The 130,630-nt window shown below is 20.3% G+C and overlaps 22 protein-coding genes across 22 annotated transcripts; 6 read left to right on the top strand and 16 right to left on the bottom strand.

Annotated features, from left to right (window-relative positions):
• Positions 1-2,329: 2,329 nt before the first annotated feature.
• On the top strand, positions 2,330-11,764 carry PADL01_0400100 (erythrocyte membrane protein 1, PfEMP1, putative; the record flags this gene model as incomplete). Its single annotated transcript, XM_028685113.1, has 2 exons — positions 2,330-6,112; positions 10,700-11,764. The coding sequence occupies 2 exons, from the start codon at positions 2,330-2,332 to the stop codon at positions 11,762-11,764; spliced, it is 4,848 nt and encodes a 1,615-aa protein (XP_028536644.1).
• Positions 11,765-14,708: 2,944 nt separating this feature from the next.
• Positions 14,709-16,022, bottom strand: PADL01_0400300 (glycophorin binding protein, putative; the record flags this gene model as incomplete). The annotated part of the gene is made up of 2 exons (XM_028685115.1): positions 14,709-15,683; positions 15,834-16,022. The coding sequence occupies 2 exons, from the start codon at positions 16,020-16,022 to the stop codon at positions 14,709-14,711; spliced, it is 1,164 nt and encodes a 387-aa protein (XP_028536645.1).
• Positions 16,023-19,075: 3,053 nt separating this feature from the next.
• Positions 19,076-23,962, bottom strand: PADL01_0400400 (cytoadherence linked asexual protein 3.1, putative; the record flags this gene model as incomplete). The annotated part of the gene is made up of 9 exons (XM_028685116.1): positions 19,076-20,551; positions 20,650-21,416; positions 21,491-21,649; positions 21,733-21,918; positions 21,990-22,100; positions 22,171-22,233; positions 22,308-22,361; positions 22,452-23,027; positions 23,122-23,962. The coding sequence occupies 9 exons, from the start codon at positions 23,960-23,962 to the stop codon at positions 19,076-19,078; spliced, it is 4,233 nt and encodes a 1,410-aa protein (XP_028536646.1).
• Positions 23,963-26,268: 2,306 nt separating this feature from the next.
• PADL01_0400500 (Plasmodium exported protein (PHISTa), unknown function) lies at positions 26,269-27,149 on the bottom strand (the record flags this gene model as incomplete). Its single annotated transcript, XM_028685117.1, has 2 exons — positions 26,269-26,934; positions 27,015-27,149. The coding sequence occupies 2 exons, from the start codon at positions 27,147-27,149 to the stop codon at positions 26,269-26,271; spliced, it is 801 nt and encodes a 266-aa protein (XP_028536647.1).
• A 1,479-nt stretch (positions 27,150-28,628) lies between these two features.
• PADL01_0400600 (stevor PIR protein, putative) lies at positions 28,629-29,832 on the top strand (the record flags this gene model as incomplete). Its single annotated transcript, XM_028685118.1, has 2 exons — positions 28,629-28,715; positions 28,876-29,832. The coding sequence occupies 2 exons, from the start codon at positions 28,629-28,631 to the stop codon at positions 29,830-29,832; spliced, it is 1,044 nt and encodes a 347-aa protein (XP_028536648.1).
• A 1,633-nt stretch (positions 29,833-31,465) lies between these two features.
• Positions 31,466-32,454, bottom strand: PADL01_0400700 (Plasmodium exported protein (PHIST), unknown function; the record flags this gene model as incomplete). Its single annotated transcript, XM_028685119.1, has 2 exons — positions 31,466-32,197; positions 32,320-32,454. The coding sequence occupies 2 exons, from the start codon at positions 32,452-32,454 to the stop codon at positions 31,466-31,468; spliced, it is 867 nt and encodes a 288-aa protein (XP_028536649.1).
• A 4,587-nt stretch (positions 32,455-37,041) lies between these two features.
• On the bottom strand, positions 37,042-37,946 carry PADL01_0400800 (Plasmodium exported protein (PHISTa), unknown function; the record flags this gene model as incomplete). The annotated part of the gene is made up of 2 exons (XM_028685120.1): positions 37,042-37,713; positions 37,812-37,946. The coding sequence occupies 2 exons, from the start codon at positions 37,944-37,946 to the stop codon at positions 37,042-37,044; spliced, it is 807 nt and encodes a 268-aa protein (XP_028536650.1).
• A 1,627-nt stretch (positions 37,947-39,573) lies between these two features.
• Positions 39,574-40,356, top strand: PADL01_0400900 (stevor PIR protein, putative; the record flags this gene model as incomplete). The annotated part of the gene is made up of 2 exons (XM_028685121.1): positions 39,574-39,657; positions 39,820-40,356. The coding sequence occupies 2 exons, from the start codon at positions 39,574-39,576 to the stop codon at positions 40,354-40,356; spliced, it is 621 nt and encodes a 206-aa protein (XP_028536651.1).
• Positions 40,357-41,552: 1,196 nt separating this feature from the next.
• PADL01_0401000 (PIR protein) lies at positions 41,553-42,952 on the bottom strand (the record flags this gene model as incomplete). Its single annotated transcript, XM_028685122.1, has 2 exons — positions 41,553-42,707; positions 42,872-42,952. The coding sequence occupies 2 exons, from the start codon at positions 42,950-42,952 to the stop codon at positions 41,553-41,555; spliced, it is 1,236 nt and encodes a 411-aa protein (XP_028536652.1).
• Positions 42,953-49,127: 6,175 nt separating this feature from the next.
• Positions 49,128-50,529, top strand: PADL01_0401100 (Plasmodium exported protein, unknown function; the record flags this gene model as incomplete). Its single annotated transcript, XM_028685123.1, has 2 exons — positions 49,128-49,196; positions 49,282-50,529. 2 exons carry the CDS (start codon positions 49,128-49,130, stop codon positions 50,527-50,529), a joined length of 1,317 nt encoding a protein of 438 aa, XP_028536653.1.
• Positions 50,530-51,498: 969 nt separating this feature from the next.
• PADL01_0401200 (Plasmodium exported protein (PHISTb), unknown function) lies at positions 51,499-52,749 on the bottom strand (the record flags this gene model as incomplete). The annotated part of the gene is made up of 2 exons (XM_028685124.1): positions 51,499-52,536; positions 52,651-52,749. 2 exons carry the CDS (start codon positions 52,747-52,749, stop codon positions 51,499-51,501), a joined length of 1,137 nt encoding a protein of 378 aa, XP_028536654.1.
• Positions 52,750-55,192: 2,443 nt separating this feature from the next.
• On the bottom strand, positions 55,193-57,865 carry PADL01_0401300 (acyl-CoA synthetase; the record flags this gene model as incomplete). The annotated part of the gene is made up of 1 exon (XM_028685126.1): positions 55,193-57,865. One exon carries the CDS (start codon positions 57,863-57,865, stop codon positions 55,193-55,195), a length of 2,673 nt encoding a protein of 890 aa, XP_028536655.1.
• Positions 57,866-60,759: 2,894 nt separating this feature from the next.
• Positions 60,760-61,779, bottom strand: PADL01_0401400 (Plasmodium exported protein (PHISTa), unknown function; the record flags this gene model as incomplete). The annotated part of the gene is made up of 2 exons (XM_028685127.1): positions 60,760-61,554; positions 61,642-61,779. 2 exons carry the CDS (start codon positions 61,777-61,779, stop codon positions 60,760-60,762), a joined length of 933 nt encoding a protein of 310 aa, XP_028536656.1.
• Positions 61,780-65,510: 3,731 nt separating this feature from the next.
• On the bottom strand, positions 65,511-66,324 carry PADL01_0401500 (Plasmodium exported protein (PHISTa), unknown function; the record flags this gene model as incomplete). Its single annotated transcript, XM_028685128.1, has 2 exons — positions 65,511-66,104; positions 66,223-66,324. The coding sequence occupies 2 exons, from the start codon at positions 66,322-66,324 to the stop codon at positions 65,511-65,513; spliced, it is 696 nt and encodes a 231-aa protein (XP_028536657.1).
• A 2,650-nt stretch (positions 66,325-68,974) lies between these two features.
• PADL01_0401600 (Plasmodium exported protein (PHISTb), unknown function) lies at positions 68,975-70,820 on the bottom strand (the record flags this gene model as incomplete). The annotated part of the gene is made up of 2 exons (XM_028685129.1): positions 68,975-70,618; positions 70,737-70,820. The coding sequence occupies 2 exons, from the start codon at positions 70,818-70,820 to the stop codon at positions 68,975-68,977; spliced, it is 1,728 nt and encodes a 575-aa protein (XP_028536658.1).
• A 1,768-nt stretch (positions 70,821-72,588) lies between these two features.
• PADL01_0401700 (surface-associated interspersed protein 4.1 (SURFIN 4.1)) lies at positions 72,589-79,358 on the bottom strand (the record flags this gene model as incomplete). The annotated part of the gene is made up of 2 exons (XM_028685130.1): positions 72,589-76,920; positions 77,019-79,358. 2 exons carry the CDS (start codon positions 79,356-79,358, stop codon positions 72,589-72,591), a joined length of 6,672 nt encoding a protein of 2,223 aa, XP_028536659.1.
• A 3,197-nt stretch (positions 79,359-82,555) lies between these two features.
• On the top strand, positions 82,556-91,336 carry PADL01_0401800 (normocyte binding protein 1; the record flags this gene model as incomplete). The annotated part of the gene is made up of 2 exons (XM_028685131.1): positions 82,556-82,610; positions 82,713-91,336. The coding sequence occupies 2 exons, from the start codon at positions 82,556-82,558 to the stop codon at positions 91,334-91,336; spliced, it is 8,679 nt and encodes a 2,892-aa protein (XP_028536660.1).
• A 509-nt stretch (positions 91,337-91,845) lies between these two features.
• Positions 91,846-92,683, bottom strand: PADL01_0401900 (Plasmodium exported protein, unknown function; the record flags this gene model as incomplete). The annotated part of the gene is made up of 2 exons (XM_028685132.1): positions 91,846-92,493; positions 92,582-92,683. 2 exons carry the CDS (start codon positions 92,681-92,683, stop codon positions 91,846-91,848), a joined length of 750 nt encoding a protein of 249 aa, XP_028536661.1.
• A 5,500-nt stretch (positions 92,684-98,183) lies between these two features.
• PADL01_0402000 (erythrocyte membrane protein 1 (PfEMP1), truncated, putative) lies at positions 98,184-109,882 on the top strand (the record flags this gene model as incomplete). The annotated part of the gene is made up of 2 exons (XM_028685133.1): positions 98,184-108,230; positions 108,662-109,882. 2 exons carry the CDS (start codon positions 98,184-98,186, stop codon positions 109,880-109,882), a joined length of 11,268 nt encoding a protein of 3,755 aa, XP_028536662.1.
• A 2,586-nt stretch (positions 109,883-112,468) lies between these two features.
• On the bottom strand, positions 112,469-121,332 carry PADL01_0402100 (erythrocyte membrane protein 1, PfEMP1, putative; the record flags this gene model as incomplete). The annotated part of the gene is made up of 3 exons (XM_028685134.1): positions 112,469-112,918; positions 112,999-113,655; positions 114,226-121,332. 3 exons carry the CDS (start codon positions 121,330-121,332, stop codon positions 112,469-112,471), a joined length of 8,214 nt encoding a protein of 2,737 aa, XP_028536663.1.
• Positions 121,333-123,688: 2,356 nt separating this feature from the next.
• On the bottom strand, positions 123,689-124,812 carry PADL01_0402200 (rifin PIR protein, putative; the record flags this gene model as incomplete). The annotated part of the gene is made up of 2 exons (XM_028685135.1): positions 123,689-124,636; positions 124,759-124,812. The coding sequence occupies 2 exons, from the start codon at positions 124,810-124,812 to the stop codon at positions 123,689-123,691; spliced, it is 1,002 nt and encodes a 333-aa protein (XP_028536664.1).
• A 1,702-nt stretch (positions 124,813-126,514) lies between these two features.
• PADL01_0402300 (rifin PIR protein, putative) lies at positions 126,515-127,875 on the bottom strand (the record flags this gene model as incomplete). The annotated part of the gene is made up of 2 exons (XM_028685137.1): positions 126,515-127,582; positions 127,804-127,875. 2 exons carry the CDS (start codon positions 127,873-127,875, stop codon positions 126,515-126,517), a joined length of 1,140 nt encoding a protein of 379 aa, XP_028536665.1.
• Between the last annotated feature and the right edge of the window lie 2,755 nt (positions 127,876-130,630).

Below are 130,630 nucleotides of genomic sequence, written 5' to 3' on the forward strand. Positions count from 1 at the left end.
AAATATAAAATAGAGAGAGATGGTCTCACTGAATATTAGTAAAAAAAAAAAGGGGAAAAATAGGCCACAATTTTAAAAAAAAAAAAAAAGCGAAGAATCAAGTTACACAATATATAAAAAAAATTCACACAATACAAAATTTAAGTTCAAAAAAAAAAAAATAAAATAAAATAAAATAAAATATGAGAATCAAAATATGAGAATCAAAATATGAGAATCAAAATATGAAAAATCAAAAGCTAAAAGTTAAAACTTAAAAGTACAAAAGCATAAAAATGAAAACCTAAATATCAAAATCAAAACATAAAAATCTCAAACCTAAAAATCAAAAACATGAAAATTCAAAACCTAAAAAATCAAAATATCAAAAATCAAAATATGAGAATCAAAATATCAAAAATCAAAAACCTAAAAATCAAAAACCTAAAAATTGAAATATCAAAATGAAAACCTAAAAATCAAAACCTAAAAAAATCAAATCCTAATAATCAAAAGTATAAAAATCCAAACACACAAAAATCAAAACCTAAATATCAAAAGCATAAAAATGAAAACACAAAAATCAAAAATATCAAAAGCGTAAAAATGAAAACATGAAAATCAAAATATCAAAAACAAAAACATAAAAATGATAACCAAAATCCTAAAAATCAAAATCTAAAAATCAAAACATCCTAATCAAAAGTATAAAAATCAAAAGCTAAAAATCAAAAGCTAAAAATCAAAATATCAAAATAGGAGAATCAAAATATCAAAATCAAAATATCAAAAGCATAAAAATCAAAATATGAGAATCAAAATATCAAAATCAAAGGCATAAAAATCAAAATATCAAAATCCAAACACACAAAATCCAAACACACAAAAATCAAAATATCAAAATGAAAACCTAAAAATCAAAATGTCAAAATCACAACATAAGAAATTAAAATCAGAAAATAAAAATATGAGAATCAAAATATCAAAATCTAAACACACAAAAACCAAAAGCATAAAAAACAAAACCTAAAAATCTCAAACCTAAAAATTAAAAACATCCAAATCAAAATATGAAAATAAAAATATGAGAATCAAAATATCAAAATCTAAACACACAAAAATCAAAACCTAAATATCAAAACCTAAAAATTAAAAATTAAAAGTACAAAAGCATAAAAATGAAAACATGAAAATCAAAATATGAAAATCCAAAACTTACAAAAATCAAAACCTAAATATCAAAATATCAAAAGCTAAAAATCAGAACACCAAAAAACTAAAAAATGCAAACGCACAAAAATCAGAACACAAAAAATCAAAATATCAAAATATGAGTATCAAAATATCAAAAACAAAAACATAAAAATGAAAACATGAAAATCAATATATGTAAATCAAAATATTAAAACCAAAAACCTAAAAAATGAAAAGCATAAAAATTAAAATATGAGAATCAAAATTTTAAAAATTAAAAACCTAAAAATCAAAATATGAGAATCAAAATATCAAAATCAAAAGCATAAAAATTAAAATATGAGAATCAAAATTTGAAAATTCAAAACCTAAAAATCAAAATATCAAAATCAAATCTCAAAAAATCAAATCCTAAGAATCAAAAGCATAAAAATCCAAACACACAAAAATCAAAACTTAAATATCAAAATGAAAACATAAAAATCCAAATACACAAAAATCAAAACCTAAATATCAAAATGAAAACATCCAAATCTCAAACCTACAAAAATCAAATACATCCAAAATAAAAACCCCGAATCACCCAAAAATCAAAATATCATTATTATATGTTGAAAATCATGAAATCAAATACATAAATACGTATACACAAATACGTATCATTTTACTAAGTTCCTCTTCGTTCATACAAATTGAATTATTTGAAATTTCATATATATATATATACCCACAAATATATATCTATATACCCACAAAATATATATATATATATATATACCCACATAAATATATATAAATATATATATCTATTTATATACATATATCTAGAATATAGAAACACACAAACATACATATACACTATATATATACATATAAGCGTATATGTATGTGTTTATATTTCTATATTCTAGATATATCCAACATAGATATATATATTTACATATATTTATGTGTATATATATATATATATACATATTTTGTGGATATATATATATATTTTGTGTGGATATATATATATTTGTATAAACATAGTGGGTATAAAAAAAGTGGCCACATATATATTGTGGTAACACATATATATAGTGGCACGAACCTCCAGTTTTTGAGATGGTTTATCGAATGGGGCGAAAACTTTTGTGAGGAGAAGAAAAAATATATGGAAACACTAGATAAGATATGTATGCAACCAACGTGTAATACTGCGTGTGGAGGTACAACGTGCCCTCAATGCCAAAAGCAATGTGCAAAATATCATAATTGGTTAATGACAAAAAAAAATGAATGGAATGGCCAGAAAGATAAATATAAAGACGAATACAAGAAACCCGGTTCAAAAAATCATACCAAATATGCAACCAAACAAAGTCCTTACGAATATTTACAAAAAAATGTAAAAGAATGTAATCAGGAAGAATTTAAAAATGTTTTTAAGAGAAAAGATAACCAATATAAACCATACAGAGTAAAATGTAAGAAATGTATAGAGAAATTAACGAAAGAAATTTTAGACAAAATTAAAAATGGAGGTAGTAGTAGTTCAACAACAGACAATATCGATTTGTTATGTAAAGGAGAATGTGAAAATGCAGGTAAAAAAGTGTACGACGAACACGTTAAAGGGGACAAAAACTATACTAAAATTAAGGATGGAAATAACTGTAAAGGATTAAAAAAAGCAGCAGAAGAGACTTCAAAGACAAGTTCAGGAAATGGGATTAAATGGAAAAATAGAGATGATGGTTTTACGTCTTTGAACGAATTGGCTGAAGAAGTACATTTTTCTTCTCGTAGACTAAATATATGTTTTCAAGGACTTGATGGCTCTATTAATGATGTTAAAGATCAAGATAAATTGTTGGAACATTTGATAAAACTTGCTGCAATTGAAGGATTTAATTTAGGAGAATACTATAAAGAAAAAAAACAAAAACCACATGAAGATAAATATAAATATGATGTTAGTGAATGTAGTGCTTTAAAATATAGTTTTCTTGATTTAAGAGATATAATTATAGGATATGATAATTTAGAACCAACAGATAAAGATACAGAAAAACATTTGAAAAAAATATTTGGAGATGATGATGAAGAAGATGGAAAACCCGGCAGTGATTACCGCAAAAAATGGTGGACACAAAACCAACAATGTGTATGGAACGCAATGAAATGTGGGTACAAAAAAGGACGTGGCACAGATATACCGACGTGTGATATACCTAGTGAGACCGAATATCCCGTGGGTACCGATCGCCCTAGTGGTACTGCACACCAATTTTTGAGATGGTTTGCCGAATGGGGCGAAGACTACTGTGGTCACTACACGAGGGAATATAAGAAATTACAGGAGGGGTGTAAACAGTGTGATATCAGTAGTGGAAAATGTGATAAAAGCAGTCAAGAATGCCAAGAATGTGAAACTGCGTGTAATAATTATAAAGATTTTATTGGAAGATGGAGTCCTCAATATAAAAAACAAAAGGATAAATATGATACACTTAAAACTAATGATACATATAAAAAAGATGAGGATGTGAAAAACTCACAAGAAGCTTATCAATATTTAAGCAAAAAAATAAAAAAAATATGTAACGGTGGTACAAACAGTGGTATTGACTGTAAGTGTATGCAAGATAAATCGTCACAAACGTCGTCGTCTGCCACTAGTGATACCCCCAAATCTTTGGAGGAAATACCTAGTGGGTATGACCAAAAGTGTAATTGTTCGAATAGTGGTAGTAGTGCTAAACCAGTGGTACCGGCGACATCACAAGATGTATGTGAAACAGTGAAACAATGTATTGATGCTAATGAAACAAAAAAAAAACAAGACGCGAATGGGAAAGGATTTTGCAATCCAAAACAAGGACCATTTGATTGGAAATGTGATGCAAGTGAGTTTAAACCTGGTCATACTGGAGCATGTATTCCACCTAGAAGAAAAAAACTATGCATAGCATATTTGAAAGATTTGACTACTGGTGGTAAAACCGAATTGAAAGAAGCTTTTATCAAATGTGTTGCACTGGAAACTAAGTATTTATGGGAACAATATATAAAAGATAACAAACAAAATGGAGATGTAGAGAAAAAATTAAAAACAGATGGAATAATTCCTGAAGGATTTAAACGTCAAATGTTTTATACTGTTGGAGATTTTAAAGATTTTTGTTTAGGAACAGACATAGGTAAAATAACATCAGGTACTGACGTAGAGAAAGCAAGAAATAATATAGATAGAATTCTGAAAAATGGACAACCTGGTACCCAATCACCTCAAGATTGGTGGAAAAAAATAGAAGAAGATATATGGAAAGGAATGTTATGTGCTTTAAAACATGCAAGTGGTAATACAAATGACACTATTACAAAGAAAAGTGAGTACCAATATGATAGTGTCACATTTGGTGATAGTAAAACCACAAGTGGTGCCACCAAACTCTCCGAGTTTGCTGGCCGGCCGCAATTTTTGCGGTGGATGACCGAATGGGGGGAACAGTTCTGTCGTGAGTACACGAAGGAATTTAAGATATTACAGGATAAGTGTAGCAGTTGTGAGGTGACTAATGGTACTTCTGGAGCAAAAGCAACATGTAAAGATGAGACCAAATGTAAAGATTGTAAAACACAATGTGGAAAATATAAAGATTTTATTACACAATGGACAAAGCATTATGAAAGCCAAAATAGGAAATTTAAGGCAGAAAAAAGTACTCCTCAATATGAAAAAGCTGATACCGAAGTAAAAGGTAAAAATAATGCTAGAGAATATTTAAAGGAAAAATTAAAAGATATGAAATGTACAAAGAGTGGCAAAACTGAAAATTGTGAATATACCTGTATGAATGAAGAGTCAGCACAACAAACGTCTAAAAGTGGTAATGAAAAAATGCCCAAATCGTTAGATCAAATACCTGAGGGATATGAAACTAAGTGTGATTGTCCTGCTAAGCCGGCGGCAACAAAACCAGATACATCGACACAAGGGCAAGGGCCTGGACCTGGGCAACAACCCAATCCTCCTCCTCCTGCACGACCGGATTCTCAAGATGGGGGTACTCAACGCGATCACAAACCTATAAATACAAAAGGAGGACAAGCATCAATTACAATTAATACTCAACAGACAACTGACCCTGATACCGCCTCGCCTGCAGGTGGCTCGGCGGGTCCTGGCCCCCCTGGCTCGCCAACCACTGGTGGTAGTGGTAATGTTGACCCACAGGCTAATGGTCCTGGTGGTTCCACTAATTCCACTGTCTCGCCTGATGGCTCACCAGGGAGTGGTGGCTCGCCAGGGACGGGTAATGATTGGTGGCAGACAATAGCGGGAGGTGCTTTGTTTTCTTCGCTTGTTGCTGGAAATTTAGGAATTGCTGCGACATCAACAGCTGTTAATGCTGTTAAAGATATAATTCCTAAGATATCTGATTATGTAGTTCCAGTTGCACAATCTGGAATGGAAATTGCAAAAAAAGCAGCTAGTGGTGTTGTTGAAAATATTGGAAAACCAATTGCAGAAAATGTTGCACCAATTTTGGAAGAAAAAATAAAGGAAACCATTAGTACATTAAAGGATGTCATAAGTCCCCCCAATAATGCCACAAATGGTTCAAATAGTGTTAATGGTGGGCAACAACCCCCTGGACCTCAATCTCCACCTGCTGGTAACCAAATTAATTCCAGTAGTTCTTCTTCTTCCAGTTCTTCTTCTTCATCAAGTAGTAGTAGTAGTTCGTCATCACTAACCCCATCAACACATGGACAAGGACCTAGTGGAAAAACAGGTGGAAAGGGAAAAGGACATACACCCCCATCACAACCTAGTGTTATACCCACCCCAACAACGTGGCCAGACCCCACAACAACCGTGTCCTTATCTGCCATACCTTGGGCTATAGGTATTGGTTTTGTTGGGATAGTTTATTTAATGTTTTTGAAGGTAAGAGAAAGAGATATGTATGTGTGTTTGTATGTGTGTGTGTGTATGTGTGGGTTTTTTTTTGTATGTGGATATATATGTGTTTAATATTTATATATTGAGATATAGTAAGAAAAAAAAAATTAAATATATATATATATATATAAGGTATATATTGGAATATATTTGTTGAAATAATAAATATATGAGAATAAATTTGTTGAAAAGAAAAAAGAAATATATATAGATGAAAAAAAAAATTTCAGAAAAATTTAAAAAATATAAATAAAGAAATGAGAAATTTTTTTTTAAATAAAAAAGAGAGAAAATAATTTCAGAAAAATTTAAAAATATAAATAAAAAAATGAGAAATTTTTTTTTAAATAGGAAAAAAAAAATAAAAAAGAGATAAAATTATTTCAGAAATTTCAAAATATAAATAAAAAAATGAGAAATTTTTTTTAAATAAAAAAGAAATAAAATAAATTCAATTAAAATAAAATTAAAAAATGAGAAATGTTATGAAAAAAAAAAAATACACAAAAAAAAATTCAGTTAAAATAAAATATAAAATGAGAAATGTTATGAAAAAAAAGAATATAAAAAAAAATTCAATTAAAATAAAATATAAAATGAGAAATGTTATGAAAAAAAAGAATATAAAAAAAAATTCAGTTAAAAAAAAATTAAAAAGTGAGAAATGTTATGAAAAAAAGAATATAAAAAGAAATTCAATTAAATAAAGTAAAAAATGAGAAATGTTATGAAAAAAAAAATATAAAAAAAAATTCAGTTAAAATAAAAAAAATGAGAACAAATTTTGTATCAGAAAATAATTAAAAATAAAAAAGGAATATATAGTTAAAAAAATTTAGTGAAATAATAAGTATATATGGAAACAATTTAATTGAAAGAAATAAAAAAAAAGAGAGTGAGGGAGAAAAAAAAAACATTTTACACATTTCAAAATTAAAATGACAAATTTTATTAAAAAAAGTTCATTAAGAAAAAAAAAAAATGAGAAAAAATTTTGTATAAGAAATAAATTAAAAAAAAAAATGGAATATATTGATATATTTTTGATGAAATAAAAAAGAATATATATGGGAACAATTTAGTTGAAATAAGAAAAAAACAAAAAGAGAGAGGAAAAAAAAAATATTTTAACACATTTCAAAACAAAAATTAAATTGATTATTTTTTTTAAATAAAAAAAAATACACAAACAATTCATTAAGAAAAAAAAACAGAAATTTTATCAGAAATAAATTAAAAAAGAAAGGAATATACAGATAAAAAAATTAGTTCAAAGAGAAAAAAGGAATATATAGAAAAAAAAATTAGTTAAAAAATGGAATATATAGATAAAAAACTTTGTTAAAATAAAAAAAAGAAATATATAAGAACAGATTTATTGAGATAAAAAGAATATATAGTTAAAACAATTGTGTTAAAATTATAGGAATATATAGGAATACATTTGTTAAAATTAAAGGAATATATAGATAAAAAAATTGTGTTAAAATAAAAAATAATATATGGAAACACATTTGTTAATTTAAAAAAAAAAAGGAATATATAGTTAAAAAAAATTGTGTTAAAATTATAGGAATATATAGTTACACATTTGTTAATATTAAAAAAAAAGGAATATATAGGAATAAAATTTGTTAAAAAATAGAATATATAGGAATAGAATTTGTTGAAAAGAAATTATATAGATAAAAAAATTATGTTGAAATAAAAAGGAATATATAGGATGAAAAGTGTTAAAATGAAAAGTATATTGAAATAATTTTGTTGAAATATTAAGTATATATACAAATAAATATGTTGGAATAAAAAAGAATATATAGGAACACATTTATTGAAATAGAAAAGAATATATGGAAAAATAACTTGTTGAAATATAAAGTATTATATGGGAACAACTTTGATAAAAAATGGAATATATAGAAATAATTGTGCCTAAATATAAAGTATATATAGATAAACAAATTTGTTGAAATTAAAAAAAATATATGGAAACAATTTTGTTAAAATATAAAGTATATAGATATATATATTTGTTGAAATAAAAAAGAAATATATTGATAAAAAAATTTATTGAAATAAAAATAATATATGGGAATAAATTTGTTGAAATAAAAAAAAGAAATATATAGTTAAAAAATTTTGTTAAAAAATGGAATATATAGATAAATAAATTTGGTGAAATAATAAGTAAATATAGTAACACATTTGTTAGAAATAGAAAAAAAGAAATAAATAGAAATAAATGTAGCGAAATGATAAGTATATATAGTTACACATTTGTTGAAATTAAATAAATATATGGGAACAATTTTGTTGAAATAGAAAAAAAGAAATATATGGAAACAATTTAGTTGAAATAAAAGGAATATATAGATAAAAAAATTATGTTAAAATAGAAAAAAAGAACACAAAAAAAATTTACTTAAGAAAAAAAAGAAATATATAGATAAAAAAAAATTGCTGAAATAAAAAAGAATATATTGGAACAAAATTGTTAAAAAACAAAAAAGAAATATATAGATAAAAAAATATGTTAAAATAAAAAATAATATATGGGAACAATTTAGTTGAAATAAAAAAAAAAGGAATATATAGATAAAACAAATGTGTTAAAAAAATTAATATATATATGGAAACAATTTTGTTAAAAAAACAATATATGGAAATAAATTGTGTTGGAATAAAAAAAAAGGAATATATAGTAAAAAAAATTTTGTTAAATAGAAAAAACAAATATATAGGAACAAATTGTGTTAAAAAGAAATTATATAGAAATAAATTTGTTAAAAAATACAATATATAGGAACAACTTTGTTAAAAAATAAAATATATAGAAATAATTTTGTTGAAATATAAAGTATATATAGATAAACAAATTTGTTGAAAGGAAAAAAGAAATATATTGATAAAAAAATTGGTTAAATAAAAAAGAATATATAGGAACAAATTGTGTTAAAAAAAATTAAGAAAAAAAAAAAGAAACAGAGAGAAAAAAAAAATATTTCGCAGATTTCAATATAAATGTGAAATTGAAAATTATTTTAAATAAAAAAAATACACAAAAATTAAGTTCAAATAGAAAAACAGAAATTTTATAAAAAAAAATATACAAAAAAAAATTGAGTTAAAAAAAAACATGAGAAATTGTATCAAAAAAAAAAATATATATAAAAAAAAATTGTTAAAATTTAAAAAAAGAAACAACATTGAAATAAAAATCCAATTAAAATACAAAATGAGAAAAACTTTTATCAAAAAAAAAAAAAAATACAAAAACACTTCATTTAAATAAAAATGATAAAAAGAAAAACCAAGTTAAAATAAAAATATATATATATATATATAATTAAGTTAAAATAAAAAATGATAAAAAAAAAATATATCTATATATATAAATAAATATACCAATACATACATAATTATACCAAAACCTATATATATTTATATATAAAACCCAACACATATATAAACCCCAACACATATATATATAAACCCCAACACATATATATATAACCCCCAACACATATACATATCCCCCACACATATATATATATCCCCCACATATACATACCCCACGAAGATATATATCCAGACACACAAATATCTCTAAATATATATATGTTGGAAATATATATATGTATACATATATACATGATATAGAAATATAAACGCATATATATACACATTATATATACATATAAGCGTATATATATGCATATATGTTCCTATATTGTGCATATATGTATATGTATATATATTTTTTCAACATATATATATTTATAAATATTTGTGCGCGGGTCGCCCCTCCCACGGGGGATATACATCTTCGTGGGGTTCATATGTGGTGGTTATATATATACGTGTGTGGTATATATATATGTGGTGGTATATATATGTGTGGTATATGTGTATATGTATATGTATATGTGGGGGTGTTATATATATGTAAAGAGAAATAATTTATATATATATAAAATAAAGTTAAAATATTCAAAAAAAAAAATTGAGAGAAAGAAAAAAAAATCTCACATATTTTAAAATAAAAATGAAATTTAAAAATTATTTTAAATAGAAAAAAAAAAAAAAATTGAAAATAAAATTGACTTAAAATAAAAAATGAGAAATTCAGTTAGAAAAAAAACAATTGAAAAAATAATTTAATAAAAATACAAAAAAATAAAATATATAAAAAAAAATTTAGTTAAAATAAAAAATGTGAAATTTTATCAGAAAAAAATTGAAAATAAAATTGAGTTAAAAAAAAATATAAAAAAGAATTTAGTTAAAAAATGAGAAATTTTATCAGAAAAAATAAAAGTAAAAATCATTAAAATAAAAATGATGAAATGAAAAATGCAGTTAAAATAAAAAATGAGAAATTTTATCAGAAAAAGATACAAAAAAAATTCAGTTAAAATAAAAATATGAGAAATTTTATGAAAGAAAAATGAAGTTAAAATAAAAAATGATAAAAAAAAAAAACAATTACCTATATTTATTTACATACATACATACCCACACATATACATATATATATATATTCACATACATATATGTGTTTGTTTTTCTTAGAAAAAAACCCCGACTCGACCTGCAGATATTTTTAGCATCCTTGAGATACCCCAAAATGATGAGGCAATGCCCACACACACTTCCACCAATAGATATATACCTTATAGGAGTCAATATAAAGGCAAAACATACATATATGTTGAAGGAGACGAACCAGATGATTATCTTCGTGATATATCTTCCTCTGACGTGACTTCGTCAGAAAGCGAATATGAAGAGATAGATTTATATGTGCCACGTAGTCCTAAATATAAAACTTTGATCGAAGTAGTACTAAAACCAACTAAAAGTGGTGACATACCAAGTGGTACTCTACCTAGTGATATACCATTTAGTGGTGACATACCAAGTCATATACCCATAGAGGATGAATGGAATGAATTAAAACATGATTTTATTTTGAACATGTTACAAAATGATATACCTGGAAACACTACAGATACTAATATTTCATATAGTGGTATGCCTCTAGAACAACCTTTTATTACACAAATCCAAGATCGAAAATTATATAGTGATGAAAACGAAATTATATATAATATTAATTGGAATGTTCCGGAAAATATCACAACAAATACTGCGACATATAATAGTTTATATAGTGGTATAGATCTAATTAATGATTCGTTAAATAGTGGTAATGATATTGATATTTATGATGAGTTGTTAAAACGAAAAGAAAATGAATTGTTTGGAACAAAATATACGAAAAATACAACAACAAATAAAGTTGCAAAACCAATAAGTGGTGATCCGATACTCAATCAAATAGATCTATATCATAAATGGTTAGAGAGAAATAAAGATATGTTCAACCAATGGAATAATAAAGAGGAAATGTTAAGTAAATTGAATGAAAAATGGAATATGCAACATGATAATATATCCATTGATGAAGTCAACCCTTTTAATAATACACATAAAATGTTAAATACTAACCTTTCTATAGAAGTTAGTAGTGATATGACCCATGATACATCTAATATGGATATGAGTGGTACTAATAGATATACTTATTTGGATGATATGGATTCGTTCGAAAATAGTAGTGATGAAAATTTATGAGGATGATGAAAATTGGATATATTTCTTGGATATATATGTGACCGAATATATATAAATCCTAATTTTAATAAATTAATTAATCCGTATAATATATATATATATATATTAATTTGTTTCCGTGTTTTAAACAAAAAAATTATTAAATTTCATTTTAAAAAAAAAAAAAAAAATATAATGGTTTTTAAGTTAATTAAATAAATTGATTTGAACATTATTTTTTTTTTATTTATGTATAATAACATATAATAATTTACAAATATTATATATATATATATATTTATTTATTATTTTGTTTTGTGCCTATTTATTCACTATTTATAGTGCTCGTTATTTATTATTTTATTTCATTTTTATTTTATAAAATTATTTTTTCCCTAATAGATAAAACAATTTATAATTTGTATCGTATACTTCAATTATATATATATATAAATTATTTTTTCATCCAAATAGTTAATAATGTTTTCTTTATTTCATATATTTCTAAATAATATTAATGACAAATATTATTACATAAAAATTGTACATTATTCTAATGATTAATTATGCGATAAATTTCATTTGTATTTATTTTAAAATATAATCATTCTTTATAATTTTATTTTTTCAATACATTTCTATAAATTATATAGCATTTTTTGATATTATTAAATGTTAAAATGACAATTATAACGAAAAAAATATATCCATAATTCTTTCTTTTGTTTATAGAATAAAATATTTACAAAAACATAAAATTTATGTATGACATGAAACAAATACAATAATAATTGTATTGGAAATTTTTATATAAATCTGGCCACATAAAATTATATATATATATAATTATTAGTTTATTACATTTATGGATTTTTATTTCAATTTATTAACAGATTTACAAGAAAATATTATGAATATAATAATTAAAAAATATATATATATATAATATAATAAATAAATAAAATAAATAAAAACAAAGGAAAATAGAAAATAAAATGATGAATATTTTTTTTATTCCCTTTGTAATTATCATTTTTTTTTTTTTCTTTTTTTTTTTCTATAATATTTATAATATTCTTTTTCATAAATATGGTATATATTACCTAATTATTTTTATCCTTATTTCCTTATATGTACATTATATTATATACAAAATCATATATTTAAGATAATTTTTACATAATTCATTTATTTAACATCCAACTATATAACATTTTCATATAATAAATGTTTTATTTATTTTGTTACCTATTATTATAGAAAACATTTATTTTAATAATTTTCACATTAATAATTATGTATAATATTCTTCATTTTGTATGACATTCATAATATTGAATAATATATAATAAAAAAAAAAAAATACAAATATGTTTTTACGTTTCCGTATAATAATCCTAATAACCAACGAATTATTCAAAAACAATTCCTAGAGTAAGTAAATAATATAAAATTAATTATATTTATTTCTATTTTTTCTTTAAAAAAAAAAAGTTTAAAATGTTATATGCATTTAAAAGTATATATACAAGGTATACAGAACTTTATAGAATCCATATTAACAATATGAAAAACATAAAATGCAAAAATATACCATAAACATTTATTACACAACATTTATATCTCTTATGTAAAAAAATGTAATATATTAATTTGTCTATATATATATTTTTTTTTTATATGTTATAAATCTTTAGTTCATTTTACTCATATTATTATTTTTTTTTTTATTCGTCATGTAAAATGTCGTGTAAAAGCTTTAATGTCTTGTTAAAATTTTTATTATGATTCTTTTAATTCTTTTTTTCACAAAATAGGTTAAACCATAATAATAATAATAATAATAATAATAATAATCTTGTTAATCATAATATTTCTGCATTTTAATATCTGCCCATTTTGTAGTCATTTGTTCAAATGATTTTATATCTTATACTATTCTTACTTTGCTTTCTATATGTATATCTTTTATCTCCTAATGTATTTTCAGATATTTCTCTAACGGTATTTCTAACTTCAGGTAACAATATTTTGAGTAAACATATTAACATATCTCCTAAAATTTTAATTTTTCTCCTTTTCTTGTTTAAAATCTTTCCACATTAGTTATTTCTAAATCCTTATTATAATCTGCTACAACATTTACAATTCATTACCCATATAATCTAATTTTTTCATAAGCGCCAAATTGTGTGTTCTCATTGTAGCATATATTTCTTCATAATATGTAACATATTTAATATCTATCACGTGTTTTGTCATTTTTAATATTATTATAAAGAACTTATACATTATTCTTTTATCTTCAGATATGTTTCATCTATTTCTTCTTCTTTTAAACAACAGTTACCTTCACTTTCATATGTTCATTCAACTAATGATTTTATGTCTTCTTTCATTTTTTGTTCCTATTCTAAATAATTATCTATATATGCTTCTAATCTATCTTTTAGAATAATTTTCAATTCACTTTCTTTTACATCTTATGAATTTTCCATATTAGTTCAACATGTCATCTAATTTTTAAATCACCTTTTTTTTATTTTTAAGTTTTATTCAAAGAATACGTTTAAAATGTATACCATTTGTAAGGTTCCAGCTTATTTATTTAGCATTTGAGCACATAAAAAAATAATAGAAAGAAAAACAAGGATTCTATTAATAGCATTTCTCCTACTACATCCAAACAGATTTAATTGTACGTTGTTCTAAACATAACTTTTGATAATCTACATTAATAAAGTTAAAATTCATTTTTTCTTCATCATCTAAATAATATCAAATACTATATATATATAGTATTATATACTTCATTTTTGATAATTAATTATTACAACATTCTATGTTATTATAAATAATTAAATTTATACATACAAAATTCCTACATTTTTTAATTATCATAATGGTACTTTATAATTCATTTGTATATTTTGTTTACCCTTGTTTTTCCAAAAAAGATACGTTCTTAAGAACTTTCATCATTTGGGTCAGTGTTACTTAATACTTGATGAAGCCAATTTAAGTGTTTACGATATTCTGGATCAGCAGCATAAGCTTTCAATACTTGACCTTCTGGATCGTAGCTACCTTCAACGTCATCATTTGGATCGGTGTTACTTAATACTTGATGAAGCCAACTTAAGTGTTTACGATATACTGGATCAGCAGCATAAGCTTTCAATAATTGTGCTTCTGGATCAGCGTTACCGTCTGCATTATTTTCAGGGTTGTGAGTTAATACATTATAAAAGAATCTTAAGTTCTTACGATATTGTGGATCAGCAGCATAAGCTTTCAATACTTGACCTTCGGGATCGTAGCTACCTTCTACTTCATCATTTGGGTCAGTGTTACTTAATACTTGATGAAGCCAAATTAAGTGTTTACGATATACTGGATCAGCAGCATAAGCTTTCAATAATTGTGCTTCTGGATCAGCGTTACCGTCTGCATTATTTTCAGGGTTGTGAGTTAACACATTATAAAAGAATCTTAAGTTCTTACGATATTGTGGATCAGCAGCATAAGCTTTTAATATTTGTCCTTCGGGATCGTAGCTACCTTCTACTTCATCATTTGGATCGGTGTTACTTAATACTTGATGAAGCCAATTTAAGTGTTTACGATATTCTGGATCTGCAGCATAGGCTTTAAGTACTTGACCTTCTGGATCGTAGCTACCTTCTACTTCATCATTTGGGTCAGTGTTACTTAATAATTGAGCATAGAATTGTAAGTTTTTAACATATTCTGGATCAGCAGCATAAGCTTTTAATACTTGTCCTTCTGGATCGGCGCTAGTTAAAGTTGTCTGCTTAGTATTTCTTAATGTTGTCTTTGCTTTTTTTGTACTAGCTTTTTTGCTTTCAGCTAAAACTCTGCTTTCTCTAAAATTAAAATCAGCAGCCTTTTGGTATTGGTCTCCGCATATGTTAACATTCTAAAAATAAAAAATACAAAATAAAATTATATATATATATATGTATGGATGTATATGTATATGTATCTATGTATTCCTGATAAAGATACTTATATTCTATAATAAAAAAAAATTAATACTAAATAACATATTTTATTTATATCGGCATACCCATAAGGATACATATATTATTCCACAAACTAATATAATTTTTTTGGTATGGAATGAAAATAAGGAACTTTTCTTTTCATTTTTTTTTTCGACTTCCATTAAAGAACAACTAGAGCAATTTTTCGAATTGGCATTTTTACAATTCGAACATCCTGGGGATTTAAGATTAGTCCTATTAGAAAGGCACATTTTTGCTTAAGAAAAATAATTATATATATATTATTTCTAAGATGGGTGTTTCTAAAAATAATTATAAATACAAATATTATGTATATTTATATATATTTTATTTTTTTTTAGAAATATATATTTAAAAATAAAAAAAAATAATAAAATAAAATAAAATAAATATTTGTATTTTTTTTTTTTATTTTATTTGTATTTTTATTTTTTTGTTAGTTTATTTTTATTTTTTATTTTTACATAAAGTGCATATCAATGTTTTTATAAAAGATAGATTCTATATATGTATTTTTTCAATGATTTATATTATCACGATTTCAAAAGAATATATGTTATAAAGACATAATTATTTAAGTTAGAAGAAGTTAAAAATAATACATGTATTATATATACGACTATAAATTATAAAATAATTAATTATTTCATTGAAATATTAATTCTCTTGTATCTTAAAATTAATAAATGCATTTAAAATATAACTTATAAATGTATTTTTTTATTTTGATCTTTTGTATCTCTCCTTTTTTATCATAAAATATTAAAAAATATGAAATAAAGAATATTTTCATGTTAAATATTCAATGTTAAAAAACTATGAAATATAAAAAAAATATATTATATATATATATATATATATATATATATATATATATGTATAATATTTATATAATGTTTAAATATAAATCAAACCTACATAATCTATTTATTATTTAAAAATATTATGTATTTATTTAAATGTATTTTTTTTTAACATTTTTTTTTTTTCTTTTTGTATTCTTTTTAATATCAATCAATTAATATATATTTTTTTTTAAACATATATATTATAAGTTTTGTATTTCAAAAAAAAAAAAAAAAAAAAAATTATTAAAAATAATAAACATATTAAGAATTTACCTTTTATAATTTGTTTAATAAAATATAATGAAAATTTTTGCTTACATCACATTTTATAAGTAATAAAAATATATATTATATATATTTTATGGTATTTTATAAAAATATATTAAAATATTTGAAATACAGTTATAATTATAATATAACTTAAATACCATATATATTTAAAAAAAACATATATTGATATATAATATATTATTCTTTATTATTATATAATAAAAAAATAGTTATTATTTTATAATTTATTATTATGTTTACAAATATAATTATATATAAATGCAATCATATAAAATTATATTTTCCCTATATTTATTTCAAATGAAAACATTTAAGATACCATTCCTTTTTTTTGTTATATTTTAGTATATAATATAATATTTCATATATTTTACATTTGTATCAAATTTTTCTTTTTTTTTCATTGAAATAATTTCATATATTATATATTTTAATTAAACCTTATTAGTTTTTTATTTATTATATGTATCCTAAATTAATATGTAAACAAAATATAAATCAAAATATGAAATATGTAACCAGATAATCAAAACAAAATAAACAAATAAACAAATAAGAAATGCTAAGGGGTTATATTACCATGTATAATAAATATATATTATATGATATTATAATATAATATTTTTATATAAATGTTTATTGTTAAAAGATAATAGGGGGGGAAAAATTATACATATATATTAAATCAAAAATATTTATTAGTACACTTCATTGTATATTTTTTTTTGAATATCCTATTTTCTTCAAACGTTTTATAAATAAATTTTAATCCTAATGTTTAATTCCCTATTTTTTTATAATTATCTTAATATAATATTTTCTTTCCATTCTATAACATTTTCAATAAAAAAAAATAATAAATAATATATTGATACTGGTTCCTATGTTTTCAACCATTGTCTAAAAGATTTATGAATATGTTGATTTCCTTCAATATAAATATATTTTATAGTTTTGCGATATTCTATGAAAATATAATTTTACAGATCTTTATATCTTACATTAATCTAATTATTTTAAATAATTCTATATATTATTCATATATGTATATATAAATATATGTATATTTTTATTTTAACAAATTTTTCATATATTCTAAAATATAATACAAAACACATACTATATGTATATTAATATAATCTATCATTTTAAAATAGAGTAATGGAATATATTTATTAAAAATATTTAAAATAGGAAATAATTTAATGTATTTTTTTTAAGTATAATAAAATATAATATTATATTGCTAAAAATATGTCCTTATATTTTTTTTCAATTTTAACCATATATTTTATATAATAATATAACCAAAAATAAAATAAAAAATCAAATATATAGAATATAATTGTAATAGGGGAAATTGTGTTAAATTAAATATTTGACTTACTTCATGTATATTCGTTATGTAAACATATAGTAAATAAATAAACAATCAGTACATTTTATAAACTAATAACTTTGTAGATACTATTAAATTTATATTTGTTCATTATATATATGGGTGTTATATTTAACAATAATTTTGTATTATATATAATAAAAAAAAATATGTTTTTGTATTTAATTATATAATACAAATATTTATATATATATATATATATATATATATATATAAACAAAAATAAATTTAACTAAAAGAACCATAAGAGTAATTTAATTTTTCATTGAATATCACACAGTTTATTTGTTCATTTTAATGTTACAACAACATAAATATATATATTAATGAAAATATAAAAGTAAATATAATTTATGCATAATTAAAATAAAAAGCATATAAACAAAAAAAATATATATATATAAAAATATATTAAGGCAAATATATAAAGAGAAATATTTTTATTAACAAATAATTTTACGAAAGAAATTATATGTAATTTCCTAAAAACAAAAAAACAAATATTAAAACAAATCAATCAAACGAAAAATAAAAGCAAAAAATTAAAACAAATAAACCAAATCAAATAAAACCAAAGAAACAAAAAAAAAAAATAAAATAATAATAAAAAACAATCAAAACAAATAATCGAAACAAATAAAAAAAAAAAAAAAAAACCATATATATATTTTAATCAAATACAAATTCTAAATTATATTATAAAATCCTAACATTATTATATATACAAATCACATATGTATGTACATTAGTGAAATCTCGCAACCATTAATTCATCATCGGGATCATCAATCTCATTTTCATCATCGTCATTATCTGCCGAACCTGTTTCTTCTATTTTTTCAACATCAATATATGTACTAGTGGGTGACTTTGTTACTTTCGTTGTTTCATCAGCAGAAGTAAATAATTGTGTTTCTTCCACCTCTTCAACCACAGGACAATAATCACATCTGTCGTTCAAAAATTGTTCGTTTTTTCCACAATCGTCAAAAAAAGCAAAATCATCCACATAAGTAGCCATTTTGTTCTTGAAAGCATTTTCCATATCGTATCGTCTTAAATTATTCATGGTTTCCTCGTTGGTTTCGTGCAAATAGTTCATGATTTTATTTTTAGGCGACAATCTTGAAGCAATAACTTCACCTAGATACCCATATTTTTTCATGTTTAAGTATGCTTCACGTTCATATTTTATTAGAATATCACTTGTATATTCTTTAATTTTGGTTCTGACAAAATTTATTAAATATTTATTGAATACAGTATAATATCGATCCAAGAAACGGAAATTGCTCGTGATATAAAAATGAATATTTTCATAATATGCATATAATGCAAAAACTCCGAAAAAACAAAATGCGTACATGAACCCATTCGTCAATTCCATGAAAAAATTTCTATTAAAACTATGAACGGAAGGTTTACGTTCGTACGTGTGTTCTGTAACATGTTTTGTTTGTTCTTTTATGGCAGGACCAAACCCTCCAGGAAACGATTTGCCCGCATCCAGGTATAAATTGGAAAAAAAATAGAAAAACAAGTATATGGAGGAATCACGTGCAAGAAAGCTACTAAAGAAGAAATTTTGTGGTGTAGGACTTGATCGACTACAACTACTACTATCACTTGCACAGACGTGTGTTGGAGATGTACTCTGTGTTGTACATTTACCATGGACCCATTCATATGATCCGCAAATTCTGAGATATAGAAAATAGGTTGTGATAGGTAAAAATTTTCTTCCAATAAATTGACCCACTTTTTTAGCCGAATAGAAATTGGCGCTTGCCACAGCCTGGTATTCACATAAAAGACTTAAATTTTTATAATTTAACATCTCGTACATTTTGGATGCAAGCATGAAATAGTTGGAGAAAACGAACGTTTTCCCATATTTTAATTGTGTTATAGGTTTTTTCGCATATGGTGGCAACAAACTGTTCGTCATACTATCCATAATACTTCCGTTATATACATATGCAAATGTAAGAAAAGCGGACGTACTTGTTGCTACCTGGATATTTTCACTTAATCCGTATGCTTTGTCCAGATGATCTGCATTATTACTTAACATTGTGGAAAACAACATTTGAAATGCTGCAAACATGGTTTTTGCATAATATCGTGATGCCATAGAATTATGTATTTCCAGTTCACGTTCTTCTTTGTTTAATTTCGAATAATTGTTTGCCACATTCATGAAAAAAACATTATTCACACTCTACAAAAGAAATATATATGTAGGTGGGTGGATATATATATATATATATATATATATATATATATATATATATGTATATATATATATATGTATTATACCATTTTGTCATCTCTTCTTTGTGTCCTGTACGTTTCTTCTATTCTTCTAAATAATAAATAAACTGTTTGTAAGAAAGATGTATCGGAAAATATATCTGTGTTAAAATTATATATTGAATATAATTCATCAACAACTTCTTTCAATATTTCTTTATTTATTTTAAATCCATAAATAATACCGTATTTATAAAAATTGACAGAATTTCCCATAATACTATGTAATGTGTGATACACTCGATCTTTTACTTTTTTATATGTTGGGGTAGCAGTCATATATTTTCTCATATTGAAAATATCTGCAAAAAATAACACGTCGTCAAAATGGGTTTTGTACAAATCCATGGAGTCTCGCATTAACATTAATTTGTTATTTATATTATAAATATTATGATATTTATATAAATTTTTCACATGTCTCTGTTCAAAATACATATCGTATGCACACTCAATTAACGATTTCAAAACTTTGTTCCACTGATTCATTTTTGGTGGTTCAAATTTTTGTGATAAAACTTTATCATGTAAATCTTTTCTTATATATGGATTGTGATAATTGGAAAAATAAAACCCTGCGGGCGAACTGATCATCCAATCTTTAAATTTATGTTCAAGTATTAACGATAAAGGATAGGATCTTGGTAATCCTAGAGGTGGTTCATTCAATTGATGGAAAAAATCTAGTTGGAGAAACGAGTTGACATGGACCAAAAATGTGAGAGCTTTTTTCATTTTTTCTAACGTTCCAACTTTCATTAATTTCTCCAATTCTGCAAAAATGTATATATATATTGATGTATATGTGTACACATAGTGATAGCAATTATATTTATTTTTTTTTTACCATCTACTAAATTGTTTGGAATACGTTTCCTAACATATAAAGTATAATATTTTTTTATAGGAGAAGGGAACCAGTAGTTCGTCACGACCGTTCTGTTAAATGAATCCTCATGTTTTATATTTAAATACATTGCTTCAGCCACATTTTTGTACGCAATATCTATAAATTAATATATATATATATATGTACATATATGTATATATATGTGTAAATATATATTTATATGTGTATATTATTATTACCTTTGAAACTGGTGAGTCGAAATAAAAATAGAAAAGTGTACCAATTAATATCATGAGATAGGAAATTACTGTACTCTTGATATATATCTAACGTTCTGATTAGTGATGACACTTTTTGTATTTTGAGCCCTTTAGTTAAATATACGTAAAATTTCTGTACCATCGAAGGAACGTCCTCAAATTTCACTAAAAAAATATATATATAAATATGTATGTATTTATGTATATATATCCACTTGTTTATTTTTTTTTATTACTGTTAGAATATAAGAAAGCTCCTTTACATACATCGCATTTGGATACATCGTTAAGGAAATTACTATCTTTTGATAATGTGTTTGGTTGATGTAAATGACATTTCTCAATACCTATCAAAATATATGTATATATATGTATATATGTATATGTATATATATATATATATATATTTTTATTTACATTTTAATAAGTTTTCAAAAAGGGTAGAAAACTCCTTCTCTTCAGTAAATGACATTTCGACAGCTAAAAAAAAAATAATATAATATATGATGATATTTATATTATATACACTTATACACATATATATATATACTTACTGTTGTAATATCCTGGTAAATAAAGTGATGTAACGTAGGCTCTCGTATCATAATCTAAAAAAAAAAAAAAATATATATATACATATAAATATATACACACATATATATACATATACATGTATATATATATTTATTTTTTATTACTTAAAAGTCCAGTTAAATTTAATAAATGGACATATAACGTTTTTTTTGTTCCATAGGAACTGTAACGTTTCATAAAATAATAATAATTCAAATATATATTATATGCACTTATTTCACGATTAGGTTCTTCTTGTTCAGGAAAAGTATTTTCTTCGTTTGCTTCTTTTTTAAATTGGTTCGTATGATAAATAATACATTCTTTAGGATCATTACACATAAATGAAAAGAAATAATCTTTTATATATTTATGTTCCATCATCCCATGTAAATCAAAATCAGTATCTTGAGTAGTTTTAATTATTTCTAACTGATATTTATTAAAATAATGTATTAGATATTCCAAAATATTACATTCCATAGATGTGTGTGATCGATCAACTTTCAAGTATGTTTTTCTACGTTTTTTTTCGGAATAGTAAACGGATTCATGGTCACACATCATGTCAAGAACTTTAAATCGATCAGACATGGAGAACTCTAATATTTTTTGCCAACTAAAGAATTTTATACTTTTTGCTTGGAAATAACTATTATAATTTTTAAGTGCTAATTTTAATACAATAAAATGTCCCAGGGCTGTAGAAAAAAAAATATACATATATGTGGATTCATGTATATATATGTGGATATATATATATTTATTTATTTATATTTATGTATACATATATACCTATTAGATGAGGACCCAGATGATTAACCAAACCTAATCCATATTGATTTGTTATATCATCTAAAGCTTCCATAAAATTTATATTGGAATTGGTCGTAAAAAAAAAATCGTTCGTGTCCATTACATCTACTTTATTGTCCTCTAGTAGAAGTGTTTCACCTTTATTTTCTATATCTTCATTTTCTTTCATTTCTCTTACATGTGTTAACAAATTAGTAAAAAATTTCTCCTGGTCCCCTACTGGACTAGTTTTTCTCTGTGGATCTCCATTGACTGTAAATACATTATTTAATTCTTCGAGCGCAGCTTTTAAATCGTTCTGTTGTTTGTACGAATTTAATGGTATAAGCATTAATTTTATTGTTTTTAATGTTCGTACAATAAATACTTTTTTTTTAATTATATCTGAAATATCAGAATTGTAAATTTCTATTAATTGTTTTTTCATAAGATGTTCGTATTTGACCATATCGTCAAACGACGATTGTATCGTAGGTACGATGTACGTTTCCTCATTAGTATATGTAATATTTTTTTTTTTAAATTTCGATATATCTAACAATTTTTCAGTTTCTTGTTTAAGGAGAGGATATTTTAATTTATCCTTTTCTAACGATTCTAAAATTAATTTTTCTAATATTGTTAAATTCTTATGTAGTTCATCATTTCCAATCATGGATTTTAATTGATCGATATTATCATTATATTGTACATTGTGACTACTAGTTACAGTTTCATTGTCATTTTCGTTTTCGTTATCATTTATGGAACATATTACCTTTTCATTTAAATATAAAATGAATATTAGGAAAAAAATATATATTTTATAAAATGAAACCATTTTTTACAATTAATTTTTACATGTATATAATTTTTAGTACAAATTACATATTAATGCGTACTCAAATATCTGTGAATTTATGTTTAAAAAAAAAAGTACAGGAATATATAACCCAGAATACAAATAAAAAAAAATTAAAACCGTATTCAAAAAGGAGTACACAAAAATATTATATATATGTCTGTATATGAATTATTATACATATATATAATGGAATAATATTTTTTTACTGCCAAACAAATTTTTTAATTTTCACATCTTTAAACAAAACCAATTATGACCATTTTTATAATTTCACATATTTTGAAAGAAACGAATTCTAAATATAAGGACGGAAATATATAATAAATATGAAATATAAATCAATTTTCCCATATTTATTTTCTTTTACGTTTATTATAATGCATAATTTTGCATATTTCCTAATTTTTTAATTAATTCAAATAAATAAATAATTTCATTAATACGAATAATATAAATAAATTATTTAATTAAAACAAATAAAATAAATAATTTGATTAATACAAAAAAAATAAATAATTCAATTAATATAAATGAATACGTAATGTATTAAAAAAAATATATGTTATAAAATAACATGAAATATATATTCTAAAATAAATATAATAAAATAAAATATAACAGAAACGTAGTCGAGAATATTCAAATATAAAAAAAATTATATAACTTCTCGTTCCTTTTTGATATCGGTGCAACGACAAATAAACAAACAAACCAAATAAAAAAAATTAGAAATTTAAATTATATTGTATATAATAAGACGATACCTTTTAGAAAAATCATTTTTATTAATTTAAAAAACGATTAAAAATAATAAATAAAAATAAATACCAATAATTAAAATATGGATTTTTATTTTTTTTTATTATATTAAATATATTTTTTGAAACGTTTTTCTTCTCTTTTTTTTATTTTTTTTCTTTTTTATAATTTCCAAAATATGTATATGTATAAATTGTATATTTTAAAATAAAAATAATAATAATTAATTGAAAAAAAAAATATATTTTACCTATTTTATAATATATATTAACCGTGATAAAAACGATAATCGTATTATATTAAAGAAAAACTCATATTTTACAACTTAAAAATATATTTTTTATTTTCATTAAATACCTAATAATAATTGCACCTATTTATATATAATAGAATAAATATATATTATTTATACATTTTGTATATGTTTTAAAATATATTATATAAAACGTAATATAATATTCCTACATATATTATTATTATACATGTTTGTTTATAATACATTTTTTATATATTTTTTATTTTTTTAGTAAAATATATAAGGTATATCATAATAATTCGAAGTAATATGATAATACTTTTGTTTCGATATATGACATATTTTTTCGTACATTATTATTAAATGAATTTATATAAATACAAACATTATATATATAAATATATATTTTTTGTCATTTTATATTTTATATCATTTAAATTATTGTTTCATAATTATATATAAATATAATATAATTATTAGATTATTTTAGATTTTAAACATTTTTTGTTTTTTATTTTCTTATTTTTCATATATATTTTCAATAATATTTCTTTAGCACATTTAATTTAAATATGGATAATTTTTTTTTTTAATGTTAATTTTTTGTTAAAAAAAGAATCACATATATATATTCAAAAATCGATTAGACAATGTTTGTTATGTAATTTATAATAAATGTTTTAACATTATATAATTTTATATAAACGATCAATTATTATATTTATATATAATGATTTGTAAAGACGTCATCTAATTTTTATTATGTCGTGTCACTATATATGAAATTTTATTTATTTAATAAAATATATACATTTTATATAAATATCATACTATACTAAAATGAAATATATATATGTTTGTGTATATGTACAAGGTTCCAGAATTTATTAGACGAGATTTATGTCATATATATCCAAAAAGTGAAATATGGTTTGTTCTTTTTTATTTCCATAAAGAATATTATAATATTTTTTTTTTATGAAACACGTTTTATTATAAATTGATATAATTGGTTTTTTTTTTATAGATGTCTATATATTTTAAAAAATATGAATAAAAAAAAAAAAATTATGTTTCAACCTACATAAAGGTTCAAAATATATAATGATAAAATTTTGTACAAGAATGTTTATGTACATATTTACATATATATTATACAATATTAAATATTAGTATAATTATGTATTAGAAGGATAAGGTATATTTTTATAACAATTATAAATATATATGTTATTATATATATATGTGATATTCATATAAATTTTAGTTATATATCTAATCTTTGTGGATTCATCATCCTTTCTGTAAATATTTTCTTATGTTCATTATATAAATCAATTTTTAATGTCTCATAATACTTTAAAAATAAATAAATAAAATTTATCATTTCATCAAGTGATGCTCCATCTTTAATTAAACTAAAAAACTTAAGTGTATTTTCAACATCTGTAGATGATAGTGCAACTGCAATATCATGCATTGATTTATACCATGTACGATATTCAGTATTTACAGATACGACTCTATCACTCATATGGTGATAAGTTTGATATTCATATGTAAGTAAATACTCTTCTATATAATATGATAAATCTTTTAACATATCATCAAATCCATATTTAGCTACACCCAAAACTTGGTTCCATATGTTATGCAGATCTTCATTAGATGGACGTTCTTTTAAATTATCTAATACATTATGTAAATCTTCCAGTGTTAATTGTTTTGATAAATCATTATAATTTATATTATTATATTGTGAACTAAGAGGAATATTATTATTTTTTTCATCTAACGTACTTCTTAATTTATTCTTATGACTGCTACTTCTTAATCTTTTATTATTTACACTTTCTAACTCAGATAAATTTCTTCTATATATATCATAGATTCCTGCATTTTTTGTTTCACTCTTCTCACATATTACTATACTCTGAAGAAAAAATGATAAATATATATATATATATATATATATATATTGATATTATAAAAGATTCACATTTATTAACTTACGTTTAGTACTACTACTAATAATAATATTCCAGTAATTGATAGCAATTTTAAAATTTTTCGCTTAGACGAACAAGCGTTCATTGTATTTTTCATGTGGTTTTCTTCAGAATAATATTGTACACAATTACACTTCATTTTAATAGTATTATTACTATAATTATTTTATATTTTTTATTTTTAAAATAATATATTTAAAATATTTAAAATGTATTAAAATTGTATGAAAAAAAATTAATATGTATACTTCTTATAGCTTTCTTTTAATGTAATTTGTGTTGTTTACAAAAACATGTATATATGTATATATATATATATATATATATATAATAAATTATTTTATAGTTTAATTTGTAATATATATTTATTAATTTTATATTTTATTTGATTATAAATATAATTATAAATTTTGTTGACGTTAAAAATATAATGATACGTATTTTTGTTTTATAAATTCTATAACATTCTTAACAATATTAACTTAAAAAATAACAATTATTTTAAAAACCATAAAATTATTATACAATATTTTAATTATATTAAAAAAAATTAATTCTAAATATTATTTAATATTAATATAAAAAAAATAATTATAATAAAAAATATTTAAAAAATTATTAATAAGAATAATCTCAATTTCAATATATATATACATATTTATTATCTAATTTTACAAAATTATGGATAATAATGTAAATTAAAATAAATTAGCACACAATTTTAATATTGTTATTATGGATACATACATCATTTCAATCCACTTCTATAAAATACATAACGTACATAATTATAATTAAATGTATTAAGAATAGATCAAGTTCTAAATATCTATTAGATATTATATATAAATGTATATTATAAAAATTATTTGATTATATAAAAAATATATAATATAATTGAATAATAACTCAAGGACTACATTTTATCAATTTTATTTTTATTATATTCTCTTTTAATTTCAATTTGGTTTAATTTTTCTAAAGTCAGTTGTATAGTAGATATTCAATTAAGTATTAAAATCAATAATTCACATATAATTATAAAATGTCAAATAATTATATAAAGAAAATATAATTTTTTTTTAAATAAAATAATATAAAAGTAATAATCAATTATATTTATTTTTGGCTCTAATTATAATGTATTAAGGTTTTAATTAATTTTTATATTGTATGTATTATATTTATAAAAATAATATCACAATTAGGTAATATAAAAAACTATATATATTTATATAAAGATTACTCATATTCTATATTAAAATACCACCGATGTTTATACAATTTTATAAAAATATTTAAAAAATCATTTTACAATCATATATAATTCACAAAAATTTTATAAAATAATATTTTTATTTCATATATCTCAAATAAAAAAAAAAAAAAATTAAGAAAAAAATATATTTATATTAGTTCTTAGAGCATATGAATATTTTTTTAAACAATTTTTATATATATATAAAATTATTTGTTAATAAACTGAACGTTATTTATAATAAATATATAAATTTTTAAAATATCTTTTTCCTTTATAGGATATATATATATATATATATATATATATATATATATATATATTATTACATCACTAAATATAATAGCACATATATTAGAAATGATATCTTATAAATTTAAATTAATTATATTTTCAATAATATTAGGAGCATTATCCTTAATTTACAATGTAAGAAATACGCTAGAGGTAAGTTATATATGTGTCTAAAATGTAAAAGTACCTTTTCTTATAATACATTTTTATATTTTTATTCATCGTTTCCATATTTATTTATAATATAAAATGTTTAGTTAATACAATTTGATTTCTGTTTTTTTTTATTATTAATTCTTTTCTACATTCTTAGAATCACTGCGATGGATTATATAAAAATATAAACTATAAAAACACCCTATTAGTGCCAACAAAGTTTAGATCATTAGGAGAATTGTTATATGAACCTAAAACAAATCATAAGCATGAAAATAATAAATTAAGAGAATACAGAAATACCAATGAAACTAATTACATGAAAAAAAAATATCCAAAGAATCACACAAAAACAAAACAAAATATACCAGAGGTAACACAAAAGGAAAACACCTTAGCAACAAATTTAAAGAAATATAGAAAAGAAATATATGGTAAAGAAAACGAAACACAAACAAATAGATCTTCTCGTTCCCTTAAATATTTAGAAATGCAAAGAAAACTTTATAATAATTTTTATGTAAAACCAGAAACGGATTTTGTACATATATCAGATAAATCAAATGCTAAAAATGATAAATTTTGTGAATGTCCAAATAAGATGAAATCATTCAAAAAATCATCTTCATCAAATAAAATCAATGATAAATATTTATATAAATTAAAAACAGGTTGTGTTGGAGGTGTAGGTGTATGTGCACTTTCCTCTACAGCTATAGGAAATTCTGGTATAGCAGCTGGTGTTACTGCTGGTATTGCTCCTGGTACAGCTGCTGCTAAATCATTTCTCACAGGTATATATAGTGCATCCATCGTTCCTAAATTGACAGAAGCCCTTTCTGGTGTGAGCTTATTTTCTGAACCTGCCATAGAAAGTGCTCTTTCTTCTATATCTACCATTAGCTCTGCACATATTTCATGTGCTGCAACTAAAGCGGCAACTGCTGCTAGTGGAGCTGCTTGGGGAACTTTTTCCGCTTATGGTATAGCAGCTTTGGTCGTAATTCTAATAGCTGTGGTACTTATAATATTATATATATGGTTTTATAGAAGAAGAAAAAATTCATTGAAATGTGAAGGAAAGAAACGTTTATGTACTAAATTTGCTTTTTAGAATATAAAAAAGTTTACTTGTCAATTGAATATAAATTATATATTATAATAATATTTTTTTACATGCTTTATATTATAATTTGAATAAATGTTTCATGAAAAAAGTCTATTATATACATTATATACTTTCTAAAATAAAATTGAACTAGATAATTCTTTTACATAATATATATTTATTACTTATTTAATTTAAACAAATACATAATTCTTACGTCAAAATTTTGTGTAATATAATTTATAATTCCTTTGATTCTATGAAACTTTACATTCTAATAATTATTTTAAAAAACTTTATTCAATTGTTATATTACATAAATGTTATGCAATTAAATTATAAAGCAATTTTACCTACAAATCATATTACTATTAATTACCACTTATTTATATCACATGAAAATGTTTAAAAATATATTGTATCTAACGCAAATAACATGTTCTCGTTTTTTAAAGAACAATATTATTTTTTTTTAGTTTGTTTTTTTTTAAATGCTATATCTTATAAAATTTGCGTTTTATTTTATATTATTTCTATTTTACCTTAAACAAGAATATAGAGTATAATTTCATAATGAAAAAAAATGGTAAATATCAATATTTTATATAAAAATATTTTTTTCTACCAAAATATATTGAAATATATTTTCATATTCGAATGATAAAATAAATTACAACCCATTTTGATTTCACGAATAAATGGGTGTTAATATATTAATTTAATATTTATCATATATGTAATAATTAAAAAAGATATAATATATTTTATTTTTAATTATCATGTACTTTTTATATAAAATATATAATTAGAACAAATGAATATATCCTTCAAACATGATTCGTTATAAGATAAAAGTATCAAAATTACCCCAACCATACGCAACTCATATAATATATATAATGATATTCTATTTATATAAAAAGTTCAAATATGTCAATAGAATTTAAAAAAGAAAATTAAACACAATTTTTAAAAAATTTACAGTATTAATATTTTGCATAGAATTATATAATCTAAAAAAAATAAACCATATTACATTCCTTATTTTAAAAAAAATAAATAAATTATAAATTAATATAATATATATAATTATTATTATTATTTGTAATATTAAGACATTATATTCCAATATTTCTTTAATATTTATTTCATAATAAAATGTTAATTATTTATTTTATATATGTTAATACGTTTGTTCATTACACAGAATATTATATATACTATATCATTCAAAAAAATATATAATAATAAAAATACTGTAATTATATTAATTTCGATATAAACCTATATAAATATTCATGTGTATATATATAAGGTCACATACACTCTAATCTTAGCATATTTAAGAAAAAAATATATATGTACATTTATATAATTAGTATAATAATTCTGATACATCCAAAATATATATATTTTATAAATTTTATTGGATCATACACATGAAGAATGAAATAACATATGTCAATATATTCTGTTTGTTCATGTAAAAAAAAACATAATTCTACAAATATATATATATATATATATATATATATAATTATTTTATACAATTCAATAACTTTTAAAAACATTTCCTATTAGTATATTATATATAATATAATTAACAAAATATATGTATTTCTTTTAATTTTTATAAAAATCATTTTTTCTTATTCAAGGTTTTTGCAATACTTTCTAAGAGTTCCTTTTGATGTTTTTCATGTAATTCATTTTTTATTGTATGAAAATATTCTAAGAACGAATAAATAAATTTTAAAATATCATCAAGCGTATGTTTGTCATTAATTAAACTAAAAAACTTGTTAGTGTATTCTCCCTGTTCATTTCCTACTGATTGACAAAATCTAGAAATTTGTTCATTCCACATATCTTTATATACAAAAATTTTATCACTAAATTCATCAGTACCAAGACAAACTTCATTATCTAAATATTTTTGTATTGATGCCTTTAACTGTTGATATATATCATCCAAACCTTCTTTTGCAACTCCAAGTGTGTGAGTCCATATATTTCTAAGATCTTCTTTTGAAGGACATTCTTTTAATGAATTTAATACATTATATAATTCCTTTTCTGTTAAATTTTTTGATAAATCATTATAATTTATATTATTCACAGAACTATTACTTTTATTTTGAACATTATTATTCTTCATATCATTGTTATTACAATTTTTATTTTCCTCTACACTTTGTTCATTACTTTTAATATTATTTGTATTGTATTTTGTTTTGCTTACATCTTCATTTTTAAGTTTTAAATTTCTTTTCCTTTGTGAACCGTTTCTATTTTTTTGTGCCTCACCTAAATTTCGTTCATACATATTGCTAATATTAACAATATGTAAGCCCTTGTTTTCTAAGGATGTCTAGATTAAAAAAAAAATTATAAAACTTATATATATATCACATATGTTTTATAGTAAATTAATTTATATATAAAAAAAATAAATAATTATAATAATAAATAAAATTTGTATAATGAACTTACATTTAGAAAAACATAGTAAAACCCAATTATATATAAACTTAAACAAAGAAATTTAAAAGAGATATAACGTAATATTCCTTTTTCGTTCTTATCAAGAACATACAATCCAGAAAGGCTACCACTTTTTTTATTCATAATATTAATAACTTAATTATTTTTTTGATTAATATATAAAAGATTCAAATATTTTAAACAATAATATTTATATATATAAAATAAAAAAAAAAAAAATAAAAAAATAGGATTCATAAAGTATCTATGATATAATACAATATGACCACATAAATAGGTATATGTTCCTTATTTTATTGTGAATAATTATTAATATTATATAGTATGAATTTATCAAAATATATATTTCATATTACACTACTTTAATTTAATGTAATAAATATATTTTGTCAAAATGCTAATAGTATATTAAAATATAGAAAATATAAAAACAAATATCTTTATATATGTGTATATATAATAGGTTTAATAAATATTAAATATTTTTGTACATCTATTAATAAAATAAATTAAATTAAAATAATATAAAATTAATTCATTTTTATTATATATTAACTGTTGTTTAATTTTATTTAATTATTGTATTTTTCGTTAATATAAAAGTATATTTTGTATACAACTTATATTAGAAGTAAATATTATGGATAATAATTATCTATCTATTGTAAATTTTCCTCTTTTACTATTATAAATATTACTTTGATTTTATATTTATATATATTATACATTCTTATATATTTAAATCGATCAATTCAACTCAACAATATATATAAGTGATAACAAATTAAAATTTACCAAAAATGTAAAACTATTTAATTTCTATTTCCGAATTTTTTTCTCCTTTTTTTTTTTTTTTTTTTTTTTTCATTACATTTTAAGTTATTAATATTTAGAGGATATTTTGAGTGTTTTATAATGATTATAAAATTGATACGATTAGGCACAAAAAGAATATAATACAAATATTTCTATGATAATAAAAATTAGAATTATCATTTTATATATATATTTCCCATTTTTCAACAATAACTGACCAAAAATATTATGATCACACGTTTTTCACATCATAAATATGTCGATATATAAACATTTCTGTTAACGATATTTTTATGATTATTCTATAATAATAATAAATTATATAAATTATATAAATTATATTTTCGTTAATATATGTCATCTAACATTTTTATATATTTTTTTATTTTTTAATTAAAGTGAAAAAAAAAAAAAAAATTAAAAGGGTTAATATAATATCATATATTATTTAAGATATTACAAAATAAAATAAACATAATTGTTTATTAAATATATTATAAAAATAAAAATATAACAATGAATATTATTAAATAAATTTATATTTTTTTTTGTGTTCATTCATAATATGTGAATATTATTATGATTTTAATAACGTATTAATAGAATATAAATAATAATATGATATATTTCTCTTTTTATATATTATTTTATATGACGCATTTAATAAATATATAATACATTGTGTTATTAAATAATATATTAACAATATATTTTTATATATAAGTTCCTTATTTAAAAAAAAATATAAATTACACTTTTTTCATTTAAAAAATAAAATAAAATAATTTAAATTAAATAATTAAATAACCACTCTAGGATAACCAATATAACATTATAAGATAAAACAATATAATTTTATAAAAACAATGATTGCCATAATATCGTTGTATTTCTAACTAGAATATTTACATAACATTCAATTGTATTTAATATCATGACTCCTTATAAAAATTGATTTAATAACTTTGTATAATTTAATTTTTTCATCAATTTATTTTTTTCCTTACTACAATAACGTAATAATAAAAACTTAATTACGATAACCAAAACTATAAACAATATGTAATCGAGAGAATAAATAATAGCAGTATTGTAACTAGTATACGTAGCATCTATTACATCTGTTTTTTATTCTATATGTAATATATTAGTTACATTAGTAACGTGTGTAGAATGTGCGTCAATAACTGTTTTTAACATCCCTCACAGTATTTTGTATGCTTATTTCTATATGGCTATTGACAGTGCAAATATTCTTCTTTTACAACAAGAAAGAGAACTTCTTTTTCATTATAATTAGATATATTGAATTACATATTATATTGAATATTCACTTATTCAATAAATACATTTGCATTATTAAGCTTTTCTACATTCTCACAATTTTACAATTTAGATAAACCTATAATACATATATGTAGATTATTTTTTACTTAACCAATGATATATTTAATATCATAATAAATTTCTTATTTCGTAGGTAAAGCAATAATTGTTTTCTTAATAACTTTTACAAAAGAAAAAAGTACTTTTCCATTTATTTATGAGACCTTTACCAAAAAAACACAACTTGTTGCCACACATCATGAAATAGAATCAAAATTGAGATCACATTTTTAGACCTTATATTCTAAAGTCATTTTATATTGACATGCACCTAAATCGTCTCTCTTTATGCCAGTTTGCAATGACGAAAATAGTTCTGTTAATATTTTCTCTGTTTTATTTTTTAATATAATTTTTTTTTTTACATTCTTAACAAATTGTACTTTACATTGTTTTCGTTTTTTTTTTTTTTTTTTTACATACGTTGTTCTAATCTCCAAATAATTTGAACGGTTTTTCATCGAAACTCTCGATTACTGCTTCCATTTTTGGGTTGTTATCATAGATAGATGATTTGTACAATTTATATATTCATAATAAACAATTGATTGGAATTTTGTTTTGTTTTGGTTTGATATATGTAAAATATACACTCTATAGTAGTTCGATCTTTTATTTACTTTGAAAAAATATAACATTTGTATATATATTATAGTTAGCTATATTTTTAGATATTATATATTTTTGTTATAATTATATATAATATGTGTTTATATAAATGTTATTTTTATATATAAGGTATATGGATATACAAGTATAATTATATATGTAGGATATGCTACTATATATATATTATAATTATAATTTTTTGATGCATTTTTTGTTAGCACCTTAATGATTTATTTAAAGGAAGACCAAACAATAATAAGATATTTGTGTAATGATTTTTCATTTGTATTGTGTTGCTTATATTATAATATGATAAAAATTATAACTAAATAATTAATATAGTATAATACATTTAATTTTATTAAAGGAATTGCATATGTTGAAACTTAATTATTGTTATAATTTTTAAAGTATGATGTAAATTATTTTTTCATCATGCAAATGCACTTTTTTACTCGAACAATATTTCCTCATTTATTTATAACAAAAAATAAAATAAATAAATTAATTAAATATAAAAAACACGTATTATTATAAAACATTTCCACATTTTATATAATTTTTGTTTTTGTTTTTTTTTTCATTTTCTAATAAAATATTACTTTATGACACACAATATATTACATTAAATTCTTTTTTTATGTTCATATATAACATGTAAAACTGTAATTACAAATAACATTTTTTTTTTTTTTTTTTGGTAAATAACATGAAAATGTGTACAGAATTGTTGTTAAAGATGTGCAACTTATATATACCACATCCTATTAGAATATACATATAAAATAGATATTCCAATATATAATTTTCTATCTTTACAAACATATAAATCAATTAACAAGAAGAATTATTTATCATAGTATATGATATGAATAAAACCTGGAAATAATAGTGTATATATATATATTTTAATAATTTAATTTTAGTTTTTTAATTATTATGCTTTGTTACTTTCTGATATATTTTTTTTTTCTAAATTTTATGGTATTCTTACATTTCTCTTTAATTAATATATGTGGTTACAAATATTAACATTATTATTCTTATATTATTCAAAAATATTTCAAAGCATATAAAACGTTTATATATTTATTATTTATGTACTAAATAATATAACTGAGACAAACATATGTATATATATATATTACAATTTATCATAGAATAATTATATTATTTCATGTTATGGAACTATAATTGTTATATTTATATTTTTTAATAATTATATTAAAAAATATAGGTTATTATAATAAATTATATTATTATATATTAAACAGATAATTTGAAATTATATATATGCTGAACAAGGATTAATATATTTTTTTTTTATATGTATTTAATAATTATTTAAAAATCAAAAAAAAAAAAAATAATAATATATCTAAATATGAAGTTATTCCTATAATGATAAGGATAATAATTAGGAGTACAAAACGAGAACCAAAAAACAAAAACGAAAACACAACATAACACAACACAACACAAAAAACAGAAAACAAAAAGATAAACGAAAACACAAACTTTAAAATACTATTATAATAACATGAGTATTGTGATAGGAATATATATATATATTTTTTTTATTATAGAAAAAAAACATTTTTTAACAATATGTGCAATAAATATCGGATCCATCCATTTTATAACGTAATATATCTAATGGATACAAATAAATCTTAAGTTGTAAATTTCTAAAACGCTTTTGGATAATTATAAATATTATTATATATTATAATATATTTTACATTTCAGCTATTATATATATATTCCATAATATAATAACTGATATAAGTAATGTAATAAATATATCTTACATTACTTTTTTTTTTTTAATATAGTAAAATTATATTATATATGTATTTTCCCATAAAAGAACATAATTGATATTCGTATAAATTAAATTTAAAAATTTAATCTTACGGGATTATTCATCCTTTCTGTAAATATGTTCATATGCTTTTTAAATAAATCATTTTTTAATGTATCATAATACTTTATAAATAAATAAATAAAGTTTCTCATTTCATCAATTGATGCTCCATCTTTAATTAAACTAAAAAACTTCAGTGTATGTTCCCTATCTGCAGATGCTAGTGCAACTCCAATTTCATACATTGATTTATACCATGTACGGTATTTAGTTCTATTAGTTATAATAAGATCCCTACCTGGAAAATGATGATAACGTTGATATTCATATGTAAGTAAATAATCTTCGATATAAAGAGCTAATTGTCTTATCATATCATGAAATCCTTCTTTAGATATACCCAAAACATGAGTCCATATGTTATGAAGATCTTCATCAGATGGACGTTCTTTTAAATTATCTAATACATTATGTAAATCCTCCAGTGTTAATTGTTTTGATATATCATTATAATTTATATTATTGCATTGTGAAATAAGAGGAATATTATTATTTTTTTCATCTTTGTTATTTTTTAACATATTCTTTTCACTGCTACTTCTTAATCCTTTATTCTTTACACTTTCTAATTCAGATAAATTTCTTCTATATATATGATAAACAACTCCATCTATTGTTTCACCTTTCTCACATATTATTATATTCTGAAGAAACAAATATAAATAATTTATATAAAAATGTCTATCAATGTAACACATAAAAAATATATATATATATAATAAATTCACATTTATTAACTTACGTTTAGTACTACTACTAATAATAAAATTCCAGTAAATGATAACAAATTTAAAATTTTTTGTCTAATGGAACAAGCATTCCTTGTATTTTTAATATTTGTTTCTTCAGAATAATATTCTACACAATGATATTTCATCTTAATCCTATTATTCTTATTTTATATTTTAACAAATAATATTATGTATTTTAAAAATAAATATAATTGTATTATAACAGTAAAGTATTATATATAAATGCTACTTACACTATAATACTTTATAATATATTATGTGTACTTCACAATAATATATATATATATATATATATATAATAAATTATTATATAGTTTAATATATTATATATATTTATTATTTCTATATCTCACGTTAATCAAAAGATATTATTATAAACATATACTTATATATTTAAAAAAGTTAAAAACATAATGATAAATATTTTTCCTTTGTAAATTATTCTATAACACTCTTAATAATATTAATATAAACAATAAATATTATTTTAAACTTCATAGAACGTCTATATAATATATTAATTAAATCATGCAAATTATTTTCTTATATATTATTTAAAAAATGAAAAAATAATAATAATAATAATATAATAAAAAAAAATTAAATAATAATATAAAAAAATAAAATAAAATAAAATAAAAAATATAAATAAATAATAAAAAAAAAAATTCATTAATATAAAATAAAATAATAATGATAAATATAACATCAATTCTATTATATATATGTATTATATCTATTACAATAAAAATGAAAAAAAGAACTAATTATATTTATATATTTATTATCTAATTTTACAAAATTATGGATAATTGTTTAAATGAAAATAAATTAACACACAATTTTAATATTGCTGTAATAGATATATTGATCATTATGTTCTAACTCCATAAAATACATAACGTACATAATAATGATTAAAATTATTAAAAATAGAATAATTTCTAAATATATATTAGATAATATATACAAATATATATTATAAACATTATTTGAATATATAATGTAATTAAAAAATAACTCAAGAACTTTATTTTTGCAATTATAACTGTATTGTGTTCTCTTTTTATTTCAAAGTTTTTTAAATTTCTAATACTTCATTGTATAGTAGATATATAATTAAATAATAAAATATATAACTCACATATATATATGTAAAATGTGAAATAATTATATAAAGTAAACATAATTATTTTTTTCTTTTATTTTATAAAAAATAAAAAAATATATTAATTATTCATTTCTATTTCTATTTTTAATTATAATTTATTAAAATTTTAAAATAACTTTTTTTTTTTATTAAATGTATTTTACTTATAAATATAAACATTACCATTCAGTAATATAAAGAACTATATACATTTATGTAAATATTACACATATTCTATAGGTTACAACAGGAGTAACACTAAAAGAATATTAATAATATTTTTTAAAAAATTATTTTATATTCATATAAAATTCACACAAAATTTATAAAATAATATAATTCTTTGGTACATTTGATAAAAAGATAAAAATAAAAAATTAAGAAAAAAATATATGTATATTAAACGTATCTGAATATAAATTTTCTTTTTTTTTTAAAACATTTTTCATATAGAGAAAAAATTATTTGTTAATAAACCTAACGCTATTAATAATATATATATAAAATTTTAAAATATATTTTTCATTATAGGATACACATATATATATATATATATATATATATATATTACATCTCTAAATACAATAGCATATATATTTAAAATGATATCTTATAATTTTAAATTATTCATATTTTCAATCGTATTAGGAGCATTAACATTATTTTATAATGTGAAAAATAAAAAAGTAACAAATTATATATATATATATATATATATATATATATATATATACAATTCAAAACTACCTTTGGTTATTATACATTTTAATATTTTTATTTATCATTTCCATATTTATTTTTTTTGTCATGTTATTTTATTGGATTTTTTTCTTTTTATACCTTCTTAGAATGACTGTCATGGATTATATACAAATATAAAATATAAAAATATAGTGTTAGAGCAAACAAATCCTAGGTCCTTAGCAGAATCTTCACATGAACTTACAGCAAATGATAAGCATGAAAATAATAAATTAAGAGAATATAGAAATACGAAAGAAACAAAATACAAGAAAAACAAATATCCAGAAGATGTCACAAAAACAAAGCAAAAAATACCACAAATAACAAACAAGAAATTTCCTGGAACACCAAATTTAAATAAATATAGAAAAAAAACATACGCTAAAGACAAAGAAGCTAATTCAAACATATCTCCTCGTTCTCTCAAAAATTTAGAAATGCAAAGAAAGCTTTATAATGATTTTGATGGAAAACAAGAACTATATTTTCGAAATATTTCAGATCAACCCAAAGATGCACATGAATCTAGGACAAAAAAATGTCTTTTTTGTATTTTTGCAGGAATAACATATCTACTCTTTTGCACTATTGGTATTTATAAATTATGCCAAATACATAAAAATAATGCACGAAAAAAATAATATTTTTATATATACATAAAATTATATTATGTTATATTTTTATATATATTATAAACTATTATATATAATATTACAAAGGAGAAAAATAAACTTATATGTTTATTATATAATACTTATATACAATTTATTTTAATACAATTTATCTTTTCTTTTACAAAAAATACTAAAATTAATATATTAATAAACAAACAAAAAAAACAAAAATAAAAATTATATAACTAAATAAAATTCATGATTTAATATTATAAAGGTAGCAAAAAAATATATTTGGAAACGAAAAATATATTTTAAATGTATATAAAAATTTTTCATTTATATAAGATCTTCATATATGTTATAATATAATATTTGTACATATAGAGTTTTTCAACAATGTGTATAAAGAATTTTAAAATGAAAAGTTCAATTTTAGTATTATTTTTGTATCTATTAATTTAAAGAATACATCCATAGGTTATTTAATGGTGCATATAATTAAAAAAATGTTTTTGTACTAAAATAAAAACCTTAAAAGGTGTTAGTAACATTATAATATTATAATGATGTTTTTATTTTTATGTTTTATATTTTCCTTATTCTTTTTTTGTTCCCTTTTTTTTATTTTTCTCTAATTATTTTATTTTTTTTTTTTCTCATAATAATTAATTTTATATTTTTTTCTTATTATATACAATTTGGACATAGAATAATTTCAATAACATATAGAGTTCTACAAGAACTATAGATACCAAGAAAAGATGAACATATAAAAAAAAAATCTATATGCAATGTCGTTTAACAATAACTAAAAAATTATATACATATATATATATATATATATATATATATATATAAGATATATATGTGTTAAATATGTCAAATATAATATTAATTTAGAATTTATTTATAATACAAAGTTAAAGATAATTATAAAAAAACAAATTATTATAAAACAAAATAAATAATAAAATAATATATACATATATATATGTAATATGTTAGAATTCTATCTTTGTAATAAACATAAAATAAAATATAAAAAACAAATGAAAAAGAAAAAAAACATTTAAGAAAATAATAATACAACAAAAAAATAATAAAAAAAATTTTATATTATTATATACAGGTATATAAATGTAATATGTTAATATATCCTCTTTGTAATAAATATATATAATATACAATACACTAAAAATTATTACGACATTACTACATATTTAATCGTGTAATATTTTAAAATATTTATGTTTTTTCTCCATTTTTATTTCTCTATAATATTTTAAAATATTATAAAGTATTACTAATATGGAAGCTATAATGTATAATGCAAAAATAGCATCACAAAAAACCTCCCAACTGTGCAGAAATTCGTGAAAATTATGGAGAAAACCTTTTTCAATTGTACACTTACATACACCTGCACATACACCAGCACTTCCACCTTCACATACACATTTACCTGTACATACACCAGCACCTCCACCATTACATACACACTTAACTCCATTTGTACATGTACCTGCACAACAACATGTTTTTTCCCCCGTACATACGCATTTACATGTTTTTGCACTCTCACCTTGGCTTCCGTGTCCATGGTCACCTGTTCCAAACAAAAAAGGAGCAACAGTTGGGGCTACGATATGCTCAAAAAATTCCCATAAAGCGTAAAGAAAAATTGATGAAACAGTACTATTTTTAAAACTACTACCATTAGATGTAATATCATCCCCCATATATCTTTGAATGAACGCATTAGAAGAACTCATAATAGAACTAAATACTGGGGCAAGTGCAGTAGTATCATTTCCATTCTTATTACCAAGAGAATCATATTTATTACGACCTATATAACCAACTTTAGTAAGAGCATGTTTCATATTTTTTATATTACAATCAATTTTTGCTTCCTTAGATGAAAAAGGTATCCATTCATACATATCAATATTAGGTAAAATGTTCCATTCGGATAAGGTATGACCTAATGTTTTTTTGTATTTTTTACCTTTTTTCGCTTTAGTTGCTACCCTTTTTTCGTATATATCTTTAGCTAAATCGTCTATATCAGTAAATTTGTCTAATGCTGATAATTGTTTTGTTAGTTGTTTTTCTATTTTGCCTTTTAAAATAATTTCTTTTATATCTTTATCGTATTGTTCTTTATATTTTCTTTCTTTTTCTTTCTTTAATTCATCATATTCTTTCCATCGTATTGCTAATCGTTCATTATATTTTTCTATTACTTCTTTCATCTCAGGATCATTATCATAATTAGCTTTATATTTGTCATATTCACATAATTTTCTCGATGTTCTTATTTTTTTGATGTTTCTTAAATGAGTTGACATGTAACCATTGCTATGAAATTGTCTCTAAAAAAAAAAAATAATAAAAAATAATAATAATAAATATAATAAATATAATATTATATATATAATATGCTCATATATATGGTTATGCTTATATTATTATGTTTCCTATATATATATATATATATGTAAGTATGTTATTATATTAATATATATATATTTCATACGCATGATAACAATAATGGTGACAATAATAATAATAACAATAATAACAATATTTTATTCAATAAAAATAAACATAATAACATTTTAAAGTTCTGAGCTTCATTTTCATTTATATGTAATGCTTCATCATTCAAATTATTGTAAGAAAAAAAAATTTTAATATTACATTTTATCTTATATTATTTTTATGTACCAAAAAAAAAAAAAAAAAAAAAAAAAAAAAATAGAAAATAATAAAATATAACATAATATAATATAATAACAATAATCCTAAATTTTATTATTGTTATAATATATAAAACAATTATCTTTCCATAATACAAATATATTTTTTTATTTTTTTTTTATTGAAATGGTTATAAAACCATTATCTTACAACTGAATGAAAACAAATGAAAAAAATGCAAAAAAAAAAAAAAAAAAAAAAAAAAAGGAAAAAAAAAAAAAATATAATAAATAAAATAAATAAAAAGTCTCATAATCAAATATAATACATTTTTTTAATTTATATTTTTCATAAAATTGTAATATAATACAATCTATATTTTTTTTTTTTTTTTTTACATAACATATAAATATATATATAATATAAATATATATTAATATTTTATAAATATATATTAATATTATATAAATATATATAAAAATATTATATTATATATTATATATATATAAATATTATATTATATATATATATTTATATATTACATATATACATATATGTATACATATAGCATTATAATATATTAAAAACTAACTATTTTTTTTTATTTTATCCAACAAAAAGGTGTGAATTAAAATAGTTTCCAAGGATTCCTAGCAATAAAAATTATAAAATCTTCCTACATTTTTATAAAATATATATTATAACATCATATTATCAAAGCAACTTGAAACAATAAAATAAATAAAAAAACTGAATCCTATACATAGTAAGATATAATATTTAAAACAACATACCAATATAGTATATACTTTATAATAACTATAAATTAATAAAAGCAATATTTCATATTAATTCCCATATTTATATAAATTTAAATTTTTATATTTTATGTATGAATATCAATTTTTATTTGATATATGTTTATTTTTATGGAATATTTTTTTTTTTTTTTTTTTTTTTTTTTTTTCGTAGCTCTGCTTTGTTTTCCTAATAATAATTCTCTTTATAAAATTCCTCTCTAATATATCTATGATTTTCTTAATATGCATTAAATTTTTAATATATAAATTTTAAAACATGTTGTAAAAATTATTATTTATTATATTTATATAATATAATTACAACAGCAACGACAACAAAAAAAAAAAAAAAATTAGCATCTATAACTAGAATATAATATTATATATAATAATTTTAATGTATGATAAATAATATTGTATATTATAAATATTAGAATTATGTAAGTAATTAAATATGTACTAATATATTATTATAAATATTATTAATAGCTTTTTTTTATCATTATTTTTATATAATATATAAAATATAAAATATATTAATTGTAAATTTATATATTATATAATATTTAAATGAAATTATCTTTTTTAAATAATTATATTATAAATATATTTAATATTATATAAATTTTTAAAATAAATATAATATTAGTATATATATATATATATATTGTTGTATATATTTTTAAATTTTTATATTTCCAATAAATGTTAATAAATAATATATGTATTGTATCTATTTGTTCATATAATTTGTAATTATAAAACACCATAAAATTATGTCATAAAAAAAATATTTGTTGCTACTTTATTTATTAATGTTCTATTTTTGTAGCATTGTATAAAATAAAAAAATAACCGATCGATCGATTTTATAAATCAATAATTATATATTATAGACACATCCAAATTTTAATTTCGAATTTTTTTTATCGATACTTTTTTATATCCACTAATTATATATATTACATATTTATATATATATATATATATATATATATATGTCCTAGTATTTTTTTTATTTTATATAAAATTAGAAAAAAAATATATTCTTATATTTATATTATACAAAAAAAAATATAAATACATACCTATAAATATACGAACCACATATAGTTATTATTTTCAATATTTGAATCACTTATATATAATAATTAAAACAAATATAAATATATATGTATGTATATATATATATATATATATATATTTGTTAACATAAAAACCACTTAATAAGTACATATCATTTTTATATATTAAGAAAAATAAAAATAAAAAAAAAATTAAAATAATATAATATTTTATATTTATACATTATATTAAAATACAATATGATTTATTTATATATATATCAAAATAATTTAATAAGAATACAAAAAATATTTCAAATTAAAATTATATATTTTTTTTTTTTGCAAAAATTTTTATATTATGTAAATATAATTATCTTATAAAATTTTTTGAATAATATAATTACAATTTAATGTAACATATTTTTTCTCCTATATAATTTATTTTACAACATTTAATAACAAAATTAATATATATATATATATATTTATTTATTTAACATATTATATAATTTCTTATATCAATATTAAGAAAAAGAAAAAAAAAAATTTTCTTATTTATATATTTCAAAATATTAAAAAAAATAATGCAGTATCATTACATGATAAATATGTAAGAGAAAAAAAATTTACAAATGTGTAGTCCATGATTGTACCCCTAAAATAGTTCAAATATATATATATATATATATATATATATTTTATTTTTTGTGATTACATTTAATATTCTTTTTTATCATATTATGTATATGCAATATATTATAGATGTGTTATATTAAAATAGTTATAGTATATACTGTGAAATATTTATATATAACCATTTTGTATATGTTCATTTTTTTTTTTTTTTTTATATAATAATATTTAAATTTACTACTAAACGTTTATATTATCAAATTATATTTCTATGAAATAATATATATGTTATCTTAATATTACATAATCTTTTTCATAAAAATATTGTCTAAAGAAATATTTTTTTTTTAAATATTAAAATTAATTAAACTATATTATATTTTATACATTAGTTTTATAATAATAAGGGTATATATTTTTATAAGCATTTATTTTGTATTTTTTTATTCTACTATAATAATGTTTGATATGTAATAAGAAAAAAAACATATATATATATATATATATATATATATATATGAAATCATGTATAATTTTTAAAAATTTTAAATATTAAGTTAAATATTTTACGTGCTACTTTCAGTTGTAATCAAAAAAATATATATTATGAAAACATTCAAATATAATAATAATACATTACATTATATTATGTTAAAATGTGTAATGAACTCAGAAAATATCATAACATTATAATAAGAATGACTGTCAAATATATAACCATACAACAATTATCATAACAAATATAAAATGTCAATAATTCAGAATCATATATTATCTCACATTTTGTAATTTTAGAAGATTCCTTCTAAAAAGGAATGTTAATAACACTTAAAATATTAGATCTACATATTTTTTGTAGGAAACTACTATAAAGCTGCAGTGAATTATGTTCTATGTTTTATTAAAAAGACAATTATTATAGACAATCCTATATTATCTTCACATATAGTAATATCTTTTATTTATTTTATCCTTTTTGTTTATTTATTTAATTGTTCCTTATAGTAACAAAAAGGAAAATATATATAAAAAAAAAAAAAAAAAAAAAAAAAAAAAAAAAAAAACACATTTAAACTATTACATTTTTATTAAATGTGTTGGTCTATTCATATATATATTTATTACATAGTATGCATATTTATATATTATAAAAATGGGTGTCTTATAATATATATATATATATATATATATATATATATATATATGGCTATTATAATATTATGTTATTTGTTATATAAGTTATATTAATAAAATTTTTATTCAAATTTTATCAATCTTATTTTATTTTTTTTACTTTCCATATGATGTTTTTGAAGCATATAAAGTAAAACAATTATAAAAAAAAATAAAAATAAATTTTTTTAATTTTTCTTTCCATAATATTTATATACTTTATAAATTCATAATACCTTGGCTCATGAAATATTGTTATAACAAACACTTATATTAAATAATAATTTTTTTAAAGATACACATAATATACAATTATAAATATTACTATATTGTTTTAATATATATATATAATAACTTTATTAATTGACCATATAATAATGATATATACATATCAATATTAAGGACAGGAACAAAAAAATAAATAAATAAATAAAAATAAATATATGAATAAATGCTAATAATATTATGGACACTTATACCATTTTATTAGACTACTACAATTATATAAGAATATAATTTTATACACCTCAACACATATATATATATATATATATATATATATATATATATATATATTCTTATAATATAAAAAATACAGATGGTTTTATAATTATCTACTATTATTATAATAAAATGTGTTTCATAGATATAATCGAAAAATAAATCTTTTTTTTTAAACGTTCGATATTTTTATTTTTATTTATTTTAGATTATTATTATTTTCTGGTTTGTATTAATATAAAATGTTTTATTATCACAAGGTTTTATATAAACAGGATATGATATATATACTTGTGCATGAATTAATAGTTTAATTATTATATATACTTTTTATTAAACCCCCAAAAAAGGAATATATAATATGTTAATAAGAAATAAATTATTATCGATAACTATTAATATATAAAATATATATATACCTAAAATTTTTTATAATATTATCTATAATGTGTATAATGTTAACAGATTAATTACTTTTTTATACACAAAAGATAATATATATATTTAATAATCTATTTTTATTATTATAAATAATAAAACATTACACATATTTTCTTACCTTAAAATTATATTTATAATTATTTATATATTATCTACCTACCTAATCCTTATATAATTAATATATATATTCAATGATGTATGTGTGCCCATATAATATAATGAATTTTTTTTTTTTTTTTTTTTATTCAAATTATTATTTCTTTCTTGTTTTACTAGTAAGAATAAGTACTATATTATAATATATATTGAATATTTATATATATTCAAAATATTTTATATAAATATGTATATATAGTACATACATTTTGTGCTTGTATTAATACTGATTTATATATATCATAATAGTAATATTAGAAAAGTGTAAATAAAGTATTTTATATTATTTTATTTTATTTTTTTTTTTTTGTTAATTATTTTATCTTTATATTAGTATTTATAATAACAAAATAACTTATAATTCCTTTAGAGTGTATAATCAAAAATATACACTTCTAATAACACATTATATTATATATTCATGAAAAATGAAATAATATAGTAAAATGAGTAATTAAATATTTTTCATTGTATAATATTTTTCTTTTTTTTCTTGTTTTATAATAAAGAAATATATACAAAATATATATATATTAAATATATATATTGTCAATAATAATTATGTTTCTAGTTCAATATATATATAAATATGATCTATTATTTAAATATTTCTTTTTATTATATCCTATAACTTTTTTTAATAAACAAAATAGCATTCTTTGTAATTATATATTATTTATAAAGTGCTATATTTTATAAATATAAATATATATATATATATATATTCAAATATTTTTTATTTTTATAGCATATACCTAAAAAAATTTTTGTTCATAAAAATATATTATATATATATATATATATATATATACAAATAATATATCTACATATTATGAATACAATTTATTTGTTTTACTTCATATATTATTTTATTACAAGTGTTAAAATGGAGGTATTTATTTAAATATATACATAATAAAAATAATACTAAATATTTGTATTAAAAGAATATATACATGAAAAAATATATATATATGTATATACATTTATTTTTATTATTATTAAATTTAAAAAAAAAAAGAAATAATAATTATTACTTATTTGCAACAAAATATATTATTAATAATTTAATATTTTTTTTTATATATTTTATTTCCTATAAATTGAATACATATTTCTCAATTCTAATTTTGTGTGTAAATAAATCTTAGGTTAAAGAATCATATAATAGGCATAATATTATTTTTACACCTTTTAAAATTTAAAATATTTATGAATCCATAATTTTTTAAAATAAAATTACAATGAACATATTTATAATAATATCTTTATTCTAATTAAGAGATAAATAAAATAACAACAATCTGACAAATAAATTATCATGATCTTTATTTATTTTAAAATATTATTTTTCTCACTCTTATTAGATACATTCATATCATCACATACGGTAAAATGAAAATAATATATATATATATATAAACATATAATTCATAATATATATATATATATATATAATTTTATTATTTTTTTAGAATATTCCTAGAACTAACCATAATAATTCGAAAAATGAAGCAGTTAATAAAACACCCGTAAATACAATTCCAGATGTTATTACATTAGATTATATAAGAGAACAATTGAAACAAATTCAACTAATAAAAGATGAAGTAATCAAAGATAAATTAAAAAAAATTAAATTCCTAAAAAAGAAATATAAAAATGAAAATAAAAATAAAAATAAAAATAAAAAAGATCATAATGATATTAAAGAAGAAATCGAAAAATTAGAAAAAGAAATATTGGATACTAAAATATTATGCGAAGATTATATAAAAAATGAATTAAAAGAAATCTCATTATTAAAAGATGAAATTGTGAAGGATAAAATAGAAAGCTACCACTGGAAGAGAGATAAATTAATAGATTATGAATTAAACAAACTTTTCTTAGAAGAAAAAAGAAAACAAATATTAGAATCATATGAACAACATGTAAAAGAAGAATTAGAAAAGAAAAAAATGAAAGAGAAAATATTAAAAGAAAAAAAAATTAAGAAAAAACAAAAAATTGAAAAATTAAAAAATGAAAGTATTATTTATAATATATATTTGAATATAAAATATTACTTAATTGAATTTAGAAATGATGATATAGATATAGAATTAGCATTCCCAAAATATTTTCAAGATTTATTTAAAAAGAAAAAAGGTAAAAGAAAAACATTTTTTGAACTTTGGAGTTCATTTTATGAAATAATGGAAGAAAAAGTTCATAAATATCAAATAGGAGGATATACAATGGGAATAGGAATAATTGCAGGAATAGCAAAATCTATACATGCTATGGTAGCAACTCCTATGGCCTGTATCAAGTTTAAGGCTCTTTGTGCACAATTTATTGCAGGAACAATTAAATGTTGTAAAGACGCTTGTGCTGCAGCATGTACCTCCTGTAGCACTATGGTTTCTCAAGTATGTGCTAACACTTTGAGTGCTGAAGCCGCATTTAAAACTCTTTGTTGTACTACTGCAGCAGCAAATTGTTGTAAAGTTGCAAATGCTGTTTGCAACTGTTGCAGACTTAAGACACTTCAAGCTGCTTGCGCTACTGCTACTGCCTCCCCTGATCCTGCAACTAAAGTCGTAGCAATAATAATAATTGTTATTCTTGTTATAATACTTATAGTATATTTATATTTCTTAATTAAAAAATCTGGAATATTAGAAAACGAAAAAGTTCAAAAAGTACTATCAAAACTAAAAAGTTATTATAAATCATAAGAAGTTCTATATATTACTTCAAAAATATAAATATATATTTATATATATGTTCCATATAATACAATTTAATGTATAATAAAATGAATTATTATTTTTTATTTGTTATATTTTCCATATATATAATAATATTTTGCAATATTTTAATTTTATATTATTATTTTATTTTTTTTTTGGTGTTATAAATATTTTTTTCCCCATGTGTATAAATAAATATGTATACACATTTATATTTATTATTTTAAAAAAATATATATATATAAATTAATTTATTTACATAATTATTTGTGTCTATATTTTTAAAATAAAAATTAAGAAATTATACAAAGATAAATTAAATTTATATATATATATTTTTAAATAATCATATGAAGTTGAAAATATTTTTTCATTTCATAATAATAAATAAATAAATAACCAATTGAATAAATGTCTTCATTTATATTTAGGGCACATTTTTATAATTCTCTTTTTAATTCTTATTACATTTATAATTTCAATTTTATTAAAATTATATATTTTTTTAAGATATTATTTTATTATAATAAAAAAATATATACATATAAAATAGAAATTTTCACAGAAAAATATTTTTTTTTAAATAACATAATAATATGTCCTAATATTATAGAATAATTTTTTTTTTATTTTCATTTCCAAAAAAAAAAAAAAAAAAAATTGATAAGATGAATTAATTATATATAGATAATATTAATTATTCTTATAGTTATAACAAAAAATTAGTTAATTTAAAATGTGCCTTAAATTACATATAAAATTGGATATATATATATATATATATATAATATTTATGATTTTAAAAAAAAAGAATATATATATGATAATAAAATATTATAATTAATATAAATATAAACGGAAATATATTTTATATATGTAATATATAAACAAACATTTAAAATTATATATATGTATATATATATATATTTATTTATTTATTTATGTGATAACCTTTCAATCTTGAATCATGACTTTACATTCGTCTTGAATTTTATCTGATAATTTTCTCCACAATAATCTATTAGCTGTAATAAGCATTTTATATTCGAATACATTAAATCCTTCACTTAATGCTAACCATATTAGAAATACTTTTTCAAAATGTTTATCAAAATTATTATAATATAATTTTATTAATTTTTCACAATATTTCCATGCTTGATCTGATTCTTTACGTGTACGATGAAGTGATTTATTTTCTTTTCCACAATAATAAAATATTTTTTTTTTTACATCTTCAAATTTATCTTTTTCATTTTCATTAATTAAAGAATATAATTTACGTATATATTGAGTATCTGTAAATCCATCTTCTAAATCCATTAATTTATGATTTAATTCAACATCTCTTTCATTACTATATTTTCCATGTGCTAAACCAGGTAGATGTAATTCATATTTATCCCATATACGTTTTTTTGATAAATCATTAAAAACGATCTTATTCTTATTAAACATATTAGGATCTTTAGATTTTAGTTTTCTAAATAATGTTGACAATTCTTTAGAAAACTTTTCTGATCTATCTTGTGCATGCTTTTTAGCTTCCTGTTCATCATACATATCCATATTATTCAATATATAATTAGCAACATCCTTAAGTTCACAACCATACCCCCCAAGATTACTATAACAAAGCATATTATATATATTATCACTTGCGTTTCCTTTTTTATTATTATCATGATCAATTGAATCTATTTCTTTTTTTTCCTCAGTACTATCCACATTACTACCTTCATCAGAATCTTCCAACAATGATGAGGAATTAGATGAGGAAGTAGATGAAGAAGTAGATGAGGAAGCAGATGAGGAAGTAGATGAGGAAGTAGATGGAGAAGATGATGATGTGGATGTTGATCGTAATGATCTTGATCTTGATCGTGATGATATGTAGGATGAAGAGCCAGAAGATTTTTTATAATCTTCTACTTTTCCCTCTGACAAATTTCTATTAAACAAAATATCTCCTCCCTTATAAAAATTGGAATTCTACAAAAAAAAAAAAAAAAAAAAAAAATATATATATATTATATATATTATATATATTATATATATATTTAATTCACATTATAGTAATTTATAAAAAATTTAAGAACAACTTACATCTATAGTAAAATTTAAAATTACAAAAAGAAATCCAAAGAAACATAAGTGAAAGAGAGTAATCATGTTGATACTTCCTAGCTTGTTTATTATCTTCATTTTTTCGTTTTCTCTTTTTTAATAAAAAAAAAAAAAAAAAAAATGAATATAATTTATTAATTAGCACACCAACAAATACAAATATATTATTATATATATTAAAAAAAAAAAAAACCTATATAATTTTTGAATTATATAATTATTCTATATATACTTATTTAATTATAACATATAATACCATACACGTGTAAAATTTACAGATTTATATTTATATATAAAATATTATTATTCCATATTAAATAATTATAATTAATAAACATATTTGTATGCATCATACATATTTTGTCAGAACCAAAAATATTTTAAAACTGTATAAAAATAAAATTTATTAAAAAAAAAAAATTATTTTTTTTGGTTTCTTTGGTATAATAAAATAAAACTAATTAAAAAATAAAAAATAATATAAAAATAAAAAAAAATAAAAATAAAAAAAAAAATAAAATAAAAAATAATAAAAAAAAAAATAAATCAAAAATAAAATCAAATAAAATCATATCAAATAAAATAAAATCAAATAATATCAAATCAAATATTATCAAATCAAAAAATATTTATCTTGTAAAAAATTAAAATCCTATTCAAAAAAAAAAAAAAAAAAAAATAAATTTTCTAGTAAAATAAAATTTTATGTTGTAAAAATATAGAAAATATCAATTGGTTATATTTATGTATATATTTATTTATTTTAATAATATAATAAAAAATATATATATATATATAACCACAAGTATATAACAAAATATAACAACTTATATTTACAACATAATTATTTATTATATAATAATTAATAATTCAATTTTTTTTTAAATGTTACATAATAATAATCTAGGAAATATATTATTTTATTATTTAATCTAATATATATATATATATATATATAAAAGAATAGAATAAAATAAAAAATACAAAACCTAAAACAAATTAACAAAATATAATATATAATTACTATAATGTAAATATCAACATGTATACATTTATAATGTTGTTACTATATTTTATACAACAGAACACAAGAAAAAAAAAAAAAAAAAAATACAAGATCCAAATTATTCTTTTTAAAAAATAAATAATATATATTATTTAATAGTATATATTACAAATTAATTCATAACTACATATATGTATATACATATATATGTTATAATTTTATATATCTACATAAATATATGAATACAAATAAATATATTTATATATATAGCTTTTTTTTGTTTCATGTTGGAGAATAAGAAGTATACCAAATTATTATGAAAAATATATATTATAGAAAATCATATAAATATAAAAATTAAAACAAATAAATAAAACTATATTTGTTTATATATTTACAAGAACTAAATATATATTTCCTTAATTATTCATATATATTATATATATATATAACTTATACAAAATTATATAAAGCAAATATATTCAAAGCTATATTTTCAATTAACAATTAAATTGACAACAACAAGAAAACAAAGAAAAAACAAAATTGGGTATATATTATTCCCTTTTCTTTTTTCCTTTTTATTTTAAATAACATTATAACATAATTTTTTTTTATTTTATATTTTGTTTTAAATGTGGTAATAATATAACATTCAAAAATATAATATATGTTTACAAATTTTTAACACATAAAATATATATATATAAAAATTAAATAATAATTTCCTTATATTAATTTATACATAAATATATATATTTTTTCATATTATACTCTTAATAATATTTTCCAAATTATTCATTCTAATGCTAAATATTATTGAAAATTAAACAAGATAAAATTATATATATATATATATATATATATATATATTATTAATAAGTTAATTATTTTAAAAAAACTTCGTGAATTATAATATCAAAAATCATTTATAATATAATAAAAAATAAATAAAAAAAAAACTATATATATATTTATATATGTACATATATATATAAATGTACACTTTATATAAATCAGTATGTTATACAAGGAGGTAAAAAAAAATTTTTTTTTTTTTTTTTTTTTTTTTAAGTAATACATAAAAATATAAATATACAAATATATTAAAAAAAAAATAAATTTTTATGTCTAAATATAATGCGTATATATTATTTCTCATTATCTAAAAATTTTAAAATGTATATTTATTTATAAATTAATTAAATAATAAGAAATGAATTAAATTAATAATTGGATATATCATTTGAATTACAATTTTTCTCTTTTTGTACATTTAAAAATTATAACAAAAAAAAAAAAAAAAATAATAAATAAATATATAAATAAATATATATATATATATATATATATATATATATATATATAACAAAACAAAATGAATAAAATAAAATAATAATAAATAATAAATAATATTAATTAATCATCTCTATGAAAACCTATATATATACCTTAATATGTACTTAAATTATTTTTTATTTTATATACCAATTATTCAACTTCCATATTATTCATTCATGCATTGACTTGTAATTCTACTACATTTGGAACTCTTAATTTTAAGTTTGTTTTTTCAAGTGTTTTTTTATTTGTAGGAAAATTACATTGAACATTATTTTCTTCACGTTTTAAAACAGTTCGTTTTTGAGGTTTTGATATTGTTGTTTGTGTTAGTCCTTCTTTTGGTTTCTTTTCATTTTTTTCTTCACTTTTTACCTGATTTTTTATCTCATTTTTTTCTTCATTTTTTACCTGATTTTTTACTTCATTTTTTTCTTCATTTTTTTCTTCACTTTTTACTTCATTTTTTTCTTCATTTTTTACTTCCTTTTTTACTTCACTTTTTTCTTTTTTTTTTTCTTCCGTTTTGGCACCATTCTTTTCACTCACCTTACTATCTACACCACTTCCTTTTAATTTGTCCTCATATTTCTTTTTAACTTGATCTATATAAAAAGAAAAATCCTTAAACACCTTGAATCTCTTTACCTTTGCTGTTGGCGTAAGATAATTATTGGTGTCCCATGTTTTTGAAGTTAAGTATATGTCATTAATAACATTGTATCTGTTCAAATTGGTTTTTTTATATACTTCCATCATCTTTGCCTTTACATAATCAACATAAATAGATTCATTTAATACTTGATCAATTAATTTTTCTGAATAATTCTTTTCAGTAAGTCCCGTAGTCTCTAACATATTATCTTCTTTTAAACATTTGAATAATATAGTTTTATCAACAGATATAATTGCTAGAGGGCCATCCATTGAATCATCTCCATATGCAACACAAAAATTTACAAAAAGTATTTCAGAATAAAGATTATTTAGCATATCAGTTTCGATATATTCTCCCTGTGATAATTTAACTAAGCCTTTAGATCTGTCTAAAAATGTTAAAGAACCATCTTTATTAATTTGAAAAACATCTCCTGTTATAAAATAACCATCATGAGTAAAAGCTTTTTTACTATATTCTCTCTCTAAAAAGTAACCATTAAACATAGAATCACTCTTAACTAATAATTCTCCTTTAGGTATGTTATCATTTGCCTTATATGTTTCCCATGATCTTAATTTATATTTGGTATTTGGAGATATAGGTCCACCTATATTTTCAGTATTATATTTATCTCCATTTTGAACAAATAAAGCACCAGTAGATTCTGTTAATCCATATCCTTGAAAATAATCAACATCCAATAAAATACATAATTCATCAGCTATTTTGGAAGATAATTTACCACCACCATTTAATAACATCTTTAATTCTGGATTTATCTTATTTTTTATTTTATAAGATATATTAGTACATTTCTCAATCAACTTATCAAAACATCCATTATGAAAATTTTTACGTAAAGACAACATTCTTTTTACAAATGATCTTTTAAAACTTGGTAAATTATTTATTTCTGTCATTATATTTGTATATATTCTAGTAAATACCTTAGGTACACCAGCAACTACCACAGCATCAGAATTATATAAATCTTTAGAAAAACAACTTATATCCTTACTCCATATATTTATTTCTATACCAAGAATAACAGACATGTAAACAAAAACTCTCTCAAATACATGTGATACAGGTAAATAAGAAAAATGTATTTTAGGTTTTAACCTTTTTATTACATTATGATCACATAATGGTGCTATTGTATTATAAAAATTTTTATTGCTTAACATAACACCTTTTGGCTGTCCAGATGTTCCAGATGTATATACAATAGATGCAATGAAATTAGGATCTTCATTCTTTATTTTCATATTTGGCTTTTTAGGAACCTTTGTCATCATATCAAATTCTAAAATACTTATTCCAAATTCGTTTGCTTTTTCTTTTAAAACATTCAGCTTTTCTAATTTTTCATTATCGCATTCGAATGATCCCAAATTAACATCTTTTCTTATATCACATAATTTATATGATTCGTTTTTCATATTATTATTATTATTACTAATATTATTATTATTATTATTATCAATGTTGGTGTTTTTGTTTTTATACCCATTTACTTTTTCATTATTATCTCTTCCATTATATTTAACTAACGTATCTAATATTATTAATTTTTTCAAATGTGGTAATTCCTTTACATAAACCAATAAACCTTCAACCAATTCTAAATCTATACATAACCATTCTAATTTGGTTCTTTTTAATATATCTACAATTAAATCTATACTAAATTTAGAATGCATTACTAATGTTGTAACACCACTCATCATAGCTCCCATATCAGTAACTAGCCAATTTATAGAATTACTACCATATAAACCTAATAATTTAAACATACCATCATTTTTATCTTCATCATATTTTCTACTTTCAATACCTTTCCCTTCATATGTATCTAAAGAATGGCTAAATGAGCATACCTTTTCAAAAAATGTTTTATATGTCATAAAATTATTTACTTCTCCACATTTATTTTCTACAAATCCTATTTTATCATTATTACATTCTTGCCTTCTTTCTAATAATAATTCCAAAATATGTTTATAAACATAAACAGAGCTTTTCCTCTTATGATCTTTTATGCAATATACATTTGATTCATCTTCATTGGATGCCTTCTCACATATTTCTGAATAACTCTTATTTTTTCCATTTATTTGTGTTACATATCCTATCACAAATATTAAATAAATCAAAAAAGTACAAATGGTAAATATAATATTCATTTTATTTTATGAAATATATTCATAATATAACCAAAAAAAAAAAAAAAAAAAAAAAAAAATAATAATAAAATAAATTAAACCATTTAAATATTATATATATATATATGTATATATTAATAATAGTACATTTTTTTTTTTTTCTAAACAGTAATATTTTCAAACAAATATATGTTTATTATTATAATAGTATTAAAACACATACATTATATTATGTTACATTTTTGTAATTATCATTTTAATATATTTATTTATATATATATTATATTTTTTTTTATTCTATATGTATATTATTATTTTAAATGATGATACGTATATATAATATAGCATCAAGAAACATATTTCATCTTAAAAAATAATATTTTATTATAGAATCTTCTTAAGTTTTTTAATTATTGCTTTTGTTCTATATATTTTATTCGCTATGCAAATAAAATAAATAAAAATATATTATATATATTATATATATATTACAAAAAAAATTACGAATAGAACAAAAACAAGGACAATATTTTTATAATATACAAATATAAAACATTTTATAATATTATAAAATATTATTTTATTAATTTTATTAATTTTATTTATTTTATTTATTTTTTTTGTTAATATTATATCCTAATCTTGAATTTAACATTGTAGGTTATTATATATTTACAAATAAAAAATAAAAAAAAACAATTTATATTTTATTATATAATTATTTATATGTACTATTATATTCATGTTCAAATATTTAGGATAAATCTTTATAATAATATAATATTATATATAGCTTCTTATTCTTATATTATTTTATTTTAAAAATAATAAAAATATATTAATATATATTAATAATATGATATATGGTTCATAGAATAATAAATTAATTATATAAAATAAATATTTTTATAAAATAATTAATTAATGACGTTAATTGTTGTTCATTTCGTATTTTTCTAAAAATTAATTTGAAAAATAATAATTTATATTTTTGAACTTTATAAAAATATTTTATTATATATTTCTTAAATTTATATTTATCATTCCAAAAAAAATAATAATAAAATATATATTTATATATATAATAAAATAAATATTTGTTTAATTCTTCCTTGAAATAATATTTATTATAATAATTTTTTTTTTTTTTTCTTTGAATATATAATATATTAAGTTTATTTTTTTTATCTTATTTTTTATTTAAATATTTAAAAACCAACTTTTTCATCTTTTACAACATTTTATATTGTGTTGTTATAGATATTTTTTATTTGTTCACAGAACCATTTACCAAATTAAAAAAAAAAAAAAAAAATTAAGTAATATTATAAATATATATATATATATATATATATATATATATATATTATATTTATAATGTTACTTTATAATCTTTTTAATAAAAATTACATTTATATATATTTTACAAAATATATTTATATTTTTCAATTTTATATTCATTTATATATCTTATAGTATCAAATAACATACATAAATATATATATGTTTCAGTTTAATTTTAAGCAACCTTTTCATTTTATTTATTCTCATATATAATATATATATATTATTACATTATATGTTTTTCCTTTTTTATGTAACATGTTCATGTAAAAAAAAATCTTTATTGTAACTTTTTTTCCTTTATTTATTATTTCTTTTTTTTTTTTTTATATTCCAATTTCTTCATATATATAATACAGTAATTTTATATTAATATATATTTATAGTGTTATATAATTATATTATTTTATCGTCGTAAAGGAATCATATTTTATATAACAATATATCATAATGTTTATGTTTTTTTAATTTTTTTTTTTTACCCTATTTTTATAATTTCTATTTTTACCTCAATTAATTTGATATATTAGTTTGTAAATGGGAAAAAAAAAAAAAAAAAAAAAACATATGTATATAATATATATATTATATTTATGTAACTATAATTTTTTTATGAACAAGTCATAAATTTTATGACTTGTTCATAATATTTAATGGTTAAAATGAGAATTTATTTATCATTAATAATTCATATCCAATATTAGATTTTCCATTTAAATATCATATTTTAAAGAATAAAATATATATTGATATGATCTTTAAAAATTAAAAATATAATTTGTCTTTATTAAAAAAAAAAAAAAAAAGAGAGAACATTCATAAGTTAAAATTTTATCTATACACATATAAAATATATTATTTCTTTTGATAAAATAAAATATATATATAAACACATTTATAAAATAATACACACACATATATATATATATATATTTTTAGAACTACTACTTATTGTTATAATTCTTTCACATGTTTAATATAAGAACAAATCACAAATATATATAAATTTCTTGAACATTTATACTATTATATTTTATCATAAGAAATATTTTCATATATTTTTATTATTCGATAATAAAAATAATAAAAAAAAAAAAAAAAGTATTAAAAATAAAATCCCCTTCCTTTTCTATATATCTTGATTTTTCCAAATTATATCAAGATTATACACCAACCAAAAAAAAAAAAAAATAAAATAAAATAATAAAGTATACATAAATATTGTCATATAATAATAAAATATATTTTTTTTTTTTTTGTATAACATTTCAAAAATGTTTATATAATTTTTCATATTCATATATAATTACTATATTTTAATAGGATATATTACCTAATGGGAACAATAAATCTTATATAATATAATACACTCAATAGACAATCCGTCGTGGATTATATATGAATATATATATTATATTATTAATTTTTTTTTTTTTTTCATTCTTCTTTTACATCTTCCCTTTCACCTTCTTTTTTTATATCCTCCTTTTCACCTTCTCCAGGTTTTCCTTTTTCTTTTTTACTTTTTTTTTGTTTCTTAACTTTCTTTGTTCTATCATAAATATTGTCCACTATAGGTATTGCCATTTTTCTTTTTTACCTTTTTTTTGATTCTTATCTTTCTTTGATCTATCATAAATAGTGTCCACTATAGGTATTTTCATATCTTTTTGCTCAAATTTAATTTTGTATTTATGAAAAAGGAATTCTATCAATCTTTCAAAACCTTCTAAAAATGAACCAATAAAATTTTTTAATTCATCAAGTGTATGTTCACGATTAATTAGGTCATTAAACTTAGATGTATAATCATTTTCATGTATTTTTAATCTCTCGTTAAATTCATCTGGTTGTTTTATTAACACAGGTTCATATCTTCCACTGTTGTTTGGTCTCTCTTCACTGCATTTTCCATGTTTTTTTTCAAGTTTCATTAATTCATTTGCAATTTTATCTGTTCCACTATTAGCTGTTTTAAGTGCATGTTTCCATATATTTTCTTCATCCTGTTTAGGTGGTATTTCATTTAATGAATCAATTAAATTTTTCATTTCTTCTTTTGTGAATCTGTTATTTAAATTATTATAGTCCAAATTTGATTTTTTATTATTTTTTGTAGTTTCAGTATTTTCTGTTTTGCTTTTATTATTTTTTTTTTTTTTTTCTTCCTTATCTTGATTATTATCTAGCTTTTTCTTATCATCATTATCTGTGTTCTTATTATTTTTAACTTTACTCTTCTTTGAATTTTCCTTTGAGTTGGTATTTCTCATTGAAGGATGGCTTTCTTCTTGAGACTCTGACAAAATTCTTAAAAACACATTATGAATTTGTATATCTGAAGAAGAATGTATTCCATATTTGTTCTATAAGAAAAGTATAATAAAATAAAATAAATGAATATATATATATATATATATATATATATATATTATTATATTATATTAATTTACCGTGTATTTTATATATAACATTCCTATAACACATATTGTTAAACAAATATATTTTATATAACTTGAGCAATACATTTTTTTCATTTTTTTACTGCTATCTTCTAATTTTGAATTGTTCATATTACTACCACGTAACATTTTATTACACATTTTTTTTTTTTTTTTTAATTACACAAAATAAAATTAGTTTTATATTATCTTATATATAATAATGTTCTTGATTTTATATATATATATATATATATATATATATATATATATATATAATTTAAAAATTAATAACACCTAAAATTTATTTATATAATATTTTGTTTACACAAACAAATTCTTAATATTAAATATGGAAAAAATAAAATAATAATATATATATATATAATAAACAATTATAATTTATGAATGGTCATTTTTATTATATTATTATACATATTAATAATATAACACAATAATATATATATATATATATATATATATATTATTTATTTATACACTTATCCTATAATTACTATATATTTATATATAATAAAAGAAGCATAAATATAAATTCATTAACTAAGAATCATATATTGAAAAGAAATAACAATTATCTTATTATATGTTTATAATTATATTATATTTTGATCTTAAAAATATTGTATATATAATACTTTTTATGTTTACTCATATATCATTATCAAGCATATAATAATTTTCATTTTCTCTTTTAAACTAGATTATATATCATAGTTGTATTTTTATTTTTATTTTTTTTTTTTTTTTTTTTTTGTAGCTCACATTTCTGGTGTTCATTTATAAAAAAAAATATATAAGGAATAAATAAGAATAAATTATACTATATGAATTACTATATAATTATAAGTAAAATATAATGTATTACAAAATAATATAAAGGAATCTAACATGTGTTTTTTCATTCTTATTCATTATTTATAAATATAAATAAATAAATATAAATAAATAAATATAAATATATATATATATATATTATTAAAAAAAAACCTATTTATAATTTATTCAAAATATAAGATCTGTCAATAGTATTAATTATATATATTAAATATAAATCTTATAACAAAAACCATACACACTTATATCCTTTATATTATCTTAATATAATTATTTATAATAATATTTTTATATCACACATATATATATTAAATTATTTTAAAACATATAAATACTATAATAATTCCATATGATATGATACTATATGACATGATATTACTTTTTTTTATAAAATAAAACTATATAAATATTCACTACAAATATGTGTATTATATATATATATATATATATATATATATATATATATGTTATAGCTCCATTTGAATAATAAATTATTTTTACTCTTTTATTTTATTATTAATAGTTTGAAATTTTATTAAACTAAAAAAAAATTATTATTATATAAGCCTTTTTTAATATATATATAAAAAAAATAATAATAAAATAAAACTAAAAAAAATAAAACAAAATAAAATAAAATAAAATAAAATAAAATAAAAGAATATAAAAGAAAAGAACAGTTTCTCATATATTTTTCAATAGGAAAAATTCTTCTTATATTTATATATATAAAATAAATAACCTCAAAATTATATTCCTAAAAAGTATAATAAAATAAATAAAAAACAAACAAAATAATATAGGATAAAAAAAAAAAAAAACATTACCCATATTTTCCTTTTATTTTTAATATTTTTATTATTTTACAGTTCTTTAAATATATAACAAAGGATTGAATAAATAAATACTAATTATATGTCATTATAAATTAATATATATTTATAAATATATAAATATTTTATATAATCTAAATATTACAAATAAATACTTTATATAAATATAAATATATATATATATATATATATTTTTAATACATTATTTTTGTGATAGTACATAGAAATTATAAATTAATATATTATATCACATATATTTTTTTAAATATTTATTAATTCTAAATAATAAATATAAAGATCATATATGAAAAATATATATACATATATATATACCTTTATAACATAATATTTAAAAAAAAAGATAAAGAAAATAGAATTATATTTATTATTCAATTTTTATGTGATATGGTTTATTAATATTTAGAAAAATGTTATTGTTTTGAATCGCTTGTTTAACATTTCTCTATAATTAAAATATAATACACACAATGGTAATGTATATATATATATATATATATATATATATATATATTATTTGATATAAATGAAATATAAAACATTTTAAAACGTTTGTATTTTCATTTGCTTCTTTTAAAAATGTGCACATTTATTTAATATTAAACAAAAGACAAACATTATATATATATTTATTTATATTTATTTATTTATATTTATTTAAGGTTTAATTATTTTTAAACAAATGAGAAAAAAAAAAGAAAAGAAATTAATATAAATTATATTTTTATTTCATAATATTTTAATCTTATCATATAAGAATATTTTCCATGTTTGTTCTCCATATAATTAATTGAAAGGATCTTATTTTTTTTTTTTTTTTTATTCTTCTTTTTATATTTATTATCATTTACATAATTTATTATATAATTTATTTTATAATTTATTTTATTTTTCAATGTTGTACCTTTCTCTTTTTTAATAATGAAAATATTTTTGCACCCTTGAGTTTATTTTTATAAACATAAAGGGAAAAAAAAATACATAAAAAAGGTAATATATATATATAATACAACCAAAATATAATAGATAGAATTATTATTAATAATTAAAAATATAACTATATTAAAAGTTAATTATTTATATAATAATATATATATAATATTATATACATAGTACACGTGTTTATATATATATGTATAATTATTATGTATTCAATATATATATATATATATTCTTCCTTAAAAAAAAAAATTAAAAAAAATAATAAAAAATTGAATTATATATTTACTACATATACATTAATTGATCTATACTCGATGATAACCTTATTTCTTTTTATAATATATATATATATATATTATTATTTATTTGTAAACATCTAATAATAATATTCTGTATATTCATTAATTATTTACCATAAAACAGTATGAAAACATAAATAACAATATATATATATATATATATATATATATATATATATATATATATATATATAATAAGACAATGTTTTTTTCTCTTTCTTTTATGAAATACTATTTATTCATACATATTATATATATATTTATTTATTTATAAAATAATAAACTGCATATCACTATAATATTCTTATAATGAACATTTTTTTAATATTATATATATATATAAGCAAAAACTTATTAATATTTGACTATACTATGAATACCATTATTTTATATAATTTATAAAAAATATATTATTTTTAATAGTTTTGAGAAATTCATAGTTTCTTTTTTTTTTTTTTTTTTGCTTTCTTTTTTATTATATCAAACATACATATATATATGTTTGTTCTTAATATATATATTTAATAATAATTAAATTAATAAATTTGTTTATATAATATGAACATACATTAAAATATTAGGGAATCATCAATATATTTTATTACACCAAAAAAAAAGATATAAATGATCTATTAAATTATATTGGGGTATTACTAAAATTTTGAATATACAAATATATTCACATACATAATATATAAATAATTAACACATCAAATATATATATAAATGAAGGACATATTTAATGTGTAATATAATAATATTTAAATATAAAAAAAAGAGAACACAGAAAAAAAAAATTACACATATTTTTGAGTGCATAAATTATTATGATTTTACACAATAAATAAATACATATATGCAAACATGTATATTATTAATAATAATAGTATATATAATTCATCTTTTCATAATATATATAAGAAATATAGTTTAATTATAAATGACCCTTATAATACTTTTTCGGATACTCAACTATATATTGAAATTTCTTTTCATATTCATTATATAATTTTTGTTTCACTTCTTCAAAAGCTAAAATACATGAATATATGTGATTTTTTATATCATCCAATGTATGTTCTCGATTTAATAAATTGTTAAATTCATTGGTATATCTTAATTCTATATTTAATAAATTTTCACCGATGTTAGTTAAACACATATACCATGTTGCATAATAATATATATGGAAAGTTGGAATGTTTTTACTTTCATATTTATCTAAACATGGCTGTATAATACTTTTTAGTTCTTTCACCATATCAGTCATATGTTTACCTACATTAAGTGATTGATGCCACAAATTCATTAGCTCATTTTTTGGTGGTAATTCTTTCATATCTTTTAACACTTCATATAATTCTTCTTTTGTTAGCTGATATGATATATTATTATAATCTAGATGTTTCGTTTTTGTATTATTTGTCTTTCTTAATCCTCCATATTTATCATTTTTTAACTCAGATAGATGTCTTGAATGTATAATATTTTCTATTCTTCCTGATATATCATGATGCTTAATTCCATCCTAACAAAAATAAAATATATACACATATACATACATACATATATACATACATACATACATATATATATATATATATATATATATATATATATATATATAATTATATTATTATTAATACCACTATATTTATTATTAAAATCAACACAATAGGAACAACTATACAAAATAAATAATTTAATTTTTTTGAAAAAATTTTATTTTTTCTCATATTTCCTTCCATGGTAAAAAAAAAAAATATATTATTTATTTATTTATTATAAATTATTTAAAATTATAATAAGAACAAACAAATTCTCAACCTTAAAAATGATACTTTTATAAATAAATAAATATCTATATATATATATATATATATAACAATAATAATAATAATTAAGGATATAAGTTCTTTGTTCAGTTTAAATGTAATTACGTTAAGAAAAATATATAATTATTTATTTTTAAAAAATAATAAAATGATATAATTATCATACTCGTTTCCCTCTTTCTTTTATTTTATTTTATTTTATTTTATTTTATTTTATTTTTTTTTTTTTTTTTTTTTTTTTTTTTTTTTTTTTGAATCTACCATTTTTTATATTTTTTCAATTATATAAATGTGTATACGTGTATTAAAAAAATTACAATAAATGGTAATGTCATTTTTTTTTTTTTTAATATGTTATTTTATCATATTTATATATATATGTACTAAGGTACATATAAATAATATGAATTTTATAAATATAATACACCTATATATATAGATCGATATAGATATATTTTATCATAAAAACAATTAATATATTTTATATCATTGTAAAAATATTATTTATTTGCATGATTTAAGAATATACTATAAAATAACTCAATTTATATTTTGATAATACTATATCAATATAATATAAATTTTATAATTACTTATGATAATATAAAATGTATATAATATGTATATTTATTAAAATAATTATTTCTTATATCTACATTTCAAGAAATTAATAATTATTATTATATAAATATTATACATATAAAATATATATATGTGAGTATATATCTTAGTGTATATTTTTTCTTTTTTTTTTTTTTTATTATTTACACCTTAGGTATGTAACATTATTCTTATTAAAACATCGCATAATTAAAATATTAATACAAAAAAAATGAGCATTATATATATATATATATATATATATTTTTAATTTTTAAACTCTAGAACTTAATATACAAAATGTAAAAAGGTTCAAATAATATATATATATATACAATGAAAAGGATCAACAGAACATACATATATATAGATATCTCTAATAATATAACAATAATATTAATATATATATAATTATAGTAGTATTTTATGCTCATAATTTATTTTTAAAATCTGTAATATAAATAATATATATATATATATTATTCTATACCAGAATAATAGTTTATAATCCTATAAACATTTAATATATTTATATTACATATAAGTATAATTAATGAAATTTCTTTTTTTTTTTTTTTTTTGTTATTAATTTATTATTACTAATTATCACATAAATAAATAAATGAGTTATTGTTTTTTACAAATAGTTTTGACTTATAATATTATATATATATGTAAGGATAAAAAAAAAAATTATATTTATTCATATATTATAGTAACATAATTTTTTATAATATATAATTATTTATTATATAATTTTTTAATAATGTAAATTTGAAAAAATAAAAAAAAAAATAAATAAATTAATATATAATTATTTTAACTATATTTTATTTCAATAGTATAGAATACTTTATTTTAACACTGATACATAATTATATATCATTATATATTTATTTAGTTATATATATAATACATAATAATAAATTGTTCTTTTTATAAATTAACCAGAATATATATAATTAGACTTATATTCATTTTTCAAACTGAACTTCTTTCTATATAAAATGATTATTATAAGTTTATTCCTTTTAAACAATATTATTTTTTTTTCTTTCTTCTTATATATATATATATATATATATATATTTTTTTATTATTATTATTGTATGGTGCTGCATATAAATATAAATTTAATACAAAATTTATTTTACATACCACTTGTGTTTAATCGTTCCTTAATCATAAATCGATATGTCATACGTAACATCTTCATATCATATATATTATATTTATAAGAATACAATGAATTATTATATTTTCTTACATATATATATATTTATTTATTTATTTTCAAAATAGTTTATTAATTTTTTTTTAAAACATTAATATTTCATTTTTATTTACAATACTAATTTTTTAAAATTGTTAACACAAAACATAAATAATATATACATATTAAAAAGGTGTAACATTTTTTAGTTATAAACATATTATTGCTATAAAATGAATAAAAAGCTCTACATCACATTTTATTTCATATTTCACCTGAACAATTCATATAATTTACTTAATTCTTATACTATTGTCATATTTTACATGAACAGTTCATAAATATATTTAATTTTTTTCCATTCTCGTATTTTCTTTTTTTTTATTTTTTTATTTTTTGTTCTTGTGGTCTTATGTATTTAATTATTTAATTGTTTATCCATTCATATATATATACACATATATATATATAAATTATGAATTTCATAAAAACAAACAAATATAATATTAAAACATGATATATATATATATATATATATATATATGTAATATTATCTTTAAAAAAAAAAAAAAAAAAAAAAAAGAGTGAAATATAAAAATTGATAAAATAATATATTATAAGTTATCCTTTTAAGTAATCCAAAAAAAATATATAAATGTTTCTTTCAAAAAAAAAAAAAAAAAAAAAAAAAAAACTAAAAAAGTATAAGTTAACATATATATATATATATATATATATATATATATATTATTATTCCTCATCATCCAAATTTGACATAACACTTTCCATTTCGGATATATTCGCTTCAGGTTCTGTTCCTTCATAATTTACGTCACTATAATATAAATCATCATTTGAATCATTAATATCTGGTTCTTCATGTTGTATATTTTCCTTATTTATATTTGCATCTTGATTAATATAATCTAGTTCTAATCCACTATAATCTATATTTAAGTTTGTAAAGTCAATTGGTAAATCATTAAAATTCATAGGCAAGTCATTAAAATTCATAGGCAAGTCATTAAAATTCATAGACAAATCATTAAAATTCATAGGTAAATCATTAAAATTCATAGACAAATCATTAAAATCAATTGGTAATTTTGAAAAATCGTTTTGTAAATCTGTAAGATCCACATTTATGTCTGAAAATGTATTATCTATATCTGAGAAATCCAACTGTATATCACTAAATGTTATATCTAAATTGTCAAAAAGCTTTTTCAAGTTTGATAAATTCATTTTTAAATAGTTAAAGTTTTTTTGTTCGGTTTCCAATATAGATTTATTATATATAGTATTCATTTTGTCTTCATTCTTTTCATTATATTCTTCTTGTTCAGATTCCAAATCATCTACATTATCGATATAATTTATAACATCCTCTTCTTCCTCTTCTTCATTTTCATCTTGTTCGTCTTCTTCGTCTTCTTCTTTTTCATTATACTTATCATTTCTCTTAAAATGATGATATTCTATTTCTTCATGTAAATCATCAGATGCATCTATATCTATAAAGGGTGCATTCCTTATACTATCTATATAATGTGCACCATTGAGTTTTCGGTTCAATCCTTTATTTTTTAGTACAGATCTTTTAATAGCATTATCAAATAATTGTTTATACATATCAACAATAAATTTACTACGTAATTCTTTTCCTTTTAATTTAGCTTCAAAGGTTTTATTTAATATACCTTCACATGATTTTTTTACATTTTCATTTAGTTTTTTCCATGCAAATCTATTTGCATCAACTATCATTTTAAATTCGTTAATATTTAAATTATTATTATCAATCCAATCATAAAAAATATTATCTATATAAGTTTCCATATTTTGTCCTCCTATTGAAATTATTTCATTACATTCTTTCCATTTCTCTTCAGAAAATGATTTAGGTACTTTATTAACCCTTTTTAAATCATTATAAAATTTATATATAGAAATTCTTAGATTATCATATTTCATTCTTTCATTTCTGATAACATCAAACCATATATTTTTCATTCTTTCCTTTATATTATTATTATTATTATCACTTTTTAATAATTCAATATTTTTATCTATTTGTCTATCTCTTTCATTAAAAAACATAGAACCACTTTTATCAGAAAAATTATTTTCTTCATATTTTCTCACATTATTAAACAATGTTTTATAACTTTTAAAAATATCATTATTACTATTCTCTGGTTCTTCTTTTGTTATTTTCTTAAATAAAAGACTTTCCCTATTATTAACCACATCTGTTAGTTTATATAATTTTCCATGTTCTTTTACTCGTTCAGATTCTAATAAACTTGCTTCATGATATAATTTTCTTGACCTCCTCTCATTAAATTCGGAATTAAAAGAACACGAATTCCCTTGATGAAATATGCCAACACTCTATAATTAAAAGAAAAATAAATAAATATATAATAAATATATATATATTTATTTATTTACATAATATTTTATGTTTATATATAATGTATATTTTATATAATCCTCTTTATAGATCTACCAGTACAATAACATATACAAGCCCTAGAATGGAGACAGCATAACGTTTACACAATAAAGATTTTAATGAAAATGGTTTTCCCATTTTTTTTTTTTTTTTTATTAATATACCGAAAAAATAAAATAAAATATTTTAATTTATTATTATTTTTTTTTTGTTATTATATAAATAAAAAAAAATTAATAGTGAACAAAATTATATTTATGTACTTTTTTTATAAATAATGTTATATTTTTTTTTATTTTTGCACGTATCAAAAAATTTATAATATATATAATATTTTTCTAATTAATATATATATATAAAAATACATAAATCTAATACATGCAAACAAAAAATATTTAGGTAAAAAATATAATTAAATTTTTTTTTTTTTTTTTTTAAATATAATTTATTATATATTTTTATATAAAATTTTGGAGTCTAAATTAAAATATATATATATATATATATATATATATATAACATCAAATATTATTAAATACAAAAATATATAAAAAAATATTTATACAACATTATTGTTCTATATAATATTAACATAGATATAAAAATACAACCACCAAAGAAACATTATTATTTTGGTTTTATATAATCTAAATATTATATAATATATATCTATAATTCAAAGTATTGTTCTAAACAAATTATATATAATAATATATTTTTTATATATTTTTATATTATTTTTTATGTAACGATATTTTTCTTTTTTATTTATTTTTTAGGCTTATTATTAAAAATGTTAGCCTCCTAAAAATATGTAAAAATTATATAAATTATTATATATATATATATATATATATATAATATATATTTTGCATGCATTTAGTTTTCATACATCTAATATGTAATTAATATATATATTATATATAATAATATAGTAATAATATATATATATAAAAAAAAAAAAAAAAAAAAAAATGCAAATATTTTTGGCTACCTATACCACAAGAAAAAATATATAATTATTTTCTTTAAATAAATTATAATAAAATAATAAATAAGAAAATTAATTTAATTTTGTTAAATGTAATAATAAATATATTAATAAAATATTATATTTCCATTATGTTATAAAGTGAATTACATATATTAAATATTAAAAAAATTTTATTATTTATTTTTTATGTTTTATTTTGTATTTTTTTTAAATATCCTATAATTAAAAAGATCTATATATTTATTTATAATATTATTTATTTATATTTATATTAGATAATTGTTTTTATTGTACACCAAACCTTATATTAAAAAAAAATAATAAAAAAAAAAATAATAAAACCCTTATGATTTATATATTTATTTGTAAGGTTTCTTTTTTATTCATTTCTAATATATAACAAAATAAATAAATATAAATATATATTATATATATATATTTTTATAATTCCTTATGCACATCCCAAAATATATATCTGCCTTAATTTATTATCCTCTCTTTTACATTTTTCTAATATCAAAATATATATTTCAAAAAAATGTTCAAATAATATTATGTTCTTATATTCTAATCCAATTAATTATTTATCTTATATTTATTTAATTTTCTTTATACATATTTGTAAAAAAAAAAAATAATGATAAAATAAAATAAAAATTCTTGTTCCTTTCTCATTGTTCCATTATTTCCATATTTATATTTCAGTAGTTTCAAAACTCTTCCAATCTATTTTAAATAAAAAGTAATTTCATCATCATTAATTTTCAATTTATTTTCCATCATGACCATCCTGTAAATCTCCTTCCTTTTCTATACTTACATTATTGTCCATGTAATATTCCATTTTAGTCACTCTTCAAAATTTCAATAATTATTCAAAAATACATATCACAACAATTATTAAATATTTAGTTATTTTTTTCTTTTATTATATAAATGGTTATCAAATTCATCCAATGAACTATATACCTCATCGTCAATATATGGAATGTATTCTATAGAGTTTCTTGTATACGCATTTTTATATATCTCTTCTAATGTCAAACCTTTATAAAATATATCATCGATTTCAAAATCATTATTTTTTTTATCAAATTCATCCAATGAACTATATTCTTCTTCATCAATATATGGAATGTATTCTGTTGAGTTTCTTGTATACGAATTTTTATATATTTCTTCTAATGTTAATCCGTTATACCATATTTCTTCATTTTCATTGTCACTCTTCTTTTTATTTGTTCCCATTTCATTATCTATCAATTGGTTTATAGTTTTATTACTCTCAAAATTCGATCTGTTAAATATTTTACTTTTTTTCTCATAATTGTTTTGTTCATAAGGTTCTATATTGAAACGCTTATATTTTTCTTCTAGCATTTCATCAACGTTTTGGATATTTTCAATACATTCAATGTTTTCAATATTTTTATTATTTTCAATACTTTCAATACATTCAATTCTCTCAATATTTTTCTCCTTTTCTTTTCCATTTATCCAATTTTTTTTAATATTTTCCCAATGCCTCATGGATATATTCTTCTCCATTTCTATAATGCATTTTTCATTTACATTACCTAAATTGTTCATATTATTCTTAAAATTATCTTCAATTATACAATCATTTTCGAGCATTTTCCCTGAATTGTTCATATGATTCTTAAAATCATCTTCAATTATACAATCATTTTCGGGAATTTTCCCTGAATTGTTCATATTATTCTTAAAATTATCTTCAATTATATAATCATTTTCGAGCATTTTTCCTGACTTGTTCATGTCATTTTTTAACATCATTTCATATATGTAATTATTTTCATTTTTTTTCATTTCACATTTAATATTTTCAAACAAATTATTACTATTTTTTCTTTTCCTTTTATTACTTTCCAAATTGTTATTTATTAATACATGTTTGTCTTTCAAATCTAATACAATTTCCAACATTTTACATTTTGCTTTGGATTCTGTTTCCTTCCTTAATTCATTTATACAAGAATCCAAAAACAATTCCTTGTTCAATTGAACTTCCTCCTTTTTACAATCTTCTAATATAATCATATGTATCTCTATCCACATTTTTGTTATTAATTTTTTTTTTTGGCATTTTAATAACGACCCATCATACGTTTTATTTAATGCAATTAAATCTGCTGGATATTTTCCTTTCCCATGTGCACTCATATGGTCATGACCATCAACATTATCATAATTTTCGAATTCTTTTTCATACTCCTGAACTAATTTTTTGAACCAAAATTCTTCATTATATTTCTCTAATAATACATTTTGATTTCTTAACCATTTTTTCCACAAATATTTTTCACTTTCTATTAAAGGATTTATTTGTTTTACATTATTTTCATCTTTAATATTTGAATATACTTCATGTGTATTTATATATTTATTTTGTTCATTTTTCCATTCATTCTTTAAATTTTCAAACCATTTTTCTTTTTTCCATTTTTCAAGTATATATCTATTTCTTTCTATACACTTATTCCAAATTATTTTTTGTCGTTTTATCATATAATTTTCTTGTACCATATAATCATTTACCAAAGTGTTGTTTTCATTATGAGTGTTTTGATTTTCACTTTGAAATTCTTGCATACAAATTTCTAAAAAATCTCCTTTATTTTTTTCCCATTCTTGTTTTTTATCTTCTTCTATTACTTTCATATGTATTTCAATGACAGTTTTAAACATGATATTTTGTTCATTATCTTTGGATTGTACCTTTTTATTAATTTTTCGAATCATTTCAATTTCTTCTAGGAAATTATTTTTTTTTTTATTTTTTTCAAATTTTATATTTTTTCTACATTCATTATTATCATACTCATTCAAATTTATTGCTATTTTTAACCAATCCGTTTTATTATCATCATCTATCCATTTTATTTGCATATCTTCCCAGTAATTTTTTAATATAGCTTTTTGAATTTCTAATATATAATTATTAATTATATTAATTTGTGTCTGATCAAAATTTTCTTTTTCTATATCAACAACGTTTTTTTTACATTCACCTTCTTTCCATTCTTTTTTTAAATTATCAAACCATTTTTCATTTTTCCATTCATTGACATTTTTGTGGTGATGCCCTAATTGTATATCATTATGTATATCTTTCAATATATTTATCATACATTTATTCTGTTCAGAATTTTCTTTTTTGTTCAACTCATTTATATATGTATTAACAAAATTTTCTTTATTCATGAAACATTCTTCCTCCTTAAAATCTTCGATTACCATCATATGTATTTCAATAAATAATTTTGTTATCAGCTTTTTCTTTTCCATGTCATCCATTTTATTATTTCTATCACTTTTCGAATCATCTTTATCTTTTTCAAATTTATTCATTAATAAATTAAACCATTCTTCATCTTCCCAATCATCAAGATGATATAAATGTTTTGCAATCCATTTTCTCCATATATATTTTTGTCTTTCTAACATAGGGTTTATACTTTTATCACTTTCTTTATTTATCAAAAGAAATAATTTCTGATCACATCTATTCATTTCATCTTTCCAATCATTTTTTAATTTATGAAACCATTCTTCTTTATTCCATTTTTGTAGCATATATTTATTTCGTTTTATCCATTGAAGCCATATAATTTTTTGTCTCTCTAACATGAGCATATCTTCAACATTTTCATTTTGTTCAATAGGTAATTCATCATTTATATTATTCATGTCTTCATTATCTTTCTTAATAAATTCTTCTAAACATATTTGTAAAAAATCTCTTCGACTTTCTTCCCATTCATCCCTTTTACATTCATCCATAACTTCCATATATATTTCTATGATGGTTTTCCATTTGTTTCTTTTTTTTTTTATATTTAATAATGATTCATCTATAACATGTTTTTCCTTTTCTTTCTCTTTACCTTTTAATGATACAATAATATCACCCCCTTTTTTCACCTCATGTAACCATTTATGATATATGTGATTCCAATGTTTTAGGGGAATATCCTTTTTAATTGCATATATATTAATTTTATCTTCAATAAAATGATCATTTATAAAATTATCTTCACAATCTTTCCAGTCACACATAATATTTTTAAAAAATAGTTCATTTTTAAATTGATTCATAATTTCTTTTTCTTTATTCCTTTTCAAGTTATATTTATTTTTTTTCATTTCATTTATTAATTTTATCATATTATTCGTTTCATCTTCATTTAATTGTTTATCTTTTATATCATCCAAACATATATCCAAAAATGTGTTTACATTTTTATTAAGTTGTTCCTTTTTATATTCTTCTAAAACGGACATATATATTTGTATGAACATTATTTTTATCAAGTTCTCACTATTTATATATTCTATATTATAATAATTATTATTATGATTATTTTCCAAGGGTATATTATATATATCTTTTATTAAACTTATATATTCTTTCTTCAGATCAATATAATCATTTTTATATTCTATTACCAATTTATTGATCCACTCATCTGTAGCAGATTTATTTATATATTTTACATTTTTTTCTATCCACCTTTTCCATATAATTTTTAATATTTCTATCATAAAATGTTTGTTATTTTCTCTATTTTTTTCAAATATTTCTAATAAATTCTTATCATATTTTTCTAATTTGAAATATTCTTCTATATCTTTTTCCCATTTATATTTTATATTATGAAACCATTCTTTATCTTTCCAATTATTCATAATATATCTATTTTGTTCGATCCATTTATTCCACAATAATTCCTTTTTCTTCAATATATCAATATTATGTGAATTATCGTTATATTTATATTTATATTTTTCTTCCATCATTTTATCTTGTCTATCAATTTTTCTGTCTTTAAAAAATTCTTCAATACATATTTCTAAAAATTCGCTTTTATATTCTTCCCATTCATCATGATTACACTCTTCTATTGCATCCAAATGTAATTCAATAAGATCTATTATTTCGATATCTTTCTTTACATCTCCATTTATTATTTTCTTTTCATTCACACTTTTTATATCTTCTTTATTCAAAACTTCATCTATAAATTGATATTCCTTTTTTTCAATATTATATAACCTCTTCGGTAATATATCATGTCTTCCTTTTTCAGTCCATTCATTTGAATCCTGCATTAAATTTTCAAAACATTTTTCTCCTTCCCTTTTTAATATTTTCTCATCATACCTTCTTCGTCTCACTTTCCTTTTTTTTCTTTTGGAAGAAAATGTTCCAAAAGGATTAATCTACAAAAAAAAAAAAAAAAAAAAAAAAAAAATATATATATATATATAGATATATATATATGTATATATTTATATATATTTTTTTTTTTTATTATTACTTTGTTAAATAATATAAAAACGAAAAGAACTCCAAAAATTGCTAATGCTACTGGGACGGATGTTATATAATGTTCAATTCCTTTTGGAACATTTTCTGTATCTCCTCTTAACACAACATATTTTCCTCTATCTTGTGTTTTTAATGTAGTGGGAACTTTTTGGGAGTTAAGTCTGAAGGAACTTGAAGATGATCCAGTATTAGATGAAGAATCGACTTTTTTTGTTTGTGCAGGTGGTGTGAAAGAATTTTTCTCTCCTAACATTCCCATCATTGTTTCTTGAACAGGTGTTTCAATATCCAAAGTCATTTGACTCGTAGGGTATGAAATTGCAGGAATATTTGTAGATTCACTAACTTTCAAATTTGGTTTAAAACTTCTTCCAGTTATTACAGAACTTTTTAAGGTATCAAAAACATTCCTCATTAGAGACACGAATGATTCAACCGCAGATGGTTTGTTAAATTTATCTTCTAATGTAGTCATATTATTTGATGGATAGCTTGTTGAAAATGATTGATTTGATATTGGACTAACATAAACCCCAATTTCATTACTTGTTGTAGGAGCTGTATAAACTTCTCCCTTAACTGTTATAAGTTGTTCATTAGGTAATAAATAAGGATCGTCTGTCACTGCCACTTCACGAACAAATCCATAGTTTTCCTCAGATGTATGTCTAACGGGATCAATAGTAAAATCAAATAATGATACGTTATCTTCAATATGTGCATCACTAGATGATGGATATTCATAAATGGCTCCATTGCTATCGTTGTTAGTCACAGCTTGCATTTCTGGAACATCACTAATTCCCATACTTCTTACAATATCACCTTCTATGATAAATTTTTCTGTTGTAGGATCAATACAACTTTGGTCTCCTTCTTGGCAACTTGCAGCTTCTTCCTCTACAATTTTTTCATTTACATAATATTGATTACTTTCTGTGTCTTCTCTATTACCTTCATGTGTTATATAAGAAGGAGGAACTGTACCACTAGAGGAACTTTTAACAGATGATATATTACCCTTTTTTCTACCCTTTCCTTTCCCTTTTTTTCTTTTTTCCTTTCTTGGAGATATTTTATCAACGTCCGCCTGAATAACATTACCCAATTTACATTCATCTCCAAAACAGTAAGTATTACGATCTTCATTAATTCCTTGTATTGTATCTACAAATTCAACACCATTAATTACACCATAACCTCCATTTGTAGCCATAACATCTTTAGCTTTAAGAGTTGTACAATCTAAATCATTGCACTCAAATATAGTATATTTGTGATTAGGATGAGCGTATTTATTTATTTGTGATTTTGTCTTTCTAGAAGTACCATGTATTGATTTTCCATCTTTATGTGTTCGTTTATTACTACCTTTTGCATTTTCAGATTTTTTCTCTTCAGCAGATTCTCTAACTTTAGGTATTTTAAACTCAGGTGTATGTAGATCCACATCTTTATTTTTTTCACCTAAATTCGATCTTTCATCAGTAGTAGAAACTTCATTATCTAGATTATTATTACCTTTTTCATTTCTTACAATTGTATTAAATGTTTTAACTTGATAATCCTCTTCAACAACCGGTGTAGGCTGACGTGTTTCTGTGGAAGGAATATTTTTCCTTTCAACATTCTCATCACCTTCCTCTGTTGTACTATTAAAATTTTGATATTCATCTTTTTTCTCTTCTCCTTCTTGAGAATTTCTTGGATCCTCTTCACTTCCCTTAATATCTCTTGGATGTACATGCGAAAAAAATTTATCTAAATTATCTAAATCATCTATATTACATTTGAATTTTGATTTTTCCAAATATTGTTTTATTTTTTGAAGATCTAATTTATTCATTTTCCTTTTTATTTCATAGTCCCAACTATTTACCCAGGTATTAAAATTAATGCAATCCTGTTCTACATATTTTATAGCTTCTAAATCTCTCAATTTAGTAGTTCTATCTTCACAATAATCTTCTAATATTTTAATAATTTCTCTATAGTTTTTATCAAAATTATGTTCTGTTCTTAGACATTTATCATGTGTACTTCTAGCCATTAAATCTGGTAATTTTTTATCAACTTCAATTTCCCATAATTTTTTTCTTAATTCTGTAGGAAGACTTATCAATGAAGTCGTAAGGAATTCTTCTTTTATATCATCAATAAAATAATTAAAATGTCGACATTCTTTATTAAGTTTTTCTGATGATTTTTTATTTAATTCTTCTATTTTATCTTCAACGTAAACCTCAAAAACGTCTCTAAACCTTTCAGTTGCAATAGCATTATAATTAAGATTATTAGGTGTATTTTCAAATTCAAACACAAAATGCATTGTTTATTTTTTATAACAATAAAAAAGTTATATATATATATATATATATATATATATTTATTTGTTTACATTTCTTATTTAATAAAAAATTTGTCTTTTTTTTTCTTTTCTTTTTTATTTTATTTGTTTATATTATAATAATATCTACCTCCCATCTTTTAATTTGATAAAAAAAAAAAAAAAAAAAAAAAAAAAAAAAAAAAAATGTAAAATATACATATTGTGGTGGAAAATATATAAATGTAGTAAAATTATAATTTTTTTTTTTTTTTTTTTTTTTTTCCTATATACTTATATATATTTATATCAATATTATCTATATTTTAATTTTGGTAAACTTCAATACAACTACCACCCAAACAAAAAAAATAATAAATAATTATTTATATATATTTTTAAAATATTTATTATTATTTATAATATATATTTATTTAATAATATTTTATTAATATATTTTTTTTTTAATATAATTTTAAAAAAATATATATTAAACATAATAAAGCATAAAATTAATTTTCCAATCCTTTTTGAAAAGAATATATAAATTTTTAAATGGTATTCTTAATTTATATTACTTTGATTTTATAACAACATATTATTATATAAATATATATATATATAGATAATATTTATTTTTAAGAAAAAAAAAAATTAGATTTAATTAAATTAAATTAGAAATTCCTAAATCGATTATTATTTTTATAATAAATAATTTATATTATCCTAATATTCCATAATATATTATTACTATATAATATTCCTAACTATTAGATTATATACAAATATATAAATAAATAAATAAATACATACATATATATATATATATATATATTACTACAAGTAAAAGTTTAAAGTGGACCTTCATTTTATTTTATTTTATTTAATATCCCTTAGATAATTCTCATGTAACCATTTATGTACTCAAAAAAAGGAAAAAAAAAAAAGACGTCCATTTTTTTTACGTACACCTTATATATATTATTTACACTTGTAAATTTTGAGAATTCCCATTTTTTTTTTTTTTTTTTTTACACTTAAATAATTAAAAAAATAATAATAAATAAACATTCATCTATATATATATATATATATATTATGGTGTATTTTTTTTTTTTTTTTCCCTTAATATTAAACTAAAATTTTATTTTAAAATTATATATTTATTGAATTATATAAAAGTTTACACAATTTTATGGTCTCATATTATACCCATTCCTACATTTAAAAGATCTATAATTATTTAACTAAATAAATATAAAAAATTCGTATTACATTCTCACACTTTATTTTAAAAGTGTAAAGAAATATTCAGAGGGTATACCAAAAAAAAAAAAAAAAAAAAAAATACAACATAATATATATATATATATATATTTTTTAAAAAAAAAAAAATTAGAACACAACTTTTTTTATAATATCTTTATATGTTGAAAAACATAAATATAATAATAGGAGTACTATAATTATATTTTTATTTTTTTTTTTTTTTTTTTTAAACCATAATATGTATTTTCATATATATGTTAGTACAACAATAAAATAAAAAAAGTACACATAAAAATATTTTTTTTTTTTTTTATTTCATTTTAGACATATTTAATAATTTATAATATATTAATAATTAGTAAAAAAAAAAAAAAAAAAAAAAATTGAATTAAATTGAATTAAATTATATTAAACCTATAAAGATACTAATTTATATTATTTCAAAAAAATATATATTTATATATGTTGGAATATAAATTTTTTTAGGTGTTTTAAATGAAAAGAAATATTTAGAAACAAATCCTCATAAATATTTTAATTTTTTTTTTTTAATAATTATTTATATATACAAAAAAGCTAAATAAATAAATATATATATATATATATAATATACACTTCTTTTTAATAACCCTTTTTTTTTTCTTTATTTTTTCTTTTTTTTTTTTCTTTTTTTTTTTTTTTTTTTGCATGGTATATTTTAATCAAGCATTTTATATTTGAACCTTTAATTTATTAAAAATAATCATTATAAATATTATTATTATTATTTTTTTTTTTTTTTTTCTTCTTTTTTATTCTAAATTAATAAAAAAACTATTAGAACAAAAATATAATATAAATGTTACACATATATATATATATATATATATATATATATAACAATGTTGTTAAAAATAAAAAGGATTTTTATATAAAATTAACTTTTTCTCAATCATGTTAATCTACATATATATTTAGAAAAAAAAAAAAAAAAAAAATATATATATATATATATCTTACGCACTTGAAGCTAAAAAGAAAAAACAAACAATTAAAATTAAATAAAACAAAATAATTGGCTTATGTGTTATCATATCTATATTAATAGATTAATAAAAAAAAATAAAAAAAAAATAAAATAAATAAATAAAATAAATAAATAAATAAATAAATAAATAAACAAATAAAATAAATAAAGATCTATAGGTTCCCCCAAATGCACACCCATTAAATTATTTATTTGGGTTTTTTTTTTTTTTTTTTTTTTTTTTGTATAAATCAAGCTAATTATAAATTATAATATTATTATAATAAAAAAGAACAAATAAAAAAAAAATTTTAAATAATAATAACAAATGGGGCTTTTTAAGGTATAATAATAAATTAAAGAAAAAAAAAAAAAAAAAAAAAAAAAAAGGATGATGATAAATTATTTTGAACCATATATATATAATATATATAGAACAATCCCTTGAATAAACACATGTTATATTTTTCCCTTAGGTTGCTCCTACTTTTTTTTTTTTTTTTTTTTTTTTTATCATTTATATATATTTTTTTTTATGTTCTATATTCTTATATTAATTTATATATATATATATATATATTTTTTTTTTTTTTTTTTTTTTTTACAAATTATAAAAATAATATGTATAAATATATATATGATATGTGATCTGTAAAAATAGAACCTATAACATTCAAAAGGAATAATAAAAAAATAATATAATAATATAATATAATAATAATAATAATAATAATAATAATAATAATAATAATAATAATAATTTTGTTCAAATGAATATATAAAAACAAAATAATATATACACACACACGCACATAAACATAAATATATTATTATGTTTTTAAAAATAAAGAGAAATCTATTTGTTTTTTAAAATTTTATATTATTAGAAAAAAATATATTTTTTTTTTTTCTTATTTGTTAAAATATGCAAAAGTGGATTTTTTGCAACATATTTTTGTATATATTAATTGTCTTAACAGGTAAAAAAAAAAAAAATATATATATATAAAAATATAAACATATAAATAAATAAATATATACATATATATATATATATATATATATATTTATTTATTTTTTAGAATTAAGCTGTGAAAAGGAAAATTATGATGCAAATAATAAAATAAAAAAAGACAATTCAGGGGATTATAACTATGAAGATAACCCCTCATATGGAGAAAATGAAAATTATATGAACAATTATAAAGAAGATAAATTTAATGATGACTCATTCAAAGATGCTAATATATTTCTTCATTTAGGTAACTCCAATAACTCAAAAAACATAAAAAGATATAGCAAAGACAAAAAAGAAACAAACGAAAATGTGTTAAGACCTATTGATGAAGAGAAAAAAAGATTAAATAATTATTTTAATAAAGGTATAAATTTTTTACATACAATGAAAGGAAAAAATAATTCTTATAAATTTGATGTAGATAAAAATGCTTTGTTTTTAAATAATAGAGATTATAAAGATTTAGTTCTTATGCAATATGATTATGCATATTTAGAAGCAGTAAAAGATATTCTCCATTTTATTCCTAAAGATAAAGAATATCACAAATATTTTAAAGAGAAACTACATTCAAATATTTCTAATTTTAAAGATTCACTCAAATTATTAAGAGAAGGATATATACAAAGCAAACTCGAAATGATAAGAATCCATTCAGATATAGAGATTTTAAATGATTTTTATAAAGAAGATATTGTAAATGATAATTATTTTAAGAATGAAATGAAAAATAAAAATGAAGAGATGGAAAAGTATAGAAGAGAATATAGTTTATACATATCAAAATATGAAAAAGAACTTAAAAAAAAGATTCAAGATTTATCAAATGAGATTTCTATAAATTTAAATAAATCTACATGTGAAAAGAGTTGTTATTATTATCTTTTAAGATTAGAAGAATATAAAAATAAAATTAAACAAGAAATAAATAAAATAAATAAATTACCAGAAATGTATATTAATGATAAGAATTTTGTATATAGTTTTTTAAAAAATGTAATAAATGACAAAATAGATATATATAAAACCATAAGTTCTCTTATATCTAGTGAAAAACAAATATTTTATGTTGAATATATATATAGAATGAATAAAAGTATATTAAATTTACTTTCAAGAGATATAAAAAAAATTGATATAAATAATGATAGTAAATATACATATACAAAATCTCATTTTTTAAAAGACAATAATAAATTGTTATCAAAATATTATACTTTAAAATTTTTAAATATATTAAATGAAACATATTATCATACTTTATATAAAAATAAAATTAATTTATTCAATAAATATGTTATAGATGTTATAAATAATTTAAAAGAATATTCATATAAATACATACGATCTATAGAAAATAAAATTAAGAAACATAAACAACAAATGAATTTACAGGATATAATACAATATGCAAATAATATATATATTCAACACAATACTTCAATAAATGAAATATCGAAATATGATAATTTACTTATTAATACTAACATTCAAGAATTACAACAAAAAGTTTTACAGATCGAACAAAATAAAAAAGATATTACACATAAGGTAGAACTTATAGATGATATATATAAAAAGATATATAATGAATTATTAAAAAAAGAAAATGAAGAACTAAAAAAAATTTTTATAAACAACAATATTAAAGATAATAAAAAAAAAATACAAGATTTCTTACAAGCTATACAACAAATAAAACAATTTAATATATTAACAGATCAAAATATAAAACAATGTGATAATTATTATGATGAAATAAAAAAAATGAAAGAAGATATAAATACTATTCATCTTTATATACAACCTATTATAAATCATTTACATACATTAAAAGAAATACAAAATAATAAAATAAAATATGAACAAACAATCAAAAATATTTTACAACAAATTTTTGATAAAATCGAAAATTTAAAAAAAATTGTTCTCTTAAAAGATCAAGCTCAATTAAATATTACCATTTTAGATGAATTAACAAATAAAAAAAAAAATTCTAATCAAATAATTCATCCAGAAGAAGATAAAATAAAAAACACATCAAATAATTTTTTACAAATTTATAGTGAACAAAAAAATGTAGAAACTAAAAATATTCAACAAGTTCTTAAATCTTTATATGATGGAGATCTAAACACATTGATACAAAAAATTTCTAAATATATATTAGAACAGAAAGAAATAGAATTAACTCAACAACATCTTTATACTAATGATAAAATTAATGAGTATTTACAACAAATACAAGATGAACAAGAAAAAATTAATAATACTATCAAAGATATAAAAATTCAAGAAGCATTAAAACAAATGACTGATATATTGAACAATATTAATATTATCAAAAAAAATATCATCAAAGAATTTATAAACAATTTAATAAAAAATATGAATCAACAATATAATGATATTCAACAAGGATATAATAATATAACTAATTATATCAATCAATATGAAAAAGAAAATAATAATATTAAACAATATATTCATAATTTAGATAATATACAAAAAATATATTATGATAATAAATATGCTAAAGAAAAAGATACTCATTCAAGAGATTATTATATACATTTTATCGAATCAAAAAATAATGTTGATAATATAAAACAAAATTTAAATAAATATTTACATATTATAAAAAAGGAAAAAACAAAAAATATTCAAAATTGTTTAGATAAATATGATTTTATAAAAAAATATATACATATTCTAACAACTGAAGAGAACACACAAAATGATATTCAAATATATAACAAATTAATTACACAATTAGATTCAATAAAACAAAATATAGAAACATATAACTCACAACATAATGTTATACATTATGAACAAAAAAAAAATACATATGATGATATAAACCAACAGTTGATTGAACAATTTATAAATTTATATAAAAGAATAAAAGTACTTAAAATATTAAATATATCTTTAAAAGCATGTGAAAAAAATAATCAATCTATCAATCTATTAAATTACAAAACAGAAGAATTAAAAAAAAATGTATTACACGAAATAAATGTTCTTCAAAAAAATGATATATCAACAAATAAAATATCAGACAAAAATATTTTATCTTTAAACGATTTATTAAAAGAAATTGATCAAAGTGTTATAGATATAAACACATTATTAAATACAGAATCAAACAATCTATTAAATTATTTTGAACAATCTAAAAATAATTTCTATAATAAAAATAAAAAAGAAAATTTTGATATACAAAATACAATTAATAAAATGAACGAATGGCTAGCTATAAAAAAAAAAATAAATCAAATTAATAAAAATTATCAAACCTTATATGAAAAAAAAATTAATATACTTTTAAATAATTCAAAAAGTTATGTACAATATTTATATGATCAAATAAATAATTTAATCTTTCAAAAAAAAAATGATTTAAATAATACATTCAAGACACAAATAGAAGAAAAGGATCATGCATTAAATCTTTTAGAACAAAATGAAGAATATCAAAAAGTAAACAATCAAAAGGATAAGACTGATATAAAAAATATTAAACAATTGATTGAACAGACTAAAAATGATATACTTACATATGAAAATCAAATTAAACAAATAGAAGAAAAAAATGGAGACTTAAAAAACTCTGCTGAAAGTAAGGATCAAATAGGAAATACATTAAATGAAGTTAAAAAAAATATAATATATACATATGAAAAGATAGATAAGCAATTATTGAGTGTTTTAAAAAATTATGAAGAAGGAAAAGGAGAATTTGATAAAAATATTTTACAAATGGTTAATGTGATGGAAGATATAAAAAATGATGATAATATAAAAGATGATGATGACATAAATGATGATGATGACATAAATGATGATGATGACATAAATGATGATGATATTATTCTTTCAAATAATATAAATATAGAACTAAGACATATAAATTTCAAAGAAATAAATAAAAATATAATACAAATATTTAGACAATTCAAATCTGTAAACAAAGAAATAAAAAAACAATCAAATCAAATTAATAAAGAATTTATAGGAATTGATCAAATTACTAAAGAATTAAACGATATACATACACAAATGAATATACTTTATAAAGAATTAAATGAAAAATCTTCTGAATTTAATAAAAAAAAAATAGAAGATATAAATCATATAACAGAAAATATTAATAATATTGAAATGTGGTATGAAAAAAATATTATTGAATATTTCTTACGTCATATTAATGAACAAAATGATAAAGCTAAAAAGGATATAGATACAATTGAGAAATATAAAAATAATATTGAAACGATTAGTAAAAAAATTAATCCACAAAAATATCTTGAAACATTAAACAAATTAAAAATGTATCTTTATATAGACACGGCAAAAAATCTTTTTTATAATCTTATAAATAATATAGTTATTAATTCAAATGAACTAAAAAATCAAGCTTTTACATTAAATGTATTACAAAATATTCAAACAAATAGAAAAACTCTTCTCACAAATAAACAACTAATTATTCAATATACAAATGATATACATAATATATTAAAAGAAATGGAGAATATTAATAAAATTTTAGTATTAACAAATTATAAATCTATCATTCAAGATATTCTCAACAATGTAAATCATGTTGATACATATAAAGAAAAATTAAATCAATTATATTTAAAATCAGAAAAACACAAAGAACAAATACAAACCATTCATAATAATTCAAAGGTAATTTATAACAAAATAAATTTGAATGAAGATAATTTTATTAAAAATTTATTAATTGATATTGAAAAAATAAAAAATGAAATCATACATATAAAGGATCAAACAAATATTCATCTACCAGATGTAGAGAAATATAAAAATGAGGCTCAACTATATTTTCATAACACACAAAGAGGTGAAGAAAAAATAGAATATTTAAAAAGTCATAATAATTCAACAAATGAAAAAATAACACTTGAAGAATTAGAACAAATAAAAAAAAATGCAAACAAAGTAAAAGAAATATACAATCAAACAATAGATTATGAACAAAAAATTAAAAATAATTATAATATTATATTAAATAATTATGATCAAATAAATAAAATATTACATGATTCTTTTATTAAACAAATTAATATCGAATCTGAAAATAAAAAAAAACAAACTAAAGAAATTATAGACATTATTAATGATAAAACATTCGAACAACATATAAATACATACAAAACAAATATAAACAATCTAAAAAAACAATCAGAATTTAAAGATATAGATAAAAATTTATTATTAAATGAAGAAGCACTTAAATTATTTGTAGATATTAATAGTAACACAAATAAATTAGAAAATATGTTAAACGAAATAGATCAAATACAAAAAAATATAAACACTTATATCAAAGAAGCAAATGAATCATTCCACAAATTTAATAATATATGTAATACTAATATAAAAGATTTATTAAATAAATTAATATTAGAAGATGTAAATTATATTAATAATTTAAAAAGTGTGGAAAATCAAATCGTATTTATGAATGTAGAAAAAAATTTGATGTTAGATAAAAGTAAAAAAATAGATGAAGAAGAAAAAAAATTAGATCTATTAAAAAATAATATCTCAAAAATAAATAATTCTTTAGATAAATTAAAAAAATATTATGAAGAAGCACTCTTTTATAAAGTTAAAGAAAAAGCAGATACTCAAAAAGAATATATAGAAAAAATAAAAAAAGAAATAAATACACTCACTGATACATTTAAAACATCATTGTTTATAGAAATCAATGGAGATCTATTATCGACACATAATAAAAATATAACAAATAATGTTGAAACTTATAAACATAAAATGGATACTATATATAATCTTTTTATGAAATCATATAATATAATACAAAAATATTCTTCACAAATTATTTCCCCTTCATTGAATTATTTACAAACAAAAGAAATAAAAGACAAATCTTTAAAAGAAGAAAATCAATTAAATCAAAATGAAAAAGATGCATTGGAATTATTAAAAAATTTCAAAACAAATCAAACAATAAAATTATTTATTCAAATAAAAAATGATACAAATGGAATGTTGCATAATATAGAAGAAGAACATAAATTAATACAAGAATATTTCAATAATATCAAAAATAATATGGAACAATTAAAAAAATATAACAACAATATTGATAGTAATAATATGAATGGTGATAAAGATATACTACTCAAAGAAACCATATCATATTATGAAAAAATAAATAAAATATATAATAATTCATCTACATATAAAATAAAAGAAGACACATATTATAATAAAATATTAAAATCTGCCGAAATTTTAAACATAAAAATAAAAAAAAAACAAAAAGAAGAAACAAATTTTATAGATGCAGAATATAATTCTTCATTAATTAATAAAGATGAAGAAATTCAAAAACAAATTAACAATGAAATAAATGAATTAAATCAAATTCATGTGAATATTTTTAATATTTCAAAAGATATAGAAAATATAAAAAAACAAAGTGAAGAAATTATTACACATATGAATGATATATATAAAAGTACCATTCTTTTAATAGACATAATCAAGAAAAAAGAAGAAGCTTTAAATAAAGAAAAAATTATTTCCAATAATATAAACTATATATTAAATAAAAAAGAAAATATTATAGATAAAGTTATGAAATGTAATTTAGAAAATTATAAAGACATTTTAATTCAAAATGAAACAGAATATCAAAAATTAAAAAATATAAATCATACATATGAAGAAAAAAAAAAACAAATATTATTATTAGATATACCAAAAATTAAAGATATAAAACATCAAAATATCGAAGAATATAAAAACAAATTAAAACAAATTAATCTAACAATCAATGAAAGTATAGAAAAAAATGTACTCATAAAAACGGATATCTTACAAAATGAAATTATAATATTAGAACAAATGATAAAAAATTTAGATATATTAGATGAACAAATTATAAAATATATAAATAATATAGATGAATTATATAAACTAGGAAAAACATGTGATAATCATATAATTACAACCATCAGTGTTGTAGTTAATAGAAATACATCAAAAATTATGATACATATGAATAAACAAAAAGATGATATAAACAAAATTAATAATTATATTCAATCAAATTATAATACAATCAATACAGAATTTCAATATTTTAAAGAATTATATGGAAATAATAATATTTTAAATCAAAAGGAGAAAATTAATTTTATAAATATTTTACATGAACAAAAAAATGAATATACTCAAAAGGAAAAAGAAATTTCTAAAATTATTAAACAAGTGAAAAAAGGATTATATTCATTGAATGAAAATAATATGGATAATATAATACATATCAATACAATAGATCAAAATGTAAATCAAAATATTTTAGAACCATATAATAAATTAATAACAATGATAAAACATACTGATGAAGTTTTTATAAAGGTTTATAAAAATAAATTCGAACAAATAGAAAAATATATACAAATTCTTAAACCTTTAGAACTATTAAATAATAATATAAATACAGACAAGTTAAAAAAATTAAATGAAAACCAAAATAAATTACAAAATATAGAAACACAAATGAAACAAAAGGAACAAATATTGGTGAAAAAAATAAATGATATAGAAAAGGATAATATAACAGATGAATATATTAATAATATTGAGCAAAATATATTGAAACCTATTACATTAAAGATGAATGAATATAATACATTTATAAATAATAATATAGATCATTTAAATAATACTAATACAAAACTTTTTAGTGATCATCATTATTTTAAAAAACAACAAGAATATATATCCAACGTGATACAAACAATTAATAAATTCATAAATGATATAGATAATAATCAAGATGAATATTATTATTATGAATGGAATGAAGAATATAAAGAAATAGATAAAGATAAAATGAATGAATATATAAATAATATTAAAAATAATTTATATGATTCTAAAAAACAATTGGAAGAGAATCTAAAAAGTGTAAAAAATAATGAAAATATTATAGACCTCATGCAATTAAAAACAAAAGATATTGATGATATTATTAAAAATATTAATAATGTAAAAGAAACATATCTAAATGAATTGAATAAAAAAAAAACATTACAAAATAAACAAATGGATGAACAAAAAATCAAATCAAATAAAGAGGAAATAATAAAACATGATAATAAAAAGATTGAAAAGGAAAATCAAATTAGAGATGTTAAAATAATAAAAGATAATAAAATAAGTAAACCAAAAAATAATTTATCAGAACGATCTAATCAAAATGAAAATAAAGAAAAGAAAATACAGAATACACCTGAAATACAAACAAGAAATATTAAACCACATCATATTCCTAATGATCAACAAATTATATCTCCACAAAAAATAAATAAAACTACAATCGAACCAAAAAATAAAGATAATCATCAAAGTAAGAAAGAAAAAAAAAAAACAGGTAGTAATGAAAGAATGTATTTTGCAAGTGGATTAATTGTATCCATTCTATTTTTATCCAGTTTAGGATTTGTTATAAATAGTAAAAATAATAATAAAGATGAATATGATAAAAACCAAGAAGACCAACAACAAAGTCATTTTGCATGTGCTAATAGTGAAATGCAAAATGAAGTATCACAAAAATATGGAAAAAATAAAGAAGAAGTAATGGAGGTATCTTTTGATAATGATTATATTTAATAGAACAAGTAGCAAAAAAATGAAAAATAAATAATATATATATATATGTATATATATATATGAAGCGTAATAGAATAAATAATTTATATATATATATATATATATATTACATTTTACAACAAATAAGCTTCAAAATGGTTCATCGTAAATATTATATGTACATATTATATATTTATTTATTTATATACCCTATCATTGTCATAATTTTTATTTTTATAACTTTCTTTTAATGTCTAACTTTGATTATTTTAAATCAGACAATTTATAAAATTCAATATTTTAAACTTCAAAATTAAAAATTAAAAATTAAAAATAAATGTCGGAAATTTTTATGGTTTTACAAATATATTTTTAAATAAAATGAAAACGTAATTTAAAAAAAAAAAAATAGAAATACATAACATAAATGAATACTGTGTATAGATTTTATTATTAAGAGCTACAATAAATATAAAATATAATATATACATATATATATATGTGTCGTTTCATTCCATTTTTGTGTTATGCTATACTTCTAGTGTGGTAAAAATAGAAACAATAATATATTTAATAATACTATAAACAGTAATTAAAATAAATTTAATTATTTTATATAATAACTTAAGAGTACTTTTAGCATATTTAATAAAACTTCTTAAATTTCTTTTAGTAGATGTATGATATTTATATTTATATTCTATGCTATTGGGTGTAATCTGTTCAATATTATTTATATAATGGTCCCACAATTTCGTTTGATTTTCTTCAACTTGTGTATCAATATATGATTTAAGTTCATCCATATTAACATTATTTATATTCTTCTCATTTATATTTTTATCAGGAAAAATTACCTCCACATTATTTTCGTCACTTAAATCAAGAACACTTATGGTATCAATATTAGAATAGTTTTCTAAATTTACAGTTTCTGGTATTTTATCACCTAAAGTATATTCATAATTATCAACATAATCTTCAAAAGATTCTTCTAAATTTTTATTATCATATCTTGAAGGATATTCTTCAATTTTATCATCATCATAGTTAATAATTCTTACTTTCGGTTCTTCATACATATAACTGTTGGTATATTCAACTAATATTCTATATTCCTTCAATCTTAGAGGCTCCTCAAAATGTAACTCAACATTGAAATTTTTACATCCACCATACTAAAAAAAAAAAATAAAAAATAAAAAATAATATATACATATTATGTAATATATATATTATATATATATATTTATTTATTTAACTTACTTGATTATATTTATTCTCTGTCCATATGAACAAATATACTATAAAAAGTTGCACATAAAAATAAAAACAATAACGTAATTTATCCTGCCTTAAATATATCATTATATATAATATATATATATATAAATATATATTTTTTTTTTTTTTTTTTTTTAAAATTCCTAATCAAATAAATTCATTTATTTTTTTCATTATATACAATATGATAATATATAAATAAAATATATACATATATATTATATATTATATATATATATATATATTTTTTTTTTTTTTTTTTTTTTTTTTTTTTCTATATTTAAAATATCAAACAACCCAAAACTAATAAACTTTCAAAAAAAAAAATTCAAAAAATATAGAAAATTATAATAAAATCATTTTTCCTAAATAAGAAAATTAAAATATAAGTTTTCTTTTTAAAAGAAAAATTTTATATTTAATTATATATTTATTATAAAAAATTATTTTATTTTTATAAATATATTTATTATAAAATATAATATAATATAATATGTTTTTTTTTCTCTTATTTTATTATATTATTTTTAAAAATATACATTTATATATTATATATATTATTATATTCAAATGCATATTTATTATATTATTCATATATTTATCAACATGACAAGAAGAAATATTTTAATATATATATAATATATAATATTTTAAAATTAAAAAAAAAATACATTTTTTATATAATAAATATATTTTATTGTAATATTATTAATATATATATTATATTTATTTAATATTTATACGCAATATATTTTCTAGTATTATATATTTTTAAGAGCTATAATATTACATTTTTTTGTTCATATATAATATAATTACGTTGCGTAAAAAAAAAAAAAAAAAAAAAAAAAAATTCGAATATTCATATATATAACATTTTTATATAAATATATTACTCTTTGATATTTCTCATTTTAAATTTAATTTTTTTTTTTTTTTTTTTTTTTTTTTTTCCTCATTTAATTAAATATAATATACAAACTACTATTATATATATTAATAAATATATAAATTATATATTTTTAATTATATTTTAAAAAACTGAAGTAATTCAAATAGAAAACTTTATACATATATTATATATATTATATATATATATATATTTTTTCATTATATAAAAAACAAAATAAAAAATGACACTGTAAAATATCTCTCACTCATATATTTAATATTTTTTCTTATGAAAATATCCCATCAAATGAATAGTTTTTTTTTTTTTTTTTTTTTTTTTTGGTCCACATAAAAGTAAAAAATTTCCTTATACCTTCACATAGACATATATAACACGTAATAATTTTCTCCCTTTCTTTTTTGTAATTATAATATATTAAATATGTTAAAAAAAAAAAAATAAATAATTTTATAATCATCTTATATAAGTAACATATTTATATATTTCTTCTTTATTATGAACATATTCACTATAATTTAAAATTGAGAAATATTATAAGTTAGAAGCTGTTCCATTCAAATTCATCATAAGAAATAAAATAAAATAAAAATATTTAGGAATATATTAAAAATATATTTAACAATATTGTGTTCAATTTTTTTTTAATTTAATTCTTATATTTTCTAGCATCTTTTTACTTATACATATTGTATAAAGAACATGAATTAAGCAAAATAATTCTAGACTCTAAAAAATAATATACACATTCGTATATAAATAAAATGTTATAATAATATAATATAAGGATCACATATATATATATAATACATTTATATATATTTTTATATCAACACCAAATATATTTATTACCATTATGAAAAGGAAAAAAAAGTGAAAAAAATAATACAATACATATTCCAAGAGATATGACTGATGTTAATATGTCATATGTGATTTTTTTTTTTTATAAACAATGGTAATTTTAAAGGTTGTGATAGTTTTTCATCTTCTTTTGTAGTAAATTTTAGACATCCTGAATTATGAAGAAGCAATTATTTTGATGTTAATATGTTCATGTTAATATTTTTATGTGATTATTTATTTGTATTTTTATTTTTTTGTTATATTAGTAAAACAAACTAGATGTTCACTACATTTTTTTTTATATATATATACAACTTGCAAAAACAAATTCATATGGAATGAATCCATTAGTTACACATAATCGACGATAATCATCTTTTGAATAAATGAGCATTTTTTTTTTTTTTTTTTTTTTTTTTTTATAATTCTTTTGAGAGTATTTTGAAACTTCATAGTTCTTATAACTAAATATATTTTTTCGACTATAAATTCAAATATTCCTTTACATATTTATTTTTTCAAAAATTTATGTGTACGTTTACTTTCATTAAGAGTTATTTGGTATTCACTATGATATTTATTCTTTTGATTTGTATGTTGATTTGTTTCCCTTTCACCCCATTCTTTAAAATATATATATATATATATTTATATAAATATTTTCAGTAATATCATTTTTTTCAATTTTAAATAATTCACATATATTGCCTACAAAATTTTCAACATATTCTTTTATAAATATAGAGTAATATTCTATCCATTCTTCAAACCATCTTATATATTGAAATATACAGACAATATTCTTATCATTAAACATTTGCACTTTTCAATACTTTATTATTTTCATTCATTAAATAAGTCTTTGAAATATATATATAGAAACCTCTAGTGATGTTCAAGTAATTGTTTTCTATACATTCCTTCTATTATTATTTAATTCATATGCCTTAACTTTTTCAAGTGAAAGATTTTTTAAAATTCTAAATTATTATTCTTAAGAATTTTAAATAATTCTTTTAAGTTCATGTAATTTCTATTTTTTTTTTTTTGTTTAATAATATCCACATGAAAAAAAAAAAAAAAAAAAAATCATTTCATCTGATAATATTTTCAATATTAGCAAAATGTTGGGCTAATAATGTACATTTTCCAGAATTAGCTATTTTTTTTATTATCATTTTTTATATAATCTGTTAATAATTTTCCTTTATATTTTCTCTTTACAGTAAGACATTAATCAATATATTATGAGTACTTATATATATATATATATATATTAAATTATAATCACATGATTATACCTTTCTATATTGAGAACATGATTCATTGCTACCTATCATTACCAATTATTCTATTATTTATACAATACGTTTTATTATCATCAGAAAAAACTTCTAGATATATATAGCAAAATAGGGATTTCCATTCACATAAGTAACATTAGTATGATATCTATGATAAAGGTTACACGGACTTGAAGTAATATGTTGTTCTTTTCTAGGGTCCAAAAATTTTGATAATGATATATTTTTCTTCAATTGTTCTCTATATATATAAGTAGACGTCATATTATTTTGTTTTTTAAAAAATGCCATCTCAAATATCTTTCCTAGTAGTTCCTACCCCAAATAGAGATTGATCTGGATTTGACATTATCTTAACTCAAAAAAAAAAAAAAAAATATATATATTATTATAATTCTTTTTGTGAGGTAATTATTGTTTCTACTACTGTTATGATATAGTGGTATATGTTAATAGTGTTTATTATGTCTAATATATATTTTATGGGAAAAAAATTGAGCCATCATATAATGCTTATGATGGGCAAAAAATTATGGACGTGTTATACACACATATATATATAATACTTATTTTATAAAGATAAAACAAATAAATAACAAAACAAAAATATAAAATTATAGGTATATTCATAGAATGTATATATATATTGTATTAAATAACTATAATATTAAGTTTCTATGTATATATAGTTTTCATATAATAAATCTAATATTAAATATATAGATGGGTTATATATATAATAGGTATAGTATTAACGTATTATTATATATATATATAGTATTATTTTATATTTTTACAAGATAGATTTTATATAAAATAATATAGTTTTAAATAATTAATTATTACATTATATAATATACTTTTCAATTGCTTTTACTATAAGTTAGGAGAATATAAAAGTATAAATTATTTTTATTTTTTATTTTTATAATATTATTGTTTTGCGGGGGGTTATTATTGATTATATCATATTATAACTCACTAGGTATTCATTTTTAAAAAAGCTAAATATATACATATATATATGTATATATAGTAATTTAATATTATTATATAATAGATAAAATAGAGAGAATATTAGGAATGTATAAATGAATAATTAATTAAATAAATAAATATGTATATATATATATTATGAATAATATATTTATATATATGTAAAATTAGATATACTGAAATATAAGTTAATCACATATTGTATATATATTACATATAATTTTAAAATATAAGGTTTATTGTATTTTTGTTTTTATGACCTATGACAAGGGTAACACCATATATTTTATGTATGTATGTTATTATTTATTTTATATATATTTTGGCTGTTTTATAGTAAAAAAAAAAAAATAAAATAAAATAAAATAATGTTACTTGTTATTATACATATTTTAGTTTTCTCCTGAACATGTAAAAAAATCACTTTTCATTCAAAATTTATCTTATTATATAAAATTAAAATTTAGTATAAATTAATAAATTATAAAAACTATCATAAATTGAAGTAAATCATTTATTATTATTTTTCCATTTTTCTATATATATATATTACTTGGTAAATTTGTATCATGTTTACTTTTATATTTTTTTCAAATATTATTTTGTATGTTTAAAACATAAAACAGTCGAATAATGTATTAATTTATACCTTTTTATATTTTTCAATGTATACCTTTATATTTATATATATTTATTTTATAATTTTTCTTATTAAAAGTTAAATATAACAAAGAAAAACTGTTACTAAAATATCTACAACCTGTACTACATATATATTTGTTTTAGGATAGACATATCATATATATATATATATATATATATATATATATATATATTATGATACGTATTTTTGTTTTACGATACCTATTTTTATATTTGTCACGTAGGCTTGTAAAAAATATTTGACCCATCGATTATTTTTAATGTATACTATATATATATATATATATATATATATATATATATATATTTTTTTTTGAATATTATAAAAAATATATAATAATAATAAAATACTAATAATAGTATTATTACTACTAATAATAAAACTAATAATAATATATTATTTGTTTTAATTTTTTTAGTATTTTATATTATTCTGCATTCTATTACATACTACTGACATTATTGTTTATAACGTTTTTTTTTTTTTTTCTTATAAATATCGAAGGATATATATATATATATTATTCTGTATATAATAAATCCATAAAATAAATAAAAAAAAAAAAAAAAAAAAAAAAAAGATAAAATAAATTAGAAACAATTAGTATTATATATATATCAAAATGGAAAAACCGAAAGAAACGTATCATTATACCACAGGAATGTACAAAAAACACAAATATTTAATATATTTCAAATGTCGGAGATAAATGGCAAGGTAAATAGGTAGATTTGAATATCGTGAATTTATATTCTATAAAAATTATTTTTAGTTTATTGAAATTGCTCCACAAAATAATATATATATATATAATGGTAATTGAACGAACAAATAACAAATATATTAATACCACAAGTAACAAAAATGGCGACGTCAATTGGTGGTGGTTTGCCACAAAAGAAAACTGTATATAAAATTGCAGAACAGTTGCAAAAATTAGCACACCAAGAAGCAAAAAATCGATTGGACAATGATATTAATAAATTGAAAGGAAATCCAAGAAACGGTAAATATACCCAAAGGGGTGAAGCAAAAAATCTGCAAGAAGATTTTTGTAACATTGACAAAACATATTCCAATGATAAACGTTCTTCTAATGAAGGACCATGTCATGGAAAAGGTGATCGATTTAAAATAGGAGATACATGGAAAAGTGGCAATTATGTAAATAATATACACCATGACGTCTATTTGCCTCCGAGACGTGAACATATTTGTACCTCAAATTTAGAAAATTTAGATGTTGATAGTAAGGGAGGTCCACTTACTGGTGGCGGTAAAGGTGATGATGGTAATCTTGTTAATAATTCTTTTTTGGGTGATGTTCTGCTAGCAGCAAAATATGAAGCACAACGAACAAAGGAGCACTATAAAAATCTAAATGATGATCCCGCTGCGTGCCGGGCTGTTCGTCGCAGTTTTGCAGATATAGGAGATATAATCCGAGGTAGAGATATATGGGAACATGAAGATTTTAAAAGAGTAGAAGGATATTTACAAAAAATATTTGAAAAAATTAAAGATAAACATCCTAACATCAAAGGAAACACCCAATATAACGACAATACAAAAAAATTTTTAGAATTACGTGAAGATTGGTGGGAAGCTAATAGAGATCAAGTTTGGAAAGCAATCAAATGTGTAGTAAAAAATTTACATGCCTTTTCGTCTGACGAAACACAAGGTCACGGTGGCAGTTATAGCGCACAAGGTTACTGCGGTTTCGGCGATAGTGGTATGCCTGTGGATGATTACATACCACAAAAACTGAGATGGATGACGGAATGGGCAGAATGGTTTTGCAAGAAACAAAAAATGGATTATGAATCGCTGAGTGATAGTTGTGCAAAATGTAAGAGTAATGATCCCTCTAATGGAGAATGTATGAAAGACAGTGGTGATTGTAGGAAATGCACAAAAATGTGCAACGAATATAAAGATTTTGTTAAAGATTGGAAAAAACAGTGGGAGGATCAATCAAAAAAATACTCAGAATATATGACTAAAGTAAAAAATGGTGTTAATAGTAGTAGTGGTAATGGAAGTGAGAAACAACTCCTAAAATTTTTACAAACACTTAATGAAAAAAGCAAAGCTGATTATGATACCTCCGCAGGGTATATAAAAGAGGAGGGAAGATTCGATTGTATGACACAAACCGATTTCAAAACCGATACTAGTAATGAATATGCATTTCGTAAGTACCCAAAAGGTTATGATCATGCATGTAAATGTAAAGAACGAACTCCAAGCAATACATCCAATCCAAAAATTGAAGGGAATTTGGGAACTAATGAAAACGAGTGCAATTTAGGTACAAAAAGTTCTTTTATCAATAAAAATGATGATGGTGGTCCAAATAGTGGTGAAATAATTACACGAACACCATGTGGTACTCATTATGTAAGTGGAGCAGGAGGAAGAATATCGAAAATCGGAAGAGATAAAGAAGGAAAGAAAGAATGGGCATGTAAAGACAATAAAGATAGGGATCCAAATAAAAGCCCGTGCGTTCCTCCACGAGTTCAAGAAATATGTTTAGGATATTTAGATAACGATCAACTTGGTGACAAAATTACAAACACCAGTAGAACTGATGACAAGGAAAAATTTAGTGAAGTTAATAATAAATTTTTAAAAGAAGTTTTAATAACAGCAAAGTTCGAAGGACAAGAACTATGGGATACCTTTGTCACAAGATATAGAGGCAAAAATATGCAAGAAAATAAAGAAAAAGCTTGCGATGCAATCAAACGAAGTTTTCATGATTTAGGCGATTTAATTAAAGGTACAAATATATGGCATGATGAAAATACAAATAATGCAAACGTTGTAGAAGAACAACTTAAGACAATATTTGGAAAACTATACGAATATTATAAAAATATGAATAATAGTCCACCTAATAATCGCATACATTATAATGATGATAAAGAATTTCGAAAAGGTTGGTGGGCAACACACAAAGACAAAATATGGAACGCATTCAATTGTAACAAAAAGTGTAATTTTGACACAACAGCACCTGATGATAAACCGCAATTGTTACGATGGTTAGAAGAATGGTCGGAAGAGTTCTGTAAAGAAAGGAAAAAACAATTGGAAGATATGAAAATCAATTGTGAAGAATGCAAAAGTAAAATGGCTAATCAAAGCGATGGAACTATATGCAAAGAAAATAAATGCTCAGAATGTATAAATAAATGTACCAAGTATAAGGAGTGGAAAAATACATGGGAAGAACATTGGAAAAAATTACAACAGTACTACATAAAGCAAAGCAAGCTATTTGATAGTGAACTTCATAAATATTTGAAAGATCAAAATGCAAATGACAAAGAAATGAATGAACTTATTATAAATGGTTTTGACGGTAATAATTGCACATATGAAAAAACATTGAAAAGTGGTATGGCTTTTATGGATACACCACATGAATACTCTAATGAATGCGATTGCGAAGAAAAATTAAGATTACGAAAAATTGCGGATCAAAATAATTCTGCAGGTACCACATCAGAAAAATCAAAGATATGTGACGGCGTCTTTGCTGGTACATGGGATATATGGGATTGTACAACACAAAGTAATATATGTGTAAAAAAAGATAGTAATTACGATGTAAATAATGTTCATGAAAAATTTGATGAATTATTTGATGAATGGGTAAATTCCTTTTTAAATGAACAAAAGCAGTTGAAAGAAAAAACAAACGGATGCATGACTTTAAATTCAGAAAAATGTCCTCATGGTTGTCAAAATAAATGTCTGTGTTATAAAAAATGGGTAAATAAAAAAAACGAAGAATGGAGAAAACAAAAAAAGTATTACGAAGTATATGGTAAACGAAAAGGCAGTTCTGGTAATTTTGGTTCAGGAGGGGTTGGTACTATAGGTGGCCTAGAACAAAATGCTGAACGTTATGTGACTTTGACCTATAAGAAACAACTTGAGGAAGCACTAGAACCGCCGGAAAGTATAGCAGCAGTTCTAGAAAAACAGGAAAAGGACCCGAACTATGATCCTATCAATAGCATATTAGCTAAAGAATTAGAAAAATCAAACCAATGCACCAAAAATTGTCCTGTAAACATACCATGTGATGAAAAAGGGTTCAAGAATGATTGGACATGCGAGCAAGAACGTCCAGACAAAAAAACACCTAACAATAATAAATATTGTTTGCACGTTAATAAAAAAAAAACAGATGAAATAGAAGATAAATATTTTTTTTTTGATGTTTTTAACGATTGGTTAGAACATGTATCTGGACATATCAATGATAATTTGAATATGTTGGAAGAAACGTGTAATGGACAACATATTGATAATCAAAAAAAAGATTTATGTAAAAATTGTAAAGATGATTGTGAATGCTATAAAACATGGATAGACAACATAAAAACACAATGGGTAAAACAAAAGGGATATTACGATAAATATAAACAAAATGATGATGAAATGAAAAATATTGATCTTAATATATATTTGAAAGCTTATTGTATGTCTAAAAATAATAATAAAGAAATCGATTGTACTTCTAAAGATAGTAAGAAAAATATATATGATGAAATGTTCGATAATGCCGATATTAAAAAAACGAGTGTGTGCGACGAATGTAATGATGAAAACGAAAATCGAAATCGTCAATCACAAGAACAAATTTGTGAGGAAACTAATAGTTCTATGAATGGTATATGTAATGAAAAAGTATATGATGGGAAAATAAATGATACGAGTAAAATCCAAAAAAAGTGGATATCATCTATATATACAAAAAAAGAAACAATTAAAGATATACGTGTTCCTCCTAGAAGACAACAGTTATGTATCTCATATCTTAAGGATGACAATAATATTAAGGATGAATCTGATTTAAAAAAATATTTAAAAGCCTCTATTATGAACGAAACAAAACAATTAATCACATATTATAAAACTGTAAATCCTGTAACAGGAAATAGTAATTCAATTAATGATCCAAAGGGTTTACCTAAAGGATTTTGTAAAGCAGTAGAACGAAGTTTTGCGGATATAGGAGATTTTGTTAAAGGAACAAATTTGGATTACGCTGGAGATTCAACAAATGTAGAAAGTAATATAAAAACATTTTTTGAGTTTAAACATAAAACAGAAAATCGTAAAAATTGGTGGGAACAAAATAAACGAGAATTGTGGAAGGCAGTTAAATGTGGAATAAAAAAAGTTGGTAACAATGGTTCGGACTGCCCCCAAAATCTTGATTTTGATCGTCGTGATCAATTTTTAAGATGGTTTGAAGAATGGGGAATTTATTTTTATAAAGAATACGAAAAAAAAATACAAAAAATTAAAACTGAATGCGACAAAAATGTGAAAACAAGTAAATGTACTGGTGGGAAACTAAATGGACAATGCAATAAAGATTGTCTTCATTGTGAAAAAGCTTGTAACGATTATAAAAATTGGATAAAAAATGAAAAAGAAGCTGAATGGAACGATCAGTCAAAAAAATATAATGATGACCAAAACAAAGAAAAATATTCTGACTATGACAGTATGGCAGATATGGTTTCTCCTACAGCATATTTAAATTTTAGTTGTATGGAAGATAAATGTCCATATATAGATTATCCAAATGTTATGAAACTTCAAGATAAAACATATAAATCATATTGTGTTTGTGAAAGTGATGAGTATAAAGATCGAGAGAAAAATAGAAATACCAGTTCTCCTTCTAGTAGTACGACTGCGTCAACCACTATAACAGCAAATAATATATGTAATATGGCCACTTCAATTAAACATTGTAATTACAAAAATTTCAAAAACACGTACTGGACAAATTCTAAAGTTAATGATCCTTATGGAAATAAAATATATGGAGTGTATGCCCCACCAAGAAGACAAAAATTATGTATTGTAAATTTAGTCCTACATTCCACTAATAAAACTAATTTGGAACAATCCTTGCTTACAAATGCAAAAAATGAAGCTGAATTGTTATTGAAATATTATAAAAAAAAACATAATGTTGGTTCTAATAGTAATACTGGTCAAGCTCCTCCTGGATATTGTGAAGCCCTTAAAAGAAGTTTTTCCGATTTCGGTGATTTAATAAAAGGAAAAGATATTCATGATGCTGGATATTCATCTATGGCAAAAAATCGTTTGAAACAAATTTTTAAAGACATAGCTAAAGAAAAAAACAAAGGAGCCGATCCTACTGATTTTGATATTGAAGAAGAACGCAAAAACTGGTGGGAATCGAAAAAAAATAATGTCTGGAAAGCGATGACTGAATGTAATAATAACGTTTGTTCTAGTGTTCCCGCCCCTGATGATGATAAAAAACCGCAATTTTTACGATGGTTAGAAGAATGGTACGAAAATTTTTGTGAAGAACATACAAATGAATTAAAGGATTTAAAATCGAAATGTTCTGTTGGAGACGGTTGCAAAATTCCTTGTGATAATATATGTGAAATTTGTAAGAAAGCATGTGATAAATATAATTCTTGGTTACGAACAAAAACAAATGAATGGAACGGTCAAAAAACATATTTTGAAAAAAAAGTAAATAATGCTAATGATCTAGAAAATGAATATTATAAAACATACACAAAAAGTTATAATGATGCCAAAACTTATTTAGAAAACGAATGTCAAAATAAATGTGTTTGTTACAACAATGGTGGTCAAATTAATAAATATAAAGATATAGATAAAATAATCCTTAAAAATGACGACGATTACAAACCATTTAAATCTAAATGCCCACAATGCAAATATTATATGATTACAGAAAAAGCTAAAGAAATATATAAACAAAACACTACAGGAAACGTTCAACCATCATCATCTACAAAATCACAGGATTCACCAAAAGGACCTAATAATAAAGGTAATGATGTTCCTGGTGCGAAACCTGCTTCTCCAAATGCAACTCCACATAATCAAGAAACAAAAAACCAACGTGATAAGGTGGATCGTGGTACTGTGTATAAAGGTCCTACTATAAATGAAGGAGGAGGAACAGGCGGTGTTGAAATTCATACCATCCCGGATAACCCATCTGAACAGGGAAGAGGAAATGTTAGTCCACAACCTGATGGCCAAATATCTAATGTAGATCCTGGAAGTAACAAACCACAGCCTGCACAAGCACCAACACAAAAAACACCGTGCAAAATAGTGGAAGAAATACTTAAGAAAAAAGACGAAAATACTGGTAAAATAGAATATTGCAATAAAAAAGATCCAGTAAATTGGAATTGCGATAAAGATCAGTTTAAAAACGCTGAAAATAATGGAGCATGTATGGCTCCTAGAAGACAAAAACTGTGCCTATACTACTTAGCAAAAACAACCATTAGTGACGATACCACTTTACGAGAAGCATTTATAAAAACTGCCGCTGCAGAAACTAATTTGTTATGGGATAAATACATAGAGGATATAAAAAGAGAAAATGCACAAACAGCAAACAAACTAGAAGAGGATTTAAAAAAAGGAACAATCCCTGAAGAATTTAAACGTCAAATGATCTACACGTTTAGCGATTTAAAAGATTTATGTTTAGATAAAGATATAGGTAAAAAAACTCCAAATGGTGATGTGCAGAAGGCAAGAGATAATATAGATAAGGTTTTTAAAAAAAGTGGACAACCTAGTGGCCAAGTTGATGAAAAAACACGTAAAACCTGGTGGGACCAAAATGCCAGTGATATATGGGAAGGAATGGTTTGTGGTTTATCACATCATATCAAAGGTGGTGACACGGAACGGCAAAAACTTACCACAAAAGGTGACTACAAATACGGAAATGTGAAATTCGATGGTCCAAGTGGTACCAAATTGTCCAAATTTGTTGAAAGACCTCAGTTTTTACGTTGGTTCTTCGAGTGGTCAGACGAATTTTGTAGGGAACAGAAAAAGATGTATGACGATTTGAAGAGGGGTTGTAAGGGCTATACGTGTGGAGTTACTGATAAAGAAAAGAAAGTACAATGTACTAAAGCTTGTAAAAATTATAAGGACTTTATTGACGAATGGAAAAAGTCTTATGAGAGTCAAAAAGGGAAATTTGATAAAGATAAAGAAGGAAAAGTGTTTGAGAAAACTCTTGTTAAAAAAGATATAGATGAGGCAGAAAATGCTCGCGATTATTTAGACAAACAATTAAAAAAAATTTGCGATAAAAATAGTGACTGTTCTTGTATGGAAAAACCTTTCAAACAATTAATACAAACATCAAAAATGCGACATCGTTTTATTATTCATTTTCATATGCCAGAATCATTAGATTATCCTCCAAACGAGCTTAAAAACCAGTGTGATTGTCCTGAAATTCCAAATCAAAAATCTAAATATGAAAAAATTCAAATTCCTGAACCTAAAATACCTATGAATTGTGTAGAGAAAACAGCATATTATTTATCTAAAGAAGCAGAAAACAATATGGAAAGTACATTGAAGCAAGAAATATCAACTATTGATTGTACAAGGGAAAATAAAAATTCTTCTACTATTGAACAATATTGCAATCCAAATACATCTTATTCACCTGATAATTATGTAAAAACTGAAAACCTATGTGACGATAAAGGAAAATACCGTTTTAATAAAAATTCTCAATGGAATTGTTACAAAAATGCAAACATTTATCAAGAGAAAAAACAAGTATGTGTACCTCCAAGAAGAGAACATATGTGTATAAGGAAAAGAGATGAAATTAAAATTCAAAGAGCTAAAGATAGTAATTTTCTGCTAAATATGATTAGAGGTATCGCTCGAAATGAAGGAATAGACATAATAAAAAACATAAACGTCAAGAACGAATGTGATCTTAATCCTATATGTGATGCTATGAAGTATAGTTTCGCGGATATAGGGGATATAATTAGAGGAAGAGATATGTTACGAATTGATGGAGAAGTTCCTTCTGTTGAAAAAAAATTACAGCACATTTTTATGAAATTATTTGTACAATGGGAAAGAGAAAATGCTGAAAACAAAAATGCATATCCCTATTTATCATCTTTTCGTTCTGCTTGGTGGGATGCTAACAGAAAAGAAGTATGGAAAGCATTGACTTGCAAAGCACCAAAAAATGCAAAACTTTATATAACAGGAAAAACGGGTGAATTTGAACGTTTAACAATCACGCAAAATAAATGTGGACATAATGATGATCCTCCAGTCGATGACTATATACCTCAAAGGTTTCGATGGATGACTGAATGGTCTGAATATTTCTGTAATGCATTAATGGTAGAATTGGAAAAATTTAAAAATCCATGTGATCACTGTAAAACAAGTGACCAATGCAAGAATGATTATGATAAGAATAATTGTGAAATGTGTAAAAAGAGATGTCAAGAATATAAGGATTTTGTTCTTAAATGGAAATCTCTATTCGATATACAATCAATAAATTACAAACGTTTATATGAACAATCAATAGATACTAATGTCTATACTTATGATTATGTTAAAAATTTTGTACAAAAGTTGAAAAAAATTAAAAATGAATGTTCAGTTGAAAGTCTTTCTGAATATTTACATGAAACTAGTAAGTGCGTCAATTATAAATTTAATGAAAATGATGATTCTTCTAAACCCATATATGCTTTTGAAACACCTCCAAAATTTTATAAAGAAGCTTGTAGTTGCACATACCCTACAAAGAATGCATTGGATAATTGTCCTGATGATAGAAATAAAGATGTATGTAAGGAATTACAAACGTTTACATTATGCGCGAAAGATCAGTATGATAATAATATTGATAATTGGAATGCATACCTTGTTCGTAATAATTCCAGTGACAATTTTGGTGTAGTTATACCTCCTAGAAGAGTACATTTATGTACAAGAAATTTAACTGGAAATAGATATCGACAAAATGAAAAAGATAAATTGAAAAAAAATCTTGTTGATTCTGCTTTTAGTCAAGGAGTGCTTTTAGGAAAAAAATTTAAAAATTATGAAGATGAAGGTCTCGAATCTATGAAATTTTGTTTTGCGGATTATGGAGATATAATTAAAGGTACTGATATGAAGGAAGGTAAAAATGTTGATGATTTCAATAAAGATTTACATCAAATATTTAAAAATAATAGTGGGAATAAGGAGAAAATTACTAATAATCGTAAAAATTGGTGGAATCAAAATAAAAAACATGTTTGGCACGCTATGTTATGCGGATATAAAAAAGGAGTAACTGAACCAGCAATATCTAAACGAAAAAGAGGAAAATCATCTTGGTTATCATTTTTTCCCCATTCTTCAACACCAGCAGCTGCAAATATTCCCGATAATTGGTGCCAATTAACTACTGAAGATGAAAGTCCTCAATTTCTTCGTTGGTTTAAAGAATGGACTAAAATTTTCTGTACTAAAAGAAATAAATTGTATGAAGAGGTACAGAATACATGTAAATTAGCTAAATGTAATACTGCGGATGGAACAATTGACACAGAAAAGTGTCAAAAAGCTTGTGATGAATATAGTAATTTTATTTCGATCAAAAAAGAAGTGTATCAGGCACAAAAGAGTCAATACGATAAGAATTATAAAAATAAAAATTGTGGTGGTAGAGAAGCTGAAGATTATTTGAAAATTAAATGTAAAGAGGGTAAATGTGATTGTCTCTTTCAAAATTTTAAGGATGGAACAAATTGGCAAAATCCATATGAATCGCTGGATGGTACTATTAAAGATAAATGTGATTGTAAAATTATTCCACCTGCTCCTACAACTCCAGAACTTGCTCCACCAGTACCAGAACACAAAGATGCCACAGAACCTGTTATACCATCATTTCCACAAAATGACGAACCAGATGTCACAAATAACATATTATCATCTACACTCCCCGTTGGAATAAGTTTTGCCTTAGGTTCCATCGCTTTATTATTTTACCTGAAGGTAACTAACACATATATATGTTATTTGTGTGTGCTTGTATGTATATATATATATATATTATAAAATATGTATATATTTGTTACGCTTAGATATGTTATATATATATATATTACGTTTGGTTATGTTTTATATATATTTAATATATATATTTATATTCAAAAAAAATAAAATGAGAAAAAGATTTCACAAATTTAAAAATAAAAAAAAAAAAAAAAAAAATTCAGTTAAAATAAAAAATGAGAAATTTTATTAAAAAAAAAATTTTATCAAAAAAAAAAAAAAATGAAAAAAAAAAAAAAAAAAAAAAAAAAAAAAAAAATTTATATACAATGAAAGCTAAAACGAAATTTAAATAAATAAATAGTATAAAAAAAAAAATACATATATATTGCACCTACATATATACCTATCTGTATATTCATTTTTCATAGAAAAAACCCAAAAGTTCTGTGGATATTTTTCGTGTGCTTGATATACCCCAAAACGATTATGGAATACCTGATGAAACATCCACCAATAGATATGTACCATATGGCAAATATAAAGGCAAAACCTACATATATGTAGAAGGAGACGAACCGGACCATTATAATTATCTTCGTGATATATCATCTTCAGACCTAACATCATCAGAAAGTGAGTATGAAGAGATAGATATAAATGATATATATCCATATAAATCTCCAAAATATAAAACTTTGATCGAAGTGGTACTAAAACCAAGCAAAAAAACATATGATGTACAGGATGATACCTCTAGGTATCAAAAGGATGATAGTTATAAACTTACAGATAATGAATGGAACCAAATAAAACAGGATTTTATTGCACAATATTTACAAAACATACAAATGAATTTACCTAATGAGAATATCATTGATGATAATGTGTATAAGGATACACTACCTAATATTTTAGACATTAATATAGAAGAAAAGCCTTTTATTACTCAAATCCAAGATAGAGTTTTACATGATGATCACGAGGTTACTTATAATATTAATTGGAATATACCAAAACAAAATGAAATAATAAGTAATACAATGGGTGATCCAAAATATGGTTCATCAAATGATCAATATACTGGAATTGATTTAATTAATGATTCGTTAAATCGTAATCAACATATTGATATTTATGATGAATTGCTCAAAAGGAAAGAAAATGAATTATTCGGGACTAAACATACAAAAAATACAACTTTTAATCGTGTTGTAAATGAAACATATAGTGATCCTATAAGTAATCAAATATATTTGTTTCATAAATGGTTAGATAGACATAGAGATATGTTCAACCAATGGAATAATAAGGAAGAAATGTTGAACCTATTGAATGAAGAGTGGAATAAGGAAAATATAGAACATATATTGGATACATCATCAACTTATGATGATATTAATACAATTAATGATGAAAATTATAATTTGATTAATACAAACAAATATGATGCTAATGAAAAAACATCTCTTGAACATCTTAGATCTACAAATATTCCATATAATAATCTTACAATTCAAAATAATAATTTTCAAACAAAGAATTTAGTCACAAATATATCTATGGATATACATTTTAATGAAAAAAATAATGTGGAAACCACTAATGTAACACATGAAGAGGATCATTTGGAATATATGTATAATTCTTGATGATATAGAAAATAATTATTATGAAAAATATGAGGAGAATAATAATAATTTGATTGATAATGAACAAAATTATATGAATTTAACAAGGATTGTTTCTGGTGAATAAATTAATAATAAATTAATGTAACAACTTATTCTAATAATTAATATATGGAATATATAAATATATATGTATGTATAACAAATTTCTTGCTTATTCGTTTTCTTCTTTCTTTAATAGAAACGTTATTTTTATTTTATTTTATTATTTTATTTTATTTTATTTTTTTTAATCCATCGCTTTTATATATTTATAATTTTAAAATATATACTTACATTTTATTAAAAAAAAAAAAAAAATGTTTTAAATATTTCTTAATTATTTTGTATTATAAAATATTACATAATGTAATATATATAACAAAAAAAGGTATATTATAATTAAAAAATATTTTTAATATGATTAAATTATTTAAATATAAAAGTTATACAATATCTTAATGTTTATGTTTTATTATTTTTATTCCTAATATTAATTTTTACAATTATTAGTATATTATAATTATTATTCAAATATTTATATGTGATGTTATGTTATAAATTTTAATACCCAAGTTATAATTATACAAAATTACTCATATATATCACTTAATATATTACATTTCAATATCATACTTAAATAAACCATAATGTTTCATGTAATTTTATTTGTACTTGTGATAAGAATGAAAACCTAATATTTATTAGCAAATTGGAAAAAAAAAAATATATAATATATATATAAACATTATTTACTCACTACCAAACAAGTCTTAAACAGGGGGAATTCTAATATATAGACATATTCCTAATATAATATTAAATCGCGTAAATAGTATTATAATAGGTATTATTCTAAAATAACAACAGTAAATTTTATAATTATTATAATACAGTTACACTAATAATATATGTAAATAAATAATCATTATTTAAAAATTCATTTTTTAAAAAAATTATCCATTTACTATTTAATTATTTTATGATCGTATGTTCTTCTTAATTCATTAATTTTACACATAATATTAAGCACATATATATATAATTAAATTTAACATATATTTTCCTTTTGGTTAATTTGCTAATATAAATATTTTATTGATATATCTCATATTATTATACTGTGAAAACATATAATTTTCTTTATTTATAATTAAAATAAAATAAAATAAAAATTATATAATATAAATGTAAATATTTGTCAATATTAAAAGGGATAATATAAAAACAAAAAAACAGAAAAAAATATATGTAATTATATATTTTTATTAAATCAATTGTCTTTCTTATATAACTCTTTTATTTTATATTTTATTACATATATGGAACAATTTATATAATTAATTTTTATTTTTTCGTTACTTATAATTTATATATAAATATATATATATATATATATATATATAAATTTTAAATACGCATCTTATTCTATTTACATAACAAAATTATATATATATATATATATATATATATATTTAGTAAAAAATATATGTCGTTTTATATTTTGTTTCTTAATTTTATTTTATTTTTATAACTTTTTAATTTTTATTCATATGTATTATTTTTTTTAAATTTATTCTTTCTATTGTATGTTGATATGGTTTTATTTATATATTTGATTATTTTATTTAATTGTTTTCTATTTTGGATATTTAATAATGTTATCATTTTGTGTTCTTTTTTATTTCTCTTCAGTTTATAATTATCTTTTAATTTTATTTTTATTTGTTGTATTTTTTTTTTCTTTTCTTTGCATAAATAAATTAAAAAATTTTAAATGAATCAAATAAAAATACGAAATTATTTATATTTATATAAATAACAAGAAATATAATTGTATCTTATATTAATTTATGTTAAATATAGAACCATTGTAATATAGTATTATGAATATTATTTGTGGGGCAATATATTTATTTTATATATATTTTTTTTTTTTTTTTCATATATTTATTCAAATTAATTACGAAATGAAACACATATAAATACAAATCTAAATAACAATTTATAATATTAACAAATAAACAAATGCATACTGCAAAAAAAAATAACATATAAAAAATTATGTATAAATTACATATACAAAAAAAATAACATATAAAAAATTATGTACAAATTACATATACAAAAAAAATAAAATATATCAAAAAAAAGAAATATATATATATATTACAAAAAGAGAATTATATATATTCATATATTATGAAAAAAAATATACACAAAAAGAAAAACAAACAAAATAACAATAATACACATAACTACTAATCAAATTTAATAACGAATATTATGATAAAATATATATATATATATATATATATATATATATATATATTTATATTTTACAAATAATAAAAAAAAAAAAAAAAAAAAAATTACAATTGTACTCCAAATTATTAAAAAAATATAATAACAAATATGATTATAAACAAAACAAAAAAAAAAACAAAAAAAAAAATATATTTTTTACAAATAATACCGAAAAAAAATCTATATACAAAAATATATATATAAATCATACAAAATATAAAAAGAATTACGTCTATATTATTTTTAGATATTCCATACATCCTATATAGGATATTGCTCTTGTAGTAACTTCTGCTTATTATTTGCATTCATTTCAACTTTATCCATATTATTAATATCCACAGATGTTTTATCATCATCTACATCATAATAGATATCATCTTCATAAATATCATAGTTGGGTTCACTATATTTTTCCAGATCATCCAAGATAGTATCCATAGTAGATTTTTTAGGGAAGATATCTATATTTGTAAATTGGTTTATAGGTTTAGGATCATCCATATCTATTTCTATAGAAACATCATTATTCATCATTTCTTTTTGACTATTGTATGTGTTACCGTCACTAATAACACCGATATTGCTATAATTATTATTTTCTTTGTTCCATTCATGTTTTAATTTATCTAACAATTCCTCTTTTTCAATTTTATCCCATTTATCACACATATTTTTATGATTATATAACCACTTATTAAACAAATTTGACTGGCTATAGGATCATTATATGTTGTTATATTTTATATATATTTTGTTCCAAATATTTCATTTTCTTTTCGTTTCAGTACTTCGTCATAAATATTATTATCATTTAACGAATCGTTGATTAGTTCAATACCACTATACACATTATTGTCACTATAAATTGGTATATGATTATTTAAAATATTATAGGTAATTTCGTTATCATTATATAAATCTCTATCATGAGCAGATCTAATAAATGGTTTTTCTTGAGGATTAATATCTAAAATATTAGGTGCGGTATCCATATAAGTAGTTTCATTTATATTAAATCTAGATATATCCATTTGAGAATCTTGTAACATGTTGGATATAAATTCCTGTTTTAGTTCGTTCCAGTCCTTATCCGTAAGTTTATTGATATATGTTTCACTAGATTTATCACCGTGTCGTTTTGTTGGTTCCAGTACTACTTCAATTAAAGTTTTGTATTTTGTTGTATGTGGTACAAATATATCGTTCATATCCATCTCTTCATACTCACTTTCTGATGAAGAAGTAATATCCGATGAAGATATATCACGAAAATAACTATAATCATCCGATTCATCTCCTTCCATGTAAATGTATGTTTTCCCAGCATAACGGCCACTTTTGTAGGGCACATATCTGTTGGACGATTTTGTTGTATGGATATCAAACTCATTTTGTGGTATATCCAGAACACGGAAAATATCCACAGGAGAAGTTTTAGTTTTACGCTATGAAAAAATAAATATGTATATGGGTTTAGGGTATATAATTATTGGTATATACAGGTGCATTATATATTATATCTGTATGTAATTTTTTTTTTTTTATTTTATTTTTTTTTTTTTTATTTTTTTTTTTTATTTTATTTTTTTTTTTTTAATTTATTTTTTATTTTTCTTTTAATAAATTTTTTTTTATTGAAGTTTTTATTTTTATTTTTATTTTATTTTTTTATTTTTTTTTTTTTTTTTGGTATAATTTTTTATTTTAATAAATTTTATTTGATGTTTTTTTTTTATGAAATTTATTTTTTTTTTTTTTTGTTTTTTATGAATTTTTTTTTATTTTTTATTTTAAGAAAAATTTTTCTTTTTTTCTTTTTTTTCTTTCAAAATTCTTTCTCGCTATATTTCAATATAAATACATATATTAAATATATATATATAATACATACATATAACACATATACACACATAAAATATACATATACATAGCACATAGATATTCCCATATATATATTCTCATAAAATATCCACATACAAAATACATATATAAATATACACCCACATATATCTTACCTTCAGGAAAAGAAACCCTATAGAACTCAAGGCCAAAGCAATTCCAAGAGGGATAGTTGATGTCAAAATATTAGTATTTGTTGGTTGGTCATTTGGTAGTGGTGTTATGTCAGCTTTTGGTACAGGTTTTGGTGGAGTTAAAGGAACTTTGTCTGAATCCTGTTCAGGTGCTGCTGGAGGTAGAGAAGGAATATCTTCATCTAGATTATTAACTGATCCTTTTTTAAATTTATTTTGTTGCAATATATCTTCAAATACCGAAATGGCGTTACCATTATTATGATATTTTTGTTCTATTTGATCAAAGTTACAGTTACATTCAGGACAGTGTTTACTTAAGTACTGTTCAACACTTGTTGGCATTAAGGAAGAACTAGATTTATACTGTGATGAATAATCTGATTCATATTTATCAGATAATTTAGTCCATTCAAGACTTTTGTTATGGAAAAAATATTCATATTTATCTAATACTGATTTACAAGGACCATTTTGAATATCATCAACACGAGAATATCCTTCGTCCCTAAGTTTTTTTCTACATTGATCTATTTCTTTTTCTACTTCTTTTATTTTTTCTTTACAGAAATATTGGGCCCATTCCTTCATCCACCGTAAAAATTGATTTTCTTTATCTATGTTATCATGTGATGGACAATTATCATCTTTTTTGTCCTTTACCTTATATTCACACATCATAACATTCCAGATCTTTTCTTTATTTTCTTCCCACCATTTACGACTATGAACTTTATCGGCATCATGTGGTATTTTACTGTTTATTTTATTAATTATATCTTTTATTTTGTCCGATATTCCATCGTCGTACATATCATCTCCTTTTACCATATTACCAATATCTGCAAAACTATATTTCATTGATTCAAGTGCCTTTTTTTGATCAGTAGAATACAGGTCCCATAAATTTTTTGCTTCGTCGAATGCATCGTTAAGAATAGATTCTTTAAATTTTTCCTTTGTTTTTAATCGACCATGATGTAGTATTTTCAAATTACCAAGACATAGTTTCTTTCTTCTAGGAGGGACCATTACAGCTTCACGTTTACTTATATTTGTTTTTACAAAATAATTATTCCATTCTTCCAAATCTTTCTGAGATTTTTTTTGACAACTACCTGTACCATATTTTTCACAATGTTTGTTCTCAACAGGACATTCATCTAATGGATCAAAATTTTTTGCACACTCACAATCGTCTTTATGCCTAGGAGGTTCTGTATGAAAAGCATAATTTATATTACCCTTATCACTTTCTCCAAATTTAAATCTTCGACAATCACTTCCATTTTGAAGATATTTATCTGCAGTATCAATATCTTTGCATTTGTCTTTCAATTTTTTTACAAAATTTTTAGTATTTTCATCAATACCATTACTAGTACCTCCCTTACTTGTAGCTTTGGTATATATTTCTTTGTACGCCTCGTTCAGTATTTCAAATTGTTTTTTCCAATTGTCTACAAAGTTCCTATATTCTTCACATTTTGTTTTACATTCCCTGCAAGCTGCATATTTTGTCTGTTTACACTCTCCATTTTTGTCCTTGATTTTCTTACAATTCTCACAAAATTTCATCGTTTCCAATAAATGGTTTTGATACATACAGAAATGTTCGCTCCATTCAGCTATCCATCTTAAAGTTTGAGGGATATAATCATAATCGGGAGGTACATCATTATGTCCACATTTACTTTGCATACGGGTTAATCGCATAAAATCACCTCCATCTTCTGTTATATAACGTTTAACGTCGTTAGGAGCAGCACAAGTCATAGCTTTCCATATTTCTTTTCTGTTTGCATCCCACCACGCTTCCCTTAATTTAGTATATTTGGTATCTCCATTTTCTCTAGGATATTTTTTTTGAAAATCTCCATTTGAATTTTGTATTTGTGAAAAAATCGTTTGTAATTCTTTCTCTATTTTATTATCATTACCTAACAAAATATCCCTTCCTCTAAGTATATCTCCTAAATCGGCAAAACTATACTTCATAGCATCACATATTCGGTGAAACTCAAGGTCATTTTTTGTTTGAACTTTTTTTAATATATCTGTTCCTTCATTTTTAGCAACATTTTGTACTTCTTTAAGTAAATTATTACTATCATTAATATTAGAAGTATCTATATTTCTTAAACCATTTAAGCACATATGTTTCCGTCTTGGAGGAACACATAAATTTGTGTTTATATCTGATATTTTTTCATTACATTCCCAATATTTATCCAAAACAAAACGTTTATTTCCTTCTTGGGGACATTCAGCATTGAACTTAAAAACTTCTTGTAATTTCGTTTCATTAATTTTCTTAAAATTTCCATCGTTATCAATAACCTTATCTACTTCATTACAATTACCATTATAATTTGTCCCATTTCCTTTCAAACTATTATCAGACATTTTCCCTCTCTCTTTTCTTATATCTTTTGCTGTTTTCTCTACACAATAGCTAGGTTCAGGAGGTATAGGGCATTCACATTTATATTTAAGGTTGTTAATATCGAATGTTTCATAGATGTTTTCCCATTTCTTATCATCACTAAACTTATCAGAGAGACAATCAGATTGACGATCCAAACATTTTTCTTTCAAATATTCATGGACTTCTTTAGTTTTTGCTTCATTATAGCCTTCAGGTAAAGGATTTTTTTTTTTGTCAGCATTATATTTCCTTTTTTGTTTTTCATATTCTACTTTTTTTTTTTCTATATATTCTTTATATTCCTTACACGCTTTACCACAATCACCATCTTTATTCTTTTCTTCACATCCATCATGATCGTAATTACATTTCTGATCTACTTCCTTTTCCTTTTTACCACGTATAGTACAAAATTCGTCCCCCCACTCTGTAAACCATCTCAAAAACTGCGGGGTTTGGGAAAAAGTTTCGATATTGGTACCACTATTTTTGAGTTTGTCGTAGGAGTATTTGGATTTGAGATTTTGGTGGGCACTATCTTCAACCTTTTTTGTACTATAATTAAAACTTAAAGCGCATAACATTCCGTCCCAGATATCCTTATGATTATTTTCCCACCACGCGTTAAGAAGTTTTTTATCGTCGTCTTCTGAACCACGTTCTTCTTTATCATTTCCTTCTTTCAATTTGTTTTTTGCATTGTCTGATACCTTTAGAATATTGTCATGTGAAGTAATATCTGTTCCAAAAAATATATCTCTATAATCAGCAAAAGTATAATACATATGTCTTTTAAAACCTTCAGGAATTTTTCCACTTTTTAGTTCACTTTCAGCTTTATCATTATCAGTTTTATATTTATTCCAAGAAAAATGTGTTTCTATAGCAGCTGACTTAACAAAAGCTTCTCTTATATTTTCCTTTTTAGGAAAAGCATGGTCTTTTGTTAATAGACTTACACAAAATTTCTCTCTTCTTGGTGGTACACAAGAACCATCTCTTGAGTTTGATTTTAGCTTTCCACAATTCCAAGGAGGATAATTATCTTTTGGACCGCAGCCATGTATTCTACCATTTGCTTCCTTAGCGTTAAGTGCTTCCTCCACTATTTTGCATACAGCCTTTGGAGGCAACTTACATTTACATTGATTTTCATATTCATATGGTTTTTCCCTAAAAGCATACTCCTTGTCGCCACTATTCGTATTGCCATTAATAGTAGGATTTTGACAAAAATACTCTTGTTTATTACACTCCAATTTTTCCGTGGCATGAACATACGCTGCAGCGGTAGAATACACTTCACGTTTTCCATTATTTTTATCGTGTAGATCTTTCAAGAAATCTACCACTTTTTTATCATTCTCATCTTGAAAAATACCACTAGAGGGAGTAGTACCACCATTTTGTGCTTGTTTGTATAATTCTCTATATTTAGCATCTATTTTTTCCCATTGTGCTTTCCAATTATTAATAACTTTTTTATATGTTGTACATGCTGTTTTACATTTTGTACACTCAGCATTATTTGTACATTTTCCATCCTTATCAAGACCACTACAGTTTGAACACGCCTGTTTCACCTTGTTATATTCCTGTGACTGTATTTTGCAAAACCATTCGCTCCATTCCGTTAACCATCGTAACCGTTGTGGGATGTAATCGTCATGTGGGGTACCATCACATCCTTTACCAATGTATCCACATTGCATAGCTTGCCATATTTTGTCACGATTGGCTGCCCACCAGTCTTCTCTCAATTTTGATATATCATCAGGATCCTTATATTTGTTTTGGATTTGTGGAACATGTTCTTTAATTTTTTCAAATATTTTTTCCAAATCTTTTTGTAGTTTTTGTGTATCACGGTTTCCTTTCCACAAATCTTTACCTCGAATTATATCTCCTAAATCGGCAAAACTGTTACGTACAGCACGACATACACCCTGTTCGTCCCCTGGAAGTTGATATAGTTCCTTTATTTTTTCTGCTTCGAATTTTGCTGATAGTAACACGTCACCTAAAAACGAATGATTAATCTTTTCACCTTTTTGTTGTAAAAGTGGTCCGTCATGAGGATGAAGTAAATGTTCTAAATTTGATGTACACATATGTCGACGTCTAGGAGGTAACAGAACTTTGTGCGTTATAACTTTTCCGTCTTCGTCTGTCCATAAGGTTCCTATTACAAACCTCTTGTCATTTTCACTTGGACCTTTACCTTTCCCTGTACATGGTCCATCATACCTATAACCATTACGTTTTTTATAATTCGTATGCTCCTTCGTTATACTACATATACTGTCCTTCAATTCATCGGCTTTACTTTTATGCTCATATTTTCCTTGAGATGCATCAGCTTTCAAACCACTAACACCACTCTTCGCCTGTGTTTTCCACTCTACAGCCAATTCCGTCACGGTTTTAGTGGTACCACTCGATGGAGAGCAGGGATTTGGGGGGATAATGGGTTGTGGTGGAGTGGGGTCGAGGGAACTGGCAGCTGTTCCAGAGGTGTCACACTTTTCGATTGGATTATTTGTTATACATTTAGTGGCATTGTCTTTTACGTGTTCGATCAATATATCTATTTGATTCTGTGAATTATCCATACATTTCTCTGCTTTAGAAAAGCCAGTTTCTTTTTTTAAATCTTCCGTAAATTTGTTCCATTTTTCTTCTCCTTTGTAAACATCTTTAATAACTTGAAAAAAATAACCATCAAAAAGACTTTTAAGATAATTACAATATTTTTTGGGGATTCTATTTTGATTTCCGAATAGTTTTTTCACATTTCTCCATTCTTCTTCTTTTTTTTTAACCCAACGTTGAAAACATTTACAATATTGGTTACAGTCAATATTACAATCCTTTGGATTATTATTATTTATACATGTTTTAAGTTCGTCTTCCCAATTTATAGTATCCCTTAATAAATTTCTAACCCACAAATCATAAAAATAATCAAATGTCATAATGTTAGGATGTTTTTGACCATTATGCCTTGAACTTGTCATTTTACATTTATTATCGCTTTCATCCTTATAATAACATTCCCATATTTCATTATTTGTACCATTTTCCGTAGTTCGAGATTTACAAAAATCTTTTAATTTTTCAGAAATATCTTTTTGTTCATAACCACTATAAAGGACATTAACGACAGTAGTACCGGCATCCGTAGGAGGGTCATAGTTCTGTGGTTCCCCACAATTCCCATCACCATCAAAGTTTATTTTACATGATCCATTTTGACATTTTACCCCACATTCAGGGCATGGTTGGCAATATTCTGAACGAGAAAATGTCGTATTCACAACATTATTAAAATCTATTTTCCCTTCTTCTTCAACAATATTTTTACATTTTTTTTCTTTGTTTAATAAATTCAAAAATTCATCAACACTTGAATACTTATCTTTAAGTTTTTCATAAAATTCCTTATAATATTGATCATTAAAACTATTATTTGAATTTATTCGTGATGAATTGTATTTTTTTATTTCGCTTTCATATTTATCTCTTTGTTTTTCAAATTCCGTTTTTTGATCCTTTACCCATTTTTCATAACGAAGACATTCATTATTACATTTAGTACAGTTACTATCATTATAAAACTTATGTTCTTTCCAAATAATTTTGGTACAATCATATCCATTAAGACTACAATATAAACTCTTTGACTCATTACGACATGCTTCCTTAACTTTTTCCAACTTACCTTTTTTTTTCCTACAAAACTCCTCTGCCCATTCCTCGAACCAACGTAAATATTGAGGGACATAGTCAAGATTTGTGGGGGGTTCGCGACCATTACCATGGCCGCATTTTCCTTCCGAAAATAATTGTTTATTATTTGAATGCGTAGAATATATAGCATACTGTCCAGCAACACATGTTAATGCTCTCCATACTTGATCTCGATTCGCATTCCACCAATTTTCTCTCAATTTAAAGTAATTTCCGTCATTATCATTATAATCATTAATTTGATTTTTCTTCAAGCCCTCATTTATTTTTCCAAAAACTACTTTTAGCCCTTTTTCTATTGAAGGATTAGATTTAAATATATCTCTTCCTCTTACAATATCTCCTATATCTGCAAAACTTCGTGCAAGGGCAGTACATACCTCTGAAGATTCGTTATTTGGAGGATGATCAATAATGCTGTCACCTTCGTACTTTGCTGTAACTAAAACATTTCCCAATAAATCATGAGTATCATCAGTATTATTGTTATTTAAATATTCTAAATTTTTATCACATAAATTTTTTCTTCGGAATGGTACACATGATGTAGCATTACTGCTATTTCCATTTCCCTTTATTTTATCACTATTACAATACGCTTGGGCATTTTCACCAAAACGGTTTCTTTCTCTACCATAACAAGGATTCCTTCCAGGTTCATAGCCAGTGTCTATATTAGTATGAAACATATGATCAACACTACAAGAATCTGAAGGACCGGGCCTTACTCCTATACCAGATTGCCTAGTCAAGGCATCAATAAATATTGCTTTTGATAATGTGCCTTTCAATGTATCTTTATGATTATTTATCTTATCAATATCATTTTTTATCTGCTTTCCAATATCTTCTAGAACATCCCTCGCACTAAGTTGATAAGCAGTTACAGCTTTAGTTTTCCGTGGCGCCATTTTTATAACTATGAAATTTAAGGTTTATACAAAGGATTATGGACTTTAACATTGTAAAACTAAAACGGATAGAACTATATATTACCAATCACCAAAAAAAAACGACCAAAAATATTTTTATCTACAACAAATGTAATAAATGGAATATTTTTTTCTATACCAACAATTTGCCATTTTATATAATTTTGTTTTTTTTTTTTTATTAATGATTGTAATAGCTATATGCACAATTAAATGATAATCTAATATTATGTTGCAAAATATAACATATAATATTTCTACAATATTCTTTAAATATATAATTATATATATTTATATTATAATATTATTTTCATTATCATAATAATATTTTATAATACAATAAAATTTATATAATATTAATACAACGTAAATAACATTATGTTAAAAAAATACATGAACTTTTAATTAATTAAAATGATTTACAACATATTTATTATTATTTTTAAAATGATACTATTATAAACATTTTATGTATTATAAAATTATTTAAAATACATCCTTACAAAATATGGATCATTCTTATATATATCTAAAATATATCTTTAAAAATACAATTATGTATTCCAATATTATTTTATGTATCCAGAAAACATATATTTATATAAAAATATATAATCTATTACATAAATTCGTGCATATACAAATACATTTATATATATAATATAAAAAAAAAACAAATATTTATTTTATTTAAATATTGTGACAATGGAGACAATAGTAGAAGTTCTTTTATCTATCTATATTATCTATAATATATATTTGTATATACGTTAAAATAATATAGAACTAGTTCTTTATATATATAAATATTATATTTTCACATATTAAAATATAATAAAAGAACAAATATTTCATATATATATCATAAAAATATGTATTATATTACCCTTTTATTAAAAAAAAATATATGTCCTTATCCATTTTATCTTTATCACGAACATTTATAAATATATGGAAAAATTAAATGTATAATTTAATTCACGTTATATCGACTATATATATACTTGATGCTATAATAAATATTATAAATCAATATATTAATATACATATAATATATTTTTACATATGTTATCATAAGATTAGAAAAAATATATATTTTTTTCTTCATATATCTATATATTTTATTCTTATATTCATATAAAATATAAATATTAAAAATTACATAAATATAAATATATATATATATATATATATATATATTCATTAAATATAATACGTTTATATATTTTTATTAAATATAAAATATCCATAGTTGTTTAAAATACATATTGATATTAACGGTTTTGGTGATTTTATTATATTATAACCATAAATAGGATAAATATATATATAATATATTTTATGCATAAATAAAACAACGAAATAATAAAATCGCAATTATTCTTTTCATTCTTAATATTAAAAATGTTGTTTTTTTTCTTCATTATATTTTGAGAAAAATAATTTATACTAGGTATTTCTTATGTAGAAATAAGGTCCAATTTTAATATCAATTTTAATATTGTGTTATGGAATATAGACCCTCAAATATGATTTTTACAATAAACAACCCGTTCATATATTTGACATATATATTAAAATATCTTATGGTACTATTATGGTTAGTTGTAAATATATAACCCATAGTTATCCTTTATGAAATTGTTATAAATATATGTATCATTCATTATAGTACCACCACGATTGCTGTAGGTGTATATGATCAGGTCTATGTAAACATTTTGAACACAATTATAAATTTGTTATTCTTTTATGATACCTATTTGCTAAATTTTGTAACAAATTTTATTCAATAAAGAAAATACAGTTATATCGATCTATATTTTTTGTTAAAATATATATTGTATCATTTAAAAATATAAATATATAATCTATAATTTATGAAAAGACATTGAAAAAGTTAACAATAAATAATTATTTTATGTTACAATTAGATCACAAGAAATGTATACCATCATTTATCATTGGAATAATTTTCAATATTTACGCATTTAACTATTTGTAATTAATAGTATTAGGAATGTAGGAAGTAAAGAAAATAATATAAAGTATATGGATAAAAAAATCATTCTTAGATACATAATTGAAGTATTTAATAGAAATTAAAAATTTATTTATGTATTAAAGAATAAATAAACTTAAATATAAAGATATACAATAATAAATAACTAACACTATAAATAATCAATAAATAGGCTCGTTAGGAATTAATATATATATATATATAATTCAAACATATAAAAGCATAATTATTAAGAGTAATAAAAAAATGGTATATTAAAATAAATGAAAAGAATACAATAAAATACTTATCAGAATGCCAAACACCCTATGTTTATTCCTTTAATAATTTCATATATTCGAGTTTTTTCTTCATTTTTTTTTTACTACGATAACGTAAAATCAAATAAATAATTACCATTACCAAAACTATAACTACTATTACAACAACGGAAGCAATAATAGTAGTTGTTAAAGCACTAGTTACATTTCCTGTATTAGTAAGTGCAACATCTTTAGCATCAGAAACAGCTTTTGCAACTAATTGTGTTTCTATCTTAAATGATTTAAGTTTAGCAGGTGTTGCCATAGATTGTATGTTAAAGGAAAAGTAAGCATATTTGTCCGTATCCAATTTGCCGGCAATAGCACTATTTAAAGTTTGAAATATACCAGAAAAGGATACGTCGTCAGTAATCTTTCCTGCAATCATCTTTGTTAGTGTATCAACTGTAGGTATCTTAGACGCTTCAATTTGCCAAAGATTTGATGCTATTTCTGTGATTTTAGTTAAACCCATCTCTATACCTTTTTTAATACTCTCTTGAAGTACCGTTGCTGATGCATACTGTAACCATCCCGCATACCCTACACCACAGACCAGACCCCAACAGGGGGCAATGGCTCCCATATTTTTCCCACAATTGAGACAAAATTTCTCTGTTTTATATGCTACTGATTTCTCGCACACACAGGTCGGGATAGAGTCAATATCTATATCTGTTTCCAACACACTTAATTTGTCCTTTAATTCTTTTTCGATTTTATCTTTTAATATAATTTGCTGTATTTCTTTATCGCACTGTTCTTTACACTTCATACGTTTATCATGCATCCTTTCCTCGTATTCTTTGAATCGCTGAGAGGTGTGACGTTCGAAATTTTCCCTCAACTTTTGCATTTCCGGGTCATTATCATATATTGACGTATATATGTCGCAATCGCACAATAACCTAGTGGTTGGTTTTGTTGTGGTGACATTAATGTTCCATAGATTATTTACCTATAAATAATATATTATATATATAATGAATTTTTATATATAATATGTTATAATATATATATTTATATACATATATATATTATTGTTATCATTATTTAATTGTATATGTGTGGAAATATTACTAATATATTTAATATAATGGGAAATAATAACACACTAATGTAATAGATATTCATTGTTCTTTATTTAAGTATATATTATTACTGAAATTAACATGAATGAAATTATTTATAAATATTAATATTATTTTATATATATTTTTTTTTTTTACAAAATAAATGCTTAATAGAAATGTTATTATATTTTTTATGATGTAATGCATTTCTGTTTTCATTAAAGAAATATACATATAACTGTACTTGAACCATGATTACATTTTTTTTAAAACAAAAAAAAAAAAAAAAATGAATTTAAATAAAAAAATAATATAATAAAATTTTTTATATTTTTTATATTTTGTTTAATTCACAATATTTATTTTTATTAATTTTGGTAAACATTAAAATACAGAAAGAATTTTTTTATTGAAAAAAATATTAAAATGTGTAGAACCATAGTTTTTTTGAAGATGGTAACTATATTACGTAGAAGGATTCCTATGACATATATAATACATATCTTAGTATATATGTTTATACAATTGTAAGCAAATAAAATATAACAAGAAATATTGTAAATTATATTAGGTTATATTATACACAAAAACAATTTTTATATAAAAATTTATTCAAGAAATATATTTTATTAATGTAATTATTTTTATTTTTGTTCTAAGTGTTATTCTATGTTGTATGTTTTTCTCTATTGTATCTAGGTTATTATTAAGATTAATATGAAATTTACTTTAAAAACATTTGAGGCCATTTAAAAAAAAAATGAATTTTTTATTAAATAATTATATTATATAATAACGAGAAGAAGAATATTAATATTGATCATTAAAAATAAATGAAAAAGCAAACATATTGATATAATCAAATAGTACGTAGTATATTTTTGTGTGAATATAAAAGTTGTATATATATATATATATTATATCCCTAATTTAGAAATTATAAAATATTGTTTATATATTTTATACTTAATATTAAAGTAGTAGATAATATATTTTAACATTTCGCAAAAATAAAAATTTTTTTTTTTTTAATAAGTATATTATAGCATTTATTATTATGTATATTGAAAAATAATAGGACATTATATATAGTAATATGTACAAGAAATAATATATTTTTATACTATATATATAATTAGTGATTGTAAAGAAAAAAATTGATAATATTTATTAAATTTTTTCTTTTGTATATGAAATAATTATAACTATGAGTTAAAAAAAAAAAAAACAAGAACAAAAATGAGAAACATAGAAAATTCTATTATAACAGGATAAATAATATTTTATAAAATAATTTTGTCACCTTAGAAACTTTTTTGTTATCACATTATATTAAATGAATAGTTAATTATTGAATCTTATAAATGAATAAATACATCTATATAAGGAATTTTCAATTTTGAATTTCCCCAATAATTTATATAATTATGAATTCCTAAATATATACATTATAGTTTTCGTCCTAATTGATATTTATTAAGGGAAATATCAATTTTAGATTAAGGAATAAAATATATCTATATATATGTAATGTATATTTATATAAGTTCTTCATTTAAAGTTAAATTTTTATGGTCCTTTTTATTAAAAGAAAATTTATAAAAACTAAATAATTAAATTATGATATAACATTAAAGTAAAATAAAAAATGAAATATAAAAACCTAATGTTTCAACAAAAACCAACAATTATAACATCCTTGTATAAAAAATAAAACAATTCACAATACACTAAAATACTTTTTATATCACGATATTTCTTATCTATTCCTTTAATAATTTTATATATTGTAATTTTTTCTTCATTTTCTTTTTTCTACGATAACGTAAAATTAAATAAATTATAACCATAACCAAAACTATAACTACTATTGCAATAATGGAAGCAACAATAGCAGTATTGTAGGTAGTACTAAAAGCCGTTATCTCTGCAGTCTTTTGAGCTGTGAACTCGGAAGTAAGTTTGGTAGTTTCAGTTTGAGTAGTGGTTTCAACTGTTTTCATAGCTTTTGTTACAATAGTTTTTACATTTCCTTCTATAGCCTTAAGAGCCTCCGATACCTCAGGAAAAGAATCTTTAAAAAGGCAAAGGGATGTACTGTCTGCCTGAGCGCTTGGACCTACGCAATTAATACTATAATGTACCTTAAAAGGTCCAGAAATAGTATTAAAATTATTAAAATTTTGTGAAGTAACAATGGTTTGCAATTGCGAGGCACCTAATTGATCTACACCAAATTTATGATATAACGATTTAATAACTTCTTGAACACCCGCCTCAATACCTGTAGCTTTACCTACAATCGCTCCTTTCTTTGCAGCGAGTACAGCAGCAGCAGCAATAGCTTTAGGTTTCCACACACTTATTGCATATAAAGCAGTTCCACCTAACAAACCCAATTCAGGTGCCACACCCCCTCCCAATATCCATCCACATTTCAAACATGTTTTCTCCACTTTATCTGCTACCGATTTGTCGCAAACGCAAGTGGGTATATCCTCGGTAGTTATATTTGTGTTCAACGCACTCAATTTTTCTGTTAATCCTTTTTCTATTTTATCTTTTAAAATAATTTTCTGTATTTCCTTTTCACATTGTTCCTTACATATTTTGCGTCTTTGTTGCATCCTTTCGTCATATTCTTTAAAACGTTCCGCCGTTTGTCTATGATATTTATCCATCAACTCTTTCATTTCTGAGTCGCCAACATAATATGTTGGTTTATATAAGTCATATGATTCATATTCGCATAATAATCTAATTGTAATATTTGTCGTTGGTTTAGATTTTTGTGTATATCGTGTACTGTAATAGTTCTTTTGATCATTAACCTATAAAAAAAGTAGATATCATATATGTTTTAATAAATATGTATATTATAATTAGTTATAATTCATGATTATATATATTTTTGTTATAATTACATATATGTTACTTTTACATATATGTATATTTTGACTATATATATGTTATATTTTTATATAGGTCTAATTATTATATATAAGATATGATAATATATATATATATTTTTTAATAATTATAAGTTGCATACCTGTGAGAACAATAAAAATAAAACCAATACAACGCAATATAATAATAATATATTAAAACAAAGATGTTTCATTTTTATAGTTATACGTATATTATTTTATGATAAAATTATAAATAAATACTTGATATATAATATATTTTTTTATATTATAAATAAATCAAATATATTTAATATAAAATGTGATTAGAATTTTATATTATTGCACAATTAAGGTCCATTGTAAAAATATACTACATCATTCGAACCTGAATAATTCTTTCGTTAAAAAAAAAAAAAAAAAAAATTAAAATTGATATAAAAAAATAATATTAAAATAAAATATTTTAAATTTTTATAATTTGCTTTATTTCTAATAACATTTAATTTTATATAAAATAAAATAAAATAAAATAAAATAATAATATTAATTTTTGCTTTAGAACATGATTATAATACGTGACTCTATGTTGTAACAACTAACATCATATTTAATGTTCTAAATAAAATAAAAATGTGTACAATAATAGTTGTTCAAGGTTTATATAATATATAATTCATACGTGGATAGAACATATATGTGAAATTTATATTACTATATGTATTTTTACAATATAGCAATTATATAAGAATAAATGAGAATCATTGTACTTTATAATATGTGTTATTAAATTTATACCTAATTGTATATAAATTTGAATATTAATTAAAAGTAATATATGTTAATAATTTAATTTGTTTTTTTTTTATGTTTTGTTCTAAAATTTATTGTATACTATGCGTTTCCCTCTAATGTATCTAAAATTGTATATATATAAATAAATGAGTAAACGCATAAATACATAAATATATATATATATATAAATATATATATATTTAAAATTGTTTTCTATTACAAAATATATTTTATAATTACGACAGAAAAAAACATTTATATATATTATTAAAATATAATTTAAGAAATCAGAAATTTTACATACTATAAGATACTATATTGTATAGTTTTCTGTAGTGGTATATGTTATACAAATATATTATATTCATAATTTAGAGATTATTGTAACATTTGGATAATATATGTTATTATATATATATTATATCAAATATTAAAATAGTAGATATACTATTTTAGAATTTATTGATATATTAAATGTATCATTACTAGTTGTAAGGATATAATTATAATTGTACATTTTAATAATTAAATTATATTAATTTTTATTATATATATATATATATATATATTAAAAAAATTATGCGACTTTATATAATATAATAAATATAGTAAATAATGTATTTTTATTATGTGTTCAATTAATAACTATATATAAAAAAAAAGAAAAAAAAAAGCAGAACAGAACAAATATATAAATACATATTGTAATTAATATATTATAAATTATGTTACACAAATAATTATTTAATATGGGTAAGGATTTTTATATAACATTATATGTAACATACAATACATGCTTTCATTTTGTAAAGGAATAATTGTATTGAAACAACCTAATTTCAATTTCTATTTTAATTACATATAGTAACGAAAATTAATTAAATATATATATATATATATATATATATATATATAACACGGTACATATATACTAATTACGTTCATTTTCCAAGTCAATTTTTATAACAATTACAGCATATATATACTTTATATCTGTTATCCACACAAAATCACATAATAAGAAAAAAAAAAAAAATTATATTCATAAGGAAAAGAAAAAAAAAATGAAAAAGATGAACGTTTATTATTATCTATACGATGTTGTAAAATTATATAAAAATATAATTTGATATTAATATTTATATATATGTTATTTTAATTCATTTGTAATTTATAATTATAATATATTAAAAAACCTTTATATACAAAATAATATATATTTATTAAGAAAAATGCTTTATATTTATTTTTAATTTTATATATTTTCATAAAGTCAATATTAAATAGTTTAATACGTAAAATATATACATTATTATAAGGTGAAACATTTTTATAACTCTATAGTCATATTATTATCAAATATAATCATTCTTTGAGATTTTTTTTCATATATTAATAAACATATATGATTCCTATTCAAACAAATATACGAGTATTAAGGTATTTTATCTATCTAATAATATTTTTATATCCAGGACAAATGTAATATAGCACATTAAAGAAATTAGTAATTCCATGGGAAAAAATATATTATATAATAGTTTTATAAAAAATAAAAAGAACTAAAATAATAAAAATATAATAGACACCTAAACTCATGAATCCGTATATTTGTGTAAAACATTATTGTACTAACATCAATCATATATTTGGATATGAGTATGGTTTTCATAATAGTTAACTATACATTATATATTAATAAGAAATATAATAATATATGAATAAGCTATTTTAGAAATAATATTAAATTTAAACATATCTATATGTAATTTTTCATATAAATTATATTTAACTGAGTACATACCATAATAGAACAATCATGTTGATGATATGTTGTTAGGATTCATATCATAATATAACCTATTTGTAATTAAATATTACCTATTAAGAATACGTCATATTTCAGAAAATTAAATGAAAACACAACTTATACAATTATAAATAAAGAAAACAAAAGAATTTTTCGAAAACCTTTATTCTTCTTATTATTACAATTTTGTTATTCTGACTTCTTTCTTATAAAGAAAATATATTTTGAATGTTACTCATACATATGAATCCTACTTATGTATATAATATTTCAAAAAAGTAGAAATTTAATATGAATTTGTATTTTAAATAACCATGGAAGTTCTATATATAATGTGAATATATTAACTTACTATATATATATAT

This window comes from Plasmodium sp. gorilla clade G2, assembly GCF_900097015.1.
Source record: "Plasmodium sp. gorilla clade G2 genome assembly, chromosome: 4".
NCBI classification, from domain to species: domain Eukaryota; phylum Apicomplexa; class Aconoidasida; order Haemosporida; family Plasmodiidae; genus Plasmodium; species Plasmodium adleri (nom. inval.).